This window comes from Lemur catta, chromosome 16 (assembly GCF_020740605.2).
Source record: "Lemur catta isolate mLemCat1 chromosome 16, mLemCat1.pri, whole genome shotgun sequence".
NCBI classification, from domain to species: domain Eukaryota; kingdom Metazoa; phylum Chordata; class Mammalia; order Primates; family Lemuridae; genus Lemur; species Lemur catta.
The window spans coordinates 22677002-22799452 of NC_059143.1; the positions used below are offsets into that span (position 1 = coordinate 22677002).

The following is a 122451-nucleotide window of genomic DNA, read 5'->3' on the forward strand; positions in this document are numbered from 1 at the left end:
ATCCCAAGCTGTGAACAAATATAAAAATGCAGATATTTGGGATGACGTTCTGGAATTTACAATGTCTCATGAAAAAGAGGAAAATCCTCTTCTCTGGCACATTTTGATCCCTGTGGAAAACTTTGTCAGCTCACCAGGGAAATTCCAGGGAGAAAAATCACGCCAAATTTCACAAAAATTCCATGAAATGATAGTTGTTTGTATGTAAATTACACACACAAAAATCACACCCCAAGTTTCACAAAATTTCCATGAAATGATAACTGTTGGTATGTATGTGGAGGTACACATACCAACATTCAGAGTAGAAACAGGGTGCATTGAGACCAGATAGAAGAAGCCACAGTCTGGTATGAGGTTACAGATGAGGTTGCTGGAAGAAAGAATTGAAAAAGTATGAATACGAAAGTAAGAGGAATTTGTGTTGCCTTGTTTGTGATGGTTCAAAGTATCTTAACTCATTGGCATTAGGAAAGAAGATCAGAAAGAGTCAGGAGACTGGACCAACCGAGATAATAGTACACAAAGGAAAGGGGATTAAAAGCTGCTCATTGGAAATTGAAACAAAGATAGAGTTCCCCCAGTTAAGAAAAGACATAAGATAGATTTAATTAAAGGGAGTTGAGTTAATAAAGATCAGAAGGAGTTAAGGCTTGGAGTAAGATAGAAGATAGACAATAAAAGCAATGATGTTCTAACCCCTGTGCACTGTCCAATATGGCAGCCGCCAGCCACATATGGTTATTTAAATTTAACGTAACTTAAATGAAAAATTTAAAAATTCAGTTCCGTAGTCATCATAGCCACATTTTAAATTCTCAGTAGCTACCTATAGTAAGTGGCTACTGTGTCGATAGCACAGATAGAGAACATTTTTGCATTGCAGAAAGTTCCATTGGACAGCACTGGTCTTTAAGGACATTAAAATGAGTAAGAAAGAGAAAAAGACAGGGAAGGAGGCAAAGGCAGAGAGAGAGAGAGTGATTCATAAACTACTAAACTCCCTCTCCCACTACGCTTAACATCACCAGCTCTCGTGGGAATGTCAAGACAGACGCTACTCTGCAACATGGGATTTCTACCACACCTCCTCTCGGGAAAGCTGCTGGAGAGGTTGCCGCCTTAGGAAGCCTCTAATTGGGATCTCTGGAGCAGGGCATTGAATTAGGGGTGGAGCCAGGGCTGGGCTTAGTGAAGGGCAATTCAATGGATGAAAAGGGCCTGTGCACACCCTAGCATCATGCCCAGGATCCAAGGTGGACAAAACATTGACCTGCCACTAGAAAGCTGAAAGAGTAGGTTCTTTCATCTCTGGTGCCCAGGGAGTCTTCTGTCATTCATGGTCAGACAATCCTACTACTCGTATATTGCTCAGACTAAGTCACAGATTGACACTCACATTCTAGTTTAGTTGACTAATGAGAAATTTGGTCTATCACCTTTGATTTTATTGATTCACATCAACCAGCTTCAATCATAAACATTCTTATTCACTGTGAGTAAACATAGGCAGCCTATCTCCCTTCTACCTTCTATGATGAATAATGTGAAACTTGGAGCCACTGTTGAATAACCTTCTTTGCCACACATGTGTAGTGAAATGATAGTATTCTCCAGACCCTCTGATCCTCAGAGATATTCCTCCTTTTAGGCACACTTTTAGTATCCTTTTGACCATAATCAATATCTTATCCGATATGTCTCTTATTCAAGAGCGCCATTTCAAATTCTGAAGGCATTCAGCATCTATCGGCTTCCTGCCACTCACAATATTTATACTAGACATTGCCAAGTGGGGAGAAGATATCCCAAGAATATGTTCAAACACTGCCTTGTGAAGGTCACTGTTTATTTTCGCAAACCTCAGGGCTGCATTCGGCTTCCCATTTGCATGTGTGGGCACCCATTTCTTCAGCGTATTCCCTGTGTTCTAATTGGCTCGCTGTACAGAGTCTTGGCTCTGTGCTTGGGAATCGTCATTGACTTTTAACCCACCTCACCTGAAGGGCAGCTTTCTGTGTTTCCACTAGTATTTCAGGCACTGAATCGCATTTTTAAAATTATCAACAGGACTTTAATTGGTGGTTCCCATTGTTTACTTTTATCAAGCTCGGTAATATTTTAAATTGTGTTTCATTGCACTTAAAAAAAAAAGAATCTTAAAGAGAGAACAATAATTAGGGAGAGAAAATATTCATTTAGAGAGAGAAAGGATTTCCTGGACTTAGGCTGGTCACTTAAAGGGAAGTGTGACTTATCCAGAGGATCTAATAATTGTAAGTATCATAGTTTTACTTGTTTGAATTAATAATACTTAAAAAAATCCTCACTCTCAATATCAGCAAATTTTCCTTCTCTTAACAACTGAAAATAACTGGATATTTCCTAACATCTACTGAAATGAAAAGTTTATAATTTTCTACTGTGACCTGAGGGTTTGGCTACTGTGACATGGGCTGGATAATCCTTTGAATAGTATGAGCACCTGAACTATTTTTGCCTTTTTAATGTGGGCAGAAACGAAACAACCTGTATACAAAGGATAAGGTGAGAAGCCTCTGTCCACTGTATAACTTTCCATGTTTTTGGTCACTTTAAGTGCCTGCCACTGAAAACCTTCAGTAAAGGAGTGAATCTTCCTTGCCCCATAGAGAGTTGCTTTTCAGCTAGAAGCAGGGTGTGTCCCTAAGCTTTTACCTGGGAGCAATGATGATCTTGTCAAGCATTTGAGTGAGACCAGCCCAAGTTTTTAGGGTGGGGATACAGACTGGTTATACGTACCTTCAGTCCTGCTCCCAGAGGAAGGCAGAAACACCTCAAAGCCTGCATGTAAGAACATCTACTGAGAAATTATTTTAATCAGACACCAGCTGAGTGGGGGAAAAGAAAAAGAACAGAGAACAAACAAAACTCCCTTGGTCTTGGATGTAAGAGAACCCAGCAGCGATGGACTGGAGCTTCTTCAGAACAGCTGCTGTGTTGTTCATTTTTCTGGTAAGTGGATTCTGTTAAAAATCCTTCATAATCATCCTCATTGTAAACAAGTGAGAACTTTTTGGAAAATGTTAGCTGGTGTTCTTTCTAACCTAAACCCATTAAAAGTTTATGTTAATGATGAGGTGATTTTATGAACTAGATTTTTAAATAGTGTTTCTTTAATTGAACACTCAAGATCATATTAATGCATCAGTGTCAACTCATCATATCACATCTCTGACATTGAAGTCATTGCTAAGTTATGCTGGGAAAATACTGAATTTAGGAAATTCACATCACTGCTTAGTAGCATTTTGTTCAAATTCTCATTTGCAGGTGAGCTTGTGAACTAAATCATCACAGGTGTGTCTTCATTTTTAACCTAAATATTTTTCCGTCCTTTTGATATCTTTGTTGGTCAGGTCACTATAATTTTTAAAACACAAAAATAGTATCCATATAAATTAAAATCATAGCAGTTTGTGACTGAGTTCACTATGCAAATAATCTCATTAGTTCTGTGTGGTTAGAACCTATATTACAACTATCGGAAGCCCCACACTGTTTAACTATAATTTTATTTAAAACAACACTTTAAGTTTCAAAAAATGGCAGTAAAGGAGGTTTATAAATGACATATTAGGTGAAGGAATGGCTGTAATTAAAGAGTCAGTATAATTATTAGTGTACTTGTTCTTACTACTGGAATGTCAGTAATGACTGTGATATAAAAGTTCTACATTTGATGGTCAGACACATGTAATGAAATGCTTTCTCATTGTTCCCCTTACATGTTATTAGTTTTCTCTTTGTAGAGATAATGCTAAGTGCAACACTAACATGTTACGTCAATTTCACTTTCGGTGAAAATTTGAAAATCACAATTTCTCTCATAGTAAGGTTAATGTAATCCAGAAAAAGCAGGTGCCAGATAAATTGCCCTCCAGCTTGGCAGGATGCAGAGCTGTGGTTCACATGTGTTTCTACTTGCTTAATTTTTGAGCTGGAATGTTGGGTTGGTATAATAACAAGTCCGATCTTTGATTCAAGGAATGTTGGACAGTTTGAATTCAGTTTATTAATTAGGATGGATCATAATCAGTGGGTTTAGTTAAAAATGAGCATCGATAAGCTGGTGGTTTTAGTTCTAAGTTGTTCTTCAAACATTAGTCTTACTCCATGGATTTTTTATGGATATTTAGGATCAGTAGATATCATAACTTAGTAGGGAGGAGGGATCAATGAACATTATACAGTATATCATTTGAACATAGGAGCATTTGTGTATTGCCAATAATCTAATACTTTTATTCTTAATTTCATATAAATTTGATCCACTAAGGCCTATTATAGTTTCAGTGGATTTGTTTGTTCACACACTTATGTACTAACTTTCATGGAATCTATAAGATGTGCTTTATATTTTGATTTATGTGATTATTTCTGATTAATTACATCCTATAAAACTGCTTTAACTAGCCACCTCTTATTCGGTCATTCTTCATTAAAATGTATCCTTATCAAAATCATATATCTTTATTGAACTTTCTTTGGAGTCAGGTTTCTGGTCACTTGTATTTTATTTTCTGAGCCTGGATAGTTATTTTGTTGGTGGGGGGGTTGGTTCCCTTGGGCAAAGGAAGAGGAGGCCACCATATTTTATACTGGAATCCATCACAAGTTTCTCATCTGCCTTATGAAAATTATTTCTCAAAGAACTTACACTATAATGAATTAAAATGTTTCATTTTCACATGACATCATAACTTTTTTTGGTAAAACACTTCACTTTCTAATGTGTGGAGATCATAATTTAACTACCAATTTTACCAGGTGATTTTGATAATTGTCCTTTGGAGTTAGCTAATCTGTTTTTTTGTTTGTTTGTTTGTTGCTTTAAAATACTTTTTTTCCTCCAAAAAACAACCATCACTACAGGCAAACTCTTCCAATTACCTTTCTACTAGTCTCACTATAGAAGCTTGCTTTCACCAAAAAAAGAAAAAAATCTATATAAAGCCTTTATATTCATCTCTGCTCAAAGTCAATAAATGCAAATCCATGTTAGGAAACACATTTGTACAACTGTTAAAACCTTTGTGACATTTAAGCTGGTAGTAACTTTAAAACCAATTTGTTTGAGAGCCGGGCAACTATCTGTTTACAAGCCTATTGTGTGCTCTGCTTAATATAGGTGAAGGTTTATATCTTGTTTGAATGAGTGGATTAAGTCAGGGAGATATAGTGACCAAGATTGCTTCATGGCTACTCCATTACCCAGACAAGTCTCCTGGGCAGACAAGAGCTTACACTTGCTATAACACACTGCAAGCCAAATACATTTCATTAACTTTGCATTTGTTTTTCTTTTCTTTTTTTCTTCTTCTCTATAGTCAACGTATGGAGTGAAGGGAGGAGTTGGAAAGTACTTTCTGTAGGCCAGAAAACAGTATTACCTAGGCACCACATATAGGAAATCTGTGTGGATGGTTGTGACAAAGGTAAAAAGTACAGCATGGTTACAGTGAGGAAGCAAAAGAGAGCCAGGGGGACTTCTATGGTTCTAATGATTTCTGAACTTTGCCAGGTTCAATTAGTCCATTCAAATCAATACAAATCTGAAGATGTCTTTTTCTATAAAGGCAAACTTCTGCAGCTCAAGCTCAAAGGCCAGAGAAAACTATTTTTATCTATTACCACGAGTGATGTGATGTCTTCAGTTTATCATACTAACCGATCTTCCTCTCTTTCTACGGGTTAATATTTCATTTTGAAAAAACCCTCTGACCACCTGATATACTAACTCCATAATCTGAACTTAGCTGAAATTCTTTGGGATCTGAGCAGATGTATTTCAGAGCACTTCTCAGCACTCAGGCTAAAATACACAGAAAATAATATACAATTGATTACACAGTTCATGAACTTATTTGAACCAGACATCTTAGGTTCCCATAATTGTATTCACTGATCCCTAAAGCAAGAGAAGCACTAACTACTACAGACCAACAGAAGACAAGCAAAGAGAGGACTCTTTATGCTTTCTTTTATACATATTATAGTGATTATTTCAGTAAAATATTTTAGATAAAATGGAAGGAATATGTCTATTCACCTGTTCAGTGAAACTTACAAATTGGATGTAAGCATAGTCATTTCCATTTACATGGTGTTCACCAAAGCTGTGTTATTTCACTGCAGATTTAGGATCAACATCTTCTTTCACCTTTACAAAAATGAAAGAGTACAAATTTATCATCACTCTATTGGTTTGAGTTGCCACAGAGTAAATGCATTTTGTCATCCCTGTTTTAGGCGATAGGAAAACATGAAGCACTGGAGAATGCTGTCTGAAATCTGAAGGCCTGGCCTTAAGGGACAAGATTCACCTATTTAACGAAGCTCATGAATCTAGAAAAATAACACTCTTGGTCTATACCCAGAGCGCTTAGTTCCTGATAATTTTTCTCCACTATACATTCATCAAAGACATTTTTGCTGATTATCCCTGTGTCCTAACAGATGTTGCTTAACGCATCAGCAGTAAGCCTGCTCTGCTTGGCTTTGCAATTAGGCTTATTATGCTCCTTCCATTGAGGCAACACCCTTGCAGAGTGCTGGGTCATGCCACCCTCACTGGTTATGCTTGGCATGCAAATTCTTTTAATGGACTTACTCAGGCCAAATTTTTTTAAATGTCGCGGGCTGCTAACTCCTGCTCTTAATTAATTGATCTATGAGAATAGAGTGCAATAGACACATGTCTAATGAGAATCCATATCTCCACAGATTAATGGCTGCCTATTGCTCATAAAACTACTTGACTGTAAGTTATTTGAAGGCAGATTCTGTGGCAGATTCACCTTTGTATCCCTCATACTGCCTTGCTCCAGTGCACAATTGCACCCTAGGCTAATCACATGCCAGCAGAGGTACCAGAAGGAAATTTTTGGATAGTTTGTTTCGCTACCCCCACCACTCCAAAAAATTATCAAAGTATCAGACATAGAAATAATCAGCTATGTTGGAGTTTCCTAATATTTTTATGGTATAGTATTACATTTACTTTGCATTTCATCTGAAGCTTACTATAATATTTTTAGGGCTTCAGCCTTTTAAAAGTTATATTCTAGCCTTGGATCCACATTATACTCATTCAATGTGTACTTGTCAAATAAATAAACAGACTAATGAATCAAGAAGAGAAGTCAACCCATTGAAGTGTTGTCAACCCCAGATTGATACCTTTTGTCAGAACAGTGCAAAGGAAAGACAAGAGAGGAGGTTTTTAAAAAGAAGCAAATTATTGTATTTTGGTTTTGTTTCAAGTTCATCCCTGTGAGGTATATAACAGTCAACAAATACATTAGAATTTAATGCTGAACAAAAACTACCAAGTGACTGTGGAAGACCATCTCACAATTATTAAATGCAACAAATTTTTCTTAAAAAACTTACTTATTACTCTCAAGACCATTTTTATAATATGCAAAGAAGTCTAAACTTCAGTATTAAAAAAACACTAAAACTGATTGTAATTAGGGAATCATTAAAAGTAGCATGCAATTTTGCACCCTATGGCTTTTTTTAAAAAATGGATTGGTTCCTAAAACAGAGAGGAAGGGAAGACTCACCAAGGATACACTTTAGATTATTACAGCTTTCATAGAATTATTTACAGCTTTCATAGAATTTTAGGATTAGAAGGGGCTTTTACAGATGAGGAAACTGAGGCACAGTTTAGTGACTTACCCCAACACCCACATCCACTGGGCAAGAGAGCTGAGATATACTCAGCCAGATTGACAATCCCTGTGTTCATCTCTAAGTGAATCTTCATCACAGTCTTCATAGCACACTTTCCAGATTTATTTCTGAATCCCAACTACTCCTTAATTGCCAGAAAATAACCTCACCCTTAGTCCAGAGACAGGGTCTAGGTCATTTAGGACAACGTCCTTCAATATCCCTTTCCTAGTTGGTTGATTTTAATCTCCAGCCTTCCTCTCTTCCTTACTTCTGTGTTGGAAGTCTGTTCTTTTTCTACCTATTCCCTCCTGTATATCTTCTTTCTGAACCTCTCTTCTTTTAAATCAAAATCTCCTACTCTCCTCCTTCTTAACTTTCAAAAATCCACGGGTATCCCTCTCCCCCCTAAAATGTCCTTGAATGCTATATCTAATTCTACCACCTTGTCTTTCTGGGGTTTTTTAATAAACAAATTTCTTGAAAAAGTAACCATCTTTATGTCCTCCTCCTCTATCTTACTCCTTAATCCCTTTTAGGTCAGGCAAGTACTTGCTACAGCTAACTGAAAAGATGCACTTGAAGGTCATTCAAAACCTCAGGATTTCCTTAGGATTCACTCTGCTCCACTTTTTTTTTATAACCTCTGGCATTCTTTCAACCCCACCTATTTTTCCATTTCCCCTTCCTCTGACATCCGTTATAAAGCATTATATTTTCCTACTGTTTCTTTGGCCACTCCTTCCCTCTTTTTTTCTTAGTTTCTTTTTTTGTCCTTGTTCCCAGGTATATAAATGTAGGCATCCCCCTAGTTTTATCCTCAGCCACAGTCTATTTCTTCCCTGTATCCTCTATCTTAGGAATTTCAAATTCTTCAATGATTTCAACTATCCTGCCTGAGCAAATGTACCTCAAATCTACATATCCAACTGGAACTTTTGCTCAAAGTGCTGATGCATATTTCAAAGTGCTGATCATCTTTACCTGGGCATTTCTCTGGCATCTCAAACTCAATGTGTTCCAAGCTGCTAAATTTAGTTACTGTCCTGTTCCCAGTCCCACAGTTTAAAACTGCCATTCCCTGAAATTCCTTCCTTTCTTGATGCCCCCATTCCATCTGCTCTCAAGCCCTGCCAATCCTATCCATGTAGTACCCCCTTCTCCATCTTCTCCTGTCTGTTCCTACTGCCTCTGCTCCTGTTTATTTCCTCCTCACCTCTAGTAAGACCCTCAACTACTCACAGCCAGTAATCACTGCCCCCTCCCACCAACTTTCAGGGTAATTTTGAAAAGCTAAAAAGTTAATAAACTCTGATTGATCCATAGGGGGGAAAAAATCCCTAAAATCTCATCATGCATTTCCCATGACCAAAATACTTCAACACAGGAATTTGGTGTTAGAACTGGAAAGTTACCTATATAGTTTAGTCTATTCCCATCATTTTACAAATGATAAAGTTCAGAGAATTTAGAAAATGCATTGAAGGTTTTCTGACTCTATCAAGTGTTCTTTTTGTTTTATTATTTTTGCCTTTGAAAGTCTAGGAGTGATTTCATTTCAGAGTTTATTCTAGACCCTGAGCAAAAGAAAATAAGCTTGGGTCAACCCACCAAATTTTTAAGCAGACTTGGCAGTTTCTTAATTACCAATCCAATTGAGAGTCTGACACTATGGCGAAATCTACTTGGTCTTCTGCCTAAGTTGCCTCTCATGGGAAAAAGAATGACCCAGCTTCATAAAGTTGGAAAGATTTCTTAGTCATCTGGCATAGTTATCCAAAACAAACAGCAGGCACTGACGCTTCTCTGCAGTAAGGGAAGTGCAACAACAGATAACAGATGCATACACAATTCTGTAGCTATGAAGAAATGACTTCCAAACAGACAAATAAAGTATCCTCATCTCCCCCTCCCACACTCACAAACAAGAGAGAAGCAAAAGTGCTCATAAGTTCACAGGTAGCAGGAAGTATGCATTTGCATTAATATCATTTCAGTTCTGCACCCAAGATGGACTCTACAGATAACATTTCAGTTACATGTCCTAACCATTTGGACCATTTCTTTTTTTTTTTCCTTTGTATTGAATTAATACTGTTGTATGGAAAAACTACCAATCAGCAGGATAATATAAGATTAGATTAAAATCAGAATTTTTTCAGTTCTCAAAGTTGTAATGTCAATTCTTTATATAGTATGTTTTACTTAGTAATTTACTTGAGGGAATATGCTATCTTATACTTTATTGTAAAACCCACAACTCAAGCACAAATTTATGCTGAATTGTATTGGATTATATTTAGCCATAAGTTAATATCTAAGCCTCAATTTCCTTATCTGTAAAATGGAGAGAGTAATAGTAGTGACCACATATATTTGTTGTGAAGATTAAATGCATGGATTTCTCCAAGCACATTGCCTAGTACCTAGTTATCATTTGATAAATTGTAAGAGTGATAATCATAATGATGAATATTAAATATATATCATAAGTATGTAATTCCTATAATATAAAAACATTATTTTTATGCTACTCATATTAACCTTATATAAATACATACTTCTTAAATTATCAATTGTGGTGACTTTTTTAAGCTATGTACTTGGAAACTAAAATTTTATATTTCCTTTAATGGTGAAATTGAAATCAACTATAAAAAGAAATTTGCTATATTTTTAAATTACTGGTATTAGTATTTTTAAATGCACACTATTATTTTCTTATATCAGTGATACAGATAAAGTCGAATTGTGATGATGGTTTTCATCCTTTGTAATTCTGGAAAACTTCAATTAGAAGTTGAAAATTTCTTATTTAGGGAGAAATAAAAACTAAGGATTTATACCATCTTTAATTGATTCTAAGTGCAATTTAAAATTTAATAAATGCAAACTAGCCCTCAAATCTACACCTCATTTTTAGATAGATATTTTATGACATCTTAAACAATCATATGGATACATTAAACTCAATATATAAATGTCTGTGTTCTTAGAAATGCCTGTGGTCTTTAGAGAAAATAATTTAAATTATCTTGATTTTGCACTAAAAATCATGTATAAAGATCAAAGCCAGACCTGTAACTAGGCAGAGCTCTGCTTGACTGGCATACTTGTTTGACAGGGAAATTGTTTAATACAGGGGGAAAAAATTAATGGAAGTTGTATACCTAGCAACTTTTTCTTACACTTCTGTATTTTCCTCTCCTTACTACAGAAGGATACATTTACATCATGTATTTTTTTATTACTAACAATAAAACATCAAATATGAGCTCATTTTTTCATAAAGAAAATTGTTTTTCTTTTAGAAATTTTAATTCTCATATTTCAAAGCAGGTGAAAAAATTATCATAAAATTTTCAAGAATACAAGAAAATCTTCCATCTAGAATTGGAATATGAAGGAGCAAAAATCCAGAAGATTTCTAGATATCTTTATACTTCATATATTTTTTCCTCACTTCAAACTTTTTTTCTATTTCCATCTGTGGGCAGTCAGATCATGAAACTATAGTCCAATGTCTTGGTATTATAACTTATTGTCGATTGTCACTGAATAGCATCAAAGTCTCTCTAGCTCTTCTGGCACAAGGTTTACTAAAAGAGCCTGAGTTTCCAACCTCATTCCTTCTGGGTTCTAGCTTCAAATATCCAACCCAAGTGATTGCAAGTATCTGCATAGGCTAAAAAATAAAAAAGGTTAAAAAGAAGAGCAAAATTGAAGGTAAAAACAAAAATTCTTAGCATCATCATCAGAACCTAAGGGTAAACAAGATCCACCTGCTCTCCAGACAGATAAAATAATTCTAATGACTCACAAGACTTTTGTGTGATTTTTTTGAAATGATTGGATACCATGAATTTTACAGCATTCAATTAAAAATTAACTATTATGATCATCTCGTTTTTTTTGTAGGTGGTGGTGGAAGTTAACACTGAATTCCGAATCCAGGTAATATATAGAAAATCCTTGTTTTTCCAAATTGTTTTAAAAAAGAAAATGGTCTGGGAGGAACCATATAGTTTCCAAAAAGAAATTCATTCTTTTAAGTAAAGTTAGTGTAATGCTAAAATGAATAGATTATCAAAACTACCAACTTTCCCACTAAACATCCTCTCTTTCTGACATTCCAATTACTCCCTCCTCCAAAAATCTCAGTGGAATATGATTTGTGAATGAAGCTAATTGATACTATTACTGTATTCTCCTCATTCGAGGTAAGAGATTATAACGTGAAGAATGGCACCGTGAAGTGGCACTCCATCAGGAGGCAAAAGCGTGAATGGATCAAGTTCGCTGCCGCCTGTCGTGAGGGTGAGGACAACTCAAAGAGGAACCCAATTGCCAAAGTAAGAATCAACCCCAAAGCGTAAAACCGAAAATCAGAATGGATAGGGTTAAAGTTGTCTTTTAAATATTTTATGCACATATCTCACCGAGAAGTTATGGAACAAAACAGAACTATAGTCACTCCGGTGATGAAAATCGAAGCTCCTAGAAGGATAAATTAAGCAATGTAGGCACTCTGAGAAACATTTAAACACTGACTCGCCTCACTGATGACATTAAAACACGTGATCATGTGCTTTTAGCATGTCCCAAACTCTACATGAAAAAAATATATAGTTATTTAAATAATGAATTTAGCTTTCATTCGGAAGAACTACTTCAACATGTGCCCTGTTTGCCTCACAATCTATTAGAATTGAATTCCTGTTTGCTTGTTTGTTACTATTCACAATGTGCCCTCTATCATACTTTTTCCTTTCATTTTCCCTTATTTTCCTTTAAACACACACACATACACACACTCAGAAACACATCCACACACAAATCCACACACATACAGATACATACATACACAGATATACACACACATTGACACAAATTCTCACAGAGACTCCCCAGTAAGATTTGCTTACAGTCATACCATATTTTATTTCAAAGAAAAAGGTATGGTTTGCATATCCATTTTATTTGAGTGGTCTCCTTTTTTCCTACTAATTCATTCTCGCCTTTTTCAGAATTAAGAGCTTCTACACAGCATCAGATAACTCTTGTCACCTACATAAATCCACTTAAAACTTTCTTCAAAAACTTTACATTTTTTTAAAATTTTTTAATCTGAAGATCAAACCTGTGCAATGACATTGGTAAACTTCCTAAGAAGACAAGGAGTTCCCTGTTCTAGCCCCAGTGCTTGCACAGAGTCTGAAAATAATACAAGATCAAATTATAACTGTTGAATGAATGGATGCATGAATGACTGCATAGATCTAGATATAGTACAGCGATATTTTACTTTTTACTTGTTTAATAAAAATAGAAATTGAATTTTTTAATTATGTTGTCAGTTACCATTGAAAATACTAGAACTGTAATTATTACACTTATCTGGAAAAAATAATTCTCTACTTCAACCTTTTTCAAATGATAGTAGGGTCATCACATGCAACAATTCTCAAGAAAGTTGTCATGTATCAAACAAAAATCTCTTTATGTGCTCCCTATAATATTTGCACTTGTGTTCTTTTTGCAGATTCACTCAGATTGTGCTGCAAACCAGCAAGTTACATATCGCATCTCTGGAGTAGGAATCGATCGACCACCTTACGGAATCTTTGTTATTAATCAAAAAACTGGTGAAATTAATATAACATCCATAGTTGATCGGGAGGTCACCCCTTATTTCATTGTAAGTGTGCTTCATGTCAACATATAAATTCAACCCTAAATTATTCTTGAAATCTTAATCTCAGATCATACTTGATTTGATTTCAAGAGTCACAATATAAGACATTTTTGGTTATTTCTTAATTCATGAGCATCCCATGACCCAAAACAAATGCAGAGGAGATTAAGAGATAAAGAAGTATTCCACTTAGTGCCAGCAAAAATGTTAACCTCTAGTCTGTCCTCCTTGGCAAACTCGATATTTGTTTGGAACGACAGGTATCTAACTTTTTAACTTTTCCTTTTTCTTTAATTCAGTTAAGAATGTTAGTTCTTTTTAACTCCAATGCCGAGTATCCATTCCAGAGCTACTGAGGGACTCTTTTCTAAGCAAACAACTTTATTGTAAATTCACGTTGGTCAGGCTCACCTGAGCTCTGAATGTGCCTTGGGAATTCATTCATCTTTAACTGACTCTCACTCCATTCTTTACTGGAGCTGTCACATAGCTTATATATCCTTTCTCTTCAAACCCTCAACCTCACTGTCACTTCAAGCAGTTGGCCTCATGACCAAGTTTGCCAAAAAGGCTGAAGCCATCCGTCACAAACTCACACAATTAATTCTCTCTCCTCCAGCTCAGAAATGTTCTACGTTAAATCCAAAAGCAGGATTAATTTTCTGCTTTTTCTCACAACTTAATCCAAGACATTTCCATTGTCCCATACTTACCTATTTCTTCAAGAATTTTATGCCGCCAACTCTGTTTTTTATCTCTCTTCAGCTTGTTCCATTGGCTACTTCCATTGCCATCTATAATCGTGGTCAACATTTCTTAATACTTAACATGAAATATAAAAGTAAAGAAATCCTACTTTGCTCTTGTAACCTCTTCTATTAAAAACCCATCAATCCATATCCAAAAACACCTCCAAATAATGATCTACACTTGCAGTTTTCACTCATGCTGCTTGTCTGTATTCTTCAGACAATTTTAATTCCTTAACCTTCAATTCGAAAGCTATATTCCTGCCTTTCCTCCCACAATGTTCCTCCACAAACTTAAATCATCATGATAGCCTATTAGCTTTGCTTAAAGCACAATGCACTTTCGTATGAATATAAAATAACACACAAATGTAAAATAGTACACATCACACTTACACACACTTCAAAATTAATAATAATAATATAAGCCTCCATGCTACCTAGCTTAAGAATGCTACATTTCTTTAAAGCCCCCATGTGATTCTCCTTTACTGCATTCTCAAATCCACCCCCAAAGCCCCTCTTTCTAACTGCAAACACTGCATCACTCTATTTCTTTTGTCATATGACTCTCTTTGCATGGAAAACCCTGGCAATTCTCAGCTCCACCTGTGGAAATTCTCTGTCAAGATCTATCTCAATCATTACATCCTTCTATGAAGTCATAGTATTTCTGTCCTTCCTTGTTCATATGCATTTCACTGTATAATTATTTCTCTGTTCTGTCCTAGATCTACTGCCAGGCTCTGAATTCACTGGGCCAAGATTTAGAGAGGCCTCTAGAGCTCCGAGTCAGGGTTTTGGATATAAATGACAACCCTCCAGTATTTTCGATGTCTACATTTATAGGACAAATAGAAGAAAATTCCAATGCAAGTAAGTAATATATTGGCTTCCAGATCACTCTTAACAGCCAGGTACCTAACTAAAGGCTAGCCCATGTCAAAGTACACATCATGAATGTAAGAGATAAGCTAGAGTGAAGATGCAGAACAGGAAGTTTTTCCCTTCAACTATGGAAGCTGCTCAGCTCTGTCATACACAAGGAGGAACTCCAAAGCCATGAGAATTTTCTCACGTTACTCACACACTAGTTCTGTAGGAGATTCGTAACAAGAAATTCCAAAAGTATTTTGCACAGTGGTGGCAGGGGAATTGGGATGAGAATTTAGCCTGCCAGCCTGACTGCATTAAAGGATAATCCCACCAGCTTCTGTTCATAATGCCTTTTTTAAAAGTTAATGACTTTACAGTCACTCATAGAAATCACTTTCACACAAAAAACTTCAATTTACCATAGTGATTTTTAAGTGATATAATTTCTTGTAAATTCCAAAAGTCCTTACACTTTACTTTTATTCTTTAAAGTACTGTACCTATACTTTCAACTTCTAAAAATACTATTATAAAAATGCTCCCAAAAATTCATGCAATATGGAAAGTAAAAAGGGAATGGAAATTCATTCTTTGATCCCCTTAGTACCATTCTTCAGAGGCAAGCAGACAATCAGTCTATAATTACGTGAACAGAAATAACATGGTTTTGGACATAAATGGGATCATATTTTACATACTAATCCACAACATGAATTTTTATTTAGGTATATTTTGAACATATTTCCATATCAGGACATGTAGATTTCTTCACTCCTGTTAATAGTTGCATTGCATTTAAGTATATAAATGTCCCATGATTACTTAGTTGCCTAGTGAAAACATTTTTCAAATGATGCTAAAATGAAGAGAGAGAGAGAGAGAGAGAGAGAGATACCCTGGGGTATTTGTAAGAAAATTGTGTTTGAAATGGAATTAAAGAGTAGAAAAGAATTCTAGTTTGTGAATGAGCAGTGGCAGCTTTTCACATACTCCAGTATTCTTCATCAGAACTACTTATAAGATTAATGAAAAAAGATAAGGGACAGGACAATGTACGTAGTTAAATGAGCATTCTTTAGATCTACCAGTTACCTAGTACTTAACAAAGGACCATCCAAAAATGGAATAATAATATATATTTATTAAATGTGCATTATTCAATAGGAACTTTATATCATTTTCTTTTATTGGCTATTTAATTCTCACATGAACTCAATGAGGATGGTGCTAATACCATCCTTATTTCTAGATGTGGAAACTGAGGCCAAGATGATATAGCTAGAAAGTGTTAAAGTTGGGAAAAAGTTGGTCTGGTCTTAATATCATTTTGTTTTGCCATAGCATCCTAAAAAACAAAAAAGAAGAAGAAGTTATACTAGACTTAGAAATAGAAAGCCAGAATAACACATTTCCTTTGTTTTCCAACTAACAGTGATGTCTAGGGTCCTACTAAAATGGGAACTTTCTGTTAGGCCAAAGGTATAGAAAGGAGCTAAAATATCCATACATTGAAGGAGTATAAAGGGAAGATAGTGACATGCACATTATATGGACCAACTAATTCTAACACTTTGTTTGTAAGGTGATATATTATACTTTAACAAAACATGTAAATTGTCCATTTGCAATCAATTTTCCTTGATTTCTAGATACACTGGTGATGAGACTCAATGCCACTGATGCAGATGAACCAAATAATTTGAACTCAAAAATAGCCTTCAAGATCATAAGACAGGAACCTTCAGATTCACCAATGTTTATTATCAACAGAAATACTGGAGAAATTCGAACAATGAATAATTTTCTAGACAGAGAGGTAATTCTTTTTCTTTAAGTGTGTTTTTAGTCTAAAAGCAAGGGTAACCTAAGAGAGAAAGAAAAAGGAAATAATGTTTTAAAATTTTAATTATATAACTTTTTTACACAATGGTAATGACATAAGAAATATCTTGAAAATGAAAAAAATGGAGATCCCTCAATTACATTTTATACTGACATTTTTCATTTAATCAATTAATTAAAACTTGCTTCCATTTAAGAAAACTATGTTGTGAAAGTGCATAAAAATATGCATAAGGTAAAGGCAAAATCTCAATTTAAAAAAAAAATACATTCCATAATGAAATACATTTAAGAAACACTCATAATTATGTTCATATCTTGGGAAGTTATAATCCATGTGAACATGGTAGAGGCTCCAAGACTAAGAAACTTGCGTATCGTTCTTTAAGCCAGCATATCCTAAGCTCCTTTGCAAATAGAACTCTTTTTTTTTCTTTCTATGTAACATTTATTGATACCTCACCTATTTATTTACTTTGGGAAATGAATCACAGGATCAGAATGGTGGGATAGTAGAAATTAAGTAACATTCAGACCAATCTTTTCATTTACAAATCAGAAAAAAACTAGTCATTGTTAACAGATTAGAATCAGAATTATGTGATTTCTCTCATGCCCTGTATTACCATGATATAATTTAAAAATATCTACTTTTTCATTATTTTTTAAAAATATTATCTTTTAATAGAATGTAGCTGACCTGTATGTACATTACGGGTATCAGTGAGAAAGCTGCATTTTTTAGTCGATACTCAATTAAATGTATTTTAATTACTATAGTTGCTTGAAAATGGCAATGTCCTTGCTGATGACTCTTAGGTTTAGGATGAATCAGATTATTTTTTTACACTCTTTCATGATCTAGATGTTATCAGTTCCTAAATTACCTAAATCTCCCTTTGTATCTGTCTGAAAATTACCATTAGAAGAAATAGACTAGTTAGCTTTTTCTCTCTCAAACTTTCTTGAACAACCCAATGGAATTTCTTTAACGTGAAAAGAATTTTAGTGGTAAAATGCTGTAAGAAAAGACTGTTAAAAGTAAAGGAACTCTGCAGCCATTGGGAAACCACCAGAGCAGGAGGTATTCTTAATCTGGGGTCCATGGAGCAACCTCAAGGTGTCTCTAACCATAAAACCCGTGAAATTAGACCCATAATTTTGAATGAGTATGCATTTATGCACAAGTCTAGGAAAGCCTCCATAGCTTTTACCAGCTTCTTAAAAAGTGAGCACCATTGAATAGAATCAAGAATAGATAAATTATCAATAACTCCATTGCTACAACCCACTGCCTCCCCAAAATATGAATCATTTGTCCTCTCTTCATTCTTCTTGCACACTCAGGGGCTGATTATTTAGGGTATGGAATTTTCATACCATAACTTTTTGGTAAACCTTAATCTCTCTCCTCTTGGTCATTCTGGTTTGTTTCACCCTTTATAAACTTTTTAACTCCTGCAAATACTATGATTAATAAGGAATGAAACCTTTGAAAAAGTATTGCTTTCTTTTAAATGCTGCTGGATTAAGTATTGTTGGGAATGTACATGTGAGATTTGTAGATTTTCAACATTCTGCGTTACCCCTACCTCTATCATAGATTTAAGTAAACGCTGAGTCAACATTTAAAAGAACTTTACATAAGAGTGAAGGCTGCTGAGGTCAAGGGTGATATTGCTTGTAATCTGTATTTTTAGCAATACAGCCAGTACTCTCTTGCTGTAAGAGGCTCAGATCGAGACGGTGGGGCAGACGGCTTGTCAGCGGAGTGTGAATGCAACATCAAAATCCTCGATGTCAATGATAACATCCCATACTTGGATCTGACTAAGGTAAGTGTTTGTTCTTGAAATCAATAACTTTAAATTCATCACATTCTAAGATTTGTACAAACAATTCTGTTTACAGATGTACATGTTATATTTAGTAACATACAACCCAAATGCAGACGCTTACCTTTTTCTTATGTTTGTTTATATTATATGATAGGAAATAAATGGATTAAAACAATGAAAAGTGAGATTGTAAACAAAGATATCTTTTCTAAATAATGAATAACTATCAACATCCCAGTATAAACCTAGCATAGTTCTCTCGTTCACAGAGTTTGTGTTTTTTATTTATTGTTTCAGACTACTGTAAAAATCCAAGAAAATACTTTAGATTCAAACTTGCTCGAACTTAGAGTAATTGATTTGGATGAAGAGTTCTCAGCTAATTGGATGGGAGTGATTTTCTTTATCTCTGGAAACGAAGGAAATTGGTTTGATATAGAAATGAATGAAAGAACAAATGTGGGAATTTTAAAGGTTATTAAGGTATGGTGTAATTATCCTAAATATTTTGTTTTCTTACTCTCTATTCAAAATGTTAAGCTTAAAATTAAATGATGCTAACACTTTGCAAACCTGAGTCAGTGAAAGAATAAAAATTACTGTGTTTTAAAATGACATATGACACTTTTTTAAATATAGAGCCTTTCTAATTATAGCATTTCAGGAAAGTACGCATTCAACTTTAACTTGAAACATTTTATCAGTACAGTATTCCCCAAGAGATCATATATGTTGAAAGCATTTTTAAACACGAATCTTATGATTAATCCTTAAGGTTAATGTTTTAAGAATAATTTTTAAAGATTTAACATGGGCTTAAAAAGATGTGCCCATGTCAACATTGTAAGTCAATTATTAGGCACCAAGAATATTTATCATGTAAATTAAAATGTGTTTATTCCTCCAGTGAATTTTCCTACAATCAAATTACTGTAACTGTAGAATTTTCATACTCCCATCTCACTGGCTGCTGACCAAGGTTTATTAGGAACACAGATATACTGGGGATTCAGGTCCAAGTCAACAGTGTTGTCCTACGTCCTCCACATGTTAAGGGTTTACCACACTTACCTGCACTTACAATTTCCTCTGAGATGTGAGAAAAAAATTTCTGCCTCCTAGGGTGCTGATAGTGAAAGTTTCTCCCTGAGCTACAAGACTTATAGAGTCAATTTTTTAAACCCGTGGTAGCCGTACATGGATTATATGTGATGCATGCAATATGTTTTCTTCATGGTAAAATGTAATCTCTTTTCAACTATTTCTTTCAGAATAGCCCTGGGAAACAGACTCCTAAGGAACTCTGTCCCTATAGGAACGATGGTTTTTTGCCTCCTATGTCTTCATAAAGTGTTACCATGCCTAGAGTTTCTATTTAACTTGAAACTATGTGCAGATGCTTTAGTTTATCCCTCGCAGCATCCCTGCTAATTAGGTTATAGTGGGCCCATAATGCAGATAAAGACATTGAGGCAGAGAGCATATAACCTGCACAACTTCTCATACCTAGTGAGGTGGTACGGCCAACATTCAAACCTAGTTTTCTCTACTTGTAAAGTTCACATTCTTTCCACGATACTATCTAGGATTCAATACTGGGGCAATTGGGTCCTACTGTATTTCACCTCAAGCTATTACATTACTTCAGAAAATTATTCAGTCTATCTGTCCTCAGTATGTCTATTTGTAAAATGGAGATGATGATTTTTTTTCCCAGACAGGACACCATGTATTAGATCCTTTGCTATAATTATAAACATATATGTTATGTGTATAATATATATGAATATATGATTTTTATAGCCATTCTTTGAACTGCAAATAAAATCAACATTAGAATGAAGATTCAAAATGTTAGCTAAATAGGAGAGAGCTCAATGTGTGAATCTCTATATTTATCTAAATTACTCTCGTGAAAATTTAGAAAAATATACTTGGTATGTACGGGTATAATGGCATAGTTGTGGATTTCATGTGCTGTGAATGTTGACATAATTTTTCACAATGAAAATCACTATTTGATTATTTTATAAAAAGAAATAAACTTTTTCTAGAATATATTGAAGAAAATAAGGATTTCTTTATATTATGTATATATTACGTTCTATTACCTGACTTACTCAAAGAGTCACAATTACAGAAGTAAAATTTCTTCTAAATAGTTCTTTATGGATAAAACAGTAAAATGATTGAACCTCTAATATATTTGACACATACCTTGTAATAAATAGAGCTACCTTCTGAGAAATATGAAATGATTGAAGGTAACATAAGTTGTCTTTGCACTAAAAAATATATCACTTTTAACCATCTGTATTATTTTATGATTTTAATTTGGTGGACAATTAGAGCTCATGTTACACGTCTTCAACTTTTCAACAATGAATCTAGGATAATTAGATTTTCTCTTTATTGGCACGCATTTACATTGAATTAAAGATAACAAAGTAAGAATAGACTGTATATGTGTATGTATTTATGTTTAATTAAAGAAAGAAATATAAGAACTTTTTTTTACTATTCTCAAAGGACTCTTCTTTTATTTAGAATGTTTTCTCTTCTTATAGTAAAACTATTTTACTCTATTTTCTAGCCCCTAGATTATGAAGCTATGCAGAGCCTGCAACTTAGTATTGGTGTTAGAAATAAAGCCGAGTTTCATCAATCAATTATGTCTCAATATAAACTCACAGCAACTGCAATCTCTGTGATTGTGTCAAATGTAATTGAAGGCTCGGTGTTTCGTCCCGGTTCAAAGACATATGTCGTAACTCCTAATATGGGAGTAAATCAGAAAGTGGGAGATTTCATAGCTACTGACCTGGACACAAATCAAGCTTCAACAACGGTTAGGTAAGAATGACATTTTCCAACTAATTTTCGCCACATAGTAAACATATGTTCTTCTTAGAAATGCTAAGTATCTGAATTTAAATATTTTTCATTATTTTTGAAACCATCATTCAATTGTAAAAAGTACTCACTACTAAATGGTTAGTTAGAGTGTTTAACTTAAGAAAATATAAAAATTTGTGCAAAATGTAAGATGTTAAACTGTAAAGACATAGTATGTGAAAATAATATTAATACATCTTGAAAGTTTTGCCACTCCTGTGTTTACATATCTCATTGATCAATTAGCTGATTACCACAGATCGTGGTTAGTCCCTCGGAAGATTTTAAGGATCTGATTTTCCCATTGCAAGTCTTCCCAGCTTGAAATCAATGAGATTTAGTTAGCTCATTTCAATTACATTCTTCACTTTAATCAGTACTTAGTATTGGTCAGTAACTCCGGTATGAAAAATTAGTTATATTAAGGAAAAACTATGCTACGCCATTTTTAAAAACTCTATATAGCCAAGTATTTCTACTTAATCATGGAGAATGTATGTGTACATGTATTTGCACGTGACTGTGATCGAGAAGAATCGTGGAAGAAAGATATCACAAATGCATGTTAAAAGTTCTTTCTCTGTGCTCTCTTCACGTGATGTGAGTAGTTCTGGGACAGGTCTTGCCACACTGTGCCCCCATAGCTGATGATCGCTCTTATACCCCACAGCAGTGGGTTCATTGAGGGCAGACTCCTCCCTCTCCAAAAGTCTGTTCCCTGAGCTTAGCAAAATACCTGAGAGAGAGTGTTATCTGCCCACTATGTGTTTCACAAAATATGTAAATGAAAAGGAAAATGTTGAGGTCAAAGCTGAGGAGGGAAGGAGAGTAGGATAGAGGCCCAAAGCAAGGACATCGTTCCAAATTCAGAAGTCTTATAAAGTCATCCATCATGCATGTGGGGAGGCAGAGTGAAATCAGGGCAAAAGTGCAGGCTGATGAAGGAAAAGGAACTTCTTTGGTAAGAGATAGTTTAGAATTAGGAGAAGCCCAGGAAATCCCATGAAATGAGACTGCAAGCATCAAAGGATTATTCTGACATCCAAGTGGGCATAAAAAGATATTCCATAAGTAATGGCTGCTTGGTAATTTCTTTTTTTAAAATTTAAGTCTTTGCCTACTTCTGAATGGCCAAATACAGCTGGGGTGGCCCTGAAAAAAAAACTGAAGTTTCTCATAATTGTAACTATGTCCAGGGGCTGTAACTATTGACTGGAAAAATACATTTTATAATTAAAATGTCTCTTTTAGTAAGATAACTCACTTTAATTTGTATCATTTTCTTTCAAATACAGATATGTAATGGGAAATAATCCAGTTGATCTGCTGTCTATTGACTCAAAAACAGGCATAATCACTTTGAGAAATAAAATTACCATGGAACAATGGAAGATGCTTGGGGGAAAATACCAAGGAACAATTCTATCTATAGATGGTAAGAACTCAATTTAACTCTTTTTCTCTTATAGAGAAACCTATATATACCTTCAGCTATTAAAATTTTAATTATTATATTTTAAAGTAATCCCTTTTCTAAAAAAGTTGTCAAGTTGGGCATTAAAGACTCAAATCTTTAATGGTATGAGACAGTATAATTTTGTGGCTAAGACCAGGAGCTCTGATGTAAGACTGAATTACTATCTTGTACCATCACTTACTAGCTACGAGATCATAAAGAAGTTATTTAGCCTATCTATACCTCAGTCTTCTGTTCTTTAAAATAGGACAATAACAATATGGATCTAGAAAAATGTGATGATGATGATAAAAATAACAAAAAAAATTAACAATAGAATTAACATAGTTGAGCTGAAAGGGCATGGGCTTTGGTATCAGATAAACTAGATTTAAACCTATTTCTGTTATATATGTCCAGAAATGTTTTATTTATTTATTTAGAAAGTATATATAACTTCCAGGTTCTAAGGTTACATCAATGAACAAAGTAAGATAACTGAGCTCACATATATAAAATAGAGATAACATAAAATCACCTCAAACAAATTATTTCTTTATTTTTACCCAATAATTTCACTTTCATTAATCTTAGGAAAAGTTCTAAATATAAAAGGCTGAATACACAGACGTTAATTCAGCATATCTTTAATAATTAAATATTGAAGGCAATATCAATAATAGGCAACTGGGTAGGTAAACCATGATCTTCTTGATATAAAATTATGTAGCCACCAGGAACTATGTTAATGAAAAGTTTATTAAAACATGAAAGAATGCTTATAGTTTAAAGTAAAAAATAAATAAAATAGAATGAACCATATGATCATCTCAACATAATATAAATAATAAGCAACTTTTAGGTATTATAATTAAAGACAAAAGATCATTAAAAAATATATCATCATGGCTTATCCTTGGATACTGCTGCTGTGAGTTTGTTTTGGTGGGTTTTGGTTTTGCTTCTTTCGATAACTGTATACTTTTCAAATTATATATAATATCCAACTATTTATAACATAAAGAAATAATCCAATAAACAGTATTGCTAGTAACAATAAGGTTAATTATAAAAATATTATAGTAATTTAATTGATTTAAAAAGCAAGTCACAGACCAAATATTTGTGAAATTACTGAATTGATGGGAATGAACACACAGAAATAGATATTGATGTAAAAAGAACATAGTTCTGTATTGTTCAACAATTATTATACCAAATGTACTAAAATATTTCTCGCATTTTGAACCTTATTACAGATGCTCTTCAAAGAACTTGCACTGGTACTATTAATATTGATCTTCAAGGCTGGGAAGACCGTGACACTAATGTCAGTACAGGTACTAGTAGCACAGGTACCATTGATACCACTGGCAATGGAAACAATATAAATGGAGGTGGTGGTACCAGCTCAGACTACGATACTTCATCTGGTAGCATTACTACCAACCCAGAATACGTTACCCCAACACGTAGTGGTGACAGAGAAGAAACTGTAAACCAAGAAACCGGTTTGTCAGATAATGTACATTTTGGTCCTGCTGGCATTGGACTGCTCATCATGGGATTCTTGGTCTTAGGATGTAAGTACTTTAACAATCTATCTATATGTGCTCTCCTAAAAAAATGGTGGGGGGGAGATAAGTTTTCTGATTCTTTGATAAAATATATTTTACAAATTCTCATTTTGTGCAATTATCAAGAAATTTCTGTGCTTGGTGCTGGGTTTATAAGATGAAAATATTAAACTTCTTGACCCCTTATGGGACTGTGGAGGATAAAAACTTGTTTGCAGTCAGTCTCAAGGTAATGGGAAAGTGCTGTAACAAGCAGGCTCAAATGGCTAGTTTGGTGACGAAGACAATCAGAAAAGGCAACACAGAGAGAGTAAACTCTGAGTGGGGTTTTAACAGATGAATAGGAGTTAGCCTGATGGACAAGAGAAAGGGAACACAATACAAGGAGAAAAAAAGTATCTATGTGCAAAAATCCAAAAGAATGAGAATGCAAAGTACTGAAATAAAGAATTCCAACATGGGCGACATTAAGGATGTGCATGACAGCACAATGAGAGTCGAGTCCACAAATATAGGCATGGCCTAGACCTGGAAGAGATTTTATGCTATGCTAATGCTGCATAGCATAGTAAAAGGGGAGTCAAATCGACCTAGGATTAAACTCCAGTTTCTAAGCTTAATTGGCTGGATCTTTCAAAGATTACCTAACCTTTCTGAGCCTTGCTTTGGTCATCTGTAAAATAATAACACTTCACAACATTGCTTTAATGATGAAAAAGAAGTGCCAGACATGAAGCATTTAGCATATTCTATGGCCACTAGAGTAGCCCTAGTCAAGGATCCAGCTATAAGGGTAGACTCCACTGGATTGTCCAGGTGACCTTTAACATGACCTTGGATGTTAATAAATATTAGAGTAGAGATGAAAGACACGCAAAAGTCTCTGAGAAATGAGAAGGGAAGGTCTGAAATAAGGAAGTTGAAATCTGCACATTATAATTACATTAATGCAAACATTGCCATTTTCGAGTGTAGAATCATAAAATCTTACTGTCAAAAGACACCTTGAATATTTAATTTAAAACACACACAAAATGTGAAGTCACACATTTACATACAAAATATCGTTTCTACCTTCATTTCTCTTAATATACGTACAGCCATCAATAGGCACTTTTTATGGCATTTATTCGTAAACTGGATTTTCTCTAATTTTAAATAAGTCACCCTTTTGAACTTTTTAATCATCGTTGGGTTCATCTAAACCACAGTGAGTTTGGACATGCTAATAACACAGCTTGGAGTGGAGGCTCTTTCTCCATAATTTGAAATATATTTCCCCCCAAAATGAAATTTCTACTGTAACAATTAGGAGTTCATTCTTATTGGCTCATAATCATAATAAATTGAAGTAAGAACTAGAAAAGTTCTATGAAAGAGGGAACAAGTTTTAGAAAAGAAAGTATTTTCATCAAAATGAGCCAAGGCAAAAAAAAAAAAGCAAAAATGCTAGCAAATTTACAGAATGTAACATAAAATATATATGAGAGAATTCTCTAATTTTTCAGCCATATTGATTATCAACCAACATTATAAAACTTTAAAATTCAATACATTATAAGAGTAACTTAATTACACAGGTGCTGATTTGTTTCATATACGTGACTACCTTTGGGTAGTGTAGTTAATAAAAGATTTACAAATTATATATAGGCCTTAGAGTCATTACCTCTAGATTCCAAGTTTTCTTTCAGGCTAGTAGATTTTCAGAAAAGCAACAAATAGGATTCCTTTCCTCTTTTCTCCCCTTCTTTCTTTTCTCTCTTTCCCTTATTTCTATCCTTACTATCTTCCTTCCTCCCTACTTTCCTTCTTTCTTATATCCTTCCTTCCTTCCTTCCTCACGATTTTATTTACAAATTTTTTCTTTCATCCATTCATCAAAACCCTTTATCAAGATTACATTATATAAAGGCTGATAATAAATAGAGAAATAAGAAAACCCCAATTGATTAACAGCAAGAGACATTCCTAAGCAGTGTGATGTTCTCTATTTGTACAAGAATAATTTAATGAAAAGCCATCTGGGTAGGGAGAAATAATAGTGTCATAGAGAATAATTGCTGGATGCATAGATTTTACTGATGAAATAAAGAAAGGCAACCACATGTGAGAGGAGGAAAATAAATAAAGACATGGAAGCAAGAACACAAAGAATCGAACACATTGCCTGACCTCTCCACCTTTCCTTCTTCTCTTCTTTAATATTTTCCTGAGTAATGACATGGAAAAGACTCATCAGTTTTAATAACATAATATTGCTTGTAATTTTAATACAATGAAACAAATTAAAATTGATTGCAGTCTACTACACTGAAGCTCACATTTATTTCAGTGTCTGACCATTAAAATTTTAGAGTCCAATGGGAGTTTTATGAGGAACTCAAATTTAAGCATAAAAAAGCAGCTTGTTTTGTTTTCATATGGGCCCACTGCTAACTCTAGTATTCCTACCCTTCTCTTATCAGTGGTCCCATTTTTGTTGCTCTGTTGTGATTGTGGAGGTGCCCCAGGTGTTGGAGCTGGCTTTGAGCCTGTTCCTGAATGTTCAGATGGAGCAATTCATTCATGGGCAGTAGAAGGACCACAGCCTGAACCCAGGGTAAGTGCTAATCTGTAAGAAATGGTCTTTGGTGGTCACCTAAACTCAATCTTTATGCATGAACCAAGATGTCGGTGATCACTCACAGTCTATGCTATTCTTTGTCTTGGGAAAACTAATGGGAAAAATGAAGAGGAATCCAAAGTACATTGAAATTAGATAGCAGTAACTAGGAAGTCTTTGTAAATGAGATTCAAGTTCTAAATTGATTTCAGAAGTTTCCTAAATAGTATTCTTTTTGGAAATCCAGGGTGATTTGAGAATAAAGCAAATGTATGACTATAAGAAGAAAAATCATTATACAAATGCAAAAATCTTGTTTCCTGTCTTTTAGGGTTTGACTACTATCCCTGTAACACAAATACCACCTGATAATGCAAATATAATTGAATGCATTGACAACTCAGGTAAGAAAAAAAAATTTTTTAACAGTTCAAATGACTAAGAAGGAACTCTGTTTTCTCTCTTTATATACCTTACTATTTTTCAACGATCTTATTTTTCTTTAAAAGTGTTTATATCATTTCTTTTAAAATAACTAATTTGTAAATTAAGTAGTAAGTAAAACCTACTATAATTATTATTCTCATACACTGTATTTTTAAAATCTTCCTCAATCATCAAAGAGTACTTAGGAGATGATCTAATTAGGACTTCTATAAACAGAAGTAATGAATTGTAGCCATGAGTCAATTTTGGTCAAGATTTTTTATCTACTAGAGCAAATGTCATTTACCCAAAAAACATACATACATACATATACTCATACGTTAATTAAAATTAAAGCACAACTCAATTAAAATACATCTGTGGCCATTTATTGAAGCTGAAATTTTCTTGCACAATTGGTTTAATGATTCAAAATTGCTCCTATTTGGACTGCTTATTATGACAAAGAAAATAACTACATCTATTCTCAGCATCAGCATAAATGTTATATAAAAATTTGATCAATTTCTTAAATTGAAAGTAGATGAAACACTATCAAAATTTTTCAAGGCTCTCGGGTGAGATAGTATGCATGTTGTGGAGTTTCTTCTTGCACATGGGTAAGACTGTCAGTACAACTTACCTTACACAAAAGTCTAGATCAATTGACAAGCAAAAACCAGGGAACAATCAGAATTTCATAGAAAGTGGATAACTACCACTCTAATAAAAAGAACAATTAAAACAATTTCTCATATCTATGAAAATAGTTGTACCATCTTACTTTTTTCGAGGTAAATAAGTGTTATCGATGAGTTTATTTTTCTCTTAGTCTTTTTCAAGCAGTAATCATTACTTTTCTATTTTGAACTCTTTAAAATATAACATGCATAGGAATTGCATAATTTATAGAGCTGGACTTTATTCAAAGAACTCCTCTTTAAACGTATTTCTCCATCTGGTGTGTCAGTTACATAACCTGATTTGTCCATTTTCATTAATAACAACAGTGCGTCCCCATCTCAAAAGTGGAAACTCATTGTTGACCCTTATGTCCCTATTGACACCCAATCAGTTCTCAAGACTTGTCAAATCATCAAATCCATTTGTTCCCTCATTAAGTCTACAAACCTTTGCACAAATCATGTCAACATTGTCCCTTCCCTCACAGTTCCATAGTCCAGGACATCATTTTCTCTCTCCTACCTGAAATATTGTAACAGGCTTCTACTCACAACTTCATATCCAAGTGCAAACCCCAGATTCTCCATGAAAACCCTTCTTCTCATAACCCATAACCATGGCCTCCTCTCTAAAAGCCAGTTGTTCTCATGCCTTCTTCTGGGTGCCCTGTGCTTCTCATAATCCAATGGGGTATTCTTATACTGTTTTTTAACTTTTAGAATTTGAGTATTTTCTCCCAATCTCTCTCAAGTCAAAATCAAACTCTAGGTTTTTATAACTTCTGTGCAGCCCCCTCTTCCAGCACAGCAGATAGTAGTCTCTCAACAGACACTTACCAAATTAACAAATTAATAATATTATTTTTACCTCAATATCATGTTTATGTCTCCTTTCTTTGCGTCTTGTCTTCTTTTTATTTCTTTGCTCACAATGCATACCTAAATGAAGAAACCATACATTGTAGTAAGTTGTTAATTTTCAGTTTACAATACACTACAGAAAGTAAACTTAATTCCATTGACACTTTTAGGAGTTTACACAAATGAGTATTCTGGCAGAGAAATGCAAGATCTGGGAGGAGGAGAAAGAACAACAGGATTCGAACTAACAGATGGAGTTAAAATGCCAGGAATGCCTGAGATATGTCAAGAATATTCTGGAACATTAAGAAGAAATTCTATGAGGGAATGTAGAGAAGGAGGTCTGAATATGAATTTCATGGAAAGTTATTTCTGTCAGGTAAGCTCTTTAACCACATACCTTCCTTACCATCCATGTGCCCGCTGCTCTACTCTAAGCTTTGCCTAATTCCCAAAGGGGCTTTAGCAGGAGTCTCCTAACTAGGTTCTCAGCCTTTAGTCTTTACGCCCAACAATCCATATTGTTGCTAAATAATATATCTAAAGCTCTTACCTGAGCATTTTACTCCCCCATTTAAAAATGGCCAGTGGCTCTGAGCTCTATTTTGTCTGTGGCATGAAGTCCAAAATCCTTAAAATGGCGATAAGATTGTTCACAAAATGGCACCCTCCCTCACATCTCCAGTGAATCTTTTCATCAACTCCACGCACTGAGCACCTTTGCCTCATTCACAGCAGACTCGTCACCTCCATGCCTTTGCTTATGCCATGTTCTTCCTGGAGTGTCTGTATCCCACCACATCTCTCACAAACTCCTACCCATCTTTCAAGACCAAGTTCAAATATCACTGCCCCTCTGACATTTTTACAGTTAACCCTCTCATCCAAAATAGGATTAATGCTTCCTCATCTGTATTTCTGTATACATTTTGTAGAAACTGTGATTGCTAAAATCTGTCCGTTTATGTCTATGACCATTTTGTAGTGTCTCATCCCTATGTTCTCAGCATTATATTGTCAGTACCTAGCTCAGTTCCAGGCACATAGTACACATTCAATAAGAGTAGGTTCAAGAGCCATAGTACACTTCTGGAATATTCTAAGAACCAGCTGCAGGGGATGGGAAGAGTGTTAAGCCTGGAGAAGCAGCAGAAGGAGAATTAACTTGGCCATCCCCAGGCAGAGACACAATTGCCCATGGTTACACACTAGGGCATACTAAACCTTCAGGAAGTCCCTGTCTCTGATACTGACTGGGAATACATTTCTGTCCTGCTACATTCTGGCCTAAAATCCCTTCATCGACTCCCCTAATGGTTTAGAGGGTGGCTGATATTTTCAAATAAAATATTAGTAAAAGCCTTTCAAATAGCAATGGATAATAATGAGGCTTGTTGAAATCCATAGGAATACTTCCTATCCATATCCCTACATATGAATATTGGTCTCATGAAAAGTAAAATTCTGTCTCAGAACTTTTGCACTTACAACTCCTTCCACCCAGAACACTCTACCTACTTCACTCACTCTGTCACTTCATTCTAATCTCTGATCAAACACCCCTTTATCAAAGATCCTTTCCCTGGCCATTCGATCTAAAAGGGCAACCCCACCACCCTCTATCCCTCTACCCTGCACTTACCACCACCTAACATAGGTTTATGTACTGTTGGTCTCACCCTACTAAAACATAAGCCCTACAACAGAAGGATTTCAGCTGGTATCGTTTATTGCTGTATAGTTCTGAACAGAGTGTCTGGCAAATAGCAAGGACTCAATAAATATTTTTTTTAATGAAATGACACAATGAGTTGGTTTCCTCCCAGGTATTTCTGATATTTAGCTGAAAATTTGCCATCCAGTATTATGAACAGCAAAGATGAACTAAAAGTGCACACATCTATGGGCTTTTACTTTAAATTGAGAGATACTATTTTTAAAAATTGTCTTGGATCACCTTCAATTTTGAATCCAAAAGTGGCACAGAGCCAAAGTCAAATGTTCCTGTTGCTGGGCTGAAAAAGCCACATTGCAATAAACTATCACAGAACCATCATATTCACTCCATCTGAAGGAAAGAAAACACTATCTTGAATGAGCTCAAATTAACTATAAACTACCTGTTTTAGACAAAAAAATACACATTTTTGTGTATTTCAAATGTAGCATTTTTATGTACCTCCTTCTAAACTTGGCTATAAAATAATTCATGTGGGTTTTTTGGTGATATTTGTGTCCAAAGTGCACAATTATAAGCAAGTCTATCTAAGTAAATTTTAAAAATCCAAATGTATTATTGGAATTATAGTTAAAATAATTTCTAATTAAATTCTTTCAAGAAGTTATAAAATGATTTTTAAAGCATCTCTAGTAGATGTTAGAATGTGTTTCATACATTCCTCTTTTGTAATGCTCTGGAAGACAAACTAATGGTAAAAACTGTTCTATTATTATTAAATATGTATTCATAGTTGCATTTTCTCTTTCCCCTACAAATTCAGAAAGCATATGCTTATGCAGATGAAGATGAAGGACGCCCATCCAATGACTGTTTGCTCATATACGATATTGAAGGTGTAGGTTCCCCCGCTGGCTCCGTGGGTTGCTGTAGCTTCATTGGAGAAGACTTGGATGACAGCTTCTTGGATACACTAGGGCCTAAATTTAAGAAGTTGGCAGACATCAGCCTGGGAAAAGACACTGAACCATATCCAGACCCTGATCCTTCTTGGCCACCTCAGAGCACTGAACCAGTATGCCTTCATCAGGAAACAGAGGCCATTGCTAGGGGACACCCACCAATCTCCCCACGTTTTGGTACAACCACAGTAATTTCTGAGAGTGCCCATCCTTCGGGACCTGGTGTTCAGCATCCTATGCCTATTCCTGATCCTCTGGGCTACGGTAATGTCACTGTGACCGAGTCTTACACTACCTCTGGCACCCTGAAGCCCTCTGTCCACGTTCACGATAATCGACATGCATCAAATGTGGTGGTGACAGAGAGGGTGGTCGGCCCAATCTCTGGCGCTGATTTGCATGGAATGTTAGAGATGCCTGACCTGAGAGATGGATCAAATGTTATAGTGACAGAAAGGGTAATAGCACCAAGCTCAAGTCTACCCACCTCTCTGACTATCCCTAATCCTAGAGAGTCCTCAAATGTGGTAGTGACAGAAAGAGTAATCCAACCAGCTTCTGGCATGATAGGCAATCTGAGCATGCACCCCGAGTTAGCCAATGCCCACAATGTGATCGTGACAGAGAGGGTAGTTTCTGGTGCTGGCGTAACTGGCACAGCTGGGATCAGTGGAGGCGGTGGCATAGGCAGCATGGGGGCCGGGGCCGGGGCCCTGGGTGGAGCTGGAGCAAGTGGTGGTGGCATCGGGCTGAGCAGCCTTGGTGGAGGTGGGGGCCTGAGCAGCATGGGGGGGGCAGCCACCATCGGCCACATGAGGAGCTCCTCTGACCATCACTTTAGCCAGACCCTTGGAGCCGCCTCCCCTAGCACAGCTCGAAGTCGAATCACAAAGTACAGTACAGTGCAGTACACCAAGTAGTTCAGATCCCAGCACACTCATTCATAATCTTTGTGATTTAGATCTAATTCCTACCACCAAAAAAACTAACGACATGATTTGTGACGTGCAACTCGGTGCTCAAATCATTGTGGAGCAAGGTGAGAAACCACAATGAGAAAAATAAATGGAAATATTCCTGTGGAGGAAGAGCTCTCCTTAGCATGTGTAAACTTTTTTCTTATGTATCAGGACTAATGAAATCATGATAGTGAACTAAAACTTGAGGCAGGGTCTTCTTTGCATCTGCATGGCCTATAGTATATTTCCAGCATGTCGATAAATACTATTTGGTCATGTAAAAACACTGTCCTTCAGATGGCAATTGGCATAATTCTCCTTGCTCTGTTTTGATTTGCCATGTAGCTCAGACAAAATACAAAAAGAACAAAAAAACATGCAATATGTGCTCATGTATGGGGGGGAAATCTAAAATATGTGCCAAATACCCTGTCGATTTCACAGATAATGTAAATACAAATGGAAAGATCAAGGTTAGCCACTAAAAAACAATTTGACTGCATAGTCAAGTCCACAAGCCACCAAGCACACCTACCCTTAATAATTGCACTAGATAAAATAAACTTCACATTAGAAAATGTTTCCTAGGAGAGAAATTCCATTAGAGAGTAGCAACAGGGTGAGATTTATTCAGGGTAAACTGACAATGTCTACGCCTGAATCTCAAGATGGGGCCTCAGTTAAACTTCCAGTGAAATCAAGGACTTTTCTCATACTAATTTGTGGCTTAGTGGTAGATGTAACCTGGCAAATATCACTTACTGGGAAGGTTGAGGAACAACACACTCACTTTTCTCTTTACCACTGTGGTTCTGCCTGAATAAAGGAAAACTTGCCAAGTCTACGTCTCAGATTGCAGCAAGTGACACTTGACGTGGTTGTCATCACTAGTGGTAAATTCCCTTCCAAGTAAGCAGATGGGAACTGTATTGTGTTTTCAGATTTTGTTTTTAGTATGTATTATTCAGGCATATCCAGTTCTTTATTACATAGCTCCTAAGTTAAAATGATTTACTTAAGCTGAGCTATGGAGGAAAGAAAGAAGAAGAAGCTTGCAGTATGGTTAAGCTTTGGGGAAATTTTTTTAAGGGGATCTAAAAGAATGTTTTTAGAACATGTGAAATGTTTAATGGGGAGCATTAGAAAAGAATTCTTTTATTAAGTAATACTGTACTAATTATTAGCTTTGAGTTCAGTACTTTCTTTTAACAACCCTCTGCTGACATTTTGAAGAGTTCAACTAGGAACCTTTAACAGAGTTGATGATATTGTGCTGACAAGAATGAAATGGTACTAGATAAACCTATTTTCCTAGTCTATTCCACCCCTCACTGAAGTTTCCCACTAGCATAAATTTTAAGTTTCTGATTTGATTTGTCAGTATGCTCTTGGCTTATATATGCTCTGATTTATAGATAGTTTCCAAATTACATAGTATCTTTTTCTAGCTTCAAAATTTAGTAATATCCTATTTATGATTTACCAATTCTGTGTGTTTGCTATACAGTGTTACCTGATTTAAAATCTCTAAAAAGAATCAAAGCATTCTAAGAAAAAGGTAAATTTACTATTGCATGGTAGAGAAATTTTTTTCTCTTTTTAAAATCCAATGTTGCTATAAGCTTACTAAAGTGAGACTGGGTATAACAAAAGAAAACTAAAAAAAATTTTTGCTCTGGAATTGTGAATTATATACAACTTTTACATATTTTTCCTAAATTACTCAATTTTCCCAGGGTGTTACAAGATCAAAGCATAGTTATTCAACTTCCCACTTGTCAAAGGAGGATAGGAGTGAATTATTTTACCCAGAGCTATTTTGCTTTGTATAATATAAGATGAAGTTAATATTTTAAAAGCCACAATATACATCTTATTTTAACTCTGTAGAATATGTAAAATTTTCATAGTCTGTAGCATGCCAAAATGCAGAGGTGTAAATAAAGTAATTCAAAGGGAGTCTTTCTTTTATTTCTTTCTGCCATTTAAGGGGCTACATTAAGGATGGATAATCTTTCCAGAAATAAAGTCAAAAGGTATTTATTGAAATATACTTGAGTATGCTTGGGTCTAGGAGTTTGAAGGAATAGAAATAATTGTTAATTAACTAGCTAATTAATTAATTAAAGAGAATGTTATCTGACCACAGGAAGACTACTTGTTTTTTTGATATCTGATACCTTCCAGAGATATTCTTTGGGTTATCTAACAAGAAACAGAGTGATCATCTTTAATAACTGTTGTTGTTAAGATCCATTAGTTACATAACCTATGAAAGATACAAGGAAAAATAGCAGTATTAGTCATCTATATTTCTAGGAAGATTCTTTCCAATCAAATTCTTTTTTTCAGGATTGCACATTGATGTCCTAATAGTTTGGTCCTAAATTTTAAAATTACCTTTTAAGACATCGACCATTCTAACAGTTATTTAAAGGCATGTTATTTTTTAATAAAGGGACTGTCGGGAGAATTTCATTCTTCTCTTTAGATGCTTTGCTGTAATTTACATGCATCATTTCATAGACAGAGCAGAGATATGGAAATCATTTTATAAGTGACTAGCTATAATTCAGATCCAAGATGGATCTCAGATCAACTTGCTCTTAACAAAAGGTAGAAGGCAGAGATAGTAATTTAACACTATGTATATATGGTTTGAAAACGAACCATAATGTCTATAAAACATCTGACTTTATAAAGAGGTTGTCCTTAGGGGCAAAAACTAGTGTATCATAAATACTCCAACATTTAATACCAACCAAAATGCCATCTTGAGCTAATTTTGGCATTGAATTCCAGATATGTCTGCTACATATTATTTACCTCTATGCATGTTGCCTGATGTAACTGTATTTGCACTGAAAACTTTACCGAAAAAATATCTATTTAGGGTTATTTATAAACTTTCATTTGGACATCTGTTCTACATTTGTATATATGGTTTTTAGCATCATAATTTTTATTCAAGGTAATGTTCTGACAAAATGGTAATTATATATCTTCAAAAATCTACATTTTTTTCTCTATTAAGTGGATATCTTTAGTTATCTACACAATTTATTTCTAAATTTATGCCAAGATTTGATTGTCAGCAAAAGTATAACATATATGACACTTTTTTACTTCAGTGGGAGTTTAAAGGTGTTATAATCATTAGCAAAAATGGCCATGGCTATTTTGGAAAGATATTTAAAACCCAAAACAAACTTTTAAAAGTATTTGATACATTTTCCCATGCCTATTTTATAAATTCCAAACTTTTGGTGGATTTCTGATATTTTTAAGACCTATTTCACATTGTACTAGAATACACCAGTCCACAGTAGATTGCTGGTACTCATTAAATTGAACCTGTCTTCCAGTTCCAGATTGTACCATTTATGCTAGGACAAAGATCAACCTATTATCCATCAAATAATTTTAAAACAATGAATAAATTTATTTAATTATCTATATTCTCCCCCATTTGGTTATTAAAATATTTGAATTGCTTTATCATCAAACTATACCTATAACTTATTTTTCTTTGGCTGTCTATTTTATAAGCATTTTTAAACTCTAATATTCATCTCTGGTGATGTTTAAAAAAGTACTTTTCTTCGAGTTTTAATATAAAAGCTTTTGAATTACTTGGGTGCTAGTTCCTTGCTTGGTCATCTGTTGGCTATTTAAAGTTGGTTTGTAAGTTCCACAGAGTTATGTTTACAGCAATAAAATGATTGACATGCCTGCATTATCTTTTCTGAATTGTAAGGGCGGGGAGGTTTTAGAATGATGCGAAGTTATCAAATCTAGTTATTATTTTCATCTCACCTTGGAGGGTGGATAATTATTTTATTTTCACAATGTGAAGATATATTTTTATTCTCCATTTCCTAGCTTTCTTTTTCTGCATGTGTACTGAGGAGCCTATTTTATGGAGTAGCAGGTAGTCAGCCTGCACAAATGCAAATTAACAGATGGTAAAAAGCGTGCATTTTAAACTTTTATTTGATACCTTTAGCATCTTTATGCCCTTATCTTTCTCTCTTTCACACTTAACTTTTTCATTTTTGTTTACACCAGCACTTTATTTCTTTTAGAATGGCTTTTCTTATTTGCTTTTAAAATCAATAACCTGTCATTTTTACTGGGGCGCATCTCCTTTTTGCTCTTCGATGCCACCTCCACACTGTTACCATCTTTGTCTTGCACAAAATCTTACCCCTTTCAGAATCATGTGATCCCTCCTCTTCTTCCCTCCTAATAATGTCTCAATTTTCAATGAAGATTCTTATATACTAGCCTACAGTCTTCTGTGACTTTTCTAGCTTCTGAGGGCGTTCATAGTAACTTAAACGTACACATAGATGGATGAACCACTTGCTACCAGATTCTCATTTCTAGACATCCATTTTTCCGACTCCACTCAGCTGCCATTTCTTTCTCATAACCCAACACGTCAGTACCACAAATGCCTCGGTTTCATTCTTCACAGGTACTGATCACCCCCCCTTATCCTTCCAGCTCACTTGCTCCGCTAGTCCAATGGTGGCCATGGCACCACTTCATCCAAGCTTCTTCCAGGCTATTGATGCCCACCACCCTCTCACTGTCTGTCAGCTTCACCTCTCTCCTTGTCTAATCTAGCTCCATAAATCCAACTAGAGTCACCTCTTTGTGAATACCTTCAATCTCCTTGCCTTGCTTTCTCTCACACACATCCTAAACCTTTTGCCCTCCATCTCTTGTCTTTACACAAACAGCTAAACAAATTATTCAAGTGAGCTGGGATTTTTTTCATTTTAAACACTTGATCTCAAAGCTCGGATTTACATCAAATGCTTCCCTGCAATCCTACCTGCTTCTCTAATAGATTTCCCAGCTCATCATGCTAGATGGCTACTCCACATCTTCTCTGCCCTCAAACCTGCCACACTTCCTCTTCCCTTCTCATTCTTTGTGGGTGATCTAATCCTATTGTTCACTGAGAAAACATAAGTCATCCATAACAAATCCATGCATCTTCCCCTGCCAAACTTATATATCCACCTGCACTTGCACCCCATCTACTTCTCCCTCTCACTGACTTATTCCATGAGGTTAGAGGTTTATTTATATAAAAAGACAATCCTCCATTCCTGCTCAAGGACTTGGCTCCTTCCCTAATAGTCTTTTATCTCTTATCTATGTTCTTTCTTCTTCTCCTTCTTCTTCTTCTTCTTTTCTTCTTCTTCTTCTTCATCTTTTCCTCCTCCTCCTCCTCCTCTCCCTCCTCCTCCTCCCCCTCCCCTTCCTCCTCCTCTTCCTCCTTCTTCTTCCTTGAAACCCTCTTCTCTCTTGGCTCTTATAATGTCATCCTCTCCTGATCACCCTTGTACTTCACTGGCCCCTCTCTCTTATTCCCTTTTGCTTGTTCCACATCTATCCAACCTTTAAATGGTGATGTTTCCCCAAAGTTTGGTCCCAAGCCCTCTCCTCTTAATATGCTACACTATCGCTATGAAGCCTCACCCAGACCTCTTTTTAAATGTTCAAAATTAAACTTATAATTTTACCTCCAGAACACCTCCATCACAGTAATTATTACCACATCTACCCATTACTCAAGCTAGAAACTAAGTATTCTTTCCTGATCACATCCTTTCACTCACCCCTACATTTTATCCATTAGGAAGTCCTGTTGATTCTATAACTAAAATATATCTTGAGCCATCTAATAGGTTTAATCCCATCTGCCACCATCTGAATGCAACTGCCTCTTAAGTAGTCTCTCTGCTTCCACATTGGCCTTCTTCAAGCAATTCTCTACAGATGAACCTAATGACCTTCTAAAGTATAAATTAGAATAATTCAGCCCTCTATTTTAAGAATTTCGATGGATTTCCACTGTGTATCTCAAAAAAAGCCTACAGGGACCTGCCTGATCCAGCATTAGCCCACAATAGAAGACAGTAGTTTGGACTAGGACAGTTGTAATGGAGAAGGTAAGAAAAAATGAATTGAAATGTTTTGGCCTCTGCAAATGGTATTCACTCTGCATGGAACATTTTCCTCCTCATCCATCCATCCTTCAGGTAGCAATTTAAATATCATTCCTTGAAATATTCTTTCCTTGACCAAACTTTTCATTCATTCATTCATTTATTCCACAGTATTTATTGAATTCCTAATAGTTATGTCAATCAGTAACGATACAACAGTGAACAAAACAGATAAAATCCTTCTCCTGATGCAGTTTATGATCAGATAGGATGGGGGATTCTGACAATCAACAACTAAACAAGTAAATATATAGTGTGGTAGATGGCAGTAAATGGTCAAAGCAAAAATGAAGCAGGGTAACAAAGGAGAGAGAGTGCAGGATGAGAGGGATGTCCTTTTATATAGGGTAACTGAGGCAGGGGTTTGTTAAAGGTAATATTTGAGTGGAGACCTGAAAATCATTAAGGAGCAAGCTATCTGGACACAGGACACTTCAGACAGAAGGGTCTTCAAGAAAGAACAAGGGGCCCTATGTGTCTGGAAAGAGTAAAAGAATGAAAGCAGTAGGAGGTGAGGTCTGAGAGGTAACGGGTTGAGATTGAGTTCAGCTTTGCAGGCCATTGCAAGGACTCTGACTTATTCCAAGTGTAATGGAAGCTACTGGGAAGTCTGGGCTGAGGAGTGCTCTGCTCAGATTTGTATTTTTAAAAGATCACTCTAACTACAGTGTTGATACTTTTGGAAGGAAGTCACAGAATCAAGGAAATTGGTTTAAAGGCTACCGCAATAATTTAAGTGAGTGGTTCCATCCTAACACCTTGGTAGCAAAACAAGTGACAAAAACAAAACAAAAATCCTAGACTCATCCATAAAGCAACATCCAGAAAGAAATTAGGAAAAAAAAAAAAAAGGTCACTACTGAGCAGCAGATTCAATTTAAATCTCATTATAACTTGCCTTAAAAAAATAACTCAAGCATAACAAGTACAAATGAGGAATATTAAGTTGGTCAAAAAGTTTGGAAATGATGCCAGTTTCTAGTCATGTACTTGGTGACTGAGTTCAAATAAGACAAATTCCAGCTGTCTTTGGAGACTTGCTTTGCCTAGTTTTACAAAGAAAGCTTATGAATTTGGTCTATCCCAGTTTGTGGCTGTTTCCCACTCATATCCCTCCTTAAGCTCTTATGTAAAATCTAGGGAGAAGAGCTTCTGTCTTCACAACTTTTCTCAGAACTACTCAGAATATCAGGCTCTGATTCTTACCCAAGTTTACAGCTGGCTTATTCTTTTGCAAAGGAAAATATTTTGCTCCATTCAATTTATTAGACATCTCTTTCAAAACGTATACCAGTTTCAGCTGGATAAATTACAGACATGTGCTTCAGCTTGTTTTGATCACTGCTTATATTAGGTGCACGCAGAAGCAGACAGAATTGGAGGGCAATTTTGGAAGGAGGTAAAGGAACCACTGGTAGGGAATGGGGAGGTGAAACAGGGAAGGGAAAACAGCCAATAAAAAGTGAACTACTGAGCTATTTACAATCACGGGCAATTGAAGCTCAGTCCTCCTGGGGAAAACACTGGAAGCCAATATAGTACATGCACCACAGAGACGAGGGAGATAGTGTAGTTATATACAGCAACTACCATCAGTTAATAATTAAGGGCCGCCTCTGAAGACGGTTAATTCTCTGTGCCTGGTGCATAGGTGGGCAAAGGGGCTTTGCATCAGTGAAATGCAGAAATGCAGGAAATGGCAGTTTGGGTGGGTGGGCACCACCAAAACAATAGAGACAAAATACAGAGTGTGCCCCATAAGGTCTGTTACAGCCATCGGTGTACTATGCAACATGCTGGGGAAAAATTCTATGAGAAAACTCAGGATGTTCTGATTTGACAGGTCTTACTTGAACATCCCCCTGTAAACAAGAATGGGTCATAAGCTAATACATTGATAGATTAGGTAACAAAACCCAGTGGTGTGAAATAGGAAAGTCTTCAGGTTCTCCTTGTCATTAACTGGTACCTTCATGATTTTACACTGCTTATGTTAATTAGATGCTTGGCCCCCATAGAGTGCATAGACGTACAATCATTCTTCTATAATACATGATTTGGCTTTACTGTTACAAACTTGGGAATGACCTGAATAGATAATTGGTTTTGATACCTATTTACTTCTAGAAAGAAAAGCTATGAATTCATTAAAATCATCGTTTTGTGTAGACATAACCCCAACATTTTAATAACTTATTGTTAATGACATCAATGCCGATTCACTCAGTCTCTGAGACCTGGTTTTGCACCTTGCTTATTTAAAAAGGCACAACAAAAATTATATTGTCATAATTGGATATGCAAGTAATTAAATAACAAATTTTGAATTAATGTGTGATGCACAGAGGTGAGCCCAGCAACAACCAGAAATTCAATAATTATTTGCTGAACACATGAATAATGCAATCCATTCACTACTCACGTTGTCATAAAGTCCATCCTTGCATTGACAGTCTAGATGAGAACTGAGCCGCTAGATTACTTCACAATGTTTGTCAAATTCCTACCATCCCAAAGAGAACTACTTGTTCTGAATTACTCGTTTAACTGAGAAACAATATGATTTAGTTTTGTTGGACTGTAAAATGTCTTGGCCAATCATCTTACATATGTTTCAGGAAAAGATGAGATATGTAAAAATTTAGACATAACTGGTGTTTAGTTAGAACTATAGGGTAAACTAAAGGAAAAAATAGCTTATTTTTTAAATAGGTAAACATTTTCCAAATATTTGAGAAATAGAATTAAAAAAAGGACTCTAAAATTGGTACAAGAATGTGGCTTTCTTTATATAAAATATCATAGTACCAATGGAAATGTGCTCCCAGAGCTCTGTGAGATTGATAAGTAAAAACAATACATAAAAGATCACCTAATAGATGAAATAAAATGTATAGAAAGGTTCTGAACTTTTCTACATGCTGTTCCCTGGGAGAATAAATAGAATTGTTCTCTCTCATGAGGCAAAAATATTTTACTAAGTACTCCTGCAGCTTAGATGCAGTATGGCAAAATATGTATTCATCTTTGCTCTCTGTTCATGACCAATAAATAATTTTCAGACAGCTACCTTGATTGCTAGGACAAGTAGAGAGCATTCTTTGCAGAGAGAATGAACTTTATAGTTATCCCCCATGGAAAGAGTTATTAATCACTGCAAATTAATAGATTAATGTTTTGCTTCATGTATTATCTTCTATAAACTTGACTGTTGAGAATTCATCACCAAGAAAACTAATCTGCTTTCAATATAATGACAGAAATAAATATGAGCCTGGAAAACTGGAATATAAATTTTCCTATGGGGAAACTAAAGACACGTGAGGTGATTAATAAGTCCCCTTATTAATTGAGCTCAGTCCTTCTTGGAAAAACCCTGAAAGACTTCTGGCTGGACTTCCTTAGTAACACTCTTATCAACAGACTAAAAGCCTTCCTTCTATAACAACATTATTCTTTGTGAAGAAACGATAACAAACTAGATTTTTAAAAGGTGTATAATGTGTTTCAAAAGTCATTAAAACCACAGTAAAGATTAAAAATCAATAAAATAGACTAAAATTTCAAGTACAGGCAGAAAATTGTCAGAAATTATGTGTTATGAACTAAAGTAGCAAACAAAAAAGAGAAATCATATTTATGACTATCACAAAAAATTAGATAATAATATATATGAAGAAAACAACTTAGATGCATACCTTATACCATAGGTTTTAATAAATAACAAATACTTTAAAAGTATAAACACTCTAGAAATTTTGAAAGGCAGAACATCGCTTGAAGAGAATACATTGTGTTAGTTTCTTTATACAAACCTATCTAATTTAATCTCCCAAAGTCCACCAGGGAAGGAAATAGATGAGGAAATTGTAAATTAGAGAGCTAAATTAACTCACTCATAAAAACAAACCAAGTTAGTGGAACTCCTGGAATTTGAAGCAGATATAAATCTTCGTGTGTTTCCATATACCACACTGGCATATCACATTTATCTTAACTATAAAGTAGGTATAATTCTATGACTATTGACAAACTGGAAGCCATAATTAGGAATAAACTCAAAAATAAGAATATATTGTAACTTCTACACAATAAAAACAGACAAAGATGATAAAAACAAAGACATTGAGAGTTTTCAGCAAATGATGGCAAAGTCAAGATAGTTTCACTCTACTCTGCTCTATGAAACCAAATAAAAACAATAAATAGAATAAGAATAGAAAATAAGCCATCTTCAAAAAGAACTTAAAAAGTGATCCCCTCTCCTCTGCCCCAAACATACACATAACACAAAGAATGTCTGCTAAATATAGTAAAATTTGTATCAAAACTAGAATGGTTTAGAACTAGTAAATATTTATCCAGATCTCTTTCAGAGTTGCTATTGTCTGGATGTTTGTGTCCCCACCAAAATTCACATGTTGAAATCCCAACCCACAAGGTGATGGTATTAGGAGGTGGGAACTTAGGACGTGATTAGTTCATGAAGACAGAGCCCTCATGAATGGGATTAGTGCCTTTATAAAATAGGCCCCAGAGAGCCCCATTGTCCCTACCACCATTTGAAGACACATAAAGACCGCACCATCTATGAACCAGGAAACATGGCTTCACTATACAACGAATCTGCTGGTGCCTTGATCTTGGACTTCTCAGCCTCCAGAACTGTGAGAAGTAAATTTTTGTTATTAAAAAGCTACTCGGCCTCTGGTATTTTGTTATAGAAGCCCACATGGACAAAGACAAGAGTGGCAATTTCTCTAAAAGTTAGTGACACAATCCTTCAGAATCTAGGGGTGTACGCAAACTATAAAATTATCAGAGAACATTCTTATGGGACCCAGTTCCACACCATTGATTAGCGGGGGGCAGAAAAGATGAAGGTCACACTCCCTAAAAATGTCATCTTCATTTTCTATAACTAAGCCCCATAGAAATCTCTGGATATGGGGCTAGACTTAGGAGTATGAGGAAAAGAATACAACAGCACAATCTATCTACCCCAAGGACTAATCCAGCTAGACTTCATGAACAAAAACCAGCAAAAACAATAGAAAACAGTAAGAGACCTAAAAAGATATGGATATTGAAATGATCAGGCATATATTATAAACAATAAAAATCTAATAAAAGTCACATAGTTAATGAGACTGATCAAAGCAAAAAGCAAAAGCATAAATTAAAAATAGCAGGTATTGGCAAGGAGCAGTGGCTCACGCTTGTATTCCTAGCACTCCAGGAGGCCGAGGTGGGAGGATCACTTGAGCTCGGGAGTTCGAAACCAGCCTGAGCAAGAGCAAGATCCCATCTCTACTAAAAATAGAAAAATTAAGCAGTTATGCTGTTGCATGCCTGTAGTCTCAGCTCCATGGGAGGCTGAGGCAGGAAGATCTCTTGAGCCCAGGAATTTGAGGTTCCTGTGAGCTAGGCTGACACCGAGGCACTCTAGCCTGCCCCAGGCAAGAGAGTAAGACTCTATCTCAAAAAAAAAAAAAAAAAAGTTGTAGGTATTTTAAAAATAGTTATGGATTCCACAAATATTAAAAAATAATAAGAGGATATTAAAAACAGCTTGTTGTCAACCAATTAGAAGGTTTAGATGAAGTGAACAAATTCATAGGAAAAAATATAACTTACCAAAACTGTCTCAAAAACCAACTTTCAAGGAAAAAATAATTTAAATCTTACACAATTCTGCTAGATAAGAGAATAAGACAGTAATATTCCCAACTCATTTTATAAAGCTAGTGGAAACCTTGATAACAAAATTTAGTAAAATTAGTTTAAAAAAGGAAAATAACATGCTAATTGTAGTCATGAATATGAACGGAAAATTCCTAAACAGACAAGTCACAAACTGAATCCAGACATATATCAAAAATAATGGTGACTCAGTACATAAAAAGTGCTTAAGATAGAAAGGCAATAAATTTGTGCATGGAGGACATGAACAGAAACATATTCCTTTTGAGGGGAACTGGGTTTGGTGCTATCCTCAATTTCAGGCATCTGCCTGGGGTCTTGGAACATATCCCCTGTGGATAAGGGGAGTATTACTGTATGTAGCAGTTTTTTTGTCTGACTTCTTTCACTTAAATAAATGAGTTTGCAATTCAAAAAAATAATAATAATAATGGTGACCAAATTTGGGTTTATTAACAAAAATGCAAGATTCTGTTAAAATTAGAAAAATAAATCCATGTAACATACACAGTAACAGATTAAGTGAGCAAAATCATATAATCTTCTCAATATCAACATGTGGTTATGATAAACATTCTTAGCAAGATATGAGTAGAAGGCAATTTTTCTAACCTTACAGAAAATACCTAAAAATTCCAAAAAAATCATACTTATTGCAATATTAAAAGCTTTCTGTTTGAAATAAAGAAATAAAACAATGATGTTCACTATCACAGCTTCATTTAACATAGTATTGATGGTGCAAAAAGTAGGGGAGAAAGGTTATAAGGACTGAAAAAAAATAAATAAAACTATCCTTATTATCAGATTAAATGACTGTGAATTTAAAAATCCAAAAGAATCCTTGAATATGTCATTCGAATTACAAATACGAGTCTAACAAAATTACTAGATACCAAAATCAAAAGGCCAAAATTAGTTGTATTCCTATCTGCAAGAAAATGTAATTAAAGAAAACATGCCACTTATACTAGCATCAAAGAAATCTCAAGTAAACAATAAGCATTACAAAGGTCTCCATAAGACCTTAACAGTGAAAAATAATAAAATAGTATTTAGTAAAACCTTAAAAAGTAAAAACATATTCTTTGTTTATATATTCCAATACATGAGTCAAAATTGAAAATTTGACAATTCTTTCCAATTTATTTAAACATATTACAGAATCCTAATCAGAATCTCACTTTGTAAACAGCTGGCTGATTCTAAAATGTATAGGAAATGTAATTGGCCAAGAATAGCTAAAACACTTTCAAACTGAACAAAGTACAACTTTCTCTATCAGATGTTAAGATTTACCAAAAGGCATGCAATTCAAATAACTTAGCACTGATATAAGAATAAATAAATAGGTGCGAGGAAAAAAGAGAAAGAAAGCATAAATGCATCTACTAATAAAAGATACACAGATTTATGAACACTCATTTTTACTTAAATTTTTAATATTGTATTTGTATATGATTTATTTTATGCACACATTTAGATTTATTGTATTTGGCACTTTAAGCAGTGTAGAAAGCACTGCTTTCTATGAATGTGCCGTGACAGTAAGGTATCCATATGAAAAACAAAGGTGAAATTGATCCTGTGCCATTTACAAAAGTCATCTCCAAGTGATTTAGGGATTTAAATGTATGAGGCAATATATTATAGGGGTGTGAAAAGCTTTCTCCAATAAGACATAAGAGCGTTAACTATAAAAGAAGGAAACGATAAATGAGAATTGAAAAAGAAGAATAAGTAGGCCAGGTGCGGTGGCTCATGCCTATAATCCTAGCACTCTGGGAGGCCGAGGCAGGAGGTTTGCCAAGAGTTTCAGACAACCTGAGAAAGAGAGATACCCTGTCTCTACAAAAAATAGAAAAATTTAGCTGAGTGTAGTGGCACACACCTGTAGTCCCAGATACTCAGACAGCTGAGGCAGTGGATCACTTGAGCCCAGGAGTCTGAGGTTGCTGTGAGCTAGGCTGATGCCACAGCACTCTAGCCTGGGCAACAGAGTGAGTCTCTGTCTCCAGGAAAAAAAGTATATGATACCTTATACTCATTATAAGATTTGATTCAACATTTTAAAAGATAAGCCACAAAATAACTTAAAAATATTTGTAATCTGTGTAACCTACAAATGACACATAGATATGCACAACACAGAGAACTAAAAATTGTTTAACAAAGAGAAGAATACAATTAAAAATGGGGGGAAAGCTTTAATACGTGTTTAACAGAAGAAAAAATCCAAATGGCCTGTAAACCTATGCAAAGATGCTCAACTCAACAGTAATCAGGGAAATACAAATGAAATATAATTCCCATCCTACAAATTGGCTAAAACTTAAAAGTCTGACTATGCTTTGGGTATTGGTGTTGGTGAGCAAAGGAAACTCTCTTCAGCTGCTAATGAGAGCTCAAACTGGTATAGCCACCTGGAAAACAAGTTAAAGAAATGTTAACTTATGACCCAAAAATTCTATTCCTTGTACACAACCTAGAGAAGTCACACACAACTGCTGCTATGAAGGACACACGAGGATGGGAGCGGAGATGATGTGATTGCTCGAGGAGGGGCATGGGCCAAAGAATGAAAGCAGCCTCCTCAAGCTGGAAAAGGCAAAGAAATGGATTCTTTCCTATGAGCCTCTAGTAGGAACATATCCTGCATAACACTCATTTCAGATTTCAGACCTCCAGAATGGTAAGATAATAAACTTGTGTTGTTTTAAGTCACCAAGTTTGTGATAACCTTGTTACAACAACAAGAAATTAATACAGAAAGAAGAATTATTATTATTATTTTTTTTTTTTTTGAGACAGAGTCTCACTTTGTTGCCCAGACTAGAGTGCCATGGCATCAGCCTAGCTCACAGCAACCTCAGACTCCTGGGCTTAAGCGATCCTACTGCCTCAGCCTCCCGAGTAGCTGGGACTACAGGCATGAGCCACCATGCCCGGCTAATTTTTTTGTTTATATATTTTTAGTTGGCCAGATAATTTCTTTCTATTTTTAGTAGAGACAGGGTCTCACTCTTGCTCAGGCTGGTCTCGAACTCCTGACCTCGAGCGATCCACCCGCCTCGGCCTCCCAGAGCTAGGATTACAGGCGTGAGCCACCGCGCCCGGCCAAGAAGAATTATTTATAACAGCCTGCCTGTCCTGTACCCCCCTAAAATATCCTTATCAATTTCAAAAAATATCCCAAGCAAATTTAAAGGCGAAAAAAACAATGAAGTAAAAAATAATTGCAACACATACAACAGAGGCTAATTTCCTTTATATATGAGGCGTGTTTACAAATCAGTATTAAAGACATCAGTAGCACAATGGAAAAAAGGAAAAAGGAAGTAAACATTGCAAATAAAAAGAAATACAAATGGCCAACATCATCCCCAACAACCCCATGAAGAGATGCTAACCTTATTCATATTTAAAAACGTCCTTGTTTACCAGGCGCTATTTCTCTCTAAGCAACCCATAGGACCAGGTAATTACCCTGACTCAGTAGTGCTTGAACTTCAGCCTGTAGCCCCAGAATTACCTGGAGAGCATTTTGAGAATGAGTACTGCCAGGTCTCATCCCCAGAGATTCTGATTCAGTAAATCTGGGGCCAAGATATCTGCATTTTCTATATACAGGTCCAAGAAATATATTTCAAAAAGTACTGCCTATCTTTTGACCTTCCTATTCTGAGATTTCTTCCCCAAACATCCTGAGCTACCCAGATGCCATATCCAGTGATGCCAGATGTATAACAGCACCAAGGAGTAAACACACTTTCCAGCTTCTCCAAAGTGGGACATTGCCAATGTCACTGAAGAAGCCAGAGTGACATCTAAGTAATTACCACTATGGAACAGCTGCCACTATCATGATCGGGAGTCAGGAAGTGAACTAAGATGACATTTCCAGGATAAGTATGTAGCAAGTATGTAAAAGTATGTGACTAATACACTTTAATTAACACAGAGCTAGAAGCCACACTATGCTGTCGTCTCCACTTATTTGGAATACATCCCACATCTGTGAAGTCACAGAAAGAATCAACAAAGCACCTCTGTCAGGGTGTAAGTATGGTTTTAGGGTGTAAACTAACATCATCCTTATGGAATTAACATAACCCTTTAGGAAACTGCTGTTCAATCTCCATGACTTCTGACACCCACTAAATAACCTGGTTGGCTGGCCCCTTGTTGTCATACATAAATTGGCTTTAATGAGGGGACAGGATGTTTACCTTCAGTGGGGGAGGTGAACAGTCAGACATGTATTCACAGCAACTAGTCTATGTCAAAACTTTGACAACCCTTGTTTACCTGTGTCCATCCCCCCAGGCCCAGGCTAATGAAAACCCTTTTGCTTGCATCAGCTCTAGAAACTACTTGTACTGCATTTAACAAACATAGTTTAGGACCATAAATATTTTTTAAATTTCCTTTCCCCTAACATCTATTTTCAAGAAATAGTGCTGCCCTTGGATACTTAAATAATACCCACTAATAACCCTATACTATGATATTCAATGGAAAACTTTGCCCTAACATCATTTCTATACTGTCTTTGCCTGTATAGAGAATTACATTTCTTTTTTTTTTTTAGAAAGAATTGTATGGGCACATATTGAATTACCTGCCTCCTGTGACATTACTTTGAAAAATACAAGCGTGTTCTCTATGGATGTGATCTGGGCGATAAAAATGTCCTGCCATTTTGGACAAATATTATGGAAGCATAAGCAAAATAATTAAATATCAAGAGCATCCCTAAAATTCAATGCATACTTTCATCTGAACAAATGAAATGCCACTGGTTTGACATCAAAAATAAATACGTACTAAAAATAAAAAGGTGGCTACAAATACTCTGATTGCTAAACTCAATAGTTTAGCAAAGTGTAAAGTATGGAAAAGTTTTTTAAAGCTAATAACATTCACCCATCAACTATTTTGCCTTCACATAGGTAACTAATATTGAAAAGTAACTTGATACGTTGACTATGAATTAGGAGACGAAATTCTTCCCCTACCTTAGGCACTAAGAAACCTTACAGCCTCTCTGAACTATTACTATAACATAGGTAGGAGAGAAGGAAGGGGAGAGATTGGATTATACAATCTTTATGGAATCTTTTTTTTTTTTTTTTTTTTTGAGGCAGTTTTACTCTGTTGCCCAGGCTAGAGTGCCATGGCATCAGCCTAGCTCACAGCAACCTCAAAGTCCTGGGCCCATGCAATCCTTCTGTCTCAGCCTCCCAAGTAGCTGGGATTATAGGCATGCGCCACCATGCCCGGCTAATTTTTTCTATATATATACTTTTAGTTGTCCAGCTAATTTCTTTCTATTTTTTTCAGTAGAGATAGGGTTTCACTCTTGCTCAGGCTGGTCTCGAACTCCTGAGCTCAAAGGATCCTCCCGCCTCGGCCTCCCAGAGTGCTAGGATTACAGGCATGAGCCACCGGGCCCAGCCAATCTTTATGGAATCTTTAAGCATTAATATTTTATGCTTTGTTTCTATCATGACTGGTACTCCTCAAGAAAAGCAGAAGTAACTGTTCTTTGTCCATCTAAACTCACAACCATGACCAAGCTTTGTCTCAGGGGATTCTGCTTTAAGATAGCCCCACAAGTCTCACAAGGAGTAATGAGATGAGATGAGGCTTCAAGTGATCTCTTCTTAGTTATTGTGGAATCTTTTAAATCTGCTCATGATAATCATCTCTGGATTCAAGTTCTTGATATTCTTGATACCACTGAAACCATGAGTTTTCAAATGAGGAAAGCTGGAGAAATCCATGTAAATGATCTAGTACCTATTTCTGTTGCTTGCTGTTTCTTTCCTTTAAGACTCACCCTATAAATAGCATTCAGATAGATAGAAAATCTTCTATTTCAAAAGAAATCATCCACTCACAGTGTAAACAAAAAGTGGAAAACCTTCGTAAAATATCTCCATCAGACACAACAATAGAGAAGAATGTTGCTTTCCCCTTTTGGAAAGCTATGTCACATAAGGATCTAGATTTTTTTCATTAATTCCCTTAGGCAAATTAAATTATTCTCATTCAACATTACCTGAAATAATACAAAAATAAATTTCTTTAGCTGGTTAAACAATGGCCAACTTTCCGTACGATACATGTTAGTGTAATACACCATTATTGGTTGCCTCTGAGCCTGCTTGGACGCAGTGATGGAAATAAAACCACCGTGACAGACACTGACATCTCCCTGATCCCTTAGTTCTTTCTTAAGCTCTGACTGACCCATTGTTTATAACTGTAAACCCACTAAACCATTCCCTTTGGCTTTCCCCATTCTCTACTGTTCTGCAGTGATTCCTACTAAAATCAAAGGTCTCCCACATTTATTTTTGATGACAGCCCCAGAACGTAGTACTGGAAGCACTGAAGCTTCTATATATTCTCCACCATCCTCTCAAATTCCGCTATTGACGCAGACATCAACAAGAATTTCACATGCAGAGGCCATGGTAAACTGGCTGGCATACAGAAAGAGGTGTCAGCTATATTTTCTTAAACCTGAAATTCCATTGATTTGAAACACTTTGTATTCTCCTCCTGTGTTTCTATGACTCAAATCTTAAACAGTATCACACATTAAATTTCCATTACACACAAACTATGTCCACAGATGCTTGTGATATGTCTCTAGAAATAGAAATATGTACACCAAGTTGTTAGTCAAGGAACATTCTCACTCCTTACTACAAATTCTTGCTGTCCTACTTTATTCCAAAATAAACCAAATGCTTTGTAAAAGGATCAAAATAAGGCCAAAATAAGGTTACAGCCAATGGAAAGATCTTGGTAGGCTGGGTTGGAGAGAATCACTTCATACCACCCTGTCTCTTGAAAATGATTTCTCACCACTTGTAAATTCCCACATATTGGGCAGTAAGGGGAAATTTCCACTGTGTCCCAAGAGCCCTAAGTTCACTAAGTACTGTTGATAGAGGATATATCTCATGAGTAAAAACAATTTAATGCTGTTCAGGCCTATATAAAAAAGAAAAAATTTCTTTAGTAGATATAATTGTCATATTTCAAACCTCTGGACAAAAAAAAATCATGAAAAGGAAGACCGATGAAAGCTCAGTTAGATATAAAAAAAGTTACAAAAGAATTTTTAAGTGATTATTTAATCATAATGCTTTTCCTAACTCTTTGTTTAAAGATCTATCTGGCATATAACGAGCAGTGGGTTAATAAATTACCCAGTGAATGTAGGTTGTGTTCGCATTCTAAACAAACTGCCAGCAAATGCCATGTCTTTCTAAAATACTTGTTTTCCAATTAGAAGACACTGAAATTAATTACAAATTAGTGCCAGTTTCAAGTCAATTTCTTTTGTCCCTAGAGAGACATTTGTTGAGACATTTGAGGTACGGCCTCTCACTGGAAATGCTTTCTTTAAGGTTCTTTCTGGATAGAATCCACCACTTTGAATAGCCTTGGGACTACCTGAAGACGTATTTTTAAAAATGATATCAAACATATGCTTTATCTAGTCACCTTATATATTTTTGAATTAGGCAGATAGCCCCAAATTTAAGGTTTGACTTGCCCAGATATCTTCAAATACTGCCTCTTTGTAACAATTTTTTTCCATTGCTTAAATATAATTTCCTTCTCTCTTTCTCGTAAATATCTTCAACATATAATTCATTTCTCTTCATTTAAGGATCCTATGCCAGCCCTCTAACTGCCTAGACTCTTTCCTGTTGTCTTCAAAAATGCTCAAACTAAGTTTCTCGAGAGACCAATTGCTATTTGGAATACATTGCATGACGAGGGTCAGCCTTGTTTCTGAATTACAGTGATGGGGTAGTGAAGGCATAATGCAGACTCCCTTTGAAATTCTCTAACCAACATGTATGATCAATTGGAGAACATTTAACTGTATGTTCCTTTTATGTTTGTTGATGTTGCTGCCAGCCTGCAATTTTCTCATGGGGAGGCTATACCTTCTTCTAAACCCATACTATCAAAGGAAAAGGGAGAAATGAAAAGAGGGAAATAATATATTCAAAAATATCTAGATGTTGCTCTGATCTCTTACCCTTAAATGCTCAGGTTTCCAACTTCAGCTCCTCCTTAATAAATGTGGGTGTTGATTTAAAAGTTGTTCTTCATCCATGTTATACATTTTTTATAAGTGGAAATGTCACAAGTAGTGAGACAACTGTACTGTGGTTACTCTAAGACAATTTTGTAAATAGTGTGTCCTAGAGGTTGGACTGAATAATCAAGAAATAAGGTGCCAAAATGTGGAAACAAACATACTGGTACTAGTTAAATTAGAGTTTCTTCATCTTGACCTTGTTATTTCAGAACATCTTTAAAATTGACACTACAGTTCAAACATAGGACTTCTTAAAGAGAAAAGCTGAAATTTCCTGAATTAAGAGATGAGACTTTCATTTTTCTATCTTTCTCCCTATACCATATATGTTAGGCCTGGTGCCTTTTAACAATGGCCTCTGCTAAAAGTGTCATTCCTTGAAGTTGGTTCTGTAGTGGACGTGTGTGTGTTGTCAGTGTATGTAATTTTGCTTTTACAATGTTGGCAGTAAGAAGAAGCCTTCTAATTTTATTCAGTATGATGATAGGTCCTAGCGTTTTAATTATTTTTTATGTTGTGAGTAATTTATTATTCATTGGCTATCTTCCCTGTAAATCTCGTCCTCACTCCGTGAGATTTTTCTTTGGTGTCCAACAAAGGGTTTCATTGCAATAAGAATCAAGGTGTGTCTAAGTTCTTACCCAGAGCCCAAACAATGCCAGTCTTCCAGACCAGCCCAGGAGTTTGGGGTGGGGAAACAGAGTCATTATAGAATATCTTCATCTTTCTGCCCAGAGAGCACCAGAGTTATCATCCATGCCCTCCTAAAAAGACGTCTTGAAGCACATCTTGCTGCAGAGCCGAATTCAGGACCCGGAATACCAGGACTAAAATTAAATCTCACCAGGGTTCGTGTGCAAGACAGACCCAAAGGAATGGACTGGCTTCTTTTCCGAAACATTTGTCTTTTGATCATCCTAATGGTAAGTAGAATTTAAAGGCCTGGGGAGGCAATGCAGCCTTGAGGTCTTGTCTCTTCTGTCAGCTGTCCGGCTTTCTGTTTGGGATTTGTTCCATTTTTAATCCCCTTCCTGCAAAGAGAGTTCTAGGAGTTCAGTCTCTGTTGATTTCAAAGGACTCTCTATGCCTCGAGGGACCAAATGCCATAGAGAAGCAGGGTGAGAATCTGGATAAATTAGATTTTTATGGTCTCTGAGACATAATCTAATTTAAATTAAATGCTAGGACAATTCTAAAATTTTAAATTTGAAAAAAAAGTGTTTTTTCTATTTTCTTATACTTAGATTGCTTGTGAAAATTCCCAGTGCAAATGGGTTCTAAATTTGAAAGAAAGTTGATCAAGCCTGTTTCTTTTAAACAGTTATTTCCCTGTGAGTTTCTTTTAAAGTGGAGGAATAGTAGTTATGTCAAAATTATATTGCAACTAATTATGATATATGTAAGGCATATGAGACTTTTTTGCCATTCAGAAATGCCTAAAGAAAAATGAAGAAAGCCAAGCCATCAAGATAAACTTCTTCTGGAAATACTAAAATATTCCTACAGTCCAGGAAAAAAATATTTAAATGATCTATTTCTTTAAAGTAAACATGGCATTTTGGATGTTATATTACTTTCCTCCAACCCTTGGGTGCCCAGAGGATGAAGTGATTTCCAGACAGGCACCACTCATAGCAGGTACCCCCTTGAAAGAGATAAGGCAGATTCTAATTCCAGGTCCACAGAGGAACGATGATTCACTTGGCCAGTTCACCAAACTATTGCCAACTTAATTAGAAAAGTTTATTTAAAGAATCAATTAAGCTAGTTTGGATTAGATTAGGCTTAAATCTACTAATGATGAATTGACAGAACAATGCAGTCAAAATAGTTGAGATAAAAAAGTGGAAAGATAAGGGGAGGGGATTATTAGAAAATTGTATGTTTTTTTCCAAAGTAAATTAAGGCAAATACACTGTAGTTGGCCACACCTCGGTCTCCACTCTGCAGTGGTGCTACAACATAAGCTTGAAAAACGATCCCCATCCTATTGTCGGGCAAGTGGCATTAGACAGACTCCACTGAACATCAATGCTAAGAGACCAAGGGCAGCCAGGCCTGGGAGAGATGGGACCACATCATTGTCCAGTAGGCACAGGAGTGCCACTCTTCTGGAGTTCATGTTCCTAAACTTCAAAAGCAAGTCAAGAGCCCAACATTGCCAAAGGGCACACAGCCTAAGCTTAGAATGGAACATGAGTTGCAGAACGTTGCATTCTCTGAGTTTAGGAGCCTGATCATTAAACAAGACCGTTTTTGAAAAATTATTTTTAAACTGAAAAGCACGAGACAGAAGTATAGTGCCCTGTTACAATGATCATTATTTACTTACTAAGAAATAGAAAAGTTACTAAAGGAAGAGGCAAGAATCTGACTTGGTCTTTAATAGAAATAGTAAATTATCAATATATACCTTTTGTTACAGTTTTATTGGCTGTCTCCATGCTGTGACTCAGACAAACCTTTTGTTTTCTGTATGGAAAACTGCATGTGTCAAGATTTTAGAGGCAACTTCTGAGCACTGAATTCTGCATGGGCATGTTTTATGATAATATTATTTAATTGAGTTAATTTTTCTTCTCCTTGATCTTGAAAGGGTCGGATTCTCAGGATCTGTCTTTGGTAACAGTAATTTGTTTTCCTTGGTAAACCTAGCGTTTTGATACTTAATTCTTCCCAGGCCTTGTTGATACTGAAGTATTTGTGTTTCGCATTTCACGGTAATTGTGATAGACTTAAATTCTTTATGCATCTCTAATAGGTCTCTTAAGATATCAATTAATGTCTGGAACTGGGAAGTAGAGACTTCTAGTAAATTTCAGGATTAAAGTAAATGCAAAAAATGTTTAAGGAGAATCAATATGATGTTATAGATATTATAGGAAAATAAGCATGCCTACTCATCTTTAATTTCCTGAACTTGAACTCTGCCCCTTTTCCATTAACTAAATCAAAGACTCTCTGGGGCATCATTGCAGCATACGCTAATGAAGGTGTGGCCACCTCTCAGAGACTTACAGGTACTTTATGTCAGCCACATCTCAACCACAAGGAGTACTTTAAACAAAGTTTTGACTGACTTACCCAATAAAGGTACCCAAAACTCTAGGTTACAATAGGGCATTTATTTTACCACATGAGTCTGCTGGCATTTTCTAGAGGATCTAAGGATGTTCATCATGTCCTTCTGCTATAAAACACATGAGGAGCTCAACCCTGAACCAAGACTCAGAAGTCCTGGGTCTGAGTCACAGCTCCCCTTCCAGGTGGCAGCATAACTTCAGCAAAAGCACCCAACTTCTCGGGGCTTCATTGTACCCCATGTGACAATGCATGGTTAGCATCATGTCACTGACTTTCTTCCACTATAGAAATTCTGTAATCCTATAATAATCTCTACTGAATACCTACACAGCAGAAGTTCCTCTCTGGCTCCAGAATATTGTTTTCATAAATTTGGCTGGAGAATCTGAAGACTTAGGTAATGATATGGATTGTATAAATTTTATTAGGAAGGAATCACTTAAGGCAGAACAGTTATTAGCTGGAAGAGGCCTATATTTTATCAAGTTGATAAGATCATAAAAAACACTCATTTATCAGATGAGAATTTTTGTCTACACATGGTGACCATTTATGCTACACGTAAGATGTGAACACTTCCATTAAATGGTCTGATTCTTGGAAAGTAAAGAATGTAGGTAGTCAAAAGTATAGCTATTACCTCATTATAAGTTGAAATCAGGCATCAAAATTTAAAAACACACTTAGAGCTAACCTAGCCACTTATCAATTTAGCTCTCGCACACACAAAAAATGTTACTCTGACACGTGGAACAGAAATTTGGTTTTATTTATTTTGTCAGGCAAATTTCCAGAGGTATAATGATGGGGGAAAAAACCACTTTATCTGATTTGTTTTTTTATTTGTACTAAACAGAGTGGCCTGGACAGCATTAAATGATTGGGTTCAGTACTGCTTATTACAGAAACTACTAATGTCCTCATCATGCTAAAGCTTCCATGGAAGCAAATTTCATCTCTATTATTATTTTTTATATAAGTGGCTAAGGAATTACTAAATATATTTTAAACCAAGTGAACAAATTTATATTTTTGCCTTCAAATTCCTCCAGCATCTATGGTGGGAACATCACTTTTAAAAAGATTTATATCCCAAGAGATATCTAGTATTATTACCATACCATAAACTATAACTTTAGTATAGTTTAGTATAGTTTTCTCAATAATGTCTGGGAGTTGTAAGATAAAAATCTTGCTCTAAAACTATTTCATGGCTCTTGAGATTCTTTGATGCTTTCCTTTTGTTTAAAGATACTTCTTTTTTTTTTTAGAGAATTTCTAAATCCTGAGTATGTAGTCTGATGACTCCTGTCTAGTTCTTAATTATCAAGGGAGTTTCTTATAGAGCAATGAAACTGTTGTTTGAGCTGCAATGATGTTTCCTTCCCTTCCCCAAGTGGGATTGCAGTTGAAATTCCTCACTCATGGAGAGCGGTCTGATGACAGGGTGTGTGACTAGGGTGCCTGGACTGAAACCTTCAGGTGTTACTTGCATGAGAATTGTTTGCCCTTCCTTTCTATGCAGAAAATTACACGGCTTGCAAACTAAAATGCCATTATTGATATACCTTCAATTATAAACAAAAATAGTATAATTAGGCTTGAACTTGGCATCTCTACCATGTCCCTAGGAGGATGGCAACTGCATTACTCAATTATTTTTATAAGTATTATTTGGGAAAGAACTGCTTATTAATAAGTTGGTCCTAGATGTACAAATGAATTCAAAACTAACTTCAAAAAGGTAAGTCATAGAGATGAAAATAGCCTTGTTCAGTAGCTACTACTTTAAATACACTCAGAATGAAAATAATCTCTATTGTACTACTGCAATAAGCACCTACTATATAATGACTTAGATTCCACATATAAAACCAGTATATGCTCTCTAGGAGCAAGTATTGAAAGAGAAAACAAGGCCCAGAAAAATTTCTGCAATTTGGTAAAAGTTAGATGATAATAAAATATTGTATCTCCTATGAGTCCCCCCAAAAATGTAAACATCATAACAGGTCAGAACCTGTCTCACACACAGAGAACAGTGTCTGTCACGTGTTTTGTCAATGAAAAATGTTTCAATGAATTAATGGCTTTAGTATCTAACTTGTCTTTCTTACCCAAGTCACTTCACTATATATTTCCCACCTACATATTGATGGGCAACTTTAATGTGGTTAGTGGCCTTCAGAGTGACCTTGAGTGTTTCAAATTGAGACAACAAGGAATTGGTTCTCTGGAGCTATCGGTCCTTGCACTGCCAGTCCACCACCTTCCACTAACAAAGTATTTTATAGTTAAATTTACTTCAACATATTACAAAAATCCTGAAATGTAAATAGAAGTATTCCCATTTTATAAATGTTTTAAAAATGATCAGGAGATAAATGAGTCAGCTCACAATTGGGAGAGTTAGGATTTGAACCCAACACTATAAGACCAAAATTCTTTCAACTCTGCCAAAATTAACTCCCTTCCCCTTTTGGGCCAACACCCAATCCTATACATACTTCATTTGCTGTATCTCATCCATTTCAATATCTTTCTTCATTCACCTGCTTGCCCCCTCTTTTAACATGTAGCTCTCTCTAGGCAGGAACTATGAATTACTCTTGTGTTCCTTCCATTAATGCAATTTGTTATAAGGACACTCAAAGGCAAAAGGAAGACAGGAAACTCTCTCATCAACCAGGCCCACAGAGACAATAACACATTTAGGATACTGCACATCTCGCCGGGTTAGTTTTCCTCCTTCAACTGAACTTGCCTCTAGCTCCCTTTTCTAGTGCTCTACCTTTGTGGCCACGGGTTCAGCCACATCCATTCTGCGTGTGTGTCTTTTACCCAGGCTCCCAGGCCAAGCCACACAATAGGATGTTGCCTGGCCCCCATGTGCTCTGAAAAGGTGACTTTCATAGGCAAGGAATTTCTGCAATTACTCCGGAGCCCAGAACTATCTTTCACAGTTTCACCGAGGTTCACGTAGTTACCTATATTGTGCTGTTTAAGGGGATGATGATGTCATTTCCTGTTTCTTCTAAAACACCAATGCACAGGTGTTTCCTGGAAAGTGAAGCCTCCTGACAGGGCTCATGATTTCACAGGGCCTGACAGTAACACCTGCCAAGTTGCTCCATGGAGACCTGCACATGAAGTGAGGGGATTGGGAGGGCCTGGCTACTGGTACCCACATCAGTAGAGCCAGCTGAGCAGAAAGCAGAAGTAGCAGGCGTGTACCACGGAAGCCTCCATCAAACATGGCTTATTTCTGCTAGATACAAACCTTGGGATCTAGCACTGCAACTGCCCTGGCCTAAAAATGTCAGGGACAGCAAAAGGATGAAAAGAAGCTTACACTCAAGGATTCTTAGAGCTACCTTGAGTTGTTGCTATCCTTCAGTTAAGCTGGTCTCTACAGAGAGGACAAGAGCAAGGTAGAATGAACTCAGAGCACTTTATCTTTTTAAACTAAGACAAATCTTTAGTTGACCTGGCTACGTTCAAGTCTTTAAAAATTATTTACTAGTACATTTATGTGTAGAGGTACTATGAACACACCCTCTAAAGCACAGAAGAAAACTCTCTTTTCACTCTTCCTTCCTCTTTACAAATGTACGGAGCATTTGCTGTGCCTGTCACTTTCACATCTGTGATTCTATTTGGCGTGTGAAAAGGGAGAAGCTAGGGTAGTTTTTCAAAGTCACACTACTGGTAAACAACAGAGCCAAAGCTTATAGTCAGTTCTTCTGCTTCCAAGTCTAAAGAATTTATTTCTAAACAGTTTTTTAATGAAGCCAAATTGCAATATAGGGCTACATATCCATTGTAGAATATAAATTATTTGACTTTGAAAATGTACACTGATTTAAGAAACTTAATAGCAGCTTCATTGCTACTTTAACAATAGTCTTCATATTAGGGTGCATATTTTGCTGAAATGCATGAGCACCTCAAGGGGTACTAGGGCACAGTTTTAAAGGAATCACTTTTCCAGACCTCAGCTTCCGTGTATATATGTAAATGAGTCAACCTTAGCATACACCTGAGCCTCACGTATCAAGCTGGTTCTCCTCTCCCAAATCCCCCTTAAAAATAAAAGTTCCAGCTCTCATCCATAGTAAATATTACTGTGTTGCACCACAGTGGATTATAAAACTATGCAGGGCAATTAACTAAGGGATAATTCAAAATAATGATTTCCGTATTAAGAAAGAGAATTGTCTCTAAACTTGCAAAATCCTTTTGCAAGTCATGTGCTTTTTAATTATTTGTTTGCAACAAAATTTAAAAAGGGCCTAATAGAGTTGTCACCTAAGTCATTAAAAAATCATTTTTAATGATAAATTACTCTATAGATCTAGGTCATATTATTCAGAGTAAATTTAAAGAATTTAATGACTCTGCTACTTAAAAAAAAATCATCCAATATCATCTGTTAATGTGAATAAGTTTTCTCAGTACTTAAACTGAAAGAAAAACCAAATAAATCAGATAAAATTGTTGCTGAAACTTGTTTAATTCTAGTAATATGTAATATTTATTCATGAACTAATTTTTTAAAAATTTCATCCATCTCTTTGCAGTGCATTTCCAATAAAGTTTTACGTTCTATATTTAATGTATTGCATCAAAATGTCCATATTTGCATGTCATTTGCTCAACTGTGCTGCCAATTAGAGTTGTAAAGCAAATCCAATCCAGAAGAAATTGGTTTTTAATACTTAGAGCCTTACAATTATAGAAATTCCAATAAAATAAAATTTCTATACTTATTGTTGTTGCAGAGAAGTATAATAGACTGCTCAATAAAGCCCTAAAATACATCAAAATACATTTAAAGCTTAAAAATATATTCCAGTGGGATGGGCCTATGGAAAGGGATGGTTTATCAATGGAAACAGGATATAGAAGTTCAAAGAGAAATAGGAGGGAAATAAATTCCAACTGTTAAAGAACGTATTCAGCTATATCTTGGTGCAAAAGTAATTGCCATTTTAGACCATGTATTTTAAATCATTGTAACAAGGCTCAAACACATCTTTATTAATCAAAATACAAACCATTACAGTCAACACATTGTTTTCAACAAGAAATAAGTTTGTTTATTCCTGTAGTGTAAAAATCCATGCTTTGGGATTTGATGAATTCTTGGAAAGCATTTTCTGCATCCTGCTGGGTGTGGAAGCATTTTCCCTGCAAAAAGTTGTCAAGATGCTTGAAGAAACAGCAGTCGGTTGGCAAGAGGCCAGGTGAATATGATGGATAAGGTGAAACTTCATAGCCCAATTCGTTCAACTTTTGAAGCGTTGATTGTGCAATGGACGTGTGTTTGGGTGTTGCCATAGAGAAGAACTGGGCTTTTTCTGTTGACCAATGCCAGCTGGAGGAGTTGCGGTTTTCGGTGCATCTCATCTATTTGCTGAGCATACTTCTCAGATGTAATGGTTTCGCCAGGATTCAGAAAGCTGTAGTGGATCAGACCAGCAACAGACCACCAAACAGTGACCAGGACCTTTTTTTGGTGCAAGTTTGGCTTTGGGAAGTGCTTTGGAGCTTCTTCATAGTCCAACCACTGACCTGGTCATCACCGGTTGTCATATAAAATCCACGTTTCGTCACACATCACAATCTGATCAAGAAATTGTCCATTGTTGCATTCAGTAAGAGAAGAAAACACTTCAAAATGGTGATTGTTTTTATTTTTGGTCAGCTTATGAGGCACCGACTTATTCAGCTTTTTTACCTTTCCCATTTACTTCAAATGCCAAAGCACCGTAAAATGGTCTATGTTAAGTTCTTTGCAACTTCTCATGTAGTTTGTAAGAAGATCAGCTTCAATGATTGCGGTCAATTGGTTGTTGTCAACTTCCGGTGGCCGGCCACTGCGCTCCCCATCTTCAAGGTTCCTTTGCAAAACTTCTTGAACCACCACTGCACTGTACGTTCGTTAGCGGTTCCTGGGCCAAATGCATTGTTGAAGTTGCGAGTTTTCTCCGCTGCTTTACGACCCATTTTGAACTCAAATAAGAAAATTGCTTGAATTTGCTTTTTATCTAATATTATTTCCATAGTCTAAAATAAATATAAAATAAACAGCAAGTAAGAAGTCATTAGCAAAAAAAAATTAAGTGAGAAATGCACACTGAAGTGATGTATAACATAACCACATTTATTTAAGAATGTATTCCAATATCAAACAGCAAATTTCAACAATGCTAAAGCCACAATTACTTTTGCACCAACCTAATATTTTTTTTTCTAATGGATGACACTGGGCATCAAATGATAATGGCATTTAGATTATGTTGATTACGTTTAAAAGTTATATAATGGTTTTATTTTAAAATATCAACATTTATAATATTGTTAAATTCCATTTTTACAACCTTTCAACTTTATGATAAAAAGATTTAGCTGTCATTATAGAAAGCTTTGAGGAAGGACATTGTTTTTTCAGAATTTTGTTAAGGTTGCATGAACAAAAACTTTTGAAGACCTCTGCAAGACAATATTAGGAGTAGTCAAAATAAACTTCAATATTTACCCAGCACCAGGGGCTGCAATTTTATGATACCAAAATTCAAGCAAAATCAGAACTATTTGGTAAAATAATCTCAGGTGATATAAAAGAAGCTTTAGGTGTTGAGTAAATAGAATAATCAGTAAAATGGTGATTTGGGTACATTCTCTGGTGCTGTTTTAACACTGCATAGATACACCATTAACCTTGCAGGCTTGTAAACGGGGCAGAAACAAGGGTGAATATGCATTCTACTAAAGAGGGAAAATGACCTGCCACATCTCTGAATTATGAGCAGAGCTCCAGCTAGGAAGCACTCACTACTTTCAAGTTAAAATTAGGTTATGGGTTGATTAGAGCTCTGGGGCTTGGCAGTTTGGCTTATCCTCACTGGGTGGGGTAAGCAACACAATGATGCTATTGTGGTCCTCTGTCAGGCCTCCACTGATGTCAGGAAGGGAGAAAGGAACAAGTGGAAGAGAATATCACAGAGGAAAAAGAAAGAGAGAAGTAGAGGAGGGGAGGGAAAAAGGCAGATGAGTGTCTATCTAAAGATGAGGAGAGCGAGATTTCTTATTAAAAATGGGTTCATGGCAGACACACCAAAAGCCCTGACTTAAGCATTATACAAAGTATCTATGTATCAAAAACATTTGTACCTCCTTGATATCTTGAAATTAAATATATAAATAAATGATTAATTGAAATGGGCGGCCAGGCACGGTGGCTCACGCCTATAATCCTAGCACTCTGGGAGGTCAAGGCTGGAGGATAGCTCGAGGTCAGGAGTTCGAGACCAGCCTGAGCAAGAGCAAGACCCCGTCTCTACTAAAAATAGAAAGAAATTATCTGGCCAACTAAAAAATATATATATAGAAAAAATTAGCCGGGCATGGTGGCGCATGCCTGTAGTCCCAGCTACCCAGGAGGCTGAGGCAGGAGGATCGCTTGAGCCCAGGAGTTTGAGGTTGCTGTGAGCTAGGCTGACACCACAGCACTCTAGCCTGGGCAGCAGAGCGAGACTCTGTCTCCAAAAAAAAAAAAAAAAAAAATTGAAATGAGCTCGCATGTTGGGCTCACCAAGCTTCTGGAATCCATCAAGGCAGGGCATCCTGTTAACCTCCCACTGAAGGACAGTGCCTGAAAATCACATGTCAGGGTTTAGTCTGCAGCGATGAACTGCAGAATGTATGGATTCTCAGTTGTCCTAATGCCCCATGACCTGGACAGGAAGACAGCCATTAAAGTGATACATAAAGCAACCACCCAAATTATGCCTCTATAGGTTAATTCACATGGAACTTTACCACAATAATTGTTGAGTGCCAAAAGAAAATTACAGAATTACATGTATGTTTTCCTTTTAGTAAAAAACAAATTACGATTTGTATATGTGTTTGTGAAAAACAAAAAGTCTGAAAAAAATTTTCCAATCTCCAGATAGTGAGATTCTGTGTGATTTTTTACTTTTTCTTATACCTTCCAAATTCACCTGCTTTTCTAACAACAATAAAAAAAATCTAACCCCCCAAAGGCAATATTTATTGTGAAATGGCACATCATAAGCAACTGAATAAGACCATCTTCTATTAAATAATGATCTTCTTTTCCAGGTCTGGCTATTTCACTGATATCTAATAAAATTACACGTGAGAGAGAAAGTGAGTTAAAAGGAGATATTCTGCCACTGCCAAATTTCTCGTTGTTCCCCCTTCTGGACTCATCTGTCATTCCAAACCCCCATCCGTAAACTCCACCCCTTCGTACACCCCTCACACCTGAGGAATCTGCTCTGCCCCATTTGCCCATCCCAGTCTCTCTGTAGCATCTCAGTTCATTGGTGCTCCCTGGTTTTACTCTGCTCCCTGACTAGCCAAAGCTCACAATAGTATCTTAAGAGCTCTCTAAGTCTCCACTCTGCTTGACGACAGTCCGCAACCCTGGGACAGACAGCCCTCTTGTTCCTCCTCCTCCACTCCCAGATGGCCAAGTTCTACTAGAGAAGGCACAAACCAGATGGACTGCACATCCTAGGCTTACTTCCTCATCTCAGCTGGTCCACAAACTCTTCATCAGTGATGGAATGATAGTTTGTTTTCTCTATTTCTAATTTTCTGAGTTCTGGTGTTTCCTAATGCAACAATGCTAGCTGGGCCTGCCTCCCTTGTGATTCATGGCACTGGCTTCCTGTCACCTTCCCTACCAGCAACCTTAGAGACCTTTGCCGTCTCCTCTAGCCCCTCCTATTCCTGCTCACCCCAACTGTCAAAGCCATGAAATAGGCATATGCATAATTTTCCTCCAATTGCACCTCAAAATAGTTTTCTCTCTTCATTGTATTCTCCTCACTTTCCATTCCAGAAGAAGAAATATTCTTTCTTATTACGGGTCTAACTCTTTTACCTGCACTTCTGATTAGCCATTCCTATTCTCTTAATCACAACTGTAATGACTGCTTGGTTTCTTCCTCCTTCTCCCCCTGCCTTTTTCTTGTTTCTCCCTCTACCACTGCTCCACAAACCCCTTTTCCTCTCCCTATAGATTGTATATTTGGTCATGGTTTCCCAACCTAAAAAATATATACCTTGATCTAATTAACTCCTCAACTCCCCTTATACCTTTCGCATTTCTTTTGTCTTCTAACTTGTTGAAAATGTAATCTACAAATCCCATTTCCTCTTCTCAATAACTCCTTCCTTGACTCCTGCAATTTGACTCATGACACCTGCAAAAGTTGGCGATGACTGCCTGCTTTAAGATTCCATGACCTTCTCAGTTCCCATCCTCCTTGACCTTGCTACAACAACAACAACAACAACAAAACATCAAAGATTCCCTCTTTGTCCAACTTTTTATCGGTGCACTCCACTCATCCTATCTCCTTTCCGGATCCTTCTTCTCCACCTCCTTATCAATTCCCTTCTTTCTAAACTCCACTTCCTTACCAACCTCCCGTCACACTTCTCCTCACACTGACAGAATCTGCTCTGCACCCACAGCCTTGGTCCCTCGACCTCTGTTCTCTTAGTCTATCCAAGCCCTCTGCTCTTATACTTCTTCCTTCTGTCCCCTGCACAAATATAAGCATTTCCCACAGGATTCTGTTCTCTGCTTACTTCATTTGTCTTCTTCAACTGTTCCATTTAATATCCTCCTTTCCTTCAACTTCAAATAACACTAATGTCTGGAAAAACTCCACTTTTTCAGATTTTATATCGACCTCAAGTATTAGATGTACATTGAAAATAAATAAAACAAACCTAAGCCATCATGTCCCTGCAGTGATACTTGCCTGCTGAATTTTCTATTTCTGTTAATAGCACTTCCATTCCCCCAGGAGCCAAACTTAAGTCACCAGAACCGTCTGACTCTTCCTACCCTCACACCCCACAGGCTGTAAGCCTGGCCCTATCAGTTCTTTGGGGATATCGCCACTCCCTCTTTTTTTCTAGAGCCACATCTGCACCTAGGTTCACGATGGATCTGTCTTTCCTAAGCAATTGCTAATTCCTAAGTGTCTTACTTCAAGGGTTTTCTTTTATAGTCTCCCCTTCATATCAATAACTTGTTTTAAAGACAGTATTTTTGTTACTCTGAGTCTCTACTTGATGAAGTCCAAACTCCTTAGCCTGGTCTATAAAGCACTTCATGATCTGCCCCCAAACTGACATTCCGAACCTTGTCTCTCATGGCTCCTCACTATTTCCTCTACCTCCCAGCTTATAATGTTATTTACCATTTCTGTAACACCCTCTGAAACATAGAGCCTTTACGCTTGTGTTCTTGTTTTACTCTGGCTGAAATGTTCTTCCCCATGAATTTCTCTTATCAAAACAGATTCACCCCACAGAGCCCTTTCAAATCCCCACTCTCCTGGGAGGGCTGCCTGAAATCCACTTGGATAACTTGCATCTTCTGCTCTACCCTCCACTGAGCCCACTGGTGCCTCTGCTGGAATCCTAACCTGCTGTAGAATCATGTGTTCAATTTCCCTAAAAGTTTAAGTCTTCCGAGGGCAAAAAGATCTGTATTATTCATTTGTATTAGCTATGTTTATTCCATATTATTAACAAAATATACGTTTAAGAAATGAATTAGTGAAAGAATATTGTCAATGTTTTTATGAATTGTGTCCTTCAAATATGCAAATTTATGCTAATATTGTACCTTCTATAACAGGTGGTGTTGGAAGTAAACAGTGAATTTATTGTTGAGGTAATGTATAATAAAACCATTCTCTTAACTCTTATTTCTCAAGCTATACTAGTAGCTTATTTATGTTTTCTAACTTATAGCAAAGCAAAAGAAGCAAAGTAGCACTTTAGAACGGGAAGAGGATTTTTAGATTCTTACATGAGCAAAAAAGACAATTGATGGTTGATCAATGAGGGAAAGATACAACAATTTAAAATTATGTAATCACAACTAAATAAAACAGAGAATTTGGTACCATTTTTTAGAATGGAACCAGGAAATAAAGCTACTGTCTTCTCCCCTATCGCTAGCAGGGCTTTATTTTAGTATAGTACTTAAACTTGCATTATAACCATCTCAAATCATTGGAAAAAATAAAATTACTTTTGTAATCTCTTTTGGCAAAGTAGAGAATATAAGCCAGGTGCAGTGGCTTATGCCTGTAATCCTAGCACCTGGGGAGGCTGAGGCGGGAGGATTGCTTGAGGCCAGGAGTTTGAGACCAGCCTGAGTAAAAGAGACGCCCTGTCTCTACAAAAAAATAGAAAAATTAGCTGGGTGTGGTGGCGCACACCTGTAGTCCCAGCTACTCAAGAGGCTGAGACAGGAGGATCACTTGAGCTCAGGAGTTTGAGTTTGCAATGAGCTATGATGATGTCACTACACTCTAGCCCAGGCAAAAAGCAAGACTCTGTCTCAAAATAAAAAGAAACAGAGAATATGTGGTACATTTCAGAAAGTTGTATCAAAATGAAGGGAAAAAATGTAAATGCACTGGTTTTTGAAAGGAACATTCCAGTCAATGGAACATCTCCTCCCCTGAAGTGGTAATTAAATGAAGCTTAGCTTAAATAAACATATAATCACCTATGTTTCAATAGACACATTAGGATTTAAAAAATAAATGCATATATGTAAATGTTTATGCATATATATGAATATGTTTGTACATGTAGTACCATTTCTAAACTCTTTGATAATATGAAATTCTTAAGCATCATTTACAGTAGCAATATAGAATACAAAAGGAAAAACATAGCAAAACAGAGATACACATGTACAACATTGAGAAGCCATATAGATGTTCATGGGATTATTGTAAGAACCATCAATTTAGTTAATAATATTTTTCTAATCCTGCAATAATACATTTGGATGCTTAGCCATACTAGTATCCTTATCAATCAACAGAAAAGAAAAATCCCTTCTCTCTTTTGGGGGAGCCCAACTCACCGGCACAATTTTCATTTTGTATGGGATGTGCTCACATGGAACAGAGGAGATCTTTAAACTCTTCAGACTCTAAAGACCAGTCAATGAAGAGGAAGGTAGGCATAGCCCCTATCAGAAAAGAAAAACTACACCATTTATACAGCATAGCACATTATGAGCTCCACATGTAGCTAATTAAATTTGTTTCATTAGAAACAAATGGTTGGAAGTAAGACGATTATAAAAGGAATAGCAGTTGAGGTGACCGAGCTGTATCTACCCAAAGTTGTGAATTATTGAAAACTTTCTTTGTCCTTCAGATTCAATACCATTGTTTCTTCTGGATGTACTTTACAATGTTAAGTGTGCTTACTTAGTAAAATTGTCCTAACACTGTAAGAAACATGAACCATTTTGGCTTCAGGTGAAAGAATTAGACATTGAAAATGGCACCACGACATGGCAAACCGTCAGAAGGCAAAAGCGGGAGTGGATCAAGTTTGCTGCAGCCTGTCGAGAAGGAGAGGACAACTCGAAGAGGAACCCAATTGCCAGAGTAAGTGACAAAATAAACTGATAACAAATGCATTTGCAAGGCAGGAAAGCTCTCAGATAATTCCAGGATTTGAAGGCTTCACTGCTCCACAATGATTTAAGAAGATGGCATGTGGTCATTTGCTCATGTTGCCGAGACACTTGCCACAAGTTATCCTAGAAGGGTTGGCTCTCTGGCACAATTAGGCTTCATTTGCCCATTTGTGTTCTGCTCATTATTGACTGTATATGCTATGGGAAATTTATTCACATGGTGATAGTCCGAAGACTAACCATCCAGAATGTCAAGGGATTACTGCACTTGATTAATTCACTCCAAGAAAGTAAGGACTGTGCAAAGTTCCTGCTACATCTCTATATCCAGCAACTAGGAGAGTCTTAAAAGACCTTCACAGATAATGGCTACCAATTAGGAAAGAGAGTTAAAGAAAGGATGTGTATTAAATTTATCCATGAAGGATGGGATCTATATTAACAGCTTCACTAGCTCCTCCTGGGCATCTTGGGCCACTATTGTAATCAATAGCAGAATGATCTACGGAATTCCTTCCTTACAGCTTCACATTAAAAGTATAGTAAGAATTAGCAGTGATGTTACAGAGATAACCTCAGCTCAAGAAAAGAGAGTTATTCTCTCAGAAGTTTTCAAATTGGAGGGAAGCTTTTAAATTATTATTTCCATTCAACTCAGTGATAGCTTTATGTTATCCCACTCATATTGTATATTCTTTTCTTTTTCTTCACATTTTGGGAGGTTCTTGGGTTTTCTTCTATATAAAAAAGATCTTTGGATTAGTGTTGAGCTAACCAAAGTTTTGTTTTTTGTTTTTTGGTTTTTTTTTTGAGACAAAGTCTCGCTTTGTTGCCCGGGCTAGAGTGAGTGCCGTGGCATCAGCCTAGCTCACAGCAACCTCAAACTCCTGGGCTTAAACGATCCTACTGCCTCAGCCTCCCTAGTAGCTGGGACTACAGGCATGCGCCACCATACCCGGCTAATTTTTTATATATATATATATATTTTAGTTGGGCAGATAATTTTTCTATTTTTAGTAGAGACAGGGTCTCGCTCTTGCTCAGGCTGGTCTCGAACTCCTGAGCTCAAGCAATCCACCCGCCTCGGCCTCCCAGAGTGCTAGGATTACAGGCGTGAGCCACCACGCCCGGCCCCAAAGTTGTATTTCAAGCTGCCTTAATTTGATTGTGAATGCTTGGGTGATGAATCTTAATATTTTACTGAATATTCTCATCTTTAGTAGAAGATTTCAAAATTTAAATTATCTTGGTTTAAATTTATCAGCAATAGATATAAAACTACTAAAAGAAAATCTATATGGTAGAATATTTGTCATAGAATCTATTTGGCAGAAAAGTGGTATAGTAGGTTTAAATTTATAAAATTATCACGAATATCTCTAAACATTGTGTTTCTCCTCTGATTTTCTCAATTTATCTACCACTTTGACTAATCTCAGACTCGAGTCTAGGTGGTATACTTATTAATGTGACATAAATTAAAAAAAAAATAGTAAAGATGTGTGATGACTTCTGTCAAACTCTCTATATGCAAAAATACCAGAGAATTGAACAATATATTGTTAATAATAACAAATCTAGCATCAAGGACATTTGTGCCATATATAAAGTTACCTCATACAATCCTTACAATAAACCTATGTGATAGGTATTATCTCCACTATAAGCCGGTGTAGGTAAAGTTAAGTGAATTTTGCAAGTTCACACAGAACTAAGACATGGTGCCAGGTTTCAACCTCAAGCCCATCTGGCTACAAAACCTATTTCCTTACCATTCCACTACACTCTGAAGTTTATTATCTGCTGTAAATTAGATCACAATCCTAGCCATTTTTCTCATAGATTCGGTCAGACTGTGAATTGAACCAGAAGATTACATACCGAATCTCTGGGATAGGGATTGATCGACCACCGTATGGAGTGTTCACCATTAATCCTCGCACTGGGGAAATTAACATCACTTCAGTGGTAGACAGAGAGGTAACTCCACTTTTCTTGGTAAGTCACAGCAGTGTATTCTGATTTATTCATTTTAGTTTTCTTCCCTTTTTAAAAAATATTTTCTCAGGACTATGGCTTACTTTTGATAAAACATAACAGAATGAAACCAAATAAAGGGCTTGAAGAGATGGAAAGAATGTGAAAATATGTTTATAGTGCAGGAGTCTCTGGTGTGTTGCATGTGTATATAAATCAAGTGTCTTGATAGTATTTAAATTATTAGACTATAATATAGTTTGAATTCACTGGAAAAAATGGTTTCTTTGCATATTTGCTGATGTATTTGCATGCATGTTACTTAAATTCCTTTGGTGGAGAAAGAGTTTTGTTTTTTTTTTTTTCCAACTTTCCACAGATCTATTGTCGGGCTCTGAATTCAAGGGGTGAAGATTTAGAAAGGCCTCTTGAGCTCAGAGTCAAAGTCATGGACATAAATGATAACGCTCCAGTCTTTACACAAAGCGTCTACACAGCCAGCATTGAGGAAAACAGTGAAGCAAGTAAGTAGAATGATTCTGCATCATGTATCTATTTCTCTTGGTCAAAAGCTTTGGAAGATTGAAATATAGGGAATTTAAAGAATAGAAAGGCCGGGCGCGATGGCTCACGCCTGTAATCCTCGCACTCTTGGAGGCCAGGCAGGAGAATCGTTTGAGCTCAGGAGTTCAAGACCAGCCTTAGCAAGAGCGAGACCCCGTCTCTACTAAAAATAGAAAGAAATTATATGGACAACTAAAAATATATATAGAAAAATGTTAGCCAGGCATGGTGGCGCATGCCTGTAGTCCCAGCTACTTGGGAGGCTGAGGCAAGAGGATCGCTTGAGCCCAGGAGTTTAAAGTTGCTGTGAGCTAGGCTGACGCCATGGCACTCTAGCCCAGGCAACAGAGTGAGACTCTGTCTCAAAAATAAAATAAAGAATAGAAAAAGTCACACTTGTGTTTGGAATAAATGCCACAAATAACAACTTATACCTAAGCTAGAAAAATACTCATGTCTAAAATGCTAAATATCTTCTTATTTGTGGAAGATTCTTGTACACATGTGTGATTTAGCAAGTGCTTAGCACCTTCCTCAGAGACTGTGACTGGGCTGATGATTAACTTAATCCAAGTGAGTGAACTGAAAAACCATGAATGTTGAAAAAAAAAAGAAAGGGTTCTGTCCTGGTCTATTCCTCAAAATGTTTGGCTGAATCACACCAGGTAGACGGATGTATGTGCAATTGTAACCATCAGATCCAACACTGAGGGTAATTAATCGGTCCTCACAGGCTACACAACAAGTTACATTATATTCTCTCATTTTTTTCATTTCTTTCTATCCTGCTAAATTCCATTTCCAACTCTACTAATTCAGCATTTAATCATTTAAGGAGTGAAAGTACTTTATAAACACTAAAGGGTCTTATAGAAGCAAACCACCATTATTTTGTAATCACTGGGATAACTGAAAGTTATGGTACTATATTTTCCTGAAAAATTCAAACACAGAATTCAGGTGCAGGCCGACCACTCTTTCTTCTTGTACCTAATGATTGGCTGAAATAATTCTAATAAAGTCCCAATCATTCTCCACCTCCATCTTCATTTCTAGATTCCCTGGTAGTAAAGTTAAGTGCCACAGATGCAGATGAAGAAAATCATCTGAATTCTAAAATCGCCTACAAGATCATCTCTCAGGAGCCTGCGGGTGCACCAATGTTCATTCTGAACAGATACACTGGCGAAGTCCGCACGATGTCCAGTTACCTTGACAGAGAGGTAAAGCCTTCTGTGAATGAATGATAAGAAATAAAGAATTCAATTTTGAAAAGACAACGGTGAAATGATCCCTATGTGTCCCTACTCCAATATAAAGGAGGAAAGAAAATCCATTTTTTAAGAAAAACTAAAAGCTCAATTATATAGATTTAATTTGATGTGTAATATAAAAGAAATGAGAAATAATGGCATTGCATGTGTTAGACTCTATTCAAGATAAGGCCTAAGTCCTACAATTTTTTTCCATCTTAATTAAGCAACACAGTATGTACAACTTAATCGTGAGGGGCTCAGATCGGGATGGAGCTGCAGATGGACTGTCTTCTGAGTGTGACTGTAGAATCAAGGTTTTAGACGTCAACGATAATTTCCCCACCTTAGAGAAAACTTCAGTAAGTTGTTATTCTTATAACCCTTTTTCCATAAATGTCAGTAATTGGTTTGATTTCACGCTAATTCATAAGCCTGGTTCTGTTACACGTAGGGATATACTGAACTTTGTTGTATAAACCTTGGGTTTTCTTATTATAAGAATATACCTTCTAAGACATTAGTGTGTTTGTCTTGACTTGCTACTCTAAGCAGGCCTTCTCTGTGAAAGCAAAGAACTCTCAACTCCATATACTCTACTCACAGAAATGTGGAAATTCATTGACATAACTCTGGGAATAATGTAACAACATTGATATAATTTAAGATACTTCATGATTTCCTGAATCAATTTTATTAGCGCCCCAAATATTCTCAACTTGCATTTTCATCTTTAGGCATAAACAAGCATAAAATCCAAACTAGCAGAACCAAATCTGGCTCACTGCCTATTTTGGTTAAAAATATGTATTTTGGGACCATAGCTGTGCTCATTCCTTTACATGTTGTTTATGGGGGCTTTAATGTTTTGTTCTACAACAGCAGTGGTGAGCAGTTGCAACACAGACTCTCTGGCCCACAAAGCCTAATATATTTATTATCGGGCCCTTTATAGAAAAAAAATCTGATCTTTTATCTAAAACAAAAGAGTAAAGGGAATTAAAAATAAATGGAAAAAAATAAAATAAATTTCCAATTTGACCTTGATTTCATATGCAGCACATGAAAATCAGTTATATTATCTTATAATAATTTTATGTTTATATTTCTGATTGGATATATGGTATTTAATAATGGTGCAATAATCATTGACATAGTCTGTTGCTAGTATTTTAAATGCTAATTATGTATTAGTAAATATATTTCTTCTTTTGAAATTCATTGATTATAAAATTGATCTATGTCATTGCAGTACTCAGCAAGTATTGAAGAGAATTGTTTAAGTTCGGAACTGATACGATTACAAGCAATTGATCTTGATGAAGAAGGCACCGATAATTGGCTGGCAAAATATTTAATTCTCTCTGGCAATGAAGGGAATTGGTTCGATATTCAAACAGACCCAAAAACCAATGAAGGTGTTTTGAAAGTTGTCAAGGTACAGTATAGGATCTGCAATATTTTCTTCCAAAAAAGTTTTAAATGGCTCTTAGAGGTAGAAGCTGCCTCCAAAAAAGCACTCTATAACCTTATACCAATGTGTGTCCTAAGTAAACTACTGCGTCAGTCTGAGCCTTCCAGCCCAGCAACACCAGTATTTATTGCCAAGAAAAACAAAAAGGTTATTTTGTTCTCACAGTGCCTGATATCTAGCTGAGAAGATAAAGTAACCACTCCCAAATTAGATAATGTATGAGAGTTAACAGTATAATAGTGGCACAGATGTCATGATATAAACCATTATTAATTGCCAAGAGGGTGAAATATGAAATAATTAATGAGATAAGAGAAGGTGAGATCCTTCCAAGCTAGATTTGTCTGAAAAGGTTTCATGCTGGGAAATAAGATTTAAGCAAGACCTTAGATTGCTAGTGTAGGTAATGAAAGGAGAAAACACACGGAGGTAAGAAAATATGAAGCACGTTCAGGACATGGTGAGTAACTCCGTGGGGCTGTAGCAGAGTATTCATGAGGGAAAGCAAAGAGAAGCCAGAACAGAGAGGTCGCATTGGAGTCAGTGCTGAGAACCTTGAATACTAAACTACAGGGTTTGATTTTTTTTCCTATAGATTAATTTTTCTTAAACTACTTGCTTTGACTTCATGGACAATAATAAAATCTAAAAATATGCAATTAGAAACAAATAAAACCATAAACCAATAAGATTCAAATTAAAATTAATATAATGAAGGAAATTATTTTTTTCTCAAAGAAAATTGCTACTAACAACATAAACACTTAAAGTTAAGAAAATATAGACACACATATTTAGTTTGGTACACATGTGATCTTGATTTTTCAATTCTGTTACTACTTTTGTCTATTCAAGTTATTGTGAAATTTTTTCAGATTAGGAAGCCATTTAGCCTTCACCTGATGCAAACATAATATTTATTCTTTGGGTCTTTCTCAAGTATTAGAAGCAATTTTCAAAGTATTACTACTTTACCATCAAAATACAACCATGCACACTGAAATTAGGGCGCATATTAACTTATGAGCTGGTCAACAAAATTATGAAAAATATCTATATATATAGTTTTTAAGACTGTCATTCAAATGAAAACACAAAATTTCAAAATTGCTTAAGAGAACACAAAGACTCAAACAATGTACCATGGTCTTCCTGTTTGAGAAACATTGCTTTGGGCCAGAGGTCAGCAAGCTATGATCCACAGGTCAAATCTGAAATATCCCTTGTTTTATAAATAAAGTTTTATTGGAACATAGTCACATTCATTTATGTATCTTCTATGGCCGTTTCCACACTCCAGTGGCTGAGCTGAATACTTAGAAAGAAACTACAAGGAAACCCCAAAGCCTAAAATATTTACTATCTGGCCCTTAACCAAAGAAATGTTTTTTGGTCCCTACTTATAGACCAAGGAAAGCTTTCAAATATTTTTTAAAATAACAATAACATTATGAGCTCAATTCTGGAAAGAGTAAAGTTATAAAAATAATTATTATATTAATTAAGTCGAGGTAGTAAGAATCTGATCTAAGGCAACAGCAGTAAAAACAGAAGTGAAGGAACAAGTATAAGAGTCATTGCCAAATACAACATGGAGAGGAGTAGAGGAACAAGAAAGAGGTTGTCTACCACCATACCGAACTCTGAATATTCAGTCAAGTTTTCTTCCAGGGATCAGAATTTATTTAACCTTTTATCCTGGTTTAAAAATCAAGATCTAGATATGACATGCAATTCTTACCTGTATTCTTACCATCTATCTTAATCACTGACTTTGCATATTATCGTACAATGTATGATTTTGCTTTGTCTTTGATCTGTCTGTCAACCTACTAATATAATAAGAACTTTGGACATAAACAACTTGTCCTAAACATCTTTCTACTCCTAGTACCTGGTCTAGTGTCCAGGAGATAGTAGAGACTCCCAAAACTTTGAGGATAGTGTTGATGAAGACATTTACGTAAAACTAATGATGTAGATTTCACCCAAATGGGAGTCACTGAACTTGACTGCAATAGTTCATAATTTCTACATAAAATTATAAAAATGAAAAAGAAAATATTTTAACAATGTAGGTAACACACTGTCTATGACTTACATAATATGTCTTTTGTGATAACTAAAAGTTTTTTCAAGGCATATGTACTTAATTGCCAAAAAAACTATTGAAATATCAATTTCATAAAAAATTGGTTGAGGTAGTGTTAGATGTTATACAAAGTTCCTGCCTATTTTTCCTGAATGATGACTTTCCGAATCTCTTAAAGACACCAAGAAAAATATATGTTTAAAAACACCAAAATAATATGGAAAGGCTAATTAAAATAAAATTAGAAACCTTCATATGTGTGTTAGTACATAGCTAAAAGAACTATTTTAGAGAACATTCGGGTAATTTTCCCAGGTTTGGCATTTTAAACAGCCAATGGTCACCCACTCATCCCAAACGTGTCTGGATGAGGTCACTAATGTTCTCTTGTACCCTGTTCATTTTAATTCAAGCCACCACTTAACATTGTGGAAACTGGCCCTTCAGTAACGGGCCTTTGACTAAGCATTATATAAGCCTTTTCTTAATCTGAGGACATTACAAATGATTCAACTCAACAAAAATTTATTGAGATTTGCTATGTGCTAGGGATATGAAGGTGAATGAGACATGGTCGCTGTTCTCAAGGAACTTACAGTTTAACAAGAGGAAATCTCTGAGAATGTTGAAAATCTCCCGTTGATAACAATCTCCCATTAATATTTATTGATACATGTGTATGGAAATACAAGCAGTATAAATATATATGTGTGTATATATACACATTCACTTCAACATTGAGGAAAAAACAAAATACTACCCAATTGGAATTCTAACAAAGAAATATGGGTTCTCCATTTTAATAATAATTCTCTATTTTTATAATAATTCTAACTAAGCAATTACTCAACACCCCAACTGTGATGTTATATTGTGTATATGGAGGTTTTACATATATTATCTCATTTAACCCTCACAACTCTGGGGAAAAAATATAGTGATTCCATTTTTCTATGAAGTAAAACAAAATCAAAGAGGAAAACTGACTTGTCTCAGTTCACCCGGGTGCCAAACAACAAAGACAAGATCCAACCAGATCTCTCTGATCTCAAAGTCATGTTTAGCTGCCTCTGTGCCTCACCGTGTAATCGGGGGCCAGTAAAACAGGTTTTAGGAAAGAACTAGCACCCTAAGATTTTCCCTTCAGTCTGTTCACCACTATAAACTCCTTCCCAGCTGTGTATGCCCTGCTGGTCTCTTCCAGACACCTTCGCACCAGAAAATATGCCTTCCTGGAAAGAACTCTCTGGAAGATATTTAACCCTCAGTCCCCTGCCGTAGAAAAACTATCACATACTTCTTTCGGACGGAGACTTCTAGCCTCATCCCTCTTTCATACTTAGTTCTAAAATGAACCAGGGTCCTCCTAGAATTAGCAGTGTCATATTAAATTAGACCGAAAAACTAAATGTGGGGCTATAACAACAGCTTAGCTTCTATAGTAAAATTTACTAAAGCAAAGAACCTGCCAGAAGCCAAATCCATTTCTAGGGTGGTTGTCTTCATCCTGGGCCCTTCTAGAGCCTCGCTGTAGATCCCCACGGGCCAGGCCCCCGCCCACACTAACACACACCTGCGTACCCTTGATAAGTGGTTATCCTGCATGCCTGAAACTGCAGAGAGTGAGTTTTTCCAGTCTCTCCCTTCACCCTAAAAGACTCCAGGGTAAACAGTTGTTTTTATTGCTGTTTACAAATCCCTGACCTCTGGACATAATCAGAAAATCCTTGATAAGGTGCCCCGCTTGCTAAGAGTGAATGAAGAACTTTCTGCCTTTCCCCTATTTGTTTTTTGTAATCTTTCCTCCTAAACATGGACCTCAACCAATTTCCCCATCCCTGGGTTCTGCGAAGATCTTTAATTGATACAACTTTAGGCACATATTAATATATTTTCATCACACTCTGTTCAGGAGGAAGAGAGCTATTCTGACAAACGAAAGTGCTTTTGTAAGTACACGTAAGAAAACCCCAAGATATTTCTCAATCAGAATAGAGGTTCCCAGATTTTTCATTTATTTGAAGAGAGCATGGACTTCTACAAAATAAAAATTGGGTTGTAGGAAAGGGATGCCTTCTGCTTGAAAATTCATTTTTGAGTACATAATTCATATCCTATGCTAGGATAGGACTGGTCCATTATGTGCCCCAGTGAGCTAGGGATTCTGTGAACAAATGTACAAAAGCGATCAAAGTCCCAAATCTCAAGGGTTTTAGCCGAAATTCAGTTGAGGCATGCTGAGCCATCTCCAAATAAGAATTCAAGGGAATTCCCATGAATATTTGTCTTACCGGCTCTTCTGAAAAACTTAACTCTAAAACCTAGGAGAACATTCAAGATGTCATGGAATTTCCCTGGGAAGCAGAGATTTATCTCCAAGTCTTGCTAATGGCAAGTCTTGCTGATATCTTGACTTCTGCTGTTGGTACCTGTGTTACAAGTGGCGCTTACAATAGCTTCTAGAACACTTCTAAGCAGACGTTGCCCAGTATTTCCTTCTTTATAACTGCTTTTCCCTTGTGACTTTTTATGTCACCATATCAATCATTCTGGATCAAGCGATTCTATTTATTTTTTATCCTGGAAACCCATTTCAAAGGTGACTTTTCTCCGGGCATGGCATTTACTTATTTGAACGTGCCCTGTAAGGGCGTCTTCTTGTCCACCAGACCCAGCACAATTAAATTATAGTTTAGGGCAGAATATAATAATCATAAATTCTTTAGAAGTTGTTTACATCATTTAAAAAAAATAATTACATGTTTAATGATGTCATGTATATTGGCTGCTTTATTCTGCTGATTATACTTTCAAGGGATTCTCAGATATGAGTTCTGTATAGGAAATCTGGATCCTATTTAGTTATTCATTCAATAGTTGTGAATATTTTATTTCATTCTAAATTTATTTTTTATTTTTCAATAACACCTTATTTGGAAAGAAATATCGTAAAAATTTTAGCACTTTTTTATAAGTTCAAACCTCCAAAATTTGATTCCAATTTAAAATCACAGGCTTAAATGCCCCCCATACCTGATTATGCCAAGAGATAAAGAGAATACCATATCTAAAATGCCTAATGCAGTAATAAGTAAAATGTTTTCATTTCAAAATCTAAATCACATAGCTCCTGGACTTTATTCTAGTGGGTGGCTTGCTTTTCATGGCTCCTTATTCTATCAAAAGAGAGTCCTTTACTGTTTCAGGGATTTTTACTTTCTGTCATTTCAGATGCTGGATTATGAACAGGCGCCTAATGTTCATCTTAGCATCGGAGTTAAAAACGAAGCTGATTTTCACCACTCAGTTGCTTCTCAATTCCACATGCGCTCAACTCCTGTAAGAATTCAGGTTGTCAATGTGAAAGAAGGCCCTACATTTCAACCAAGTTCTTTGACTTTTAGCGTGCCAGAAGGAAGAAAAGGAGATTCCTTGTTGAATTATGTGCTTGGCACATACACAGCTATAGACTTGGACACAGGCAACCCCGCAACAAATGTCAGGTACCGCAAATACATTGTTCAAGTTAGTGTGGCATGGTTCTGTCTAGAGCTGACTCAAGTAGCATGTGCTGGAATATGTGGGTTATAATTCATTTAGAGTTTTGCTTCTCTTGTTTGTTTGTTTTATTGATAGAAGACTATTACAGCATTTGAAATCATCCTAGAATTTTAATAGTTTTTTGGTGGCAGTAAGGGCTCTAACTAGTTATGAAAGTAATTGTGTCCAGGGAGCAATTGTAAGATCAAAGAGCCACCTAATTTACTCCCTGAGTCTCCTTGATCTTTTGTGGCCAGTTTGTACTACCCTGGACCCAGGCTGACTAAGCCTTATTGTAGACAATAAGATACTATAAAAGTTGAGTCACTGCTTGTTTTTTTTAAACTTATGTTATCAATGACTTTGAGACTAATTTCAACCCTCTGTTTAACCTAAGAGGAAAAAACAATGGAAGAAGCTAAAAACACAGGTGTTTCAGAAGTTTCCATAAGCATAAAGAGAGTCAGAACAGGAAAAACAGAAAGATAGGCATTAGGGCACTAGGTACATAGATTATACATGAGTTTGAACTGCATATGATAGTCTGGAAATAACTACAGTGAAATATATAGGTCTTCTCTATATACTTTCCTTCTCTCCTTCCTTTTCTTCCTATATTTTGGAGTGAACAAAGTCTATTGACTTATAAATTCCTATGATGCTAACAATATTAAGTATTAAATCAGTTAATACATTGATAGACTCAACAAAAATTATAAAATCTGTCATCCCATATGGGGTGGAGGAAAAAAAGATGTCAGATAAGTGAATTGAAAACTTGAAATCGTGCCGGGTAGAGACCAGATTTTCTTGCAGTTAGGTCAAGCACTTTAAATCCATTATCTGTAACAGAACACAGATAGACAAGAACAGAGGATACCACAAGCCCACAAACAGGCCACCAATGAGGTGCTCTGAAACCAATATGCCTGAAAATCTACAATAAACATTCTAAGTATGTGAAAAAGAGTAAACAATATTTATTTCTGAAAGTGAATAATGGATATTCGATATTGCTAATGATTTAATAAGTAGACCTGAAATTAACTCATGCATTTTATTAACAATTATACTAAGAACTAGAAAAGTAAGACTGATAAAATTTTAAAATTCTGTTGTGAACCTGTACATTAATATATTTATTATTGGATTTTTATTGATACAGATATATTTTATAAACAAAGATAGTTATCACTATAAAGCACACAAACACAATATATGTTTCCCACATTGTAGCTGTTATGTGATTTAAAAGTACTAACTTTCATAAAAGCATAATGATGAACTTATTTATTTAAAAACAGGTATATCATAGGGCATGATGCAGGCAGCTGGTTAAAAGTCGATTCAAGGACTGGCAAGATACAATTTTCTAGGGAATTTGATCAGAAATCAAAATATATTAGCAATGGGATGTACACAGCAGAGATCCTGGCTATAGATGGTAAGAAAATTTATTTTCAATATTTTAAGAAAATTAGTACTATTATATTAAATATTATGAATATTATTCTAATGTTGATAATTGAGTGACTCAAAATTTATCTTTTAATGGTGTGTGAAAAGTTCTAAACACCTTAGATCAAAAACTGAATTCAATTATACTTATAACCATAATTTACACTTAAGCCATAATTTATTTCACCTATTTCCAAAAAAGAATTGTATGGCTTGCAGCATAAGAGTTAAAATATGTATAAGTAAAATTAAGTTTCTGTTTATGACCTAATTTCTTGAGTATGGCTAATCCCACTTGCAGAGTATGTTAGGAATGTTTACTTAAAGTATAGGCTACAAGCTGTGCACAAAGTTCATTTGGGGATCACCTCAGATGGGTGGGGGGAGGTAGTATCCCCAAGAATATTGTTATTTTAGAGCCACAAAAACTAAACTGCAGTGAGTGTTGCTGTGGGAGTGTTGCTTGATTAGACACATCGTCCGTAGTAAGATGCTATGGACTAAGAAAACACATGGTTATTGCAAATACAAGGTCTATATGAAAAGTCATTAAGTGCAGATGCACTGAAATTAGCTTGTAATGAAGCCTTCTCCAGTGGGAAACTCTATTAAGTATTCCTCTTGGTGAGTAGCAACGGGAATTTGTTTATTTATCAATAGTTAATGATTCTATGAAGCAGTGCCTAGGAAACCAGCTGCTACAGAACAAAACAAGGAGAGAAAGGTCAGGGACCAGGAAGGAAGAGGAAATATACGTATCCCAGATACACGCCTGATATAAAATATATACCGTAGGTTTGCATTAAATTTATATCAATATATAACATTCACAGTAGCCAAACAGAAAGAAAGATAAGTGAGCAGTGTAAGATTCAAAAAGAAACCATGATAAAGCCTAAGCAATTACAGTCCATACACCCTGGTCTTCATCCTGTGGCTGTCACCTTTAACATCTGGGGCAGTTATATAAATGACATTGTCTTAATTATGTTCGGTATTCCAGAAGGTCTGTTCCTAAAATGGATTCTAACCATGTTGATCATACTCTGTGTTTTCATATTGGTCATATGTGAAAATCTTTAAAAACCAGAATAAAAAATCAGTCATTTCAAGTGAATAAAGAGAGAAAGTGCTACTAAAATGTGCCAAGAGAAAACTAAAAACAAAGTCAATTGTTTATTCACCTAAGTAGAATATCTGCACTGGCACAGAACTATCCAGATGGTTTGAATAAGTCTGATCCAGGATACACAGCAGTGGGGTTCACAGAGAGTAAACTTTATTGGGCTGTACGCAGTAGGTTGGGCTGTGGTTGCCTCATCACAAGGAAATAGAAAAGCTATAGAGGATCAGAGAATGACAAATAAAACAATCTATGGGGTAATCTGACGTCTCTCTAATGACAGACAAAGTGAAATAGACTCTTAAAGTCCAATACCAAATACAGTATAAGAATATACTGAACAAAATCATGTAGGATATGGATAAGCTCTTGATTTATTATCATTCGATTAACTCAATGGCTCTACCACTTAGGCACATAGAAAGCACCTTTAAAAGAAGTTTATTAATTTCTCAGAAAATTACCTAGTAAAGTACCCTAGAGGTGATAAGTTTACAAATGAGAAAACTAAGATTCTTTGCAAGTTAAAAAAAAATTCTTTACTCACTGTAATGGAACATAGAGTAGAAAAGTAGATTAAAAGCCCAACTTTTAAATATTAGTCCTCTGCCCTTTCTAATGAATTGTATTAACCAAAAATTTGTTTCAAATGATTGGGGGAAAAAAATCTAATAGGTTTATATTTGTTTTCAGCAATACCATTTCAGAGAGACATTCTATCTAATGGATGGAATTAAAATCAATAGTGAAAACATAAAGAAAAATAGAATTATTTAATTTCACTTGTGGTTATTTCTGCAAACACAGAGTTCAGTGGGCATCCTGAATGGAGGGCTGTAAGCTGATCTGCAGGGTCTAATTTATGAGGACAGGGTGAGAAGAGAAAGTAAGCCAACCTTCTGAGGAAGGTTTTTTGCATCTCAGGATGCATCTTAGGATGTGTAGAAATTAGCAGAATGAAATGAGGTTGAAAAACATTTTAGGAAGCGTGAACAGAATGCACAAGAGTCTCTAGTAAGAAATTTGCTCAAAGGATTCAAAAGAAGTCATGTGCCTGGAAGATAGCACACAAAGGCAAGAGTGACTTCAGGTAGCTGAGGCAGGCAGGAACGTTTCCTGCCTCGCGAGTCATTCAAACGATTCCTATGTGCAGTGCATCATTATGGAATATGAGAAAGGATGTTCTCCTAACATCATTTACCCCAACACCTATGACACTTTACTCTTTCAGATGGCTCTGGAAAAACGGCGACAGGAACCATATGTATTGAGGTTCCCGATGTCAACGATTACTGTCCAGTCATTGTTCCTGACAGAAGAACCATCTGCACTGACTCTCCGTCAGTCCTCATCTCTGTTGGTGAACATTCTTATGGGTCTCCCTTTACCTTCTGTGTTGTTGATCAGCCACCAGGGACAGCTGACATGTGGGACATCAGATCAGTAAATGGTAAGTGAATGTAAACTTAGCTCATTAAGTCCAAAAGCAAAACAATTATCAAATAATTAGTCAAGTCATTTAGGAATACGTTCTATTTCTGTTGCCATAATTCTTGCCGTATTAACATTAAATGGGGAAAAAACCCTTTCATGTACACAAACACAGGCTATTTGGAAAATTTTGAACTGAAATAAAAGTCAAAATGTTTCATCAATACTGCAATTACAAATAGTAGAATATAAATATCAGTTTAGCCATCATTTTATATAAGTGAGGCACTCAACCGATATTTGATCAGTTTAAAATAAAAGGAACCCTTGACTAACTCAAGAATTCCCCATTCTGAATAATTTCAGACAAGTCATATAAATGTCTCTGAAACTCTGGTATCCCACAGATACATTTACACATTTTCTACTCACAGGAGCACATAAGATCCATGAAATTGTTTTTAACAAGAGCTATAAGTTCTGACTTATTTGTAAAGGTAAAAAAATATATCCAAATTGCCCCACATTAGTGAAATGGTTAAGCAAACTATGGCACATTTTATCAAGGTGTGATAATGTACGACATTAAAATTAGAATTATGCAGAGTATTTAGATACAAAGGCATGCGTAAACCAAAGAATGTAAAGTGAAAAATAGATCCCAAAGTAGTATGTGTCTGCGTGCTGACTGTAGCTACATGAAAATGAATGTCTGACATTGATAAAATCTGAAAGTAAGTTTCAGATAACATTTTATCTCCTCTGGGTTCTTTTTCCTAAAATGTTAAATGTATAATAGAAAACAAATAGCTGTGAGAGGACCTCATTTGGTCTAAGATAGCTCCCTAATCTCATATTCATCTGGGGCAATAGGGAAGACTTTATGGGGAGCAGGGGGTACGGGTCAGACAGCCAACCCTAAGGTGAGAGAAAATGACCTCTCTGAGGCCACAAAGCCCCTCCATTCACAGACTGGAGAAACTCTGAAATGATCATTCAGAGAAAAATGCCACCAATAAAGACTTAGTCAAAGGTGGAAATTAGGCAACTTGTTTTTACCACCAAACCTTTTAGCTCTTTTCAGCAAAAACACTTTAATATTTTAAAAATCTAAGCACATTAAAGCAATTCTATTCACATGAAGACAGCTCTGAATTCACCTTTGCCTATGAAACGTAATATCCCATTCTTAAATAATAACTGTTAACCACTTCTTTCCTCATTCAGATCCTAGGTATTATAATTAAAAATATAAGAAAAATGTTCTACATGGAGATATGATATTATAAATATTATAGATTTGCCAGTAAAAAATATAACCACACCAGAGATAATATTCCTAGAGCCCTGTGTCAATGTTGGCGTAGTGGAACAGAATTCCCCTAACGTGCTGTGACATTGTCTGATCCAATTCGTACTTTGTGCACAAGTTAGATTTTGGTAGACATAGCTGGCTTTTCACATAGCTAACTGAAGGTAATAAACCATAATAATAATAAAAAAAAATGTGTGTTACTATTTGTGATTTAGTTATCTAAACCATATTCATCATCTTTAAACCCTCCTTGGATCGATACATAAATTCCAACCAATGTTTTAGGCAATATTTTTTGTAAAAAAATCCATAGGCAGTGGTAGCACAAAGAACTAGGAGAATAATAGTTATTGTAATAATTTTAAATGAAAGGGCAAAATTTTTGAATAAGGTATAAGTAAGAGTCTTAAAGAGGGTATTTTGTAAGCTACAATCCTAAAATAGAAGACTTCCAATATTTCCTTTCAAATCAATATTCACTCATTGGGTGAATATTTATTGAGTGTATATCATATGCCAAGTACTGTTGCTCTGGAAATAAGCAACAAGGTCCCTGCCTGCTTTGTAGAAGTAACAACCCAGCAGAAAGCAATATTTATCAAACCACTAACTATAAATGTAAAAAAAAAAAAAAAGGTACAGGGTCTCTATGACTAAAAAAACATGAAAAAAAGTCAAGTTCTAAGTCAGTTTTGAGTATTAAGGAGGGTTACCTCCAAGAAATTTTAGTTTATTTCTGTTTCCTCTGTTTCTTTTCAGCTACCTCTGCAATCCTTATGTCGGAGCAGCCTTTATCTCTGCAACTTTACCAAATCCCCATCGTAGTGAAGGACAGCTATAACAGAGTGTGTGACTCATCACAGATCGTGCAGTTATATGCCTGTGATTGTGACACCAACCACATGTGCTTGGACTCTAGCATCACCGGCATCCATACAGGGGACATAACTGGTGATACATATGGACCTGTCACTGAAGACCAAACCGAGGTTTCAAATGTTGGTCTTGGACCAGCAGGGATCGGCATGATGTCTATGGGCGGCCTAATGCTGCTTAGTAAGTACTGAATTAAATTATTCTTTTCAGAAGTTCTTCAAAACAGGACTGTAGCCGGGCCCACTGGGATGGCTAAGTGCATTGAACCCTTTCTTTCTGGTATCTATAGCACCTTTTGAGTGCTAGAAATAAACAATGGGACTGAGAAGGGTATGTAGTTAATCCATAATGATAATTAAGAAGGTCTAGGGTTAGTGAGAGTCCTACAGATGGGAAACACATGCAAATTACTAAGTATAATATAGAAAAGCACAAAATGAATCCTATAATGGAAATTTCATTGAAGTGCTCTAAGAGTAGAGAGGCATAAGCAATTAAGTCAAAGTGGGAAAGTTAGGAAAATCTTTGCAGAGGTATTAATGGATTTGGAGGTGGGTCCTGAAAGCAGAGGATTTTTTTAGAAGAAAGATGGAGTGTGGGGAAATTTTAAAGGCCATCTAGGACACAGGGGAGTCACATACAAATGGGAGAGGGATGGAAGCACACAGCATAGTCAGCGAGTGTAGAAGCTAAGAGGTAGGCTGGGAGCCAGCATGGAGGAATGTTCATGATACGCTGAATGTCCACAGGCATTGAAGGGTCAATGAGGACTTGTGAGCTTAGGTGACCTCCTCACTCTAACATAGTAGGAAGCAAGAAGAAGAGCCTGGAAGATGGGATTAGCCTCTGGGCTCTAGATGAGCGTCTGAACTAAGACCATGGTCACAGGCATGGCAAGGTCCCCAAGCAAAAATTTTAAAAATGGGTCCTCCTCTCTATACACTATTTTTTCAAAACATATAGATCCTCAGAGGGGAGATACTTCATGCATTTTATGTTCCCTTGCAATACTTAAGTTTCATAGGTATCAAAAACTGGGTTCTAAAATTGAAGAGGATTAAACTCATCAAACTATATTATTAACATGATTTAATAGTTGAACACAAATTAAAACATTATAATTTTAAGGCATAAAAAAATAACAAATGACTTTTGGGTAGGCTTTCTTTCTTAATCTGTCAGCTTTCAAGTATACACACAGATCATGAGTGATTCTCAAAATGATATTAAAGATATTTTCCCAGAATATGACTCTAGAGCAATTGAGTAGAGGTGTCAGCTAACATTTAAGCCAGTGGTTCTCAACTCTAGCATAAGAATTATTTGGAAGTCTTTAAAAATGACTCATGTCTGCGTCCTACTCAAGGTGAGACCCAAGTATATGCATTTTTAAGCCCTCTGATAAGGCTAATGTGTGATTCCTTGTTAAAAACCCAGTATCAGCTGCATTTCCAGCAGACTAGCACTAAGAATTTCATGACTTTTCATGACCCAGTCAAAGAAAGCACAAGCGTTGTTAAACTGATTGTGGAATAGGCAGGGAATATCCCTTTGGACACTTGTTTTTTAACATTTTAATGGAGAAGCCCATATTAGGAGAGAAGGCTGTGATGGTAGGGGCAGAGGTCTTAGCCCAAACCTTTTATTCCCAAAGGACTTCAAATTAAGACTTCTGCTCTTAGCTCCAAATGAGATTATGCATATAGTACTTGTATTTGTTATGTGCTAAACACATTTGATTTAGTCTAAGCACTTCTAAAGAAAAAGGTATAAGAAGGTAATTTTTTTAATTAAAATTTTAAAAAATTGATTTATTAGATAAAGCTTCTATTAGACAGAGCTCAAGCTCACAATGGTACATGAGCCAGCACACATCTAAATTCACAGAAACATAATACACGTTGAACAGGCCTGCCCTGGAGGCTCCCAGTTCTAGTCTGAGTCCTTTTCCAGAAGGCTCTCTGGAAATGTATAACTTGACCTTTCATTTTTCATGGTACAGATAGTAAAATTGCCAAATGAACTATCTTAATGAAATTAAAGCTGGTCTAGGAGCTTTGATGTTCTCTTCTATAACCACTGATATTCCCACTCAGTAAAATGTGGACCCAAACTTAAGGAATGTCTATATATATGGATTAAAATATAGAATTGAAGCAACGATTAGGATAGAGAAATTAGGATAGAAAATTTTCTGTTTGCAGAAACATTTGGTAATTAATTTTCCATTATATTTTGTGGGCAAACTCTTAAAATAATAAATGTAAATATCTCAATTAAGTTTAGTGAGTAATATTTGACTTTTAAGTGTAAGTGTAAATTGAAGACGAGTCCTCTCTCTAGATCCCATAACTGCATCTTATATCCAATCCTCTTTATAACATATGCTATTATATATGTTTTATATATATGAATTTCTATATAGATATGCAAATACATATTCATACCTATCCACAGAGACGTTCTATGAGATACATAGGCGTGTACCCCTGCATGTACACATGCCCATGGAAGTATTCACGTTTATGCATGGGTATGCATACACATACAGAAGCTTACAGATACATATACACAGATAGTTAATATATGTAAACATGCACATATATAATTATGCACTCATGTACATGAAAGGCTAGAAGTAAGAAAACTAGATTTGAATCCTGGATCTGCCGCCAATCAGCTCAGGAGTCTTGGACTAGAGGAAAGCCTGGCCCTCACTTTCCTAATCTGTCAATAAAGAACGTGGATTACATGATCTCAAACTCCCTCCTTTCCAGCTCTAAAGTTCTATGTGATTTGGTGGTTTTGCATTTACGAATTTGTATATATTACACTCAATCCTCTAAAGGAAAAAATTATATTTTCTTATATGTGTATTTTTGGGGTCCTAAATATAATGCCACCCCCCAAAATGATGATGCAATGACTTCCTAAATCGAGCAATTTGTGTTAACTCTTCTTTATAACTGTCTCGGGCAGTGTCGCCACTCTTGCTGCTCATGTGTTGCTGCAAGCGGAAACAGCCACAAGGCCTGGGGACGAGTTTTGCTCCTGTGCCCGAGGGGGGAGAAGGAGTGATGCAGACTTGGAGGATAGAAGGGGCCCATCCCGAGGACAGGGTGAGTGGACCATCGCTTTCCGGAAAAGAGTGGGATTTCAATGGAAATTGCACATGTGGTGACAATTACATGCTGCACAAAAATAAAAAGATGTCAGTTTTTAAATGTTTAACATAAAGAATTTATTTTAATTTTTTTTTTCTTTCTTTTCAGGATGTGTCAAATATCTGTGCGCCCATGACAGCCTCAAACACCCAGGATCGTATGGATACCTCTGGTCAGTGGACACCAAAATCTGTTTTTTTTTTTAAATTTGCAGAATTATTCAACCAAACCAACCTCATGTAAAAGCACCTCATAGAAAAAAATCCGTCAATCTCTTCGGCTGATTGTCTCATCAGAGGGAAAGTGATGTGTTTGAAGTAGCCACTTTATTTTTCTAGCTGAAACTACAGTCAGTAAAGCATGATGCACCAATTGGAAGGCTTCGGTTGATTCCCAGCTCTGCCGTTTACTACAGGTTGAATGTCCCTTATCTGAAATAGTTGGGACCAGAAGTGTTCCCAATTTGGGATTTTTTCAGATTTTGGATATTTGCATTATGAATTGAGTATTCAAAATCTGAAAATCTGAAATCTGAAATGCTCCAATGAGCATTTCCTTTGCGCATCATGTCAGTGTTCAAAAAGTATCAGATTTGGGAGCATTTTGGATTTTGGAATTTTGGATTTGGGATGTTCAACCTGTAGTAGTCAGTCCTTGGGTAAAACACTGAACCTCACTGGACATCAGTTTACCTTTGAAATTGATAGTGCCTACTTTAAAGAGTTGCTGTGAGGAGTAAATGAGTACACATATATGTATATACACACACACATATATGTACACATATATTATATATATAATGTATGTATGTATATGATATAAAAACCTATGTGTGTATATACACATATATATCACAAAATATATATTAGAATAATGCCTGGCACAGAGTACATGCTACTGTAGTAATTATTTATGATATAAGCTGTTAAAAAAAAGAACAAAAGAAAAAGCAGCAAATGCGTTCTAATAATATATTGAAGAGTTTTTCTTAAATTGACACAAGCTTTTCCATCATCAGTGTCTTACACTCTCCTTACCAGTCTCACGCACATCAAAGAATACTGAAAAATACCCAGCCATTGGGCAACACTTGAACCAAGTAGAGAAGTTGCCCAACTCTAGAATGAACATGAAATGTCTCAATGAGAGTTTCTCAGTATCCCAAGCCATGCAAAGAACCTTGGTGGCTGAACATTCCTGTGACAGCCAGCTCTGCATCCAGTGCCAGCGTGAAGGAGGACTATGAGTTTTAGTTTCTGCAAACGTGCCCCCAGCCTTTCTTCGGAGGGTTCCCGAGTAGGTCAAGCCCTCTAAGATGGGCTCAGGGTGGCTTGCCTCAGGCAGCGACCACAGGAACTGGTGCCTGCACAGAGCCACAGCTCCTCTTGGCAAGTTCTACACCTGTAAGTCTAGGGCGACGTTTGTGCAAATGTGAGACAGCCACATCTGATAGCTGACTCCCTCTGTATCATTAACTTAATTCTATTTTGTCATCAAGCCTGCAAATTATGGGTATAATTCATATCACTCCTTGCCTAGCTTTCCAGAACCCACTCTTCGTTGTGTGGTGGTAGCAGTGGTACCAGCAGATAGCACCGGCCATGTTTTAGATGGATACGCAATGCAGACAATTCCAGCACTATCATAGGAACACCCTCTCTTTTCAGAAATCTACAACAATACCTACGCGGGTGGAGGCACAGTTGAAGGGGGTGTATCAGGAGTAGAACTCAATACAGCTCTCGGGACAGCCACCGGCCTTGTGGCCGGAGGAGCCACAGGAACCATGAGGAAGAGGAGTTCCACCATGGGAACCTTGAGGGAGTATGCGGACACGGGGGTCAACATGGCTTTCTTGGACAGCTACTTCTCAGAGGTAATCCTCTTCCAATCACACACAAAATAGTCTTGAAACGGAGTAATAATAATAGTGATAATGGCAGTCGGCCTCTTCGGAAATATTATTTTGAACCCTATACCAATCCTGAATAAAAATATTTCACTTCTCCTTAAAACACAGAAAGCCAATTTGCAGCAATATTTCATATTCGATTGTCAAACATATCTTAATCCTGTGAAAAAGGCTAGCATCCCTCGTCATTCTCCACTCCCCTTGCCCATTCTTCTGTCTTCTGTTTCTTTCTGATGTCTTACTTTGTTTCTCATAGCAACAGTAAAGGAAGAGAATCCTCATCAAGGCAAAAAATGTGCATTATGACCTCTCTTTTTGATGTCCTTCATGTTCTCCAGGTGCCTCCAAAAGCAAGGACAAAAATAAATAAATTAAAAGACAGGATTGGGAACAAAGGGAGTTAAAACTCAGGAACACAGCATCAACACAATTTGTGATGGATCAAGACCTAGAAGCTAGGTCTCCTATTCTCAGTCCAGTGCCCCACCCACTAAGTAGCCCTCACTAAGAAAAGGGACCCAGCAATCACACTACTGGGTATATATCCAAAAGAACAGACATCAGTATATTGAAGAGATACCTGTACTCCCATGTTTATTGTAGCACTATTCACAATAGCCAAGATATAGAATCAACCCAAGTGTCCACCAGTGGGTACATGGATAAAGAAAACATGATACATATACATAATTGAATATTATTCAGCCATAAAAAGGAATGAAATCCTGTCATTTGCAATAACATGGATGGAATTGGAGGACATTATATTAGGTGGAATAAGCCAGGCAATGAGACAGATATTGCATGCTCTCACTCTTATGTGAGAGCTAAAAAAAAAAAAAAAAAAGTTGAACTCATGGAGGTAGAGAGTAGAATGATGGTTACCAGATGTTGGGAAGGATAAGGGGAAGGGAAGATAAAGTGAGGATGGTTAATGGGTACAAAAATACAGTTAGGGTGAATAAGATCTAGTATTCAGTAGTACAATAGAGTGATAGTAGTATTCCAAAGAAAAAAGCCCCATAGGCATTGGGTTGGCCTAATAGATTAACATGAAGAGTAAATAAATCCTCTTGTGAGTTCCTATTTAGTAAGTTTTCTTTGCTTAAATAATCCATTTTATCTCATATTTCAATTAGCTTGTTTTATTTCCCATATGGTAATACGTGAATTTCACCACTGTTCTTTACAAAAAATGTTGAAAATGTTGCTGCAATTGTAAACTACATCTTAAAATTGGAGGTAACAAATACTATCACAGAATATGCATGAATAGTATCAATTTAAATGAGTGAGTGATACCACTAATCAGCTCATCCTATAAAATCTTAGATCAGAAGTCTCTAAAGCATTGATATTATTCTTCCTTGATTATTTGAAGGGAAAAGAAACTTCTAATTCCCTTTCTTCTTCTAATTTTAGAAAGCATATGCTTATGCAGATGAAGATGAAGGCCGACCAGCCAACGACTGCTTGCTCATTTATGACCACGAGGGAGCAGGGTCTCCTGTGGGCTCTATCGGTTGTTGCAGTTGGATTGTGGATGACTTAGATGAAAGCTGCATGGAAACTTTAGATCCAAAGTTTAGGACTCTTGCTGAAATCTGCTTAGACACAGAAATTGAACCATTTCCTTCACACCAGGCCTGTATCCCTATCAGTACCGACCTCCCTTTGCTGGGACCTAATTACTTTGTCAATGAATCTTCAGGAATGACTGCCTCGGAAGCTGAATTCCAAGCAGAAATGGCAACCCCTGAACCCATGATTCATGGAGATATTATAGTGACTGAGACTTACACTACTGCTGATCCATGTGTGCAACCCACTACAATTGTTTTTGATCCTCAGCTTCCACCCAATATTATAGTAACCGAAACAGTAATGGCACCCATCTATGATATCCAAGGGAATATTTGCGTACCTGCTGAGTTAGCCAATACACACAATGTAATCTACGCTGAGAGAGTACTGGCTAGTCCTGGTGTGCCCGACATGAGCAACAGTAGCATGACTGAGGGTTGTATAGGGCCTGTGATGAGTGGTGGTATTTTGGTAGGGCCAGAAATCCAAGTGGCACGAGTGGCGAGTCCAGATGTTCCCACAGGTCAAACTGTGGGCTCTGCATCCCCAATGACATCTCGACACAGAGTAACACGGTACAGTAACATACATTACTCCCAACAGTAAGTGCTTTATAGTCAGTATTCTATATGAAGACCTTGCATCTTGTAATCACCAGTATATGCCCCAAAGATATATAATGTACTATATCATTTTAACAGTCAACAAATATTCTAAGTTCGATGCCGCTCTTTGATTACATCTTTTTGAGGATACATATGGCTAGAACTTTAGATAAGCCTTTTTAATGCTTCCTGATTTTAAATAATGTGCCCAAAAACTTGAAGAAAACATATAGCATCCTTTGATACTGTCTTCTAAGTAGTACGTAACTCATTGTGAATCCCACAGGTCTTGAGGCCTGTAGAACCAGTCTTGTAAAACAAGATGCCCTTGTTCTTGGAAGTTACAAAAGACGTCTTGTCTATATCTACTAGCCATATTTTCTTTGGAGTAATATTTGTATTAAAATTTTTTAATTGAAAAAGTGAATGAGATGTACATTTTTGAAACGAAAATGAAAAGGAATATGGAATGTCTGTCAATGGATAACTGAAATCATTTGTCTCTTAAAATGATTTTTCAAGATATGCAATATTAAGCAATAGGGCATGCTTACTATAATAAGAGAAGCATTTGCCAGATGAATGCATCACAACAAATTGTTCATCAAAAAGAAATAGATAGATATATAAATCTTTATTGCACTTTATTGATTTATATCTTAAACTGTAAATTATGAATAGCAAAAAAAATAATAATAATTAGGACAACCCTACAGTAGAAATGGTTCTTAGGGGAAGTATAGAGTTCACCCCCCTTACAGGGAATTATTTTCCTACTCGTGCTAATTATGTCAGAAAAAAATATGAAATATGGTTTAATCAATTTCCTTGACCCAAATCATAGAGCTTTCATTTAGCAACCAGATATTCTCCAAAAGCATGTCTGTAATTATTTATATATTAAACAATATTTACTTAGAAGCTAGTAGGTGTTGAGTGCTAGTCTTGGCTCTATGAATATGTAAGTAAAAAAGACAGACATGATTTCTGCCTTCCTAGAGCTTCTAATTCATTTCTAGACTCAAAACAAAACTTTGGAATATGACTCTAAGTTCCTACCAAAAATAATTAAGAAAATACTTAAGTCCATTACCAAGCTGTGTTTCTCTTTCCAACACTACTATTTATTTTGAATGAATGAAATGAAAACACATAGTTTGCTTACTTTTAGTAGGCACAAAGCTGGCTTGAGAAAAAGAAATTCTAGCAAGGTAATTTTATTCTGTAAAATATGTACAGTATAGAGTAATAACTCTATCATGTGACTAATGAGATAGTGTAAATGGAATAAACTTATTTTCAGGGCTTATTCCTTGTGAAAGGAAATAATTATGGTGCTCCTTGCTTATTTTTTGTTCCTTTATGAATAAAACTGTTGTAGAATTTGAAGCATCTCACACAATTTCTTGCCCAATTTTCTCATTTTATAGACAAGGAATCTAGGAGAAATAAAGAGGTTAAATGATCACAACCAGCTAGTTGAGGTACAAAACCTTGAACTCATTGCTCAGATACCCTGGCCAGTATGCTTTTCAAAACTACAACTTTATCAGATATGAAAAGGATGCAATTTTGCCCATTGCATGGTCTTTGCTATTTCCTAATTGGAAGAAAAAGTATCTCTCAAAAAAATAGGTTTTATGAACTTTAAGTGCAGAATGGCTAAAACATATTAATGCTAGAAGGTTATTTATATATTTTCTAATAATTTCCAAATTACCTGTACTGGCAGATGTTATAGCCATTTCTTATTTTGATTATTCACGTCAAAGTTTCTACTATGTGTTACGACTCTATAATTGACGAAGTCCACGGGGTAGCTAAGGAGCATTGGTCCCTTGGTCATTTAACACTCAAGCAACAACCAGCCACATAGCATCTGGTAGTCACTCAGTTCTGTGTCATATCCTGACATTGATATTTCTCTCTTAAAGTTTGCATACTGTTAGACCAATAATTTTAAGAATTATGAAACAATCAATAATTAATATAAAGCGTTAGTGGGATTCAAACTGAAAACACTGAGATTTAAGAAATGAAGAATAAAACAATACTAAGCATTTAACTAACAGATTAAAATTTTAAAAGGGCTTGAAACCACTTGTGAGAAGGGTAAGAAAATTTTCCTGTGAACTTTTTCTTCTATCTTTTTATCAATACATGAAGACTTAAAGGTGCTTCCAAAAGAGGAGATCTACCTCTAAGAGATGCCTCCCTTCATACTATCTGTGTAAACTTGATCAGAACCATTTTGTTTTCTTTCAACATTATCAGGGAGGAGGAACTCTGCCATAGTCAGTGTCATTCATATGTGACTCAAGCTTCTGAAACTGGCTGATTTTTAAACATGATCTCAAACATAAACCAAGATTCTCCTTCTCTGGTTAAGAGTTAGGGTGTCAATTTGCCTAAGAAGTAGATGATATAGTGTTTATGTTAAGGTTTGAATTAATGAATGAATCCCAAAGCCTGGGAAACTAGATGTAATAAATAAATATAATAGCTTATAGTTTGAGTCATATTCCTTCCCTGTGGAATTACTTGAGGGTGTTACCTTATTGAGTGAATAAATTGGTTCTCTTGGAAAAGTCTTATCAGGTAAAGGAAAAAGAAAACAATAAGAACACAGAGTATGAACTTGTTCAAGAAAAAAAGTTATTTTTGAAAAAATTTCTTCTTTTGGACTAGATATTTCTGATGGCAATGTATTAGTAAATGTAATAATGTTTTGTATGTTTCTTCAATTAAAAATATATGATAAGAAAAAAAGTTTTATCTTCTCTTTGGTACATGTAGTATTCACCCATAAACATGGACAAAAAATCTTTTTCCATTGTGTTTCTAGATGATTATCATCTTTATCATTATGTGCACAATACACGGGCATGAACTCATTTGTAAATTGAAATTCAGAATAATTTATTTGTTTACTAATGGTAGAATTTATCAATAGAGTCACTATTTTATTAGTAAATGTTCATTATAAAGTAACAAATCAGTTGAATAAACTCCAGTAATTGTTCTAGAGTGACATTGTAATTAGAGAATTAAATACCATCTCTTCCCTCTGGATTTATTTATTTTTTATTTATTTATTTATTTATTTTTGAGGCAGTCTCCCTCTGTTGCCCAGGCTAGAGTGCCATGGCATCAGCCTAGCTCAGAGCAACCTCAATCTCCTGGGCTTAAGCAATCCTCCTGCTTCAGCCTCCCGAGTAGCTGGGACTACAGGCATGCGCCACCATGCCCGGCTAATTTTTTTCTGTATATATTTTTAGCTGTCCAAATCATTTCTTTCTATTTTTAGTAGAGACAGGGTCTTGCTCTTGCTCAGGCTGGTCTCGAACTCCTGACCTCAAGCAATCCTCCCACCTCAACCTCCCAGAGAGCTAGGATTACAGGCATGAGCCACCACTCTGAGCCTTCCCACTGGATTTAAATTCAACAAAATCATTACTCATGTTTCTATACCAGAGGTACCAATTTCTGTGGAAAAGATGAAAGAATAATTAATTTCAATCTGGAGAACTGAGGAAGGCTTCTTGAGATGGTAAAATCTGGGCTGGGCTAACTAGAATTTTGTCTGATAGGAATTACAAAAGTATAAAAGCCAAAACACAGAGTATATCCAAAGACTATTAAGCAGTCAAATTAAATATAATAAAAAATAGGAATTATAAAATTACCATATAGCCAGCCATTATTAAATGATGGCTACTATACCAATTACCCAACATATATTATCCATTGAATTCTCAAAACAACATTATGTGATATGATTTATACCCATGTTGTAGATGAAAACACTAAATCTAAGGAAAATCATCACTTTTATGTTAGAGCTTAAGTGAATAGCAGAGTTAAATTCAAACCCACAACTGCCTAACTCCAAAGACCTTATTCTCACTCACCAAATTCTATTGATTTCATTCTGGAAGAAGCAGATAATAGAGGTCTTGACTCCCACTAGGAGGTTAGGTCTAACTTGGTAGAAAATTAAGAACCCCTGAAATTTTTTTTTTGCTGTGCAATGGCCAGGCCCAATTTTATGAGATGACATTGGGACAGCCCTTGGGAATCTTCATCGTAGTTGATGTGCTTCTGAGAACCCCCTGTGGCCCAATGCTTCAGGCAGAGAGCCTAGTATTTGTTTCCATGGGGGATTTTCTGATAAGCCAACCTTCCAAACCTAGGAGATCCTTTATCACCACCAAGGTGAGCAGGTCCATGATAGGCTATCTAAAGTAACTCTGATTAATCATTCTATATGTTAGTCAAAGTATTTGCACATTGAATGTTCTTGCCTTTTTTTTTTTTTTTTTTTTTTATCGCTTTAAGTGAGGTATATGGACTATTTGTAGTTCCTAGAACAGGGCATGCTTTTTCACACCTGTCACTCTGCCCCACCCTAGTTCCTTATTCTGAAACCTTCTCCACCCCTCTCATCTGTTTAGCTTTTTCTTACTCACCTCCAACATTGCCACTTTTGCCCCCACCTACTTGCTTTGCTAGAGCTCCTTACTGTTAGTTCAGTGTCTGCTAGCCTGGGAGCCCCTTGAGAACAAGGACAATGCTTTTCTCATTCCTGTATCTCCAGTGTTAGTAGACTGTCTAGTACATAGCATGCACTCATTAATTTTAGAAGTGAAAAATATAGTCAAATTCTCTCAAGCATCTAAAAGCAAATGTCTGCAGTTCAACAGTGTTGCCTCCAGATAGCAGACTTTTGAATGATTTTCATAAAGCTTGTGTAAATGTCACGCTTAACAGAAGGATGCAAGCATATAACTCATGATGACAGTTGCATTTCGGAGAAATTGATCTTTTGCAAAGAGAGTACTAAAATAAAGTTATGCAAAATAATTTCACATGCTTTTTGAAAGAAAAATTGTGGTATAGATGAATGAAATAAATTCTGAAAACATTACAGAGAAAGTGAATCTGGGAAATGTAGTTCCTCAAAGGTCTTAAAAGGGGGTGATGATGAAGCTAAATTGACAATGGCAGTCCAGCGCAAACACATATCGGAAACATCTGGTGTTTAGAGTAGTAATAGCAGATTTGCTTTTCTTAGAGTTAGTTAAAACAAAGGTATTGGAATGTGAATTTTGTGCCAAGATTTTATCATTGAATTTTTTCTATTATACTTCTTTGTAACTTGATTTTCTCACATCATCATGAACATCATTCTGTGTCAGCACATGTATACCTACCTCACTCTTCCAAAAATATGCATAATATAAATTTGTACCAGACATTTTTAACAATGCTCTTTTTTCCAGAAAATTCGGTTGATTCCAGTTTTTGCTATTATAAACAGTGCCACAAGGAACATTTACATGTATATTATGTATGTATAATATATATATTGAATACATATACACACAGAGAAGTTGAAGTATTTCTATAGGATAGACTCTTAAAAGGGGGCTGTGATATCAGATGATATGTACAAGTAATTTTTTATAGTTTTCCCAAATTTTCCTCTCAAAAAGAATCTCAATTGACACTTCTACCAACTCTTCTTGACAAGATTTGCTTAACCACAGACTTAACAAGAATTGATGTTATCAATTTTTAATGTTTAATAATCTAGTAAGGATTATGATTACTTGGTATTACCCATCACTATACAGAATCTGGCACTCAGTAAATATCAGCTGATTCAACGAAAGAATAAATCATTAAATGAATATTATGAGTTACCATATATGCTTAAATACATGTCTAGTCTCTCTTCTATTATATTGATAGATTATTAGATATGCTGATTAGATATTCCACCTATTGTTACAGCTGTACTATCTTGTTTTTCAATATGTTTTGATATCTGGTAGATAGAGTCCCTACCCATTACCTTTTTATAAAATTATACTGGCATTTCTGATTTACTCAAGTTTAAAAAAATTAATTTGAAATATGACTAGAATTAATTAAAATTAAGTTGAATTTATAGATTAATAACCTTGAGACCTTCAAAACTCCAGCATTAATCTGTATTTTTGCCTTTTCCAGTGTGGTATTTTACACAAGATAAATACTTTAGAAGAATGTTAAAACTTCTGGAAATTTGCAAATCAATAAGAGAGGTCGCTGATAATAAGATTGACTTGCCTTATAGACGTTAGTTGGTTGATAGTTTTATTTTCTTTCATGGTAATTTCTTATGCATAAATTCAGTAACAAACAAATTGTACAGCAGGAGGCAAAAATAAAGGTCCCAATATTAAGAACAGGATAAAAGTTATTTATTTTGAATCATAATATATTTCTCAAAGCAATCATGAAAGCCAAATAAACGAACCCTAAACATTAGACTTACATGCTACATGGAAAAATCCAATTTCCAGAAAGCCAGCTTATTGTCACTAACTATAGTATAATTCTTTATTTTTTTTGTGAGTGTTAAAAAGTTAAAATAGTAAAATTATTGTTATGATACTTTAAACATAGACTAAATATTAAATACAGGTAATAGAAATTAACTTGCTGAGATAACTTCTTTAAATTCCATATTCACTTACTTGAAATAACAGTAGACTGAAGTGACTGAGTTTATATTGAGAAGGAATTCCTGGTACCCATTTTGCCAGTACTTTGTGTATGGATTAAGAAAGCAAATAAATAAGCAGTTGTGAGATGTCTTATCATTTTTAAAAATAATAAGATAAAAGGCAATAAAACTATCCAAATAATTATACAAATATTTTTGGTTTATAGATAACTATGGCTATTGTCTGGTTATTGAAGTGTTGGCAGGCAGGCAGCAAGTGCTAGCACTAAGTGTTTGTTCATTAGCTCTTATACAGGCTGAACAGTGCATAAGAAAGGTAGCGTAGGGGCACCAATATATAATCTAGATAAAGTGAATTGAATGCAAGTGGAACAAATGAAATTGACGACTACCTGTATTTATCATTGTTGGAGTAGATCAACCCTAAGTATTAACAAAGATTTTCTTTTTTTTCTTTTTTGAGACAGTCTTGTTCTGTTGCCTGGGCTAGAGTGCCGTGGTGTCAGTCTAGCTCACAGCAACGTCAAACTCCTGGGCTCAAGTGATCCTCCTGCCTCAGCCTCCCCAGTAGCTGGGATTACAGGCGTGCATCACCAGGGCAACTAATTTTTTCTATTTTTACTTGTCTGGCTAATTTCTTTCTATTTTTAGTAGAAACCAGGTCTCATTCTTGCTCAGGCTGGTCTCAAACTCCTGAGCACAAAGGATTCTCCCACCTTGGCCTCCCAGAGTGCTAGGATTACTGGCATGAGCCACCACGCCCGGCCACAGAAAAGATTTTCTTAAAAAGAGGACCACACTTTGTGGTTAAAAATCCACAAAGCTAAGCCTCTCCGTGATTAGTAAGATGACTGAGCTAAAGGTAAGAGAGGCTGAATGTGCATTTAATAAGGAGTCGGTGACGTTTAACATTTGTGGTGAGTGAGAGTGAGGTGTTGGTACAAAAGGCACAGTGCATGCATGTGACCAGAATAAATACTGATTGACTAGGAAGTTTTCATTATGCGTTTAACAGGGAGGCACTGACTGGGTGAGGACTTCGGTATCAGTGAGGCATGAGTCACCAGGTGTACGAAACATGAAACTAGATACGGATTTTAAAAAGAAAAGAGTAAAAAACCAAATATTTATTATTATGCATCTAGTATGAGGTTAATTGCTTGTCAAAATTTTTCTTATTTAATATACCTTCTGATCATCCTCTTATAGATGAAGGTAATTGAGAAAAAGAAAAACTATATGGTAATCACTGTGACCCAGTTCCAGTGCCCATTCATTCATTCATTAAATGTTTTTTTGAGCATTTTCACCCTATGCCTGTGAGCTAGGGACTAGGGGTAGAAAGGTGTAGTAGGGTCCTTACCAAAAGGACCTCACAGTCAGATGCAGGAAGAATCAAAGGGCTGAGATACAGTATGGCAAGCATTATACAGGGGGTATGAACGAGAGAGCTATGGGAGAAGACAAGGGGCACCTGGCCTTGTGGAGTTGGGAAAAGGCTTCTCATAAGAAATGAACTTTGAGCCGAGTCTGGAAGGACCACAGGAAATATAGCCAGATGAAATGAGAAGGGCATTCCAGGCCAGTAGAACAGAGTGGGAGTGAAGAGGAGAAACAGGGAAGCTGGAGAAATAGATCAGCTCCTCTGAAAGCTGGAAACAGTTGGTAAAACCAAAGAACAAGGAAGATGGGTTACATAGACAAGGAGTCAGAGCCTGGATATATATGACATGCTGAGGAAATTCCATTTTAATCTGGAAGTTAGAGAGAACCATTGAAATATTTAAAGGAAAACAGTGAATTTGAAATCACTTGTGAAGTTTGCCCTGGCTTGCATACAAGGAGGGGGACGAAGCTGTTGATAGGAAGACCAGCGAGGAAGGTGTTTCAATGAACCAAGGCAGAAGGGGAATAATTTGAGTTCCATCGACACATCTTAATCCTGGGGATAACTGAATAATTAACTTCCCATATGACAAAATCATACCATAACTGTGCATTTCACATCAGCATATAATGGTAACCGGTGATGCCAGCTATATCCCCAAGGTGGCGCTGTAACCCAAAAACACGGAGCCCAGGAAATGCCCTGGGAGGAGGCTCCTTGCCCCACTAGGTGCTGAAGGAGCAGCACGTGGAGGCTCATTCCCCACCCTCCATCTTAAAAATCATATGCATTCTACATTTTTACAGAATGAAATGAAATCAAAAGAAAAACTGTTAAGATCTCAAGCTATTCTTTTTGCTCTTAGTGCAGCATTATTTTCCTAGTATGAAATTATTGTGTGCTCATTATAGAAAAGTTAGAAAATATCAAAATAAAAAGAGAAAATGGAAATAACATCCCATTACTCAGAGACAATGAGTGCTAACACCAAGATAGTTTTCCTCAGTTAACACTCACACAGCTCTGGCCTTCAACTGACAGGTAATGCCTAAGAAACCCGAATTTGCTACTGTTAATTTAGTCTTTCTCTAACATCCTAATTCACTGCATATATTTTTTTAAGTGGAAATTATTATATATAAAACTTTATGCCTACTTTTTACATTTAACATTCTTTGTAAAAGCATTTTAAGAGATATTTCATTCCACCAATGGACATCGAGGTTTTCCCTACCCTCTTTAGGGATATTGTAAATCATGATGTGATAAATACCTTTGTGCACAAAACCTTACATGCACTTTACATTATTTCCATTGGAATTGAAGTTTTAGTATCAAAGGCTATGCACCTATTTAAACATCTGTATATTACAACACATTATTAACAAGCTAGTCCTTGATGTTAGTGAAAACACCTTATACATCAAAGTACAAAAATATAGTATAATTTTTTCTAATCTCTGGAGTTCTAGTTTTTCTTCCAGTTCTGAGTCTGTGAATCCAATAGATATATCATTTCATTATGAAGCTTGCATTTGTTTATAAGGATGCCAGCATTATAGAGGAATATTTAAATATTTCTGCTATCAAGGCTTAGGTTGTCCCAGGTTGGTTTGGATAGCCATAAAACTCAGTTTTTGGACCAAAGACAATACAGGCTCTGCTATCTACAGTGTACCCAGCCCCTGTATATGTACAGTCTAATCCTAGAACCAATGTTATGGTATGTAATTCTCTAAGAAAATATCAAATTATATCTAACAAATTGAGCCCTAACAAAAAAAACTCTCCTCCAAAGAAAGGCATAAGAAATTCTGAACCACGATGCCACTCTAACTTCTCCCAGGTACCACCTGTGGGCTGATTGATAGGACTAGGTAGACATCCATTAAAAAGGATCCCTAGATTCAAATACAAGCTTTAAAGAGGAAAAAAAAAAATACACCCAGCAAAGGTAGGACATGATCTGACACGGTAATGGTAGGTCTCATCCTGAGGTGGCACTACTTATCTTCATTCTTAATTTCAAACAGTTGGAGATTTTTACGCTATCCAGAATACATCACACAATGACTAATCTTTCACAATTTGTGGATTCCGTGTACTAACCTGTTCCCTGTTATTTTTCATTTCTGTAATTTCCATTTTCACTCCTCTCCTGACCTCCCTTAATTTAGGGAATTTATAAATTCTCTGTCTCACCTGCACTGCAATGTTGGCAAGAAAGAAGGTACTGTGACAAGTGACATTGAAAAACTAGGCTAAAATGTTTTGTTTTACCCCTTGACCAGACAGGATGAAAGACCTGGACACATGAAGGAATATTCAGCTTCTACAGTCATCACGTCCATAACAGTTACAAATCAGGGTGCAAACTCCCCCAAACAAATATCACAAGTCAATAAGATTCACTAACTTTTTCTGAGGGCTGTTATGTACTCATACAGCAGCATAATCTTCGTAGCATACTTAGAATCCTTTTTTACCAAAAACTCAAGTTACCTCTGCCAACTACTGAAATCTAACAGTCCTTGAGCACCAACTCACACAGCAAACACTATAAAAAGTTACCTGAAACCTTAACACTTTTTCATCCACCCCAATTTCATAAAATTTATCAATACAAAAAATAGCTAATGACCTAAAGAAATAAAAAGTAAAGGAAAATTCTTTGTCATATTCTGGTAACATGAGCTAGTTTAGTTTAGGGAGTTAGTGTCTTCCTACCTCAATCTTCAGAGTTTCTGGTGGAGGCTCAGGAGGCTGATTTTCGGATGGGAGAAAGAGAGCAGGAGAATCTGAAAGAGGGAGCAATTCTCTGGCAGGAACAGGACATCTATCCTCTATGAATTCCGGCCTCTCCCAGTCTCTTTCAAGGCCACAGTTCCTTTCTGACCTGACCCACAGGCTACCTCCAAAAACAAAGTCCAGCAGTTCAGCAGGGCACTAGGCTTCCCAGAATCTTTCCTCCACACGCTTCTCTCCCCTAGAGGGCGAAAGGATGAGAAAGAAAGAAAAGACCACAGAAAATCTCACTGGCTTAGGAGGAATTACATTAATAGTTTCCATGGAATAAAAAAAAAGAAAAGAGTCCTCTCTCCGAAGCTAAGGGTGTGTTTAGTTCACTGCATGTTTTGGCAAAGTACTCATCAGGGGCCCTCAGCTAAGACTTCTAGCTTAACAAGAAAAAGTCTGAGAACTGAAATCTGATGTTGAAACCTCTAGGCCCCATGACAGGCAGACAGATTAGCAGTGCATAATTGAAAGAGAAAACATCATCAATTTGCCAACTAGAAAATCTGGTCAAAATCAAGGAAATGTTTTCTAATGAGTTTTGAAATTTGAAACAATTGGTGATTCTTAGGGTTGGGTGCATAGTTGGTAGTAACCATACCTTCTGAATTTCCAGGACAGATTCATAATTATTATCACAGGTACTTGAGTTTTAGAAAATACAATCATTATAATGAGCATTCATTAAGTATTTGTCAATTTCACATGATCAGTCAGTCATGTACAATCCTTTACAGTATGAATTAAATTAGTTCCTTTCTCTCCATGCCTATGGGCACACCCTGACCCAAGATTGCATGGTAATCTCATTTATCTTTATATCTCTAGGTCCAGACTGTACCTGGCACATATCAGGTACTTAGTGAATGCCTGTGAAATGAATATTTGTTGATTGAATTCATGTTCTTCAATCGCTTCTTAACACGGTTAATCAAAATTTTCTTTTATATTTATGTAGATTATGGAAAAATCTATCTTTACAGAAGAGAAATTATAAAGAGACATTATTAACCTGTCAGGGGGGGAAAAGATGATGGCTCAAATAGTACCTACCAAGGCTTGCAGTTTTGCATGACTGGAGTAAGAATTCTAATCATATTTGGGTCTAGATCTTGGATTAGTCACTTAAAATCTGTTCTCTTTGCTTATTTATAAAACTAGATAATTAAATCAATGTTTTTCAAACTGTTGGTCGTACCCCCAAATAATGGGTCATGAAGTCAACTTAGTATGCCTATTTAGACATTTTAATGAAATTAAATAGAATATAAAAGAAAAGAAAATATCAGCATACAGTACACAAAGTAAAAGTAAGTATTGTCTTACAAAATTTTTGTTTCATTTCCGTGTGTGTGTGTGTGTGTATGTGTGTGTGTGTTTGGTGGTTGGTGACATAAACAATGTTTTTGACCATGAATTGTAGTTAAAAGAAATTTGAAAAACACCAGACTAGTTCATCTTAAGTTTCCTCAGGTTCTCAAATGCTAGAATTATCTGAGTAAGTCGAGAGAGCTATAGGAAGGGTTTTAATACTAGGAACAGGAAAGCTAGAACAATAGACACAGGGCAGTACCCCCCAGAGCAGACCAAATGCTGTGCAGATGAGAGATATGTCAGTGCACTTGATATTATTCACATCACATGAAGCTAAGCACTGGGTAGGTCCCTTATACAGAATATCTCTTTGTGAAAAGCACTGGGAAAATAAAGAAGTCATCAAATCCCGGGAGTACTCAGAAGAATTTGTAAAAATGAGTACTCAGTGATCCTCCCCTACCACAAGCATATTGTAATTGTGACTACGGAGAGACAGTTCATCTACAAAGAGAAAAGGTAATGGGTTGTAAGGTGCATATTTCTTCATTCATTTAAATTAAACCTAGCAAACCCCACTTTTGACTCTCTTTGCTTTGATCTTGAACTTTTGGAACATGAAATAGACCACATTTTGGAAATGTTGATACATGTGCCCAGGGTCCAGTGGCACTTTGTCATCACCACTACGGAACCATGCAATGGTGGGCCAGTCCCTCCCCTCTCTGTACTTCAGGGTCACCACATTCAGAGAATGAGTTTCTTGGACAATGTACTCTCTGCCTGTGAAATTGCCCAGTTCTCACCTCTTCCTATTTAACCAGATAATCTCTACTGGATATGCAGTCTTTCCTAAAAGGAGAGTGACTTGAGGCATTCCAGGCATGTTGTTCCTAAAGAAACCAGTTCTGAAGGATCCTCTTTGTGAGTAAAACCCCTGGTATGTACTCCCTGGGATGTTTTATAGTCAATTGAGAAAGGTGGAGATGGAGCCTCTTGGAGAACAATTGTCCCCTGAGGGAAAACTTTTCTGAAAGAACAGCCAGAAGTCCTTGGGATTTTGCGATAACCCCCATCACTGTCCCTGTGCTGCCCTTCTGGATGGGCTGAGACGGGGGGACCTGAGCTCCAGCACCCCCCTTTATTGGGGTCAGGCTCCCACACTCACACCCCAACACAGGAACTTGATTTTCTTCAGGCTCTTGCATCATGGGTTTTCATGAAATCTAAATGAATACCAAGCAATTTAATGAGTTGATCTCCCAAGAGTGAAAAAAGTTCTTTGGGGGCATTTGCTTTTATGAGTGAAAACACAAAACATAAAATTTCCGGAGGTAAAGAGAGTAATACAAACTTCAAAGCTACATTCTGCCCAGGGAAATGAGGAAGGGGGAAAAGATGAAAAACCATAGAAAGAGAAGAACGGATAGGCAGAAAGGGGCCAAACTGAAGCAGCAGGAAGGAAAAGAGAGTGAGGAAGAGAGAGTAGGAAGCTTGGAGAGGGTGGGCGGGACCCAGAGAGACAGGAAAAGGCCACTCCCTGAAAGCTGAGGCGCCCAGCCCCGGGGGTGCCTGCCTCACCTGCCCGTCCTCCACCCAGCCACACCCGCCCAGCGCCAGGCAGGGCACAGGGAGAGTCCTTGCTCTAGGACAGTCATTTCCTGGTTTGGAGTTGGGTGAACTCAATAGCTGCCTCTTCTGATTCCTGAAGTATTGTTCCTAATTTGTACTCCATGCCTGTTTTTTGCTTTTTGCTTTTTTTTCCTCAAGCTAATCCTAAACTCCCAACTCTTTACTTTTATTCTGACCGCCTTTCCCCTCATACTTAACTTGAATCTCCGAATGGTCACTTAAACAAAACTTTTTCAAGCACTGAAACTTGCACACATCCTACAGTCTGACCTGATATCTCTGACCTTGATCTTAGATTTCCTCCCAGGACTCTCACACCTGTTCTTTTACGTAACCCTCGGAGGAATGATTCCTAACCCACATTTTGCACAGGCTTTCAATCCTCTGAGTTCACTTCAATTCAACACATATTTATGAAATATCTGCCATGAGCAGGCTAGACACTGGGGGCACAAAAAGAACCCCATCTTTGGGGATATTACAGACTAATAGGGCAGATCAACTCTTAAGGAAACATTTCATTATAAACTTTAAGAAAACTCTACCCAGGTGCTAGGGACATCCAGACACAGAGCACAGGCTGGTCTGGGAGATCAGAGATGGTTACCCCAAGGACAGTAATCCTGAGCTTAGTGTTCAGGAAGCAGCTAGGGAAGAGGTGGGAAGTGCTGTTGGAGGGGTGAGGGTGGGGTGGCCATCAGCAGTCTGCAAGCTAGTATGGCACAAGCATGAGGAGCACAAAGTCCATGCCAAGGAAGGGCAGGAAATGAGACTGGAAATGTTCATTGGACCAAATCATGGAAAACCATGTGTCCACTCAAAAGAGCTGGAAGTTTATCTTACAGGAGTTGAGGAGACATTGAAGAGATTTAGGTAAGGAAAACACATGTTTAGATTTGCATTTCAGATGCATCTCTTCAGTGCCTCTATGGTGCTGAATTTGTGGAGAATAAGCTTAGATGAAAGGAGGAAATTGGGCTGACTCGGCTTTCAGTTATGCACTTGTCAGCCCATCTGGATTTGTGACAGTCCATGACCTATTGGTCACCACTGGAGGCAGCTTCACAGACAAGCTGCTTTGTACTCTGACCTTGAAGGGTACTACCAATGAGCTAGTTTAATATCTGGTGTATTTTTGCAACTTTAGGCAGCAACAGTTGAAATATTTTGGAACTTGTCTCACTGGTTAAATACACCATCACTTCAGATCACTAAAATCTTCCTTGAAGTCTACATTCCCATTTTAACCTGAACTAATCAGCAGCATTAAGACAAAAAAAAAGCAAGTGGGTCAACCATATATTACTATTATGTCTTCTGATGAGAAGCATTATGAAGTACAGGAATGCATTCTAGACAAAATATTTGATTTAAATCTCACAAACCTTTAGATATAATAAAGAAACTATAAGGGATTGGCAATAAAAGGATAGAAGGACAAATTAAACAATACCACAAGGCCAAGACCAATACAAAAGTGAGACATTTTGTAGGATAACTGGTTCAGTCTTCTCAACAAGTTGATGTCATTAAAAATGATATCTAAATAAAGGACACTATGAGAGCAAAATAAATTTAAGGTGAAATTGTGTTCCTGAATCAGATTCTGATTTGGATAAATTAGCTGTAAAAGCCATTTTGGGCTTATTTGAGGAAATCTGAATATGGACTGAGTATTAGAGAAGATGAATATTTACTGACATGAAAAGGTAGAGATCATTCATAGAAAAATGCATGTGAAAAAACAGTATGTACAGTAGAATCTTATTTTAGTTTAAAAAACAAATATATGTGAATAGAAAATTAACAAAGAATTCCAAGCAGGAAAGAGAACTAATATTTATTAAGTACCTTCTGTGTGCTTAAATGTGATGCTAAGTATTTTCTTCACATCACTTATTTAATTATTAAAATTCTCTTAAACACGTCTTGCAAAAAAGATGCAATTAGCTCCATTTTACAGACAAAACATGTATTTTAAGACACTAATTGAAATAATCTCTGGATGGTCAGGTTTGTTGACTTTATTTTCTTTTTTATTTGTATTTTCTAACTCTCTTCAATGCATGTTTACTGCTTTTGTGATAACAAAAAGTTGCTTTAGCTTTTTTTAATTAAAAAGATAATTCTAAACACAAGTCAAAGGAGAAGTCTCAAAAGAACTTAAAAATACTTTGAACTAATTGAAAATGAAAACACAACTTATCAAAATTTGTGAAATTCAGAGAAAGCAGTGCTTAGAGGGAAATTTATATCATTGAATGGATATGCTAATAAAAAAGAAAGATCAAAAATTAATAATAATCTGAACATAGGCTTATTCAGATTGCCTATTTCTTTGAGTGTGAGTTCTGGAAAATTGTGCCTAAGTTTCCACTTTAGACAACTACAAGAAAAGAGCAAATTAAATGCAAAGTAAGCAGAAGAAAAGAAATAATAAAACTTAGGGCAGAAATCAATGAAATTGTGAACAGGAAATCAATAGAGATAAATCAATGAAACCAAAAGCTGATTCTTTGAAAAGAGCAATAAAATTGATAAACCTTCAGCCAAAATAAGTAAGAAACAAGGAGAGAAGACGTAGATTACTAATATCAGAAATGAAAGAGGGAACATAACTACAGATCCAATGGACATTAAAAGGATAATCAAGGATGCTATGAACAACTCTATACCCACAAATCAGATAACTTAGATGAAATGAATCAATTCTTTGAAAGGTAAGGTCTGCCAAAACTCACACTAAAAGAAACAGGCAATATGAATAGGCCTAGATCTATTAAAGAAATTAATAACCTTCCAAAACAAAAAGCAATGGACCCAGATGGGTTTACAGGTGAATTCTACCAAACATTTAAGGAAGAAATTACACCAATTATCTACAATCTCTACCAGAAGATAGAAACAGAGAATACCTCCTAATTCATTATATGAAGCCAGCATTATCCTAACACCAAACCTAGACAAAGATATTACCAAAAAATGAAAACTACAGACCAATACCATTCATAAACATAGATGCAAAAATCCTCAACAAAATATTATCAAATTGAATCCAAAAGTGTATAAAAAGAGCTACACACCAAAACCAGTGAAATTTATCCCAGGAGTGCAAGACTGGTTCAACATTCCAAATTCCATTAATATAATCCATCACAGCAACAGTCTAAAAAAGAAAAATCGCAAGATAGTATCAACAGATGTAGAAAACACATTTGAAAAAAGTCCAGCACCCATTCAGGATAAAAATCTCTCAGTAAACTAGCAGAGGGGAATTTTCTCAACTTGGTAAAGAACATCTGTAAAAAACCTACAGCTAACATTATACTTAGTAGTAAGAAACTCTCAAGCTTTTCCCACTAAGATCAGGATCAAGGCAAATAGGTTCCCCCTTACCACTCCTTTTCAACACCATACTGGAATTTCTAGCTAATTCAATAAATAAAACAAGAAAAGGGGAAAAAAGGACACAGATTGGGAAGAAAGAAATAAAACTGTCTTTGTTTGCAGATGACATGATTGTCTATGTAGAAAACTTGAAAGAATCGACAAAAAAACCTGGAACTAATAAGTGATTATAGCAAGGTTGGAGGATACAATATTAATATACAAAAGTCAATCATTTTTCTAAATATCAGGAAAGAACAAAAAATGTAAAGCACAATATCATTTACATTAACATCCCAAAAAATTAAGTACTTATGTATAAATCTAATAAAATATGTACAACATCTATAAGAAGAAAACTACAAAACTTTGAAAGAAATCAAAGAACTAAATACATGAAAAGACATTCCATGTCATGGATAGAAAAACTCAATATTGTCGAGATGTCAGTTCTTTCCAACATGATCTATAGACTCAATGCAATCTCAATCAAAATCCCAGGAAGTTATTTGGTTGTTATTGACAATCTGATTCTAAAGTTTATGTGGTGAGGCAAAAGATCCAAAATAGCCAACACAATATTAAAAGAGAACAAAGTTGGGGGACAGACACTACCTGACTTCAAGACTTACTATGAACCTTCAGGAATCAAGACAGTGTGATATTGACAAAAGAACAGACAAATAGATTAATGGAACAGAATACAGAGCCCAGAAATAGACCCACAAAAATATAGTCAACTGATCTTTGACAAAGGAACAAAGACAATAACATGGAGAAATGACAGTTTTTTCAACAAATGGTGTTGGAACAACTAGACATCCATATGTAAAAAAGTGAATCTAGACACAAACCTCACACCCTTCGCAAAAATTATCTCAAATGGATCATAGACCTAAATGTAAAATACAAAACTATAAAACTGCTAGAAGATAACCTAGGAGAAAATTTAGATGACCATGGATATGGTGATGACTTTTTAAAACACAAAAGGCATGACCCATGAGAGAAATAATTAGCAAACTGTACTCATTAAAAGTACAAACTTCTTCAGCTCTACAAAAGACAATGTTACAAGAATGAGAAGACAAGCCACAGACTGGAAGAAACTATTTGCAAAAGACTAATCTGATAAAGGACTGTTGTTCAAAATATACAAAGAACACTTAAAATTCAGCAATAAGAAACAAACAACCTTATTAAAAAATGGGCCAAAGACCTTGCCAGACACCTCACCAAAGAAGATATACGGGTGCAAATGAGCATATGAAAATATGCTTTACATGACATGTCATCAAGGAATGCAAATTAAAACAACGAGATACCACTACACATCAATTAAAACAGCCAAAATGCTGACAACAAAAACTGCTTGCAAGAATGTGGAGCAACAGGAACTCTTATTCATTTTTTATGGGATTGTGAAATGGTTTCCCAAACTGCCACTTTGGGAAACAGTTGGCAGTTTCTTACAAATTTAACCATAGTCTTACATGTGATCCAACAATCATAATCCTTGGTATTTACCCAAAGAAGTTAAAAACTTATGTCCACACAAAAACCTGCATACAGATGTTTATAATAGCTTAATTCATAACTGTCCAAACTTGGAAGCAACCAAGATGTCTTTCAGTAAGTGAATGACAAATAAACTGTGATAGATCCAGACAATGGAATATTATTCAGTGATAAGAAGAAATGAGCTATCCAGCCATAAAAAGCCATGGAGGAATCATAAATGCATATTACTAAGTGAAATAAGCCAATTTGAAAAGACTGCATTGTGTACCATTACAACTATATGACATTATGGAAAAGGCAAAATATGGAGACAGTATAGATCAGTTGCTGCTAGGGGCTGAGGAGGGGGAAAGATAAATCAACACAGAGGATTTTTAGGGCAGTGAAAATATTCTGTGTGACACTACAATGATGGATGCATGTCATTATACATTTGTCCAAACCTACTGAATGTACAACTCCAAGTTTGAACCCTAATGTAAACTATGGACTATGTTGATTATGATATGTCAATGTAGGTTCATCAACTGTAACGAATGTACCACTCTGGTGAGGCATGTTGATAATAAGGGAGGCCAAGCATCTGTGGAGGTAGGGGGTATATGGGAAATCTTCTGTACCTTCCTCTCTATTTTACTGTGAATATTAAAAATTCTCTAAAGAAAAGAAGTCTTTAAAAATTTTTCTGGAGGCCGGGCGCAGTGGCTCACGCCTGTAATCCTAGCACTCTGGGAGGCCGAGGCGGCCAGATTGTTTGAGCTCAGGAGTTCGAGACCAGCCTGAGCAAGAGCGAGACTCCGTCTCTACTAAAAATAGAAAGAAATTATACGAACAGCTAAAAATATATATAGAAAAATTAGCCAGGGCCGGGCACGGTGGCTCACGCCTGTAATCCTAGCCCTCTGAGAGGCCGAGGCGGGTGGATCGCTCGAGGTCAGGAGTTCGAGACCAGCCTGCGCGAGACCCTGTCTCTATTAAAAATAGAAATAAAAATTATCTGGACAACTAAAAATATATATAAAAAAAATTAGCCGGGCATGGTGGCTCATGCCTGTAGAACCAGCTACTCGGGAGGCTGAGGCAGTAGGATCGCTTAAGCCCAGGAGTTTGAGTTGCTGTGAGCTAGGCTGACACCACGGCACTCACTCTAGCCCAGGCAACAAAGTGAGACTCTGTCTCAAAAAAAAAAAAAGAAAAATTAGCCGGGCATGATGGCGCATGGCTGTAGTTCCAGCTATTCGGGAGGCTGAGGCAGGAGGATTGCTTCAGCCCAGGAGTTTGAGGTTGCTGTGAGCTAGGCTGATGTCACGGCACTCTAGCCCAGGCAACAGAGCAAGACTCTGTCTCAAAAAAAAAAAAAAAAATTCTTTTGGAAAAAAACCAAGTAACTTTTGGCTAAATTTAAGATAGTGTAATGCACTGATTATTTTTAATAAAACCTTCCAAAGAAAGACTTAAAACCTTAAAAGTTAAGAAGAAAGTGAGCACAAATAGGCAAGTGTAGTATTTTCAGCTTCTGCGAACCCACATCCCCTTTTCATAAACATACGAATCTGTAGTTATTTGAAATTCTAATGAATACCATGACTTTGAAAAACCAAAGTAATGGTATGCAAATTTGCTTTGTTTTCAGTCTACAAATAAAGGTGCTTGAAGACTAAAAACCCCCTGCCTGCCCAATCAGGAAACTCTCCCTCATGTGGTTATGTCCCTCCCATTAGAGTCACTGGTGTTGGGGAAAGAGCATAAACTTGCAACTCAAACAGATCTGATTCAAATACCCAGATACACCACTTACCAGTATAGTAATTTTGAATGAATTCCTATATTCATCATTTCTGAGTCTTGGTTGTCTTGTCTGTAAAATGAGGTTAATAAACATCTTCTTTGCAGGATGTTTGAAAAATTAAATAATTAAATAAATAATGTAAAAAAAATACTTAGCACCACAATCAAATACATAAAGGGTACTCAGTCAATATAAGTTCCGTCTCCTGCCTGAATGAAAGTGTGTTTAGGTGTTGAATGATCTTTAGGCTATAACTTCACGGGGGATATAGGGACCCCTAACAGGCCCTCTGCTCCACTCTGGATCCTACCTTTTATTTGACTTTTCTGCTCTATCTGAAATCCAGCTAACAGTCACAGCTGAGTCTTCTTTATTGCTACACCCTTCTCCAATGATTCACCCATCCGCTTATTTACTCAACACGTAACCATTGAGAGCCAAGTATTGGACCAGGTGAAAAGTGGCAAATGAGAAATGGCCTCTGCCCTCTCGGAGCTTACAGTCTAGTCCTTCCGAAGGAGACCTACTATTCACCAGAAGCCACTGCCTGTCCTTGTTAGTGTCTCTGATTAGACCCATTGGATAGCGATGCTGGTCAAGAGCATTGCTTTGGACTTGGCTGATGTGGGCAGCTGGCTTCACCTCCTGGAAGCCACTCACCCACTATGGGCCAGGCTCTCCACTGGAACAGCAGGGATCACTTTTTGAAACTTTTCATGCTCTTAGAAATTGCTAGTGAATCCCAGTGTACCTAATTATGTCACTTTTTTACTCACACACATTGCCAGGGAGGCAGTTCTCTCCTATCTTGAGCAATAAGAATGTTATTTTCAAAATAGTGAAAGATGCTCTTTGGGGCTTTCATTTCAAACTGCTAGTGAAAATAACACTTTTCCTTATTTTTGTCCCAACTCTCTCAAGTGCACAACTCTACCAGTCATAACAAGAAATAAATGAACACAATTGATCACTCTGCCAGCACCTTCAGCAGCACATGCATCGCTGATTCATGTGTTTTCAGATCACATTGTTCTTATCTAGAGCAAACACATGACTCAAATTCAATAGCTCAGTATTTTTATGCTATTTTTGTTACCAGACAAAGCCCTAAAATAATAGTTATACATACCTTTTCGTGCTTTTGGCCAAGTTCATCTTTTTCTAAATGGTTATAAACATCAAATAGTAAAATTCCTTTTATTTTTATAGTTAATGCTTTGAAAGGAAAATATTAAACATATAATTAATCAAAAATATTTTTAATTTTGATGTTTTATACATATTTATTTAATTTGGCATACACAAATAAATGTGATGTTAGGATATGTACTGTTAAGAGTTTTCAGTGAAATATTTTTTCTATTTCCTTTTTAGCTTAATTACCTCTCCCCTCTCCTGAACACATAATAGTAGTGTTCTCTTGCATGAAAACCCATTTTAACAGCCTGTTTGTTTATACTTCATATTTTTCTCTATGTTCAAATAATCATTTACAGCCATATATAATATACATATATACACATATGCACACAAGTAACAATATTATATACACTATTCTACATCTTGCTCTTCTCACTCAAGAGTTCCCCATACATACACCTCTAAGTCACCTGGTATATCTCCAATTAATTCTTTTTATCATCTGCAGAATATTCCATTTTATGTATTCTGTTGATTTATTTATTTATCTATTCCTAGAATAATAACATATTTGTTAGATGTTAGTTACCCAACTTTTTTCACCTCCTCCTATTGGAAGCAATTGAGAGATAAGGTATAGGAACCAGACGAAAAACTATAAGCTTTATTATTTGTAACATAATAGATGTGGATGAGACAGATGGTCACAATGACACCCTAATGCTCATCTCAGAGCTGAACTTACTCACCCAGTTACAGACAACCCCCACCACTGCGACCAAAAGAGAGAGTATGACTCTCCGAGCTTATAGCTAGAATAGGCACAAGAGGTGTCTTGTCAACAGGCTGGCTCCAATAGAGAGAAAACCCTAGATGTGAATTCATGGGCACAAGGGTACAGTGGGCTGAACCAAGCAAGTGTAATTCCTTCTCCCAAGTACACCAATCATCCATAAACAGGAGCCATGGAGAAATGGGGAGCAGTCGCCTTCCTGTAGCCAAAGTCCCGCACATAGAAACGTGAGTTCAGAAACAATAGTTATACCTAACAGATGCTCTTTAGATAATAGTATCATTACAGTAAATTTTGATATCTGGTAAGGCAAGATCCTTCAACATTCTTCTTCATCTTTTATTAGCTTTTAGGGACATTTTTTCTTCCATATAGACTTTTAGATATTTTTAATCTTATCCTACCTCCACCTCCCACTTAGATTACGGGTCAAGTCTGAGAATTGCTTTAAGCTTTTTTGTTTTGGGAGGAATTGGTACTTTATAATATAGTAATATTTTTTCTCATCCAGGAACATAATAATGTCTTTCTATTTTCTTTGATCTTATGTTATGCCCTTCATTAATAGTCTTCTGTACATTCTTAACAAAGTTACTTCCAAATATTTTACAACTTTTAATTGAGATTGGGAATCAATTCTTTTTCTCAGTTCACTTTCTAGACTAGGATAAATAAAAGTTACTGATTTTTACATTCACTCTATAAAAATCTACCTTAAAAATTCTAAGAAAAGTGCTATATGCAAATGTATGATAATAAATTTGGAAACACTGGCAGATACAAATAATTTTCTAGCAAAATATAAATTATCAAAATGTAGCCAAAAAAAAAAAGTGGAAACTTTAATAGATCAACTGAATGTTGAGGAGCTTCAGTTTAGTAAAATTAACTGGAGATCGAATTTCATGCGGTCAAAGCACTTCCTTCAAATGAAGTCTGACCAACCCAATTCTGCATAAATTGCATCACTTCAAAGTCCAAAGTAATAAAAAGGTGTTTTGAGAATCTGTCCATCCTGACTTCACACTGGAGAATTGAAGATTAACGTTAAGTCACCATGTTGCAGAGGTTGAGCAACACGCACAAACACCCATTAAATTGGCCCTGTGTCTCACACATTGAAAACAAAGCCTAGACTGACTCTTGGACACGCTGTGCTAATGAAGGAGAACAGAGGTGGAGTTTTCTCTACCTTTAATCTCTCTTTGGGTGCACCTTTCAGAAAAAGGCCCAATGTGTTTTAGTGCTGCTAGCCTTGGATCAAAAACAAATTCATGCAGCAAAGATTGTGCTTTGAAAAACACATCCAGAGTTCAGACTAAATGAACCCCTAGGAATCTTGAGACGTTTCAATAAAAGAAAGTAAACTGAAATGCTGTTCAAAAAAAGTTAAAGAGAAACAATATAGAATAAAACTTCTATAGGCTAAAAAACATTTTACTGTCAGACTGATTTATTAACAATTCAGGTGAGTAATAGATTCTAATCCTCTTCCTAATGTCAGTGAATAGAATAATGGTGTTTATTCAAAGGAAGGCCACTTAGACATGTCCAAAACTGCAAAAGAAACATGTTCATGTGTTTGAACTAAAAGTTCAATGCTTTCCTAAGCACTAGGTGAATACAAAACAGATTCACACGAGATGAAAGTAGTGTTCTGCCCCCTGAAAATCGGCAGCAACAAAATACATGTGAAATTTCTGTTCTCTCTCTGATTAATCTTTTCCAGAGGTTTTATAGTTCCTCATGAGGACACTCATACTAAAACATAGAGTACAATAAGTTGTACAAGTTTTACAGGTTTGACAAATTTTCTTGGAACTTACTAATCACAAAAGTATCAGTATATGATACCTCAGTAGGTAAGAAGCCCGTAAGATGTGAGCCTTTGGTAGAAAAATGTGCTGACCCTAAGGAATAAAGAATGGCAGCCTCCTCGTTTTCAGGCATCCCCCAGCCCCACCATGCCAGAGCTGGTGGTTCTCAGCTGCAGTCATTCCTGAAATCCGTGGAGGTCACTTTTTCTTTGTGCTCCATGCTGTTTTCAGACACCATCCTTCTACAGATTGGCAAAGCAGGAAACACATACAATCTAGATTAAAACAATTATAAAAGAAAAATCCCCCTCCTCAGCAATTACCAATCGCAAGACTGGTACAATTTGATTACTAGAAAAACAAAAGTCACAGCTCCCACGATACTTAAAAGTAGTTGAGGACTTCTGTGATACGTGTTCTTTGTCATCACCAGGAAGATCTGAAATGTACAAATGAAGGGGACATAACATCACCAGAGAGTGTAGTAAACAATTTAGCTTTGCATATCTGGTTCTCATGCCTTTTCATATCATATCGTCATGTCACCTGAGACGATGAAAAGGTTAGGACGATGTTGGGGCCAGGAGGGATGTCAGATCTCCTGGATCCCCTGAGTCTGTGTCTTAGATTGATATACTCAGGATCTTAACCTTATTTTAATTTCTTACAGTCTAATAAATTATTACCATTTAAATAACATTTAACTCTCTTAATAGAACTAAAATATGTCTTTTTCACAAGAGTACTGTTTTCTCATTAAAGAAGCAGAAAAGAATGACCTATAACAAACTTTATGGGAGGGATGGAAGGACAGGCTCATATTTTAACAACAGGAATGTAAATTGGTACAGCCTTTCGGAGAACAATCTATTGGAAATTTGAACTATATGTTCCCTTTGATCTAACAGATATACTTGCACAGATTTTTTAAAGATATTTTCATTTATTCGCTTTGCAAAGTTCTGGGAATATTCTAGTAAATGGAAGAGACATGATCCCTCAGTTGTGTGAGCTAAGAAATAAATTATACCGTGAGTACTAAGCACTATACAGGAAGCAAACTGGGATGAATGGTAAAAAATAAAAATAATAATAATAACAATAATGGGATGAGGGTGCCCAAGCTTTGGAAGTAAGGATCTCTCTGAGGTCTCATTAGCTACCATGGGGGTGGGGGTGGGTACTGAGTGACAACCTGGGGCAGAAAGAGTTTAGGGTTTTAGAAGAACAAAGGAAGGTGCATGCAAGAGAGAGGGAGTGTGTGAGGTGGCTGAAGAGGAAAATGGGGAATGGATCAGGCAGTTCCCTGTGAATCATGACAGACAAGTTTCGATTCTGTTCCAAGTACACTGGAAGCCGTGATCTTTTTAAAAATAGCACTCAGGCTGCTGAGTGAGGGTGACAGTCAACTGGGCAAGAGGCAGGAAAGAAGCAAGAGCTCTTTATGTTTTGGGAAAAGGAAAGAAGGGAGAACCTTCTAGTGTTTTCTGGAAAATGGTCATGTTATTACTCTCTGGAAAATGGCTTTGGAAACCTAAGCCCAACGTCAAACTGGCTGTTACTGAAGAGGCTGAAATACGCCTCTACATGAGAGACATTAGGAATGTGGCTAGCGAGGAAGCTCAGAGAAGGAGGGAACTAAATGGATTCAACATACATTTTGTAAGTAGGTCCATCCTTCTCGGTTTTACCTCCAACAAACAAGAACCAAAGAAAAGCTTTCCTGAAAGAAACATTTTGTTGAAGTGAGCAAGTATATGGTTCATTAGGAAAATCCTCATTAACACTTTTTATGACCTTACAAAAATACTTCCACAAATAAGCAATTATCCAATCAGACTAAATCAGAGCAAAAAGTTGACGCTGGTCCACAGTATAAGTGAAATTTTTAAAAAGTTACATTTATCCATATTTACCCTTCTGATGTCTGGGTTTGAATCAGTATACAATAAAAATTATGCAAATCTTTTTTAAAAAATAATTCCAGGAATCAGAGAAGCATGGTGAACCTTGTTAGATACCATCTAACAGGAAATCGAGTCAACATGTCCATGTACTAATTATTAAAGTGCAAACTGTTCTCTACACAGGCACAATCATTGCATTTTCCAACATTTCTGGATGCCTTCAGGTGATGATCCTAACGGAAGAGGTAGGCATATGATTTCCATTACCTTGAAAAACAGAATGTGATGGATCAATACTTTTGCAGGCCATTTCAGGCTTGTCTGTATGATCTTGTTAATGCATGATTTGTGGAACTAATATCTCAATTCATGAATTTGTGGACATTCAAGAACAATTAAATATCAAAAAGTAGTAATGTCTGACATGTAAGATATATTACATACAGGTTTCCAGTCAAAACAAACAAAAGGCAGTGAAGGCTTACCGGGGAGGCAAAGTCTAATTAACATTCTCTACTTGATGGACAACAGAATTGCTGTAGGTAATGAGCATTAGGAACATCATGGAATCCTCTGAAGATGCTGCCCATTTGAATACTCATTCTTAATGCTTCACTCCTCATGCCATCGTGTGACATGGTTCAAATTCCAGCAAAAGCTAAATTCTTTAGCTTTTTAAAGCTGTGATGTGCTGTACCTACTTTCCAACTCTTATATTAATATTTTCAACATGATGCATTAAATGTATATTTACACATACAATGAAATTCCCTTTTAATTATTCTGATTATTATTGTTATAATTCTTATTTTTATTTCAGCCTCTTGAGTAAGAGCCAGTTTCAAGTTGTGCTTAGTTTTCCAAAGCCATTATCCAGGGAGTCATAACATAAACACTCACCACAAAGCACTGGAAAGTTCTCCCTTCTTTCCTTCTCCCAAACATAAATGAAAAAGCACTGCTTAGTCCAGAAGGCACAATGCAAGCGCACCACCCAGCAGGAGTAACTTCCAGATTACATTCCTACCACTGTGTAAATGTGGCCCCAATACTTTAAGGTGCTTGATTTCCTTACTACAGTCCCTGATTTTCCAAAAAAAGGAAGTGTTGGTTAAAGCACTGTCAAGGGCACGTGGAAGAAGAGTAGAGAGCCTCGTCTGCCTATGGAGAGCACAGTGGGATTTGTCATTGCTTTCTATAATCCTCCTTGTCTGGGATGGGTGGATGGAGCCAGCCTGCATCAGGCCAAGTATGCCACAAGCCATCCCTATGCAGGGTGCCCACACCCTTCATATACCATCCAACCAAGAATCCTCAGATGGTATTTCAAAATACGAAAGTGAAATACCAGTGAAGTTCTTAATCTATGTTCAGGTAAGGAAAGAGTAGAATAATTACCATTTTTAAGCCCTGATTAATTAAAATTGTCAAAAAAAACCTGGAGTTTTAGGAAAGGCAAATCAGAATAAAGTGAACCACATCTAGAATTTAGTCCACAATGGAATTAAATGGCTATGCTTACAAACATTGTAATTCCCGGCTACCATTTTTAAAAATCTTCTTTGTCTTTAGCACAATAATACTCTGAAGAGTTGCAACATATTAAATGGTGGGAGAGAAAACATTGAAAGTTTATTAAATTTGTCTCTTTTTTCCTGCCCCAAAGTTTAGAATGTTATTCATAAAAGCTGGCCTTCCTCACATTATTTTTTAAATAATCTTTTTAAATTATAAAACCAATGCATTCTCACTACCAAATTAGAAAACATAAAGGTGTTATAAATAAAATAAAATAAAATATGTCTATAATCCTCTCATTCAAAAAATAAGTTCTAGTATGTGATGGTGGTTTTTGCCCACACATATGTATTTCCTCTCATTATACTATAAGAAAAATCACCAATATATATCCATATCAACCCCAAACTCTGACCACTGTTAACCAAATTCCAACAGTAAATTCAGAAAGGCAACCAACATTTTGGTCACTGAATTCCACATTATACAAATCACTAATAAATTCAATAATGCACATGCCAGCTTCTATCCACTCACATTTGCTAACTAGTCACAGAGAAACCACTTCTTAATTCAGAAAAGACTTTGTCCTATGCCTCAGTCTTTCTGTGATGGAAAGGATTCAGTAGTAGTTCACTTTCTGATTCTAATCAAAAAGTATAAAATATGATTTATAGAATTTAGAGGAAACTCTACAAAGAACATCAGACCTGATCTTTTGAAATTTTCTTTCCAAGTGGAAGCAGCTTTTAAAGACTCGCTGATTATTTCTTTGTTAGAGTCAAAACCCATCAGATCAGTCATAAATATCATTTAAGGTATATGGTTTCACCTAAGAGTCAGCAAATTTTTTCCTATAAAGAACAAGATAGTAAATATTTTTGGCTTTGTGGCCATACCGTCTCTGTCCAACTACTCAACTCTGCTCAACTCTGCCATTGTAGCACAAAAGCAGAGATTCATAACGCATAAACAAGTGGGTGTGGGTGTGTTCCAATACAACTTTATTTACAAAATCTTTATTTCAAAAATAAGACTTTTCTGAAGATGGATGGTTGCACAACAATGTGAACACACTTAATGCCACTGAGCTCTACACTTAAAAATAGTTAAAATAGTAAATTTTATGTTATGTATATATATTTTACCACAATGTAAAAAGAAACAAAATGAAATTTTGCTTACAAGATGTTTTTTCTGACTCATAGACCACATAATCCTTCTGTTTAAAATACTTTGTGATTCAATGGTTTCCCTGAAACTAAAAAGCTTCTAAAACCTGATGTATAAATACTTACAAAAATAAAATTGCTCTTCTACCAAACCTTTCTTTGACTATTCTAGAACTTTAAGAAGTGTTTTTAACTCTAATGTTATAAGTAAACTAATTAAAATGGTGTTGGTAGTTTTTCTTATGTCCTCTAACTTAAGGTTAGACTCCAAATGTTTAGGCGTATCCAAGTAGGTAGCAGTGAGCATGTTGACTGCTCTGAGGGAGATGTCTTGAGTAATTAAAAGAGAACAAAAATAACTTATCTTATTAGGCAATCTACTTTTTTAAAAAGTTACAAATGAGAAGATATACAGTGGGAAAGATGTCATCTGAGTATTATCAGAGAGCTGCTTTTGCAATGCACTATTTATATATTTCAAATATCTGGGACACCATATAACTGTATGGTATTATTTCTAATTGTTTTTATTCAAAACTTATATTAATTAAATTAAAAGGCTTCTACACAGCAAAGGAAATAATTAACAGAGTAAATAAACAACCTAGAGAATGGGAGAAAATATTTGCATGCTATACATCCAATAAAGGGCTATATTTAGAATCTACAAATAACTCAAACAAATTAGCAAGAAAAAAATAACCTCATTAAAAAGTGGGCAAAAGAAACGAACAGAAGTTTTACAAAAGAAGATAGACAAATAGCCAGCAAACATGAAAAAACGCTCAACATCACTAATCATCATGGAAATGCAAATTAAACCCACAATGAGATATCACCCTACTCAGAATGGCCATTATGAAAAAGTCAAAAAATAATAGTGTTGGCGTGGATACAGAGAGAACGGAACACTTGTACACTGTTGGTGGGACTGAAAATTAGTACAGCCTCTATGGAAAACAGTATAGACATTTCTCAAAGAAATAAATGTAGATTTACCGTTCAATCCAGCAATCCCACTACTGAATGTCTACCCAAACGAAAATAAGTCCTTTTATCAAAAAGACATCTGCACTTGAATGTTTATTGCAGCACAATTCACAATTGCAAAGATGTG

At 36.1% G+C, this 122451-nt stretch overlaps 2 protein-coding genes across 2 annotated transcripts; both read left to right on the top strand.

Moving 5' to 3' along the window:
• Positions 1 to 2946: 2946 nt before the first annotated feature.
• On the top strand, positions 2947 to 32785 carry DSG1 (desmoglein 1). Its single transcript, XM_045527413.1, has 15 exons — positions 2947 to 2994; positions 11641 to 11676; positions 11943 to 12074; positions 13265 to 13420; positions 14898 to 15042; positions 16692 to 16858; positions 18585 to 18719; positions 19020 to 19205; positions 21316 to 21575; positions 22913 to 23052; positions 24333 to 24656; positions 27119 to 27252; positions 27587 to 27659; positions 29396 to 29604; positions 31727 to 32785. Exons 1-15 carry the CDS (start codon positions 2947 to 2949, stop codon positions 32783 to 32785), a joined length of 3204 nt encoding a protein of 1067 aa, XP_045383369.1.
• Positions 32786 to 53426: 20641 nt separating this feature from the next.
• Positions 53427 to 93976, top strand: DSG4 (desmoglein 4). Its single transcript, XM_045527371.1, has 16 exons — positions 53427 to 53610; positions 66468 to 66503; positions 68119 to 68250; positions 70125 to 70280; positions 70639 to 70783; positions 71880 to 72046; positions 72304 to 72438; positions 73329 to 73514; positions 78874 to 79145; positions 80487 to 80626; positions 82995 to 83213; positions 85269 to 85565; positions 88365 to 88504; positions 88658 to 88721; positions 90217 to 90425; positions 91884 to 93976. The coding sequence occupies exons 1-16, from the start codon at positions 53563 to 53565 to the stop codon at positions 92649 to 92651; spliced, it is 3114 nt and encodes a 1037-aa protein (XP_045383327.1). The 5' UTR covers positions 53427 to 53562; the 3' UTR covers positions 92652 to 93976.
• Positions 93977 to 122451: the final 28475 nt, after the last annotated feature.

Bases quoted from the DNA above. Each gene is read 5' to 3' on its own strand.
- DSG1 (XM_045527413.1), top strand. From the start codon at position 2,947: ATGGACTGGAGCTTCTTCAGAACAGCTGCTGTGTTGTTCATTTTTCTG. The intron at 13,421-14,897 runs GTAAGTGTGCTT...GTTCTGTCCTAG, and splicing joins AGGTCACCCCTTATTTCATT to ATCTACTGCCAGGCTCTGAA. The intron at 29,605-31,726 runs GTAAGCTCTTTA...CTACAAATTCAG, and splicing joins TGGAAAGTTATTTCTGTCAG to AAAGCATATGCTTATGCAGA.
- DSG4 (XM_045527371.1), top strand. From the start codon at position 53,563: ATGGACTGGCTTCTTTTCCGAAACATTTGTCTTTTGATCATCCTAATG. The intron at 68,251-70,124 runs GTAAGTGACAAA...TTTTTCTCATAG, and splicing joins AGAGGAACCCAATTGCCAGA to ATTCGGTCAGACTGTGAATT. The intron at 83,214-85,268 runs GTAAGTGAATGT...GTTTCTTTTCAG, and splicing joins GGACATCAGATCAGTAAATG to CTACCTCTGCAATCCTTATG.